Source organism: Chiloscyllium punctatum, chromosome 20 (genome assembly GCF_047496795.1).
Source record: "Chiloscyllium punctatum isolate Juve2018m chromosome 20, sChiPun1.3, whole genome shotgun sequence".
NCBI lineage: Eukaryota > Metazoa > Chordata > Chondrichthyes > Orectolobiformes > Hemiscylliidae > Chiloscyllium > Chiloscyllium punctatum.
This window is the reverse complement of record NC_092758.1, coordinates 8870839-9015017: the sequence shown is the minus strand read 5'-3', so window position 1 is coordinate 9015017 and position 144179 is coordinate 8870839. Positions and strand designations below refer to the sequence as shown.

Sequence of the window (144179 nt, the reverse complement as noted above, 5' to 3'; positions counted from 1 at the left end):
TGCGAGGAAAAGTGAGAAGAATGGGGACTCTGGTGTTTTGAGTGGGTGTTGCATTGTGTGTGAGTCTGTGTTCCCCACTCCAATGGGAGAGTGTGTTGTTTGCAGTGTGGCAGTTAGACACACCAGAGTTGTGGCAGTTCCAGATTGCGATGAATTCTTGTGAAGTATGAAGAGCCCTTCTCCCCCCAGAGTCCTCGCTGGTCGAGCCCACTATTGCATAAATGCTGGCTTGTCCACAGCAGTGAGCTGTGGTGAAGAGTGATGAAGACTGGAGAGTTTAGCTTGGTGTTTGTGGATGGATGGATGGCGCGCGAGCGGCGGTGATGTGCAGCATTTGTCGTTTTGACTTGGAGGTAAGGACTTAGGAAGGAAGGCAGAAGGGAGAGAGTGAGTTTGAATGTGAAACTCCTCAAAGTGTGAAAAAAAAACAGAGCGCATATCCAGAAAGAAATGACTCTTGGTGTCAGCAGTGAAATAGCTGTTGCTGGGCGCCACTTACCGGCGCCGGCTTTAGCTCAGTAGCTACTTCGATTTCACTCAAATCCGTCTGGCTGCGAGTTCGCGTCCAGTTAACTACGGGCGCTGCCCGGCGTTTTATTCCTTCGGTAACTTGGCTTGTTACCCCACCGGCAAATCTACACACTTTTCGGATTAATTTTATCCTGTCATTTCTCTCTGCGTGCAATCTATAAACATAGATTGCGTATAAGAAGCGCTGCTTTTCAAGTGGAACTGCGCAACAACAGCAAAGAGAGACTGTTCACAACTTGGACGGGTCTTTTGGATGAAAGTTTCAGAAATTTAATACGCTCCAAAAGTAACACTATTTTCATACATGAAACCACCTTGCTACAGTTCACGCCAGAGTTGCCGAGAAGGGGAGCTGCCTCCTCTCTCCCGTCTCAAAGCTGTCACTCTGTCTCACTGGGGTCACTCACCCTTACATTTCACAGACACAGTCGCGATGGGATTATCGGCAGCGCAAAGACGCGCTGGAAATGCCAATTGGCAAAGAATGGGATTAAAAAAAAACGGCATTTTCGCAGAAGCAGGCTTTTCGGCCGACCGTTTTAGTGGCTGCTCTGTGAGCGTTTTGAGTCAGGATCAAACTCCCGCCTTTTCCCCATCATCCTGCGCGCTGCTGCTATTTAAACCTGATGTGGAGGTGCCATAGCGACCTGAAGAAGGAGCAGCACTCCGAAAGCAAGGAGTTCCTAATAAACCTGTTGACTATAACCTGGCGCTGTGGTTTTTTAAAGCTCCATTGAGAGAATCACATCGCGCCCTGCTGAACCTGCCTCCATCACATTTCAGGACAATGTTTTCCAAACCAGTGCACTCGCCATGTCAAGATCAAATGAAGGTCGAGTTCGCGACACTGGCCTGAGTGGATCACTTAGCGGGAATCACAATAAGTAAACAGAGGCAGACATTTGAGAAGGTAATTCGTGATTATCAGCAAAAATCCATTCCAGGAAGTAGGAAAGATTCTGAAAGAGGGATGAACCGATTGAGATTAATCGAGTGTTATTACGAGTCACAGAGATACACAGCACACATAGAGATCCTTCGGTACAACTCATAACCATGCCACCCAGATATCCAACATTAATCTGGTTCCATTTGCCAGTGTTTGGCACATGAATCCTTCCAATTCATCTACCTATCTAGAAGCATTTTAAATATTGTACTAGTCTCCACCACTTCCTTGGCAGCTCATTCCATACCTACGCCAGCTTCTGCCAGAAAATATTGCCCCTTCGGTACCCTATAAATATTTTTTCCTCTCACGTTAAACTTACGTCCTCTAGTTTTAGAATCTCACGCTCTGGGAAAACTATTTAGGCTGTCCACCTGATCCATATCCGTCAAGATTTTATAAACCTGTATAACCTCAGCCTCCTTCACTCCAGGGAAAATTGCCTCAGCCTATTCAGCCTCTCTGTACAGCTCAAACCCTCCAAGCTGGCAACATCCTTGAAAATCTTTTCGGAACCCTTTCAAGTTTCACAACGTATTAGCTTGAAAGAAAAAGCGTCTAAAGTGGCCAAAGTCAGTGATGCATCTGAAGATTGGGCTAAAGTCAGCTGATAGCAAAGGAGGATTAAAAGCGAATAAAGATAGAAAAAAAACTTTGTGAAGGCAAACTAATGAGGAAAATCTAAAATGACAGTTAGAGCTTCCTTAAGTATCTAAAACGCAAGACCGAGGTCAAAGTGAACATAAGCCCTTTAGAAAGGTCAGCTTTTGTTTGTCATTTCTATAAATGATTGAGGTAAGAATATAGAAGGCATGGCTAGTAAGTTTGAGGATGACACCAAGACTGATGGTACAGTGGAGAGTGAAGAGGTTATGTAAGTTGCGAAAGAGACCTTGAACAATTGGGTCAATGGGCTGAGGAGTGGCTGATGGAGTTTAACTTGGATGTATGCAGGGAATTGCATTTTGGTCAAACAAACAAAGGCAAGACTTATACAAAGAAAAGTAGGGCGTTGGGCCCTCTTGTAGGCCAGAGAGACCTACGGGTTCAGGTGCATACTTTTTCTTGTAATTTGCATCACATCTAGACAAGGAGGTTAAGAAGTTGTTTAGCACGCTTGCTGTCTTTTGGTCAGACTTTGAGTTTAGGAGTTGTAATGTTCTGTTGAGGTTGTGCGGGATTTGAAGGTATTGAACTCATTATAGATCCGAGCAGGTTGTAAAGTGCCGAGTTTGAAGACGAGGTATTGCTCTCCAGTTTGCACTGCCATTCACTGGGACTTGCCCAGGACAGACGAATGGGCATGTGAGCAGGACACTGTGTTAAAATGACCGGCTTCGGGTAGGTCAGGGTCAAGCTTGCAGACAGAATGGAGGCGTTCTGCAGAGCGGTCACCCAGTCTGCGTTTGGTTACTCCAGTGTCGATGAGGCCACATTGCGTGCAGCCCAGCTGATACACAAGAGTGGAGGAGGTAGTGGCGAAACAGTGCTTCAGCTGGAAAGAGTGTTTAGGCCCTTGGAAGGTGAGCAGGCAGGAGGTAAAGGGGCCGGTGTTGCATCTTCTGCAGTTATGTGGGAAATTGAGGTGGGAAGGGGAGTGTTGTTGGTGTCAAGAAGTGTAGTAGGCTGTCCTGGAGTGAAGGATCCCTGTGAAATGCGGACGGGGGGGTGGGGGGGGGGTGGAAGGGGGAGATGTGATTGGTGGTGGCATTGTGCTGGAGTTGAATGTGGAGGTTGGTGCGAGGAAAAGTGAGAAGAATGGGGACTGTGGTGTTTTGAGTGGGTGTTGCATTGTGTGTGAGTCTGTGTTCCCCACTCCAATGGGAGAGTGTGTTGTTTGCAGTGTGGCAGTTAGACACACCAGAGTTGTGGCAATTCCAGATTGCGATGAATTCTTGTGAAGTATGAAGAGCCCTTCTCCCCCCCGAGTCCTCGCTGGTCGAGCCCACTATTGCATAAATGCTGGCTTGTCCACAGCAGTGAGCTGTGGTGAAGAGTGATGAAGACTGGAGAGTTTAGCTTGGTGTTTGTGGATGGATGGATGGCGCGCGAGCGGCGGTGATGTGCAGCATTTGTCGTTTTGACTTGGAGGTAAGGACTTAGGAAGGAAGGCAGAAGGGAGAGAGTGAGTTTGAATGTGAAACTCCTCAAAGTGTGAAAAAAAAACAGAGCGCATATCCAGAAAGAAATGACTCTTGGTGTCAGCAGTGAAATAGCTTTTGCTGGGCGCCACTTACCGGCGCCGGCTTTAGCTCAGTAGCTACTTCGATTTCACTCAAATCCGTCTGGCTGCGAGTTCGCGTCCAGTTAACTACGGGCGCTGCCCGGCGTTTTATTCCTTCGGTAACTTGGCTTGTTACCCCACCGGCAAATCTACACACTTTTCGGATCAATTTTATCCTGTCATTTCTCTCTTCGTGCAATCTATAAACATAGATTGCGTATAAGAAGCGCTGCTTTTCAAGTGGAACTGCGCAACAACAGCAAAGAGAGACTGTTCACAACTTGGACGGGTCTTTTGGATGAAAGTTTCAGAAATTTAATACGCTCCAAAAGTAACACTATTTTCATACATGAAACCACCTTGCTACAGTTCACGCCAGAGTTGCCGAGAAGGGGAGCTGCCTCCTCTCTCCCGTCTCAAAGCTGTCACTCTGTCTCACTGGGGTCACTCACCCTTACATTTCACAGACACAGTCGCGATGGGATTATCGGCAGCGCAAAGACGCGCTGGAAATGCCAATTGGCAAAGAATGGGATTAAAAAAAAAACGGCATTTTCGCAGAAGCAGGCTTTTCGGCCGACCGTTTTAGTGGCTGCTCTGTGAGCGTTTTGAGTCAGGATCAAACTCCCGCCTTTTCCCCATCATCCTGCGCGCTGCTGCTATTTAAACCTGATGTGGAGGTGCCATAGCGACCTGAAGAAGGAGCAGCACTCCGAAAGCAAGGAGTTCCTAATAAACCTGTTGACTATAACCTGGCGCTGTGGTTTTTTAAAGCTCCATTGAGAGAATCACATCGCGCCCTGCTGAACCTGCCTCCATCACATTTCAGGACAATGTTTTCCAAACCAGTGCACTCGCCATGTCAAGATCAAATGAAGATCAAGTTGGCGAAACTGGCCTGAGTGGATCACTTAGCAGGAATCACAATAAGTAAACAGAGGCAGACATTTGAGAAGGTAATTCGTGATTATCAGCAAAAATCCATCCCAGGAAGTTGGAAAGATTTTAAAGGAGGGATGAACCGATTGAGATTAATCAAGTGTTATTACGAGTCATAACCATGCCGACCAGATCTCCAACATTAATCTGGTTGCATTTGCGTTTGGCGCATGTGCATTTAAATCGTTCCAATTCATCTACCTAAGTCGAAGCACCCTATAAATATTTTTCCTCTCACTATAAACTTACGTCCAATCGTTTTAGATCTCACGCTCTGGGAAATCTATTTAGGCTGTCCACCTGATCCACGTCCGTCAAGATTTTATAAACGTGTATAACCTCAGCCTCCTTCACTCCAGTGAAAATTGCCTCAGCCTATTCAGCCTCTCTGCACAGCTCAAACCCTCCAAGCTGGCAACATCCTTGAAAATATTTTCGGAATGTTTCAAGTTTCACAACGTATTACGTTAATAGAAAAAGCATCTAAAGAGGCCAAATTCAGTGATACCTCTGAAGCCTCGGCTAATGTCAGATGATAGCAAAGGGGGATTAAAAGAGAATAAAGGTAGAAATAAAAACGGTGATCGCAAACTAATGAAGAATATGTAAACTGACAGTTTGAGCTTCCTACTATATCTAAAAGGGAAGACCGAGGTCAAAGTGAACATAAGTCCTTTAGAGAAGTCAGCTTTTGTTTGTCATTTCAATCCAGAAAAATGTGAGGTGATGCATTTCGAGCAGGTTATAAAGCGCCGAGTTTGAAGATGAGGTATTGCTCTACAGTTTGCACTTCCATTCACTGGAACTTGCCAATGACAGACAAATGGGCATGTGAGCAGGACACTGTGAGCTTTTCGACAAGTCTAATTCTAGGGCAAATTCTACAATGAATGGAAGATCCTTGGCAAAGGTTGATTGGCAGAGAGATCTGCGAGTGCAGGTCCATTGTACCCTGATGGTTCGTGCATCGATGGATAGAGTGGTCAAGAAGGCATATCGTATGCTTGCCTTCATCGGAGGGGTTTATTGAGTATAAGAGCTGGCAAGTCATGTTAAAACTGTTCAAGACATTGGTTCGGCCTCATTTAGAATACTGTGTACAGTTCTGTGTGCCACATTACTAAAAGGATGTGGATGCTTTGGAGAGGGTGCAGAGAAGGTTGACGAGGATGTTGCCTGGTCTGGAAGGTGCTAGCTATGAAGAGAGGTTGAGTAGGTTTGGTTTATTTTCACTAGAAAAAACGGAGATTGAGGGGGTGGGGGTGGGGGACCTGATTGAAGTTTACAAAGTCATGAAGGGTATAGACAGGATGGATCGAGACGAGCTTTTTCCCAGGGTGAAGGATTCAATAACGTGAGGTCATGCTTTCAAAGTGAGAGGTGGAAAGTTTAAGGGGGATATACGCAGTAAGTACTTCACACAATAAGTCCTTCACGCAGTAAGTACTTCAATGCATTTGGAATGCATTACCAGCAGAGGTGGTAGAGGCAGACACGGTAGATTCATCTAAGATGGATCTGGAAAGATGCATGAGTAGGTCGGGAGCAGAGGCATACAGATGCTTAGGAATTGACCGACAGTTTTAGACAGTACATTTTGATCGACTCAGGCTTGGAGGGCTGAAGGGCCTGTTCCTGGGCTGTAAACTTTCTTTGTTTTTTGTTCTAAATGACTGAGATAAGAATATAGAAGGCATGGCTAGTAAATTTGAGGATGATGCCAGGATTGATGGTACAGTGGACAGTGAAGAGGTTATCTAAGTTGAAAAAGAGATCTTGCTCAATCGTGTCAATGGACTGAAGAGTGGCAGATGGAGTCTAATTTGGATGCATGCAAGGTATTGCATTTTGGTGTAAGAAACAAAGACAAGACTTATACAATTAAAAGTAGGGCCTTGGGCCCTGTTGTAGACCAGAGAGACCTACGGGTTCAGGTGCATAGATTTTTTGTAATTTGCATCACATCTAGACAAGGGGATTAAGAAGTGGTTTAGCACGCTTGCCGTCATTTACTCAAATCTTTGAGTATAGGAATTGTAATATTCTGATGAGATTGTGCAGGATGTTGGTGAGGCCGGTTCTGGAGTAATGTGTCCAGTTCTGGTCACCCTGTTGCAGGAAGAATATTTATAATTGGTGAGGGCTCAGAAGAGATTTACCAGGATGCTGCCAGGAATGCAGGGATTGAGTTATTAGGAGACGCTGGACAGACCAAGACAGTTTTGAAGGGAGTCATGAGATTGAGAGGTGACCTTACAGGGTTTTATAAAACAATGAGGTGTATAGATAAGGTGAACGGCAGGTGTCTTTTCCCTAGGGTGGAGAATTGTTTTCCTCACTCTGTTCTATTACCTTAATACACTTTGTATGGTGTGACCTGTGTGTACCGCATGCAAAAGTAACCGTTTCACTGCAGCTGGGAATGTTGAGGTGTTGAACTGAATATTTAGTACAGAGGGCTGTAAAGTGCCTAGTCTGAAGATGAGATGTTGTTCCTCCAGTTTGCGCTGTGAGTCTCTAGAGTGCAGTAGCATGCCAAGGACAGACAAGTTGGCATGCGTTTAGGACGTTGTGTTAAAATGACCAGCCGTGGGAAGCTCAGGGTCATGCTTGTGTACAGACCGGAGATGTTCTGTAAAGTGGTCACCCAGTCTGCGTTTGATTTTTCAAACGTAGAGTAAGCCACATTGGGTGCAGCGAACATAATACACATCAATATTAAGTCGAGAAGTTTGTGTGAAGTCACGTTTTTGTTGTTTTCAAAACTATTCACTGGACCAAATACATGCTACAATAATAAATCAAATCAAATCAAATCTCGATTGTAAGTAGCTAAGGCTGAAACGGACTCCCAAAATAGTTATTAGCTGAGTTCATTGGCGGGCATGTAGGAGTTTTAAGATAATGAAGTTACATTAGTGGAGATAGCGACAAAATCTTCAGGTGACCATTACATGCCAGTTTTTAGCTGGGCTGCGAGATGTGAGACACGAATGAAACTTTTCTGGGGAAGATTATGGAAAATATGTAAAGAGCTGCATGTGCAGTCAGAGAGTGAGTGATAGAGAGAGAGAGAGAGGGAGAGAGATAGAGAGAGAGAGAAAGAGAGAGAGAGATGATGTGCAATAAATAAGAATGGGTTGTTAGAGGTAAGGTCAAATTATTGCAGATGTTGGAATCTGTTCTGAAAACAACAAATGTTGAAGATGACAGCGGGTCAGGTAGCAACCATGGAGAGAGAACAAGACAATGTTTGAAGTTTCGATAAAACTTTGGGCGAAAAAAAGTCAAAACAACAGCAGTTTAAAAGGGAGAAGAGCAGACAAAGGAAGCACATAGTGAGGACAGTGCAGGAAAGAGAGAGAGAGAGAGAGAGAACCAGCACAGTTACTGCCCTTGCTGTACATCGGAGTGCCTCTGGGAAAATTAACAAACAGTGAAATTCACAACTAATCTTGGAGGAACTGTTTGGCGAAGTTTACAGCACAGATTCAGAAAAGTTAATTGGTGTTTTAAGTCTGTCCAATGGGAAAGGCTTCAGTAGTGAGTATAGTGGATTCTTTCTTGATTATATGTTGTTGGAGATAAGTCTCTTGAATAAACTTAAAATATAAGCCATAGCTATTAATTTAACCTGGGGCAGTGTTTGTACAGGAATAAGACGGTGTTATTTTCTGGGTCTGTAGATTGTGAAGGAGCAAAAATGGCCTTTGCCGTGATATGTACTTCTTGTCAGATATGGGAGTTTAAAGAGAGTTTAAGGGTTACTGCGGATTATATCTGCCATAAGTTCTGTTGGATGCGAATCTTATCAGATCGAGTGGATCGGTTGGAGAGACAGATAGAAGCGATGATGAATTTGCAACAGCAACAGTATGTGATGGATGACAGTTATAGGAAGGGGGGAAGTCTCAGATACAGTCACATAGATGGGTTAACTCCAGGACGGGTAAGAGAGGTAGGCAGCTAGTGCTAGCTTTTGTCTTTTGTGGATATACCCATTTCAAACGGGTGTGCTGTTTGGGAAAATGTACGGGGGTGATGGATTTTCAGGGGAATGTAGCACGAACATCCAAGTTTCTGGTATTGAGACTGGCTCTAATGCAACAAGGAGTATGTCAGCTCCCAAGAGATCAATTGTGTTAGGGGATTCTGTAGTCAGAGGTACAGACAGATGTTTCTGTGACCAGCAGAGAAAAAGCAGAATGGTGTGTTGTTTCCCTGGTGCCAGGATCAAAGATGTCTCAGAGAGGGTGCAGAATGTTCTCACAGGGGAGAGGGGCCAGCAGGAGGTCATTGTCCACATTGGAACCAACGACATTGGAAGGGAAAGGGTTGAGATTCTGAAGGGAGATTACAGAGAGTTAGGCAGAAATTTAAAAAAGAGGTCCTCAAGGTTAATAATATCTGGATTACTCTCAGTGCTACGAGATGGGGAGGGCAGGAATAGGAGGATAGAGCAGATGAATGCATGGCTGAGGAGCTGGTGTTTGGGAGAAGGATTCACATTTTTGGATCATTGTAATCTCTTTTGGGGTAGATGTGACCTACAAGAAGGGCGGATTGCACCGAAGTTGGAAGGGGACTAATATACTGGCAGGGAAATTTGCAGGAACTGCTTGGGAGGATTTAAACTAGTAAGGTGTGTGGAGGGGGGGTGGGGGGTTGGTGGGTGGGATCCAGGGAGATAGCAAGGAAAGAGATCGATCTGAGACGGGTACAGCTGAGGACAGAAGTGAGTCAAACAGTCAGGGAAGGCAGGGACAAGGTCGGACTAATCAATTAAACTGCATTTATTTCAATGCAAGGGTCCTAACAGGGAAGGCAGATGAACTCAGGGCATGGATAGGCACATGGGACTGGGATATCATAGCAATTGCGAAAACATGGCTCAGGGATAGGCAGGACTGGCAGCTTAATGTTCCAGGATACAAATGCTACAGGAAGGATAGAAAGGGAGGCAAGAGAGGAGGGGAAGTAGCATTTTTGATAAGGGATAACATTACAGCTGTGCTGAGGACGGATATTCCCGGAAATACATCCAGGGAAGTTATTTGGGTGGAACTCGGAAATAAGAAAGGGATTATCACATTATGGGGATTGTATTATAGACCCTCCCCCCCCCTCCCCCAATAGCCAGAGGGAAATTGAGAAACAAACTTATAAGGAGATCTCAGCTATTTGTAAGAATAATATGGTAGTTCTGGTAGGGGATTTTAACTTTCCAAACTTTGACTGGGACTGCCATATTGTTAAGGGTTTAGATGGAGAGGAATTTCTTAAGTGTGTACAAGACAATTTTCTGATTCAGTAAATGGATATATCAACTAGAGAAGGTGCAAAAGATGACCTACTCTTGGGAAATAAAATAAGGCAGGGCAGGTGACTGAGGTGTCAGTGGGAGAGCACTTTGGGGCCAGCGACCATAATTCCATTCGTTTTAAAGTAGTGATGGAAAAGGATAGACCAGATCCAAAAGTTGAAGTTGTAAATTGGAGAAAGGCCAATTTTGACAGAATTAGGCAGGAATGTTTGAAAGCTGATTGGAGGCAGACATTCGCAGATAAAGGGACGATTGGAAAATGGGAAGCCTTCAGAAATAAGAAAACAAGAATCCAGAGAAAGTAAATTCCTGTCAGGATGAAAGGTATAGGGAATGCTGGATGACGAAAGAAATTGAGGTTTTGGTTAAGGAAAAGAAGGACGCATATGTCAGGTATAGATAGGATAAATTGAGTGAATCCTTAGAAGAGTATAAAGGAAGTTGGAGTATACTTAAGAGGGAAATCAGGAGGGCAAAACGAGGACATGTGATTGCTTTGGCAAATAGAATTAAGGAGAATCAGGTCCTGGGGATTTATCTACCTTTAACCGATTCAAGACATCCACCACTTCCTCCTCTGTAATCTGGACATTTTGCAAGATGTCACCATCTATTTCCCTGCAGTCAATACCTTCCATCTCCTTTTCCACAGTAAATACAGATGCAAAATATTCATTTAGTATCTCCCCCATTTTCTGTGACTCCACACAAAGGCCACCTTGCCGATTGTTGAGGGGCCCTATTCTCTCCCTAGTTACCCTTTTGCCCTTAATATATTTGTAAATCCCCAGGACCTGATCAGGTGTACCCGAGAACTCTGTGGGAATCTAGAGAAGTGATGCTGGGCCTCTTGCTGAGATATTTGCATTATTGATAGTCACAGGTGAGGTGCTGGAAGACTGGATGTCGGCAAACGTGGTGCCACTGTTTAAAAAGGGTGGTAAAGACAAGCCAGGGAAATATAGACCGGTGAGCCTGAGCTTGGTGGTGGGCAAATTGTTGGAGGGACAGCATGTACATGTATTTGGAAAGGCAAAGACTGATTCGGGATAGTCAACATGGCTTTGTGTGTGGGAAATCATGTCTCACAAAGTTGATTGAGTTTTTTGAAGAAGTAGCAAAGATGATTGATGAGGGCAGAGCAATAGATGTGATCTATATGGACTCTAGTAAGGCATTCGACAATCTTTCCCATGAGAGACTGATTAGCAAAGTTAGATCTCATCGACTACAGGGAGAACTAGCCATTTGGATGCAGAACTGGCTCAAAGGTAGAAGACAGAGGGTGGTGGTGGAGGGTTGTTTTTCAGACTGGAGGCCTGTGACCAGTGGAGTGCCACAAGGATCGATGCTGGACCCTCTACGTTTTGTCATTTACATAAATGATTTGGATGCGAGCATAAGAGGTACAGTTAGTAAGTTTGCAGATGACACCAAAATTGGAGGTGTAGAGGACAGCGAAGAGGGTTACCTCAGATTACAACAGGATCTTGACCAGATGGGCCAATGGGCTGAGAAGTGGCAGATGAAGTTTAATTCAGATAAATGCGAGGTTCTGTATTTTGGGAAAGCAAATCTTAGCAGGAGTTAACACTGAGTGGTAAAGTCCTAGGGAGTGTTGGTGAACAAAGAGACCTTGAAGTGCAGGTTCATAGCTCCTTGAAAGTGGAGTCACAGGTAGATAGGATAGTGAAGGCGGCTTTCCATTATTGGTCAGAGTATTGAGTACAGGAGTTGGGAGGTCATGCTGCGGCTGTAAAGGACATTGGTTAGGCCACTGTTGGAATATTGCTTGCAATTCTAGTCTCCTTCCTATTGGAAAGATGCAAAACTTGAAAGGGTTCAGAAAAAAATTACAAGAATGTTGCCAGGGTTGGAAGATTTGAGCTACAGGGAGAGGCTGAAAAGGCTGGGGCTGTTTTCCCTGGAGCGTTGGAGGCTGAGGGGTGACCTTATAGAGGATTACAAAATTATGAGGATAAATAGGCAAAGTCTTTTCCCTGGGGTCGGGGAGTCCAGAACTAGAGGATTTAGGGTGAGAGGGGAAAGATATAAAAGAGACCTAAGGGGCAACTTTTTCACACAGAGGGTGGTACATGTATGGAATGAACTGCCAGAGGAAGTGATGGAGGCTGGTACAATAGCAATATTTAAGAGGCGTTTGGATGGGTATATGAATAGGAACGGTTTGGAGGGATATGGGCCGCGTGCTGGCAGGTGTGACTAGATTGGGTTGGGATATCTGGTCGGTGTGGACGGATTGGACCGAAGGGCCTGTTTCCATGCTGTACATCTGTATGACTCTATGACTCTATAACTCTTCACGTGAGCTGAAGTGAAGTGTGGAGCAGTCAGCTCTTCTGCATTAGTATTGTGAGGGGGCATTGGAGTGCTTTGAGTATTAGGATGCTGCAAATTCAGATGAAGTGATCGGAATGGAAGAATGTTGGAACAATGGTGTGTCTAACTGCCTGCCTGGACCCAGACAGACAGTTGCACTGGGATGTGGGTCGGATATCACAGATTAACAACAATGTAACAAGCAAAGCCAAAAGAAATGGAAAGGGCAGGTTCACAATTTGAAGGTATTTAACTCAATCTTGAGCCCAGCAGGTTGTAAAGAGCCAAGTTTGAAGATGAGGTGTAGCTCTACAGTTTACACTGCGATTCACTGGAACATTGCTAAATGCCAAAGGCAGATGAATGGGCATGTGAGCAGAACTTTGTGTTAAAATGACTGGCTTCGGGTATGTCAGGGTCAAGCTTGCAGACAGACTGGAGTTCTTCTGCAAAGCGGTCACTCAGTCTGCATTTGGTTTCTCCAATGTAGTGTCGGCCACGTTGGGTGCAGCAAAGACAATACACGAGAGTGGAGGAGGTAGCGGTGAAACAGTGCTTCAGCTGGAAAGAGTGTTTAGGCCCTTGGAAGGTGGGCAGGTAGGAGGTAAAGGGGCAGGTGTTGCAACTTCTGCAGTTATATGGGAAGGTGAGGTGGGAAGGGGAGTGGTGTTGGTGTCAAGTAATGGAGTAGGCTGTCCTCGATGGAGGGATCCCTGTGAAATGCAGACGGGGGAGTGAGGGGAACATGTGTTTGGTGGTGGCATTCTTCTGGAGTTGTATGCGGAGGCTGGTGGGTGGTAAACTGAGAAGAATGGTGACCCTGATGTTTTGAGTGGGTGTTGCATTGTGTGTGACCGTCTCTCCCCACACCAATTGGACTGTGTGTTCTTTCCAGTCTGGCAGTTAGACACACCATAGTTGTGGCGGTCCCACATTGCGATGATTTCTTCTGAAGTGTCAACAGCCTTTCTCCCCCAAGAGTTCAAACTCCTCAAGCTTACAATTACACAAATGCTGGCGGCTACACAGCAGTGAGCTGTGATGAAGAGTCATGCAGATTAGAAAGGTAAGCTTGCTGCTTGTGGATAGATGGTGCGTGAGCGGCTGTGATGTGCAGCATTTATTGTTTTGAGTTGAATGTAAGGAGTTAGGAAGGAAGGCAGGAGGGAGAGAATGAGTTTGAATGTGAAACGCTTTGAAGTTTGAAAAACAGCAGAGTCGGAATCCAGAAATACATCACGCCCAGTATCAGTAGTGAAATCGCTTTGACTGGGAGGTGCTTGCCCATGCCGGCTTTAGAACAGGTATTACTTCGATTTCACTGTAGTCGCGTGGTCGTGTCCTGGTATCTATGGGTACAACCCGCCGTTTTATTCCTTCAGTAACTTTGTTGTTCTGCGTATTGACAGCTCAAAGACACGCTGAAAATGCCAATTAGCAAAGAATAAAAGAAAGAAAACAGGTTATAATGGCATTTTCGCCGTTGTTCCAGTACAGAAGTAGATGCTTTGGCTCATCCTTTGTGCATCTGCTTGTGTACTTTATGAGAGTTTATTGAGAAAGATTCAACCAGAGTGGATTGAAGGGATACCTGCCATTTTTTCTTCCAGAAGATGTTCAACAGGAAAGTGCAGAAGAGGTGAAGTTGTAAGAGAAGAACCCATGATGTTCCAAGGTGGTATATTGGCATGGATAGAGAACTGTGTCGAGAGTGGAGTGCTGGGAAAGCACAGCAGATCAGGCAGCATCTGAGGAACAGGGGAATTGACGTTTCAGGCAAGAGCCCTTCATCAGGAATGGATGGACTGAGCAGGAAACTGCAAATGGGGATAAAGGGTTCTTCAGGTTGGTGCCTTGTGACCAGTGATACTCGATGAGGTTTTACGATGTATTTTACTGATATGGAGGAAGGAAGTGAATATGCTGTCACCAAACTTGCAGGCAACAGAAAAACAGGTGTAAACACAGGCTGTGAGAGGCATGCAAACCGTTTTTCAAAGAGATATTGATGAGAAAAGTGGGCAAATGTTGGTAAATGAAGCACATTGTAGGAAATTGTGAAGGCATTCAGTTTGGAAGTGAGAACAAAAGAGTAGTGTTATTTAATATGAAGAAAACTGCAGAAAGTTGCAACACAAATGGAATTGGGGGCGACTTGTGCACAGAACACAGAAAGCGGGCACACAGGTGCAGCAGATTATTAGGAAGGCTCATGGAATGTTGGCGCTTACTCCAGTGGAGTTTGGAGTATAGGAGTATGGAAGTCTTACTGCAACTGTACAAGAGGCCACATCTGGAGTACTATGAGCATTTTTGTTCCTTTTTTTCAGGAAAGACATCATTTAATTGAAGGTAGTTCGAAAAAGATTGACTGGATTGATCCTATATATAGAGGGATTGTCTAATGAGCAAAGGTGAAACACTGTATTCACTGGAGTTTAGAAGAATGTGAGGTGATATAAGTGAAACAAGTAAGATTTTTCAGGGCTTGAGAAAATGTTGAGAAAATGTTCCCTCACACGTGAGAGTCTAGGACCAGCGAGCATAGCTTCAAAATAAAGCAATACCAATTAAAGACTAAAATGAGGAGAATTTTCTTCTCTCAAAGCATTGTTTTGAAGTCCTTGTCACAGAGAAGTATATGAGCAGAGTCCTTGTATATATTTGAGGCTGACACAAATAGATTTTTGACCAGTCAGGGAAACATGGGGTATGGGAAAAGAGCAGGAAAGTGGATGCGAGGACTGTCAGATCAGCCAGGATCCTATTGAATGGTGAGGCATGCTCCATGAGCTGAACAGTCTGCATCTGTCTCTATTTCTTACAGTCTTATGGTCAGGCTATTTGGTTTACTCTGTCAGTACACTATAACTTGTTTTGTTATTTGTAAGGTCATAGCCAGAAATAACAGAAAGAACTGCAGGTAATGGTGATCTGAAACAAAGACAGAAATTGCTGGAGAAACTCAGCAGGTCTGGCCTCGTCTATGGGGAGAAAACAGAACCATGGAGTCACAACACCATCAGTAAGTCATTAACATCAATCCTAAATTGCTGAGGCTGTAAGGTGGGGTCTCCCAGAAATAGAGAAGATTACTAGCTGAGACCTTTGGGTGGAGGGTGTTGGGATGTTCAAGATAATGTGGGATTTTGTTCCCAGAGATGGCAAAAAAGTCTTCAGCTGACCATTAGCTGCACATTACTTGGCAAAGAGATGTGGGTCAAGAGTGTGGTGCTGGAAAAGCACAGCAGATCAGGCAGCACCAGGGCTTGTTTCCTGGCGCCGGCTTTTGCTCAGAAGTTGCTTCGATTTTTACTCAAATCCTTCTTTTTGAGTCAAGTTAACTGTGGGCACTGCCTGGCATTTTATTTTTTCAGTAACGTCATTTGTTACCCCATCGGGAAATGTACACAATTTCCAAACAACGTTTATCTTGTTATTTCTCTCTTGTTGCAATCTGTATTTGTGTGCAAGATGTGTTGCTTTTAAAGTAGAAGTGCCCTTATGTTTACATTTCAGAGACACACTAATGATCTGTTTTTGACAGCTCAAAGACACGCAAGAAATGTGTACTGGCAAAGAATGGAAGAAAGAAAACTAGTAATTATTTTAATGACAGAAGCTTTTCGGCTCTCTGAGCATTTTGACTGAAAGCCCAACTCCTGTCTTTGACCCATCACCCTGCACGCTACTGCTATTTAAATAATCTCCCAATGCCTCTCTTAAATGCCTCAACTGAACCTGCCTCTACCACACACAGACCACGTGTTCCCAACTTGGGCAACTGGCTGTGCAAAAAAGGTTTTATTCCCACTTGGCATTTGCTTCTTTTGCAGGACATTTTCATAGAGTCGTAGACTTGCACAGCATGGAAGCAGACCTTTTGGACTCGTTTATACCGACCAGATATCCTAACCTAATCTAATCCCACTTAGAGTCTTAGAGTCATAGAGATGTACCGCATAGAAACAGACCCTTTGGTTCGACCAGATATCCCAACCCAATCTAGTCCCACCTACCAGCGCCCAGCCCATATCCCTCCAAACCCTTCCTATTCATATGCACATCCAAATGCCTCTTAAATGTTGCAATTGTACCATCCTCCACCACTTCCTCTGGCAGCTCATTCCATACCCGTACCACCCTCTGTGTGAAAACACTGCCCCGTAGGTCTCTTTTATATCTTTCCCCTCTCACCCTAAACCTATGCCCTCTAGTTCTGGACTCCCGACCCCCGGGAAAAGACTTTGTCTATTTACCCTATTCATGCCCCTCATAATTTTGTAAACATCTATAAGGTCACCCCTCAGCCTCCGACACTCCAGGGAAAACAGCCCCAGCCTGGTCAGCCTCTCCCTATAGCTCAAATCCTCCAACCCTGGCAACATCCTTGTAAATCTTTTCTGAACCCTTACAAGTTTCACAACATCATTCCAATAGGAAGGAGACTAGAATTGCAAGCAATATTCCAACAGTGGCCTAACCAATGTCCTGTACAGCCACAACATGACCTCCCAACTCCTGTACTCTGACCAATAAAAGAAAGCATACCAAATGCCTTCTTCACTATCCTATCTACCTGTGACTCCACTTTCAAGGAGCTATGAATCTGCACTCCAAGGTCTCTTTGTTCAGCAACACTCCCTAGGACCTTACCATTAAGTGTATAAGTCCTACTAAGATTTGCATTCCCAAAATGCAACACCTCGCCTTTATCTGAATTAAATCCCATCTGCCACTTCACAGCCCATTGGCCCATTTGGTCAAGATCCTGTTGTAATCTGAGGTAACCCCCTTCACTGTCCGCTATACCTCCAATTTTGGTGCCATCTGCAAACTTACTAACTCTACCTCATATGCTCACATCCAAATCATTTATGTTACTGACAAAAAGTAGAGAGGGCCCAGCACCAATCCTTGTGGCACTCCACTGGTCACAGGCCTCCAGACTGAAAAACAACCCTCCACCACCACCCTCTGTCTTCTAGCTTTGAGCTAGTTCTGCATCCAAACGGCTAGTTCTCCCTCTATTCCATGAGATCTAACCTTGCTAATCAGTCTCCCATGGGGAACCTTGTTGAACGCCTTACTGAAGTCCACATAGATCACATATGCCCTCATCAATCCTTTTTGTTACTTCTTCAAAAAACTCAATTAAGTTTGTGAGACATGATTTCCCACACACAAAGCCATATTGACTATCCCTAATCAGTCCTTGCCTTTCCAAATATATGTACATCCTATCCCTCAGGATTCCCTCCAACAACTTGCCCACCACCAAGGTTAGGCTCTCTGGTGTATAGTTCCCTGGCTTGTCCATACCACCCTTCTTAAACAGTGGCACCACGTTTGCCAACCTCCAGTCTTCCAGCACCTCACATGTGACGATTGATGATACAAATATCTCAGCAAGAGGCCCAGCAATCACTTCTGTAGCTTCCCACGGAGTTCTCGGGTACACCTGATCAGGTCCTGGGGATTTATCCACCTTTACCCGTTTCAAGACATCTACCACTTCCTCCTGTATAATCTGGACATTTTGCAAGATGTCACCATCTATTTCCCTACATTCTATATCTTCCATATCCTTTTCCAAAGTAAATACTGATGCAAAATATTCATTTAGTATCTCCCCAGTTTCAGCGTCTCCACACAAAGGCTAGCTTGCTGATCTTTGAGGGGCCTTATTCTCTCCTTAGTTACCCTTTTGTCCTTAATGTATTTCTAAAAACCCCTTTGGATTCTCCTTAATTCTATTTGCCAAAGCTGTCTCATGTCCCCCTTTTGCCCTCCTGATTTCCCTCTTAACCAAACCCTCAATTTCTTTCAGCATCCAGCATTCCCTGTACCTGTCAGCCTTTCCTTTCACCCTGACAGGAATATACTTTTTCTGGAATCTCATTATCTCATTTCTGAAGGATTCCCATTTTCCAGCCGTCCCTCTACCTGCGAACATTTGCCCCCAATCAGCTTTCAAAAGTTGTTGCATAATACCATCAAAATTGGCCTTTCTCCAATTTTGAAGTTGAAGTTTTAGATCTGGTCTATCCTTTTCCATCACTATTTTAAAACGAATAGAATTATGGTCGCTGGTTCCAAAGTACTCCCCCACTGACACCTCAGTCACCTGCCCTGCCTTATTTCCCAAGAGTAGGTCATGCTTTGCACCTTCTCTGGTAGGTACATCCACATACTGAATCAGAAAATTATCTTGTATGCACTTAACAAATTCCTCTCCATCTAAATCTTTAACACTATGGCAGTCCCAGTCTATATTTGGAAAGTTAAAATCCCCTGCCATAACCACCCTATTATTCTTAGAGATAGCTGAGATTCCTTACAAGTTTGTTTCTCAATTTCCCTCTGACTATTGGGGGGTCGATAATACAGTCCCAATAAGGTGATCATCGCTTTCTTATTTCTCAGTTCCACCCAAATAACTTCCCTGCTTGTATTTCCGGGAATATCTTCCCTCAGCACAGCTGTAATGGTATCCTTTATCAAAAATGCCACTCTCCCTCCTCTTTTGCCTCCCTTTCTATCCTTCCTGTAGCATTTGTATCCTGGAACATTAAGCTGCCAGCCCTGCCCATCCCTGAGCCATGTTTCTGTAATTGCTATGATATCCCAGTCCCATGTTCCTAACCATGCCCTGAGTTCACCTGCCTTCCCTGTTAGGCTCCTGCCACCACACACACCCCCATCCCCCACCTTACTAGTTTAAATTCTCCCGAGCAGCTCTCGCAAATTTCCCTGCCAGTATATTCGACCCCTTCCAATTTAGATGTAGTCCGTTCTTCTTGTACAGGTCACTTTTACTCCAAAAGTGAATCCAGTGATCCAAAAATATGAATCCTTCGCCCATACACCAGCTCCTCAGCCATGCATTCATCTGCTCTATCCTCCTATTCCTGCCCTCACTAGCTCATAGCACTGGGAGTAATCCAGATATTACTACTCTTGAGGACCTCCTTTTTAAATTTCTGCCAAATTCTCTGTCATCACATGCCAACATTTGTCCCATTTATTTCTAAATCCTTCATATTCATATACCCATCCGGACGCCTTTAAAATTTTGTAATTGTACCAGCTGCCATCACTTCTTCTGACAGCTCATTCCATCCATGTGCCACACCCTACAAGAAATGTTGCCTCTTAGGTCTCTTTTATATTTTTGCCCTCTCACCCTAAACCTATGTCCTGGGGTTCTGTACTCCCTGGGGAAAGACTTTGCCTATTTACCGTATCCATGTCCCTCATAATTTTGTAAACCTCTATAAGGTCACCCCTCAGCCTCCGACGATCCAGGGAAAAAAGCCACGACTATTCAGCCTTTCCCTATAGTTCAACCCCTCCATCGCTGGAAATATCCTTTTAAGTCTTTTCTGTACCCTTTCAAGATTTACAGAATGATTTCTATAGCAGGGAGACAATAATTGAACACGGTAGTGTTTTCCAAAAGTTCCCTCACTAATATCCTAGGAGAAAGTGAGGACTTCAAATGCTGGAGATCAGAGTTGACAGTGAGGCAATGGAAAAGTGCAGCAGGTCAGTCAGCATCTGAGAGCAGGAGAATCAATTTTTCGGGCATAAGCCCTTCATCAGGAATGAGGCTTGTGGACTGGGGGGCTGAGAGATAAATGGAAGGGGGGTGGGGTTGGGGGGAAGGTAGCTGAGAATGTGATAGGTAAATGAGGGTGGCAGAGAAGGTGAAAGGTTGGAGAGGAAGGTCGAGCAGATTGATGGGAAAGGAGATGAACAGGTCAGAAGGACGCTGTCAATTTGAAGGCTTAGGACTGGGATAATGTAGGGGGAGGAGAAATGAGGAAATTGGTGAAATCCACATTTATCCCATGTGGTTGCAGGGTCCCAAGGCAGAATATGAGGTGTTCTTCCACCACGCATTGGGTGGTAAGTGTTTGGTGATGGAGAGGCCCAGGACCTGCATGTCCTTTGCAGAGTGGGAGGGGGAGTTGAAGTGTTCAGCAATGGAGCGATGGTGTTGGTTGGTGTGATGTCCCAGAGATGTTCTCTGAAATGATCAACAAGTTAGTGTCCTGTCTCCCCGATGTAGAGAAGAACACATTGGGTGCAAAGGATACAGTAGATGACATTGGTGGAGGCACAGGTAAATTTCTGTTGGATGTAGAAGGATCCTTTGGGGCCATGGATGGAGGTGATGGGAGAGGCGTGGGTGCAGGTTTTGCATTTCCTGTGGTGGCAGGGGAAGATGCTGGGAGTGGGGTGTGGACAGGTAGTGTGTGGTGTGGATCTGATGAGGGTGTTGTGGAGGGAATGCTCTCTCCAGAACGCTGATAGAGGTGAGGAGGGAAATATATCTTGGTGGTGGGGTCCATTTGTAGGTAGTGGAAGTGGCAGAGGATGATGCAATGTATACAAAAGTTGGTGTGTTGGAAGGTGAGGACCAAGGGGGTTCTGTTCCTGTTGTGTTGGGAGGGGTGAGGTTCAAGCAGGGTGGTGCTGGAAGTGGAGGAGATCTGCTGGAATGCATTATTGGCCGCGTGGGAAGGGAAATTATGATCTTGGAAGAAGGGGCCATCTGTGATGATCTATGATGGAACTGGTCATCCTGGGAACAGATGCGGTGGAGGCAGAGGAATTGGGAATAAGGGATGGCGTTTTTATAGGAGGTAGGGTGGGAAGAAATGTCGTCTAGGTAGCTATGGGAGTCACTGCGCTTGTAGTAGATGTCTGTGGTTAGTTGGCCACCAGAGATGGAGATGGAGATGGAGATAGAGAGATCCAGGAATGGGAGGGAGGTGTCTGAGGTGGTGCAGTTGAATTTGAAGTAGGGTTGAAAGGTGTTACTGAAGTTGATGAACAGCTCAACTTCCTCATGGGAGCATGAGGTGGCGCCAATATAGTTATTGATATAGTGGAGGAACAATTGTGCACAGTGCCAGTGTAGCTGCAGAAGATGCACTGTTCCATGTACCCAACAATGAGGCAGGCATTTCTGAGCCCCATGTGGGTGCCTGTGGCTACTCCTTTGGTTTGAAGAAAGTGGGAGGATTGGAAGGACAAGTTGTTGAGGGTGAGGGCCAGTTCAGCCAGGCAGATGAGGGTGTCAGTGGAAGGGTACTGGTTGGGACAGCTTGAGTGGAAGAAATGGAGGGCTTGGAAGGCTTTGTCATGGTGGTTGGCTGTATAACGAGAGGATATCCATGGTGAAGATGTGGCATTGGGGGCCAGGGAAATGAAAGTCTTGGTAGAGATGAAGGGCATTGGTGGTGTCCCGAATGTAGGTATGAAGCTTCTGGACTATGGGGGACAGGACAGTGTCAAGGTATGCAGAAATGAGGTCAGTGGGACAGGAGCAGGCTGAGACAATGGGTCGATTGTGGAAGACAGGTTTGTGAATTTTCAGTAGGAGGTAGAATCAGGCAGTGTGGGATTCTTGGATAGCGAGCTTGGAGGCTGTGGAGGGGAGATCCCCAGATGTGATGAGTTTGTGTATGGTCTGGGAGATAATGGCTTGGTGAAGTTTTTGTTGAGGGGGCAGTAGGAGGAAGTGTCTGCGAGTTGGCATCTGGCTAATGTCCTGTACTGCTGTAACATGACAATTCAACTCCGAAATTCAATGCACTGACTAATAAAGCCGAGAGTACCAAACACCTTGTTAACTGCTCTGTCTACCTGTGACTCCATCTTCAAAGAACTATGAACCTGCACACCAAGATCGTTTTGTTTGGCAAAACTCCCTAGGACCCTACCATTAAGTCTTTAAGATCTGCCCTGATTTGCTCTATCAAAATGTGACACCTCACATTTATCTAAGGTAAACTGCACCTCCACTCTTCAGCTCAGTGGTTCATCTGATCAGGTCCCATTGTACTCTGAGATAACCTTCCTCACTATCAACTACACTGTCAATTTTGATACCATCTGCAAACTTACTAACCATTCCTCCTAAACTCACATTCAAATCATTTATATAAATAACACAAAGCAGAGCACCATACACAGATCCTTGTGGCACACCATTGATCATACACTTCCATTCGGAAGAACAACGCTATAATACCATGTTCTGTCTCCTACCTTCAAACCAATTATGTATCCAAATGGATAGCACTCCATGGATTCCATGTAATCTAAACTCACTAACCAGTCTCCCATGCAGTACCTTGTAGAATGTCTTGCTGAAGTCCGTCTCAACAACATAAACGACTCTGCTGTCATTAATCTTCTTTGTCACTTCTTCATAAATACAATCAAATTAGTGAGACATGATTCTCCATGCACAAAACCATGTTGACTATCCTTAACCAGTCCTTGCCTTTCCAAATGCACATAAATCTTGTCCCTCTGTCACAAAGCCAGTACCTTTTTTAAAAACTGCCACTTAAAAAGGAAAGTCAGCTTAAAAGGGTGGAGGTAAAAGCTTAGGGTAGGCTCAGTAAGGAAGTAATGCAAACTCATGTGGAAGAGCAGAGAGTTATAACAGCAAGGTTAGTAGCTGAAGTAGCTAATGATTATGGGCTGGTCCATAAAACACGGCTTGGCTTCTAGAATCAATTTCAGTCAATGAGGGATAGAAATTGGGGCAAAGAGAAATCCTCACATGGAAAGGTAGAGGTAGATCTCAGGGAAGATCATAAGGATAACTTACCACAGGGTAAAAAAGAAACCCTTGAGGGGGGCAAAAAATTTAAAAAGCTCCGGTGTTTTCATTGTAATAACATGGGCCACACAAAATCACAGTGTTGGTGGGCTAGGAGAAAGCCAGATGTAGGAAAACCAGACAAGCCTGGAAGTTTTGTTGGACTAGTAACAAAACGCATGAGGGAAGTTAGATAACTGCCTCAGAGTGTACAAGATGTTCAGTGGTTGATTAAAGAAGAAGTACCAGATCTGCTTAAAAATATACAAGCAAGGGTTAAAGTTTATTCACACAGGCCAGGAATAGTAGGTAAGGAAGTTACAATATTAAGGTACACAGGATCCTCTCAGTCTGTAATGCTGAAGGATGAGGAGATATGGACGCCTGAGGGACTATTGCCAGAAAAGGTACTTGGAACAGGAATTCATGGTGAGACAAAAGAGTGCTTAATTATTTAAAATGATGCTAGACAGTACAGAGAAGAGTGGAGAATTTGTGATAGGAATATTGGACAAACTCTCAGCTTCAGTAATACAATTTCTCCTTGCAAATGTTACAACTGATTCACTGGTAAGTACGCTGCATAGTCTAGTTTAAAAGCCAGTGGAAACACAGGCAATTAAAGAAATGAAGGACCTTTATCCAGGAATTTTCCCTGATTGTGTGGTCACAAGATCACAGAGGCACAAGCTGAAGCAGGAGGGATCAAAAAGCACAAATAAGGAAGCTGGCATAGTTTTATCAGATACTCTCTTCAATCAGATAATTGGAACAGCGAAAGAGCAAATTGGTAAACATAGAAGTATCTTTAGCTCTGCTAAGATGATTGAATTACAGCAGAAAGATGAGAACTTAAAACAGTTATATCAAAAGGCATTGACAGAGAAAGAAAGTGAATGCATCCCTGTGTGTTATTGCTTCGTAAGTGATGTCTCAGTGACGAAATGGATACCGTTACACATTCAAGCAGATGAGAAATAGGCAGAGGTTCATCAAATTAGGGTGTAGAAAAGGAGGTACTGTGAATGGCACATGAGCTACCACTTGGAGGCCGCTTATGGGTGAGGAAAACACAGGGTAAACTACAAGGACATTTTTACTGGCCTGGACTACACAAGGATGTCATTGAATTTTGCCAGATTTGTCATACATAGATTAGATTACTTACAGTGTGGAAACAGGCCCTTCAGCCCAACAAGTCCATACCGACCCGCCGAAGCGCAACCCACCCAGACCCATTCCCCTACATTTACCCCTTCACCTAACACAATGGGCAATTTACCATGGCCAATTCACTTAACCTGCACATTTTTGGACTGTGGAAGGAAACCAGAGCACCTGGAGGAAACCCACGCAGACACGGGGAGAATGTGCAAACTCCACACAGTCAGCCACCTGAGGCAGGAATTCAACTGAGGTCTCTGGCGCTGTGAGGCAGCAGTGCTAACTGCTGTGCCACTGTGCCGTCCACTATCATTGTGCCACCCACATGTCAGCTAATCAGAAAACTACAGGCATTAATAAAACCTGCACCTTTAATACTTCTTACAGAATTTGAGGAACCTTTCACAAGAGTTTTGATTGATTGTCTACCTCAAACAAAATGTGGGAACAAGTATTTATTAACAATAAAAGATGTGTCAACCAGATTTCCAGAGGCAATCCCATTACACAACATCACAGCTAAAAGGGTTGGAGAAGAACTACCTAAAATCTTTACTCAACACAGACTGCCAATAGAGGTCCAGTCAGATCAAGGATCAACTTCACGTCCAAACTGTTCAAGGAGGTTATGGATAATGTGGGAATAAAGCAATTAAGATCTGCTGTGTACCATCCAGAATCGCCAGGAGCACTAGAGAGATGGCATCAAACACTAAAGACCATGTTGAGGGCTTATGGTCAGGATTATCCAGATGATTGGGATAAGGAAATTCCATTGTACATTTTGCAATCAGAGATGCCCTGAATGAATTGACCAAATTCAGTCCATTTGAATTAAATTTTGGGCATGAAGTAGGAGGACCATTAAATTTGATTAGGGATAAGTCAGAGTTCAGCGATCACCCGTTTGGACTATGGGTCAAATTTTAGAGAACAATTAAATAGAGCTGGAGAGTTGGCTAGACAGCATTTAAAAGTATCACAGCATACAGTGAAATGAAACGGAAACAAAATCACAAATTCGCAATTTTGCAATGGGGATAAGGTATTGGTGTTACTTCCAGCAACAGGTGAGCCTTTAAAAGCAAGGTTTAGTGGACCTTATCAAATTGAGAAGAAATTGAATGAGGTAACCTACTTGATAAGGACTCTGGAGAGAAAGAAATCTCACAGAGTGTTTCATGTGAATATGTTTAAAAGTTGTTTGGATAGGGAAGGAAAGCAAGAGGAGAAGGTATTAATGACTACAGCATAGAAGGGAGAACCAAGTTCAGAGGATTCTGAATTGGACACTCCTCAAATCAAATTGGACAATGAGGAAATTGTCAAAATTGAGATAAATTATTGAGTTACCTTCCACAAGAAATAAACTGGGTTGTATTACCATAATCGTGCATGATGTTGATATAGCAGGTGCTGTTCCAATTGAGCAACATCCTTATAGGCATAACCCTCTACAGTTGGCATAGGTTCCGAAGGAGATAGAGCACATGCTCCAAGATGGCATAATCAAAGTGAATTCCAGTGACCAGAGCTCACCTATAGTCATGATGCCAAAGCCATATGGTACCCAATGGTTATGTGTGGAGAATTGCAAAGTCAATGCCGTTACAAAGTCTGATGCATATCCAATTCCATGGTTGGAAGACTGTGTTGAAAAAGTGGGATGAGCAAGTTACATTTCTAAGTTGGACTTGCTCAGAGGTTGCTGGCAAGTACTTCTGTCAGAGAGAGCAAAGGCAATTTTGGCTTTCATATTGATGACCTGGTGATTTTTAGTTACTCATGGAAGTAGCATTTACAGCTTTTAGCGGACTTGTTTGATCGACTTTGGAATGCAGGCTTGGTGGTAAACCAAGCTAAAAGTGAATTTGTGGAAGTCCAAGTCATCTTTCTGGGCCATGTTATTGGACATGGACAAATGGCCCCACGAGATACGAAAATGAAATAAATTGGGGAATTTCCCACACTGTCAACAAAAAAAGCAGTACTATGGTTCCAGGGGTTGGGTGGATTTTACTTAAAGTTTGTGCCAAACTTAAGCAGTGCAGCAAATCCAACTCACCAAATTGTTTAAAAATGGCAAGATGTTTCAGTGGACAGTGGACTGCCAAAAGGCATTTAACAGCCTAAGAACTGTGTTAAACACTGTCCCAGTATTAGCCCCGCCAGATTACATGAAGCCTTTAAAGGTGGATATCGATGCCAGTGATGTGGGTGTCAGTGCAGTGCTCCTGCACGAGGATCATGAGGGATTAGAAATACCCATCAGGTATTTTTCCAGGAAGTTGAACATTCATCAACAGAAATATTCAACAGTGGAGAAAGAGACTTTAAGCTTGGTGTTGGTCTTACAACATTTCATGTTTATATTATCAGCAATGCATCTGAGACAATCGTATACACTGATCATAATCCATTGACATTTGTGGAAAAATTTAAGGACAAAAATTTCAGACTGTTCAGATGGAGTTTGTTGTTGCAGCCATTCAATTTAACAATTGTGCATGTGGCAGGTCACAAAAATGTGATTGCTGATACATTATCGAGAGTCAAATGAGGCATTCAGTCTTGGGTGTACTGTGGCCTGAATTTGCATGTGTTTGTGCATTTTTGCATGTTTATAGCTAGTAGAGTGTATATATGTGTTTAGTCTACTAACTGGGTTTTGTAGGGTTAAAAATGAAACCATCGTTTGGTATTGATGGTTCATTCTGTTGGGGGAAAGGTGTCACAAAGCTAGTCCCTTTTTCTTCAAAAAACTGTTCCTTGGCTCAAGGATACTTCATTCTTTTTTTTTTGAGAGGGGTAGGAAACCAGGCCGGGCTCCGATCAGTCTGGTTTGGTACAGACATGAAAAAAATGTTCAGTGTCTTTTTGTATATTTGTAAACAGATGAGACTTCAGGCCAAAGTGGTCATATTTTAGAATGATCTGTATAATGAAAGGGGAGTGGTCAGCTCTCTAGCTGAGCAGTTTAGTTCAGTCTTGAACTGGTGAGGAATTCAACAGTGAGCTGTGTGGAAACTCTATCTATCTTTCTCCCTTTCAATTTCAACCTGTGAACATGTGTTCCATTTATCCTGTCTTTAAAGGGAATTTGCTTATTGGGACTGTTGTGTATATTCAGAACAGCATAAGTAGGTCTAGTTTAGATAGACTGAGTTATGTCATGTTTCATTGTGCAATTTTGTGAATAAGTTTTTGTCTGTTTTAAAATCTAGTAGTCCAGGTAATTTTCATTGTACACTTACCAAAAAAGATTGAAAAGTTATAGTCTGGGGTGCCTGCTTAAGAATGTTTTGAGTGGTCTGGCCTAGTCCATAACACCTCAGAATCCTCTCCAACAACTTACCTACCATTGATGTCAGACTCACTGGTTTATAGTACCCTGGCCTTTCCTTACCACCTTTCTTCAATAATGGCATCACATTAACCAACCTCCAGTCTTCCAGCACCTCACCTGTGGGCATCCATGATACAAATATCTCAGCAAGGGGCCCCAGTTATCTCTTCCATAGCTTCCCACAAAGTTCTGGGATGCACCTGATCAGGTCCTGGGAATTTATCCATTTGCAGATATTCAATCCCTCCTCCTCTGTAATATGGACACTTTTCAAAACACCACTGTTTATTTCTCCAAGGTCTCCACCTTGCATATCCTTCCTCACTATAAATACTGACATGAAATATACCTTTTGTATCTCATCTGTTGTTCCACACGTGGACAGCCTTGTTGATCTTTAAGGTGCCCTGTTCTCTCCCTCGTTACTCTTTTGCCCTTAATATATCTGCAGAATCTCTTTGGATTCTCTTTAACCATCTTTGCCAGAGCTATTTCATGTCCCTTTTTTTGCGATCCTGATTTCCCTCCTGAATATTCTCTTTCTGTTCCTTTACTCTTTCAGTGATTCATTCGATCCCTGCTCTATATACCTGCCAAAGGTCTCCTGTTTCTTGACCACATTTCTCTTGTCATCCAACATTCCCTGCACATCACACTAACAGGAGTGTACTGTCACTGAACTCTTGTTATCTCACTTTTGAAGACCTCTTGCTTTCCAATCTCCACTTTACTGTGAGTAGCCTCTCCCAATCAACTTTTGAAAGTTTTGACTAATACTGTCAAAATTGGCCTTATTCCAATTTAGAATCTTAACTTTTAGATCAGGTTTACCCTTTCCCATAACTATTTTAAAACTAATATAATTATGGTCATGGGACCCGAAGTGCTACCTGAGTCACTTGCCCTGCCTTACTTCCCAAGACAGGTCAAGTTTTTCTCCTTTTCCAGTAGATTCATCCAAATACTGAACAAACAAACTTTCATTGACACATTTAACAAATCCATCTCCATTCAAACCCTTAACTCAAAAGCAATCCAAGGCTATGTTTGGAAAGTTAAAATCCTTTACCATTACAACCCTCTTATTCTCCAGATATCAGAGACCTCCTTACAAATTTACTTCTCAGTTTCCTGCTGACTTTTGGGGGCTTATAGTACAATCCAAATAACATGATGATCCCTTTCTTATTTCTCATTTCCACCCAAATAACTTCACAAGATGTAGTCCCAGGAACATTCTTCCTGAGTACAGCGGCCAGTTATCATTAACCAAAAACTCCCCACTCCCCCTCCTCTCTTGCCCCCTTCTTATGGCATCTATACCCTGGACCACGAAGTTGCCAGTACTACCCATCCTTGAGCCGTGCCTCTATAATTGCTATGATCTCCCAGTCCCATGTTCCCATCTATTCCCTGAGTTAATCTGACTTACCTGGCAGTCCTCTTGCATTGAAATAAATGCAGTTTAATTTCTCAGTCTTGCCTCGTTCTCTGCCTTGTTCTTGCCTGGTTTGACTTTTTGACTTGCTCCTCTTCTCAACTGTTCGTGATCTCTTTGGGTCCCACCCCACAAAACCCCTCACCAATTTAAAGCTTCACGAATAGAACATGCGCGTCCTCTCATTGTTCGCTAAATGAAAAAAACTCCAAGACCTGCGGATGCTAGAAATCAGGCACAAAATCAAAAATTGCTGGAAAAGTTCAGCAGGTTTGCTAGCATCTGCGAAGAGAAAGCAGAGTCAACATTTAGGCTCCAGTTCTTAAAAAGGGTAATTGGACCCAAAACATTAACTTTGCTTTCTCTCCACAGATGCTGCCAGACCTGCTGGATTTTTACAGCAATGTACAATTTTGTTTCCTCTGGTTGCGATCATTTTATAAATGGAAACAAATTGTTGTGATCTAATCTGTCTAGACTCGTGTGATTTTGAAAGGGTCTGCCAAAGCTCCCTCGGTCTTCAGCTTTCTCCAATGAGGAAAAGCTCACTGAGTTTCGAAGGTTGAGAGTGGATCACATTGAAATCGGGAGAATAAAGGTTCACATTCTTAGAATATGGGTGAGCTTCTTCAGGATTGAGATGAGGAGAACTTTCTTCACTCAGAGGATGGGAAGCCTGAGGAATTTTCTACCATGGATGTCTCTTGGAGGCCAAATTACTGAATATGTTAAAGAAGAAACAGATTTATAAGCCATAAAGATGGCAAGAGGTATAGGGAGAGTGCAGGAGTATGATGTTGAGAAAGAGGATCAATAATGATCATACTGAATAGAGGAGCAATGTTGAAGGGGTGAATGGCCTGCTCCTATTTTTCATTTTTCTTTTACATTTCTTATCCCCAGGAAGAGCTCTACTGGACAGGATGTGTCAACCTGGCATTAGACTCACAAAGAAAGCTTTTCTTGGGACTCAGCCATCACACAAGGCTCCCAGAAGACAGCAGAAACATTTAGGTATGTCCTTGGAGCTTTCCTGAGGTGCTCAAATATCTGCATCAGCTCATGGCAGAGCGTGGCTTGCAACTGGCCAAATATTCCTTCATTCCTTTGTGTTCTAAATCCATGCAACTCATCCTTCACTGGAATCATCACTTGAGCATCCACAGCTCTCTTGCACAGTGAACTCCAAAGATTCACCACCTTCTGAGTTCATACTTTTCTCATGATCTTACTCCTAAATCAGACCGCTTACCCAGACAGCACAAATGGTTGATCTGTGGTGTGGCAAGATGCCAAAATTTCAGGGTCTTTCCCGTTCTCTCTGTGGTAGATGATAGAGGTCTACCTACTTGCCTTGCACTCTGCAGAGTGGTCTTCCTCAAACTAAACAACCATTTGTCTCTTAAACAGCAAGAGATGGCTCAGGTCATGTTTGAACTATGGCTAGTGAATTTTCCTAATTCTGAGATTCTGATCCCCAGCTGTTGACAATCTAATCCGAGGAAACAGCCTCTTATCATCTACACTGTCAACCATTTAAATGTATCGTTAAATTTAACTCATTTCTCATTCTTCTCAAATCCAGGGGCTGGGGCCCTTTCTAGAGATGCGTCCCATTGGATTACAATTCGATCTCATGAACTGTTCAAGCAAATCCTCATCGACACAAAGACAGTCAGAAGCTGCTGTGAAAGCTCAGCGGGTCTGGCAGCATCTGTGGAGAGAAATCAGAGTTAACGAAGCAAATTTTCATCCTACTTTTTTTTGGTAGAAGGGACAGAACTACACACAGCATTCCCTTTGTAATCTCACGAAAGTCTTGTACAGCTGCAACCTCGTTATTTCTTACAACACCACCCATTGCAATTTAACAGAAATATTTAGAAACATGTGGGGACTGGGCAGAGTTGATAGGGAAAGCCTAGGGGAAGGTCTGTACACAAGTTTAAGGTAACTGGCGACAAAGGCAATGGCGACAAGCAGAATTTTTTTTGTCATGCGCAAGTGGGAATCATCCTAAATTCGTTGTCTGAGAGTCTGGTGGAGGTAGGTCAATTGAGACATTCAAGAAGGAATTAGACTATTATTTGAAAAGGAAGAATGTGAAGGATTACAGAGAGGAAGTGGAGCAGTGGCACAAGGTGATACATCTTCTATGCTGTTTCAATTATTTTTTAAAAATGTACTTCTGAGATGCATATGAGTGTCACAGGCAATGCCAACATTTGCTGTTCTCACTGAAAATAATGGTTTTGTCTGGGGAAGGTGGTGAAAAATGTGAATGTGTGCTGAATGTGCAGGCAGAGAGAGAAAAAGAATGAGAAGCGGTGGTTAGAGGTAAGGGGATAGGCAGGAAGGCAGGAGACTGAATTTCCATTTGAGGTTTGAAAAACACTATACAGCATCCTTTCCAGAAACAGTATGCTTCTGATGTCAGTCATGAAATAGATTTTGCAGGAGCCGGTTTTCCAACGCCGGCTATAGTTCAGTAGTTACTTCGGCTTGTATTTAAGTTCCCCTGGTCGCGCATTCGTCTCCAGGTGCTGCCTGGCGTTTTATTCCTTCAGTAACTTCGTTTGTTGCCCCACCGGAAATGTGCACACTTTCCAAACAAACGTTTACCCTGTTATTTCTCCATTGTTCCAAGCGATAATTATACATAAAAAGTGTTGCTTTTGAAGTGGATCAGCCAACATCGGCAAGAAGAGACTATTGACATTTGAACGGGGATTTTTGGTCCAGCTTTAAGGAAATTAAAAACCCTCCAAATGTATTTTAACCTGAAATCACCTCGTTCCATTTCACACGAGAGTTGCCAGGAGGGGACGCTGCCTCCTCTCTCCCGTCTCAAGGCTGTCACTCTATCACTGGGGCCACGCATCTTCAAATTTCAGCGACACAGGAATGATCTGATTACTGACTGCTCAAGGACACACTGGAAATGCGAATTGGCAAAGAATGGGAGAAAGAAAATAGATAACACTGCTGTTAAGGCCAGAAGCCTTTTGCTGTCTGAGCATTTTGACTGAGAGCCCAATTGCTGTCTTCAGGGTTCAAGCCCGAAACGTCGGTTCTCCTGCTCCTCGGATGCTGCCTGACGCGCCGTGCTTTTCGAGCACCATACTCTCGACTCTAATCTCCAGCATCTGCGGTCCTCACTTTCTTCCTGTCTTTCTCCCCTCACCTTGCACGCTGCTGCTATTAAAATAATCTCCCAAAGCCCCTCTTAAATGCCCTAATTGAACGCGCCTCCTCACTTGAAGGCTGTGTGTTGCAAAATCGGTCAACTCTCTGTAACAAAGGTTTTATTCTCACGTGGTAGCAAAACACTTTCAAACTATGTCTTTTTACAAAGATTCTCCCTACTCATCTGTCCAGACTCCTGTGATTTTGAAAATTTCTGTCAAATCTTACCCCAAGTTTTCTCCTTTCTCCCAGAAAAAGAACTCCAGCTTCTTCTTAAAATAAAATGTAGCTGGCCTCTTTCTGTGTTGCATTACTGTATAACATCATCATCCCCTCCAATCATGCAAACTCAGTCTTTGTCCAACTGATGAAAAGATTACTTCACAGAATCATTGTAGTGCAGACAGAGGCCACTGAGCCCATCATACCTGCACAGGCTGTTGCAATGAATGTCATTTCCTTGTGCAATCTACTTCCTGTTTCCCATAACTTGTCAAACTATTGGTCGCTAAGTACATGCTCCATGAAAATATATTTTCTCACATCACCCATGCTTTTATTGCCCATCATTTTAAATCTACACTGTTTCATATTTGTTCTTTTAATGATTGTCCCTATCTACATTACCCAGACCGCTCAGGTTTTGGAAAACCTCTAATCTCCTCTCAGCTTTCCTCTCCACAATGAGAATAGTCGCAACTTCTTTAATTTTTACTCATAAGTGAAGTTTCTGTTTCTGGAACCATTACTGTAAATTTGCAGACTTGGATTCCAAACCTACAACTTACATCATGATTTACCATCATCCTTTTTTTCCTGTCCGCTTTGGAGAATTTGATCACCTCTTTTGGATGTAGGTTTGCTCGCTGAGCAGAAAGGTTCATTTCCAGACGTTTTGTTACCTTACTAGGCAACATCTTCAGTGGACCTCATGCGAAGCAATGCTGAGAAATTTCAAAGATTTTTGATGCAAAATTTCCTGGTTGTATTTATGGAGTCTGTTGTTCTCGGCAACAAACCCAAACAAGCAGACAAAACATGTCCAGAAACCCTTGCCACTCTCCCCTACATCAAAGACATCTCGGAAATGACTGCCAGACTATTCAGACCCCTTGGCATTATGGTGGCCCACAAACTCACCAACACACTAAAACAGCAGCTGATGAACTTCAAAGACCTATACAGACAATGAGCAAAACTAACATCATTTACAAAATACCATGCAAGGACTGTAACAAACACTACATTGGACAAACAGGCAGAAAACTAGCCACCAGGATACATGAACACCAATTAGCCACAAAAAGACATGACCCACTCTCACTAGTATCCTTACATACAGATGAGGAAGAACACCACTTCGACTGGGACAATACATCCATCCCAGGACAAGCCAAAGAAAGACACACATGAGAATTTCTAGAAGCATGGCATTCCAACCAGAACTCTATCAACAAACACATTGAGTTAGACCCCATCTACCATCCCCTGAGAAAAGGAACCAGAAGTGACTTCACCACAGGAAATAACATCACACTGGAAATGGCATCACCAACCCAAAGAAACCCAAACATATAAATAGAAAGCAGGAATTTTCAGCATTGCTTTGCATGAGGTCCATTGAAGATGTTACCTAGTAAGGTAACGAAATGTCTGGAAATGAACCTTTCAGCTTAGTGAACAAACCTACATTCAAAACCTCAACCTGATCTACAAATCTTCTCAAAGCTCACTTGATCACCTCTAGCAGGCACCAAAAGCAGTGTCATCTTCCAAAGTAACTTGTCAAGTGTTGTGGTGGCAACGGAGATTCTAAACTAGAAAGCAAGGAGGAATGGGAACTTGAGCATGGAGACACAAGACAGGGAAACAGATAGAAATTAAAGATAGAAAGTAGAAAGCAAAGCTGCAAGGCCAAGGAAACAAAAGCTTGCTGCAAATAGCACCATTGTACAAAAACATAAAAATGTCAAAAAAAATCTAAAGGTACTATATCTGAATTCATGTATTATTCATGATGAAATAAACAAACAAGCTAACAGTGAAATAGTTGAAAATGAGTTCAATATGATTGTGTTTATAGAGACTTAGCTACATTGTGACCAAGACTAGGAACTGAATATCCAACAGTACACAACATCGAGGAAGGGCAGGGAAAAAGGAAAAGGAGATGTGTTGTATTGCTAGTAAAGGATGAATTCAATGCAATTCTGACAATGGTTATTGGCAGAAGAAATCTAGATTTGGAATCAGCCTGAACAGAAATAAGAAGTAACAGGCGTGGAAACCATGAGGGGGAATTGTCTACCAGCCTGCAAATGGTAGTAGTGAGATAGGGTATAACATGAGAACATGAGAAATATGTAGGTCATCTGACCCATCCAGCCTGCCCCACCATTCAATACGCTCATGGCTGATGTTTTCATAATCTCAGCTCCACTTATCTGCCTGTTCACCATCATCCTTAATTTTGTTACTGTTCAAAAATCTGCCTATCCTTGTCTTAAAAACATTCAACAATGTCATTAAACAGGAAATTAGTGAAGTAAGTAACAAGGATGCTATAGTAAACATGGGTGACTTAAATCTGACCAATCCACATTAGTAATACTATGGCAAATTCCTTGGATGCATACAACATCTTTCTTTCAGATAAGTACATTAAGGAACCACTTAGGGAGCAGACTACTGTAGATGTGATAACGTGCAACGGGAAGAGGATCACTAATAATTTTGTTGTGCTGGATCCTTTCGTAAAAATGACATTAACATGATAGAATTCTTCATTGTGATGGAAAATGAAGTGGCCTGTTCCAAAACTGGGATCCTCAATCTAAAGAATGGAAACAATGGAGACATGATGAATGGATTGGCTATGATAGATAAGATAACTTCATGAAAAGGTATGATGGCAGTGAGGCAATGGTTAATATTTAAGGAACAAATATAATTGCAGTTGTAAATTCCTTTCTGACACAAAAACACAACAGGAAAAGTGATGCAATTATGACTAGACAAAGAAATTAAGGATGGTGCTAGATCCAGATCCAAAGAATCACAAACATTGCCTGACAAAGTAAGAAGTTTGAGGATCGTGAGCAGTTTAGAATTCAGGAAAGAAAAACCAAGAAATTGATTAAAAGGGGAAAAATATAGTAGATTTGCAAGAAATAGAAAAGCAGACGATGACATATCCCTCCCAGATCATCTCAATGCCTTCTATGCTCGCTTTGAGCAGAATTTTGGCAGAGAGATAACATCTATTCTGACAAGGCCTGAAGAACCGATCCCAACAGTCACTGCATCAGAGGTCAGATCAGTTTTCCTTCCTGTGAATCAAAGGAAAGCGATGAGACCAGATGGAGTATCAGGCTGTGCACTCAGAGTGTGTGCAGATCAACTGGCAGAGATCTTCTTGGACATCTTCAACCTCACCCTGCAGCAGGCCACTGTCCCTGCCTGTTTCCTGTGTCTCAGAAGGCTCATGCAGCATGTCTCAATGACTCCACCCAGTGGCCCTAACTTTGGTGGTCATGAAGTGCTTTGAAAGGCTGGTCATGGTATTAATCAACTCCAGCCTCCCCAATACTTTTGACCCACACCAATTTGCCTATCGGATCAACAGATCTACGTCAGATGCAATATCTCTTGCCTTTCACTCCTCCCTAGAACATCTTGACACCAAGAACAGCTATGTAAGAATCCTACTCATTGACTACTGTTCAGCCTTCAATGCTGTTATCCCCTCAAGTCTGATTACTAAACTCAGTGATTTCAGACTAAGCCTCACTCTCTGCAACTGGATCCTCAGTTTCCTGACCCACAGGCCACAATCAGTGAAGATTGGGGACTATATTTCATTGTCACTAACATTCAACACTGGAGCCCTCCAGGGGTGCATACTCAGCCCCCTACTAAACTCACTGTATACCCATGACTGCATTGCCAAATATCAGACTAATGCCATTCACAAGTTCACTGATGATACCACCATAGACAGTCGATTCTCAGATGGCAACGAAACAGACTACAGACGGGAGGTGGAAGACCTGGAAAAATGGTGCACTGAGAACAACTATCTCTCAATGTCAGCAAAAACCAAGGAACCCATTATTGGTTTTCGAAGGGATGTTTCTCATGCCTCCCATACATTAACAGCACAGAGGTGGAATGAGTGGAGAGTGTCAAGCTCCTGGTAGTGGTTATCCACAACAAGCTTTCTTGGACTCTTCATGTGGATGCACTGGTCACAAAGGCCCAACAACGTCTCTTCTTCCTCAGGGAACTGAGGAAATTTGGCATGATACCAAATACCCTTGCCAATATTTTTAGGAGCGCCATTGAATGCATTTTTAATGTATGCATCACTACCTGGTATGGAAACTGTACCATTCAAGATCGGGGACAGTTACAGAGAATGGTGAACTCAGCCCAGGCAATCACAAAGGCCAATCTCTCATCTATTGAATCCATCGACCAGGCCCGCTGTCAAAGAAAGGCTGCCAGCATTTTTAAAGATCCATCCCACCCAAATAATGTTTTTCTCCAACTTCTACCATTGGGAAGAAGGTAGAGAAGCCTGAACACATGCACCAGCCAGTTTTGTAACAGTTTCTACCCTACTGTTGTTAGAATACTGAATGAACTTACAAACTCTTAACATTTGCCTGTACCTGTGTTTTTGTTTTTGTCACTGTTTACCTATTATTTACTATCTATGCTACTTAACTATGTGATCTGCCTGTATTGCTCACAAGACAAAGCTTTTCACTGTGCTTCAGTACACATGGCAATAAATTCAATTTAATTCCAAACATATTGTAATAACTTTCATAAATGTGCAAATTCCTGGGGAGAAGGTGCCCTAGTTGTATCCAGAGATCCTAATAACAGTCTGTGGAGTGGGGTTTCAACTCCTGTCATGGCCAATCCAAAAATTAGGAGTTTGTTGACTTTTCGCAAAACCCATCTGGTAAATTAATGCCCATTAGGGAAGGAAACTTACCTAACCACTGGAATGTAGTTAACACTTAAATGCACGTTGGGTAAATTAGGGATGGGCAATAAATGCTGGCCTAGCAAGTGATGCCTCCACCATGGCTGAAAACAGGGGAAAAAAGTAAAAAAGAAATGTGATTAGTAGACCCCTTACAGTCTGAAATGAGGGAATTAATAATGGAGAACAGAAAATGACAATGATTTGGAGATGCTGGTGTTGGACTGGGGTGTGCAAAGTTAAACATCATACAACACCAGGTTATAGTCGAGCAGGGTTATTTGGAAGCACTAACTTTCAGAGCACTGCCCCTTCATCAGGTGGTTGTGGAGTATAAGATGAAGGAGCAGTGCTCCAAAAGCTAGTGCTCCCAAATAACCCTGTTCGACTATCACCTGGTGTTGTGTGATTTTTAAGAAAATAGCAAGACAATGATACAATAACTTTGAGTTAAATAAATAAATAATTAGAGAATTTAATATGACTGAAAACTGGTAAATCCACTGGACAATCTAGATCCCAGATAACTAAAGGGGATAACTGCGTACATCATGTAATCATCCAAAGTTTTTCAGACTCTGGTATAGTCCTGGCAGCTTGGACATTGGCAAATGTAGTTCCACTGTTTAAAAAAGGCTTTAAAAACCAGTGGTGATGTGTAACTGGATTTTCTGAGTTAAAAATCACACAACACCAGGTTATAGTCCAACAGGTTTAATTGGAAGCACACTAGCTTTCGGAGCAACGCTCTTTCATCAGGTGATTGTGGAGGGCTCAATCCTAACACAGAATTTATAGCAAAAATTTGCAGTGTGATGTAACTGAAAGTATACATTGAAAAATTGATTGTCTGTTAAGCCTTTCATCTGTTAGAATACAGTGATTGTTTCACTTCTTTCATATGTAAATCACAAAACCCTTTTTTAAAAGTTGCATTCTCGGGTTAGCTGTTAACAATGGTGATAGCTAGACAATATGTTGAAGGTGTTAGCCCCCTGTGTTCTCTGTCTATGACCTGATGTTTAGATTAATTCTTATCTAAAAAGTGAGATAACCGAGTTTTACATAAATTCATGCAGTTTTTGAGCTCAGAGTTCTACATGAATGTATGCAGTTTTTGAGCAAAGTGCAATGTAACTCTACAAGTACAAATTCACCACACAAAATATATGTGTGCATGTGGGTCTTTGTCTGTGCGTGTGTGTGTCTGTCTGGGGTGGGGGTTGTGAGTGTGAGAAAGTGTGTGTGTGTGTGTGCGCATGTGTGTGTGCGTGTGTGTGTGTGTGTGTGTGTGTGTGTAGTGAGTGCAGAGTGATTTAAGTCTGTGAGGGGGTGCATGTGTGGGAATGTGTGTGTCTATAAGTGTGTGTGGGTGTCTGTGTGAGCGTCTGTGTGTACCTGTGTCCGTATGTATGTGAGAGTGTGTGTGTGTAGGAATATCCGTGTGTGTGTGTGTGTGCGCGCGTGTGTGTGTGTGTGTGTGTGTGTGTGTAGTGCAATGGTGATCACCTGTAATGTGACATGAACCCAAGGTCTCGGTTGAGGCCCTACCTATTGGTACCGAACTTAGCTATCAGCCTCTGCTCGGCCACTTTCCTCTGCTGCCTGTCCCAAAGTCCACCTTGGAGGATGGTCACCTGAAGGTCCGAGGCTGAATGTCCTGGACCACTGGAGTGTTCCCCAACTGGATCCCCAACAGGGGATCTCCAGCTTCTGTTGCGACACTACGGATTTCTTACAGAAACTCAGCACCCACGGACCAGTCGAACCGGGAACATTCCTCATCACAATGGATGTTTCCGCACTCTACACCAGCATCCTCCACAAGGATGGCATCGCGGCAACAGCCTCAGTACTCAACACCAACAACTGCCAGTCTCCAAACACCATCCTACAACTCATCTGCTTTATAATGATCATAATGTCTTCACCTTTGACAACCAATTCTTCATCCAGACACACGGAACAGCCATGGGGACCAAATATTCACCCCAATATGCCAACATTTTTATGTACAGGTTCGAACAAGATTTCTTCTCTATGCAGGATCTCCAACCAACATTGTACACCAGGTACATTGATGACATTTTCTTCCTCTGGACCCATGGCGAGGAGTCACTGATAAAACTACACAGTGACATCAACAAGTTTCATCCCACCATCAAACTCACCATGGACTACTCTTGACTGTCTGTCTCATTCTTGGACACGTGCGTCTCCATCAAGGATGGACACCTCAGCAGCACACTCTACCGCAAACCCACAGACAACCTCACAATGCTACACTTCTCCAGCTTCCACCCAAAACATATTAAAACAGCCATTCCCTATGGACAATCCCTATGCATACACCGGATCTGCTCAGATGAGGAGGAACATGACGGACACCTGGAAGTACTCAAGGATGCCCTCACAAGAACGGGATACAAATGCTCAACTCATTGACTGCCAGTTCCAGCGTGCCACAGCAAGGAACTGTAATGACCTTCTCAGGAGACAGACATGTGCTACAACTGACAGGGTACCCTTCGTTGTTCAGTACTTCCCAGGGGCTGAAAAACTACACCATGTTCTTTGTGACCTGCAACACATTATCAATGAGGATGAGCACCTCACCAAGACCTTCTCCACACCTCCACTACTTGCCTTTAAACAACCGCCAAACCTCAAACAGATCATTGTTTGTAGCAAACTGCCCGGCTCTCAGGACAACTCCATACAACCCTGTCACGGTGGACGCTGCAAGACGTGTCAGATTGTGGACATAGATACCACTATTACGCGTGGGAGTACATGGCAGGTACTCATGTGACTCAGCCAACGTTGTCTATCTTATACGTTGCAGGCAAGGATGCCTGGAGGCATGGTACATTGGGGAGACTGAGCAAAGACTATGACAACGAATGAATGGGCACCGCACAACAATCAACAGACAGGAGGGTTCCCTCCCAGTTGGGGAACAATTCAGGGGTCCAGGACATTCAGCCTCAGACCTTCGGGTGACCATCCTCCAAAGTGGACTTCGGGACAGGCAGCAGAGGAAAGTGGCCGAGCAGAGGCTGATAGCTAAATTCGGTACCCATAGGGATGTCACATTACAGGTGATCCATCTCCATTAGTGACGACCGACTTGACACTGACATTTTTTACAAACCCACCGACTCCCATAGCTACCTGGGTTACACCTCTTCCCACCCTATCTCTTGCAAAAATGCCATCCCGTATTCCCAATTTCTCCGCCTCCGCTGTATCTGCTCCCAGGAGGACCAGTTCCACCATAGGACACACCAGATGGCCTCCTTCTTTAGAGACCGCAATTTCCCTTCCCACGTGGTTAAAGATGCCCTCCAACGCATCTCGTCCAAATCCCGCACCTCCGCCCTCAGACCCCACCCCTCCAACCGTAACAAGGACAGAACGCTCCTGGTGCTCACCTTCCACCCTACAAACCTTCGCATCAACCAAATCATCCACCAACATTTCCGCCACCTCCAAAAAGACCCCACCACCAGGGATATATTTCCCTCCCCACCCCTTTCTGCCTTCCGCAAAGACCGTTCCCTCCGTGACTACCTGGTCAGGTCCACAACCCCCTACGACCCACCCTCCCATTCTGGCACTTTCCCCTGCCACCGCAGGAACTGTAAAACCTGTGCCCACACCTCCTCCCTCACCTCTATCCAAGGCCCTAAAGGAGCCTTCCACATCCATCAAAGTTTCACCAGCACATCCACCAATATCATTTATTGTATCTGTTGCTCCCGATGTGGTCTCCTCTACATTGGGGAGACTGGGCGCCTCCTAGCAGAGCGCTTTAGGGAACATCTCCGAGACACTCGCACCAATCAACCAAACCGCCCCGTGGCCCAACATTTCAACTCCCCCTCCCACTCTGCCGAGGACATGGAGGTCCTGGGCCTCCTTCACCGCCGCTCCCTCACCACCAGACGCCTGGAGGAAGAACGCCTCATCTTCCGCCTCGGAACACTTCAACCCCAGGGCATCAATGTGGACTTCAACAGCTTCCTCATTTCCCCTTCCCCCACCTCATCCTAGTTTCAAACTTCCAGCTCAGTTACTGTCTCCTTGACTTGTCCGACCTGCCTATCTTCTTTTCCACCTATCCACTCCACCCTCTCCTCCTTGACCTATCACCTTCATCTCCTCCCCCACTCACCCTTTGTACTCTATGCTACTCTCTCCCCACCCCCACCCTCCTCTAGCTTATCTCTCCATGCTTCAGGCTCACTGCCTTTATTCCTGATGAAGGGCTTTTGCCCGAAACGTTGATTTCGCTGCTCGTTGGATGCTGCATGAACTGCTGTGCTCTTCCAGCACCACTAATCCAGTATTTGATTTTCTGCATCTGCAGTCATTGTTTTTACCTTGTTTGTTCTGTGGTGCTGTTGAGTCCATGGACCATGTATATATTGAGTGTGGGCGTTTGCACTCCCTCTTTGATTTTCTTAAAAACCTTCCCTGTTTCTGGTTGCACCTCAGTCCTTTGCTCCTGGTCTTTGGGCACCCTGTGCGAAGGGTGAAGGATAGGTCCTCGTGAGTCTGCTCATGGGCCTGGCCAAACTGGCCATAAAAAGAGGGTAAAAACCAGTTTAGGGCAATGACTCTGCTGGAAGAAAAAAAATCATATTATTAGAACCTCCTCAGTTCAAGGGACTGACTCTGAGCTAGCTGGCTACAGCCAGTATACTGTACACAAGTAAATAAAGTTAAAAATCACACCACACCAGGTTATAATTCAACAGGTTTATTTGAAAGTACAACCTTTCAGAGCACTGCTCCTTCGTCAGGTAGCTAGTGGAGGAGGATACATAAACTTATTGTTCTCCAACTCAGTGTTGCGTGATTTTTAACTTTGTCCACTTCAGTCCAACACTGGCTCCTCCACATTGAGTAAATAAAAGGTAACTTGGGGAGGGGATACCTGCCTCTGTGCAGTGATTTCAAAATCTTGTGTTACACAGTGAGTTGTTTCAAGTTGGAAGTGTGGTGGAAACAGGTTCAACTAAGGCATTCAAGAGGGGCATTGGGAGATAAATCGCAGCAGCGTGAGGGGAGAAAGAGTTGGGCTCTCAGTCAAAATACTCAGAGGGTCAATAGGCTTCTGTCATTAATTATTATTACCTGTTTTCTTTTTCTTCCATTCTTTGCCAATTGGCATTTCCAGCGTGTCTTTGAGCTGCCGATAATCAGATAATTACTGTGTCTGTGAAATGTAAATATGAGTGACCCCAGTGAGACAGAGTGATAACCTTGAGACAGGAGGGAGGAGGCAGCGCCCCCTCCTGGCAACCCTCGTGTGAAATGTAACAAGGTAATTTCAGGTTAAAAATAATGTTAAATTTGGAGCGTTTCTTCTATCCTTAAACATAAACCAAAAAGTGTCTTCTTGACGTTGTTGGGCTGCTCAGCTTCAAAAGCAACACCTTTCACGTATAATTATCGTTTGCAACAAGAGAGAAATAATAGCATGAATGTTGTTTGGAAAGTCTGTACATTTCCCGGTGGGATGACAGAAGAAGTTACTGAAGGAATAAAACGCTGGGCAGCGCACGTAGCTAGCGAGCTACGAGAATTTGAATGAAATCGAAGTAACTACTGAGCTAAAGCCGACGCCGGGATCATAGGCACCAAAACCTAATTAACTGGTGACATCAGCGGCTTTGCGTTCCTGAATAGGGTGTAATATAATATTTTCCAAATCTCAAAGTGACTCAAATGCAAACTTGATTCGGAGATACCGGTGTTGGGATAGGGACAAAAAAAACTGTAGATGCTGGAGTCGAAAGTAAACAGGCAGGAGGCTTTTCATCATGCACCATCCCACCTTGAATATTATATTTGATTCTCTCATCCAAATTGTTGAGTGAATAGCTGCCATACTCCACCTGTCGCTGCCTTCCACTACAAAAATGATCCATTTATTTCTACTCTGTTTTCTGTCTTCCAAGCAATTTCAATCTTTGCCAGTTTATTGCCTCAAAACCCATGTGTTTTAATTTGATACAATAATCTCTTTTTCTGGCTCTTATCAAAAGCTTTCAGAAAATCCATGATTTGGAGATGCCGGTGTTGGACTGGGGTGTACAAAGTTAAAAATCACACAACACCAGGTTATAGTCCAACAGGTTTAATTGGAAGCACACTAGCTTTCGGAGCAACGCTCTTTCATCAGGTGATTGTGGAGGGCTCGATCGTAACACAGAATTTATAGCAAAAATTTGCAGTGTGAAGTAACTCAAATTATACATTGAAAAATTGATTGTTAAACCTTTCATCTGTTAGAATACAGTGATAGTTTCACTTCTTTCATGTGTAAATCACAAAACCCTTTTTTTAAAGTTGCATTCTCCGGTTAGCTGTTAACAATGGTGATAGCTAGACAATATGTTGAAGGTGTTAGCCCCCTGTGTTCTCTGTCTATGACCTGATGTTTAGATTAATTCTTATCTAAAAAGTGAGATAACCGAGTTTTACATAAATTCATGCAGTTTTTAAGCTCAGAGTTCTACATGAATGTATGCAGTTTTTGAGCAAAGTGCAATGTAACTCTACAAGTACAAATTCACCACACAAAATATATGTATGCATGTGGGTCTTTGTCTGTCTCTGTGTGTCTGTCTGTCTAGTGTGGGGGTTGTGAATGTAGAAAGTGTGTGTGTGTGTGTGTGTGCGTGTGTGTGTGTGTGTAGTGAGTGCAGAGTGTCTTAAGTCTGTGAGGGGGTGCATGTGTGGGAATGTGTGTGTCTATAAGTGTGTGTGGGTGTCTGTGTGAGCGTCTGTGTGTGTGTCCGTGTGCATGTGAGAGTGTGTGTGTGTAGCAGACTGGGCGCCTCCTAGCAGAGCGCTTTAGGGAACATCTCCGAGACACCCGCACCAATCAACCAAACCGCCCCGTGGCCCAACATTTCAACTCCCCCTCCCACTCTGCCGAGGACATGGAGGTCCTGGGCCTCCTTCACCGCCGCTCCCTCACCACCAGACGCCTGGAGGAAGAACGCCTCATCTTCCGCCTCGGAACACTTCAACCCCAGGGCATCAATGTGGACTTCAACAGCTTCCTCATTTCCCCTTCCCCCACCTCATCCTAGTTTCAAACTTCCAGCTCAGTTACTGTCTCCTTGACTTGTCCGACCTGCCTATCTTCTTTTCCACCTATCCACTCCACCCTCTCCTCCTTGACCTATCACCTTCATCTCCTCCCCCACTCACCCATTGTACTCTATGCTACTCTCTCCCCACCCCCACCCTCCTCGAGCTTATCTCTCCATGCTTCAGGCTCACTGCCTTTATTCCTGATGAAGGGCTTTTGCCCGAAACGTTGATTTTGCTGCTCGTTGGATGCTGCCTGAACTGCTGTGCTCTTCCAGCACCACTAATCCAGTATTTGGTTTTCAGCATCTGCAGTCATTGTTTTTACCCTCTTTTTATGGCCAGTTTGGCCAGGTCCATGAGCAGACTCATGAGGACCTATCCTTCACCCTCCGCACAGGGTGCCCAAAGACCAGGAGCAAAGGACTGAGGTGCAACCAGAAACAGGGAAGGTTTTTAAGAAAATCAAAGAGGGAGTGCAAACGCCCACACTCAATATATACATGGTCCATGGACTCAACAGCACCACAGAACAAACAGTTGGGCTTGGAGTCCGTGAAACACTGCAATCAGTGGTTGCAGGGGACTGCTGCATGCAACACCCTCCACCCCAGATTCCTGAGAGAAAGGGGGAGGACTCCCCCGTAAGCAGCTCTCCACTGGGTATGCCCACCGCCCAGTGGCAAATGGGCACATCAAAGTGAATCAGGGCAGTGGATGAGGGAACAGAGGTGGATGGTGTGCAGCAGCAGTTGCTACATGGCTTGCTGTTTTATGTCCCTAAAAGGGGCAAATCTAAAACTCCAGAGGCAGTTCAGGTTGTGGGGCACAGGCTCCCACAGGAAGCATGGGACCTTGGGGCCAATGTGCAATTCCATCCAGGCAGGAGTAAGTACAGACGGGATTCCGCCGCACACCTGTGCATCCTCTAACTGGTGCACTACGTTGAGTCCGAGCACCACCGTTTTAAGGTGTCGAATGGCAGGAGCCACGAACCTGACATCTACCGCTGCCCTGCTCACTATATCCTGTGGCAGCATCCAGCCAGGCCCCTGCCACCCAGCAAGTCCCTGACCCTGGTCACTCTCACAGCCATGGCCCTCCCCCCCCGACATCCACTCGAACCCGCAATATTATGATAATATTGGCCAGCCAGGGCTTCTTGATTGGGGTTGGTAGCCTGGGCCAATCAAGGATTTTGTAATCAGCAAGATCCAGCTGGTTCCAATCACTACAGTTTTATTCTTACTCGGCATTTGCTTCTTTTGCAGAACTTTCAAACTGTATCCTCTGGCTGTTCACTGAACAAAATACTGCTGATGCTGAAAGTCAGAAACAAAATCAGAAATTGCACGCAAAACTCAGCAGGTCTGGCAGCATCTGCGGAAAGAAAGCAGAGTGAACACTTGGGCTCCAGTTCTGAAGAAGGGTCATTGGGCATGACTCTGCTTTTTCTGCACAGACCATGCCAGACGTGTTCAATTTTCCCAGCAATTTCTGATCTTGTTTCCTCTGGTTGTTGATCATTTTCCAAATGGGAATAGATTCTCACTATCTAACCTGTCCAGACTCCTGTGATGTTGAAAACCTTGATCAATTCTCCCATTCGTCTTATTTCTCTTAGAAAAAAAAGCCCCAGCTTCTTTGATCCATGTTAAAAGGAATTGTAGCTGGCCTCTTTCTGTGCTACATTATTCTGTTATTTCATCATCAATTCACTCTATGCCCAGCTGATTAAAAGATTATTTCACAGAATCATTGCAGTACAGAAAGAGGCCATTCAGCCTATCATCCTTGCACAGGCTTTTACAATGAATATCATTTCCTTGCACAATCTACCACCAGTTTCCCATAACCTGGCAGACTATCCTAAGTACATGCTCCGTGAATAGGTATTTTTGCATGTTACCCTTGCTTTTATTGCACATCATTTTAAATCTACACTGTGTTGTACTTGTTCCTTTAATGGGTGGGAACAGATTCTCCCTATCTACACTACCCAGCTCACTCCAGTTTTTGAAAACCTCTCAGCTCATCTCAGCTTTTCTCTCACCAGTGAGAATAGCCCTAACTTCTTTAATTTATCCTCAGAATTGAAGTTTCTATTTCACAACCATTCTTGTAAATTTGCAGACCTGGATTCCAAACTCATAACTTACATCATATATTGCCATCATTCTTATTTTCTTGCTGGCTTTGGAGAATTTGATCATCTCCAGCAGGCACCAACCGCAGTGTCATCTTCCAAAATAACTTGCCAAGTGTTGTGGTGACAAGGCAGATTCTAAACTAGACAGTAAGGGGGTGGGGTGTGAACTTGAGTGTGGAGACACAAGAGGGAAACAAAAAATAGAAATGAAAGATAGAGAGTAGAAAGCACCAGTAAAAGTCTGAGGAAATGAACTTGCTACAAATGGTGTCATAGTACAAAAACATATAAAAATGTTAAAAAGACAATCTAAAGATACTATATTTGAATTCATGTATCACACACAAAGAAATGAATAAACAAACTAACAGCCAAATAGCTGAAAAGGGGTACAATATGATTATGAGTCTGAAGACATAGCTACAGAGTGACCAAGGCTGGGAACTGAATATCCAACAGTACTCAACATTTGGGAAGGACAGGGGAAAAGGAAAAGGAGATGTGTTGTATTGTTGGTAAAGGATGAATTCAATGCAATTGTGACAATGGTTATTGGCATAGGAAATCTAGATATGGCATTAGCCTGAATAGAACTAAAAAGTAACAAGAGGTGGAAACCATTGGTGTGAATTGTCTACCAGCCTGCAAATAGGAGTAGTGAGATAGGCTATAACAATAGAACAAATGAAATAGGATCAGGAATAGGCCATTTGACCCATCCAACCTGCCCCACCAAGGACTCAGCTCCACTTATCCACCCACTCACCATAACCCTTAATTTCTTTACTGTTCAAAAATCTATCTATCTTTGCCTTAATAGCAATCAATGATGACATTCAACAGGAAATTAGAGAAGTAAATAACAAGGATACTATAGCAAACATGGGTGACTTAAATCTGACCAAACCACATTAATAATACTATGGCAAATAAATTCCTTGGATGTATACAAGATTTTTCTTTTTAGATAAGTACATTGAGGAACCACCTAGAGAACAGGCTGCCCTAGATGTGGTACTGTGCAATGGAAAGAGGTTAATTAATAATTTTGTTGTTCTGGATCCTTTAATAAGAATTGACCATAACATGATAGAATTCTTCATTGTGATGGAAAGTCAAGTGGTCTATTTCAAAACTAGGATTCTAAATCTAACTAATGGAAACAATGTGGGCATGAGGGATGAGTTGGCTATGATAGACTGGATAACTTCATTAAAAAGCATTATGATAGAGAGGCAATGATTAACTAAGAAACAAATAGTATTGCAGTTGTAAATTCCTTCCTGGTGCAAAAACACAACAGGAAAAGTGGCAAAACTATGGTGAACAAAAGAAATTAAGGATGATACCAGATACAGATCCAAAGAAGAGTCATAAATATTGCCAGAACAAGTAGAAAGTTTGAGCATGCAAGCAGTTTAGAATTCACGAAAGGAAGACAAAGTTGACTTCAAATGAAAAAAAAGGGGACAACAGTAAATTTGCAAGAAATAGAAAAGCAGACTGTTATAGCTTTTATTAATGCATAAACACAGAGGAGGAGGAGGCCTAGTGGTATTTTTACTGAACCGTTAACTCAGAGACTCAGATAATGTTCTGGGTGCAATTTTTAAAAAAATCTTACATTTGTTTATTATTGGCAAAACGTATCTAGTTCAGTAATGCCCATTTTGGAAAGAAACCTAACTGGTTTGGGCTACGTGTGACTCCAGACCCACTGCAACGTAGTTAACTCTCAACTGTGCACTGGGTGAATTAGGGATGAGCAATAAATGCAGGCCTAGCTAACGATGCCCTCATCATGACTGAATAAAGGAAAAGTAATGTAAAAAGAAATAAATGGTTAGTAGGGCCCTTACAGTCTGAAATAAGAGAATTGATAATGGAAGGTAGCAAGGCAACGATACAACTTTGAGTTAAAAAATAGCTAATTAGAAAAATTAATGTGACTGAAAACTGGTACATTCACTGGGCCTGACAATCTACATCCTAGGGTACTAAAAGAGGTGGCTATATACATAATGGAGGCATTATTTGTAATTGTACAAAATCTTTTAGATGTTGGTACAGTCCTGGCAGATTGGAGGGTGGCAAATATAGTTCCAGTGTTTTAAAAGGCTTAAAGAACCAGTGATGTTGTGTAACTGGATTTTCTGAAAGCTCTTTTGATGCGAGCCAGAAAAAGAGATTATTGTATCAAATTAAAACACATGGGTTTGCAGGCAATAAATTGGCAAGGATTGAAATTGCTTTGAAGACAGGAAACAGAGTCAAAATAAATGGATCATTTTTGCAGTGGAAGGCAGGTGGAGTATGGCAGGGATCAATACTTAGACCTTAGCTATTCACAAGATGTATCAACAATTTGGTTGAGAGAATCAAATAAAGTATTCAAAGTGGGATGGTGCATGGTGAAAAGGATGTAAAGTGACTTCCGACAATTTAGACAAGTTGAAAGAATGGGCAAATACATGACAGATGTAATACAGCATTGATCAGTGTGAATTTAGTAGGAATGCACTGAACGGCAGAGTGTTACTTAAGTGGTGATGGACTGGGAAATGTTGATACACAAAAGATCAAATTGGTCTTGTATACCAGTCACTGAAGGCAAATGCAGGTGTAGCAAGCAGTTAGGAAGGGAAGTGGTCTATTGGCCTTTCTGTAGGGGATTTGAGTGTCGGGATGAGGATGTCTTGCTGCAGCTGTACAGGACCTTGGTGAGAAACACCTGCAGCACTGTGTGTAATCTTGGACTTCTTACCTCAAAAAGGGTATACTTGCCATCAACGTTCCCTTTCATATATTTTCCTGCTGTGCTGATCTCTGAGGTCTGTGCACAGCAGCAGCTTCTGCAAACAGAAAACAGGGGCGGCACAGTGGTACAGTGATTAGCACTGCTGCCTCACAGCGCCAGAGACCTGGGTTTAATTCCCACCTCAGGCAACTCTCTGTGTGGAGTTTGCACATTCTCCCTGTGTCTGCATGGGTTTTCTCCGGGTGCTCTGGTTTCCTCCCTCAATTCAAAGTTGTGCAGGTTAGGTGAATTGGCCATGCTAAATTGCCCATAGTGTTAGGTGTAGGGGAATGGGAGGGTCAGTGTGGACTTTTTGGGCCGAAGGACCTGTTTCCACACTGTAAGTAATCTAATCAAAACAATGCATTGGCACCACTGCAGACAGCTCTGGAGACCAGATCACTGAATATATTAAAGAAAAACCAGATTTATAAACCATAAAGATGTCAAGAGGTTCAGGGAGAATGCTGGAGTATGGTGTTGAGAAAGTGGTTGACCATGATCATACCGAACTGTGGAGCAGTCTTCAAGGGCCCAGTAGAATGGCTGTCCATTGACATAAAGGGCAACATCGTAAGGGTTTGTAGGGGTTTTTAGAAACATGAGGTATCTGTGCATTGTTGATAGGGAAACCCTGAAGGAAGATGTGTACACAAATTTAAGGTAAATGGCTAAAGAAGTGATAGCAATGTGCAGAGAAACTTTTTTCATGGAGAAAGTGGCAATCGTCTGAAATTCTCTGGGTGAGAGTGTGGTGGAGGCAGGTCAACTGATGCATTCAAGAGGAATTTGATTGGAGCACAAGATGAGGCTATTTTCACCTAAGCTGTAATAATAATTAAAACATTTTTTTATGGATGTGTCACTGGCAAAGCCAACATTTGCATTCAAGTCTAATTACCCTCATTCAGTTATTTTTGGATCTCAGGTAAGAGTAAATCACTTTGTCTTGGAGTTACATGCAGGCCAAACCAGGTGGACAAGACAGACATTTTTCCAAAATGTGTATGAGTAGGAAAGATGGAATTTTGCACGAGTACTGTTACTAATAACTAAGTATCAAATCTGTAAATGCTAATTAAATAGGTGCCAGATGGAGCTTGAAGTGATGTCCCTGGCCTAAGTCACTGGAGTATTAGGCTAATGATATCATCACCTCTATGTAAATTCCATGTAAAGGTTAAATGTGTACTCACAGTATTCCAGATGTGGTCTTACTACAGCCCTGTCCTACTGTAGAAAGATTTCCTTACACTTTTACACAACGGCATTATAATTAAGTGCAGTAGAACAAAATGCATGTGGCAATAAATAAATCAAATCAAATTTGGTTGTTCTTTCAGCACGCTAACATTCTTGTTCCTTGTAGGATAAAATTCCAGATTGCTCTGAGCATTGTTATTCTACATGTTTCACCTCTTTTGGGAATATTTTACTGTTCTATTCTTACCGACACTGTGAATAATTCAGACTTCTCCGTATTATACTCCAAGTGCTGCTGCGATGTCTATTTACTTGCCTTTGTCTCTTACTTTCTCACCTAGATTTATATCCTCAGCAAAGTTGGATAGAATACATCTGATACTCTGAGATGTCATTATTATGAATTGTAAATAGTTGAGGCCCCAAAAGGTCTCCCAAAAACAGAGACAGTTACAGGCTGACTCCATGGAAGGTTTTCATGAAGATGGAAGTGTTTGTTAGTGGGAGATAGAGATAATTGATAATCATAATTATATTCAGGTTAGTTAGCTCACTTGGTCTGCAAAGAAGAGGAGCATGAGCAAGTTGCTCCAATGGCTACCCTACCTGAGGTTACAATGAAGGACACTCTTTAGCCACATAAGAGGTCCCAGAGGAGAATAACCAATGTTATTTCTTTGTTTAACAAGGGATAATACAGGATCTTACAGGTCAGTGAGCCTTATAGCAGTAATAGGGAAATTATTGGAGAAGATTCTTACAGACAGGGTTTACTCACTTTTGAAAAAACATGGACTTATTGGCAATAGGCAGCTTGACTTTGTGTGGGCGAAGGTCATGTTTCACAAAGTTGATTGAGTCTTTGAGGAAGTGACAAAGATGATTGATGAGGGCAGGGTGGTGCGTATTGACTACATGGACTTTAGCAAGGCCTTTGACAATATCCCTCGTGACAGGCTGATACAGAGGTGAAGTTACATGGGATGTGTGGTGAGTTGGTAAGACAGATACAGAGATGGTCACAAAAGACAGGGAGTATTGATGTATGTTTTTCTGAGATTTATGACTAGTGGTGTTCCACAGGGACCAGAGGGCGCTGAGAGTGTGGAACATGCTGCCTGAGGCAAAACAGCTTTGCCTGAGGAGGTAGTAGACCATAATCAATAACAATGTTTATAAAGCATATTGACAGATACACAAATAGGCAGGCAAAGAGGCTTTTAGTTTAGAACAAGTGTCATATGACAGCTCAGGCTTAGTGGGCTGAAGAACCTGTTCCTTTGCTGTACTATGCTTTGTTCTTTCTCAACATCTCCCCTTTCCTGAAATGTGGTGACCGTCAGTTTAAAAAAAACTCCAATTGTTTCTCTCTAATGAGAGAGCAGCCCTCTCATCTGGTAAGACTATAATGATTTTACTTTTATCCTTTAGATACCAGAGAGTAAACATGATTTTATTTTCACTCAGAGTTGTTGATGTGTCATGTTTTAGGTGAACGGGTGATGGAAGCCAGTTTTATAGGAGTTAGGCCTGAACCTGTAGGATGAGGAAGTAAAATACAATGAATTTGGGACTGAGGGAAAAAAGTGTGTGAAAGAAGCCAGGCTGAATGGCCTCCTTGTGTACAGTTGCAAATGTGCATGAAAAAGAGAAATGAGTGAGTGAAAGAGGGAAAAAATTTAAAAGAGACCTTAGAGGCAACTTTTTCACTCAGAGGGTGCTGCGTGTATGGAATGAGCTGCCAGAAGAAGCGGTAGATGTCAGTGCGGTTATATTATTTAAAAGGCATCTGGACGGGTATATGAATGGGAAGGATATCTGGTTAGGATATCTGGTCAGCATGGACAAGTTGGACTGAAGGGTGTGTTTTCATGCTGTACGTCTCTATGACTCTGAATCTATGAATGAGGCAGTCATCATGGTGTGGGGTGTATTGGAGGGACGGTTTAGTGAAGAGGGCAGATTACTGGACACAGTATCTGCTGAAAGATATGGGAACCGAGTGAAAATAGTTAGTTTTGAACATAGAGCATAGAACATAGAATTGTTCAGCACAGGAACAGGCCCTTTGACCCACAGTGTTGTGCCGAACATAATGCCAAATTAAACTAATTCATTCTGCCTGCTCTTGGTCTTTTTCCCTCCATTCCTTGCATATTCACTTGCTTATCTAAAAGTCTCTTAAATGGTCCTATTGTATTTGCCTCCACCACCACATCTGACAGCATGTTCCACACTCCTATCACACTCTGTGTAAAGAACTTGCCCGTCACATCACCTTTGACCTTTCCCCATCTCACTTTAAATGCATGCCCCTTTGTATTAAACATTTCAACTCTGGAAAAAAGATTCTGACTGACAACCCTATCCCTGCATCTCATAATTTTATAAACCTCTATCAAGTCTCCCTTCAGTATCTGCTGCTTCAGAGAAAACAATCTGAGTTTTTCTAGCCTCCTGTGGTTTTGTCTGGAGGAGATGGTGAACAGTGTGAATGTGAGCTGAATGTGCAGGCAGCGAGAACGATAAATATGAACTGGTGGTTAGAGGTAAGGCCAGGAAGGCAGAGGAGACAATATTCCAAAACAGAAATTGCCAGACAAACTCAGCAGGTCTGGCTGTATCTGTGGAAAGAAAGCAGAAGTAACTTCCCTCCAAGATGGCCGTGTGGTAGCTCAGTGGTTAGCATTCCTGTCTTATAGAATTAGGGACCTGGGTTTGATTCCAAACTTGAGTGACTGCATGTGTGGAGTTTCTAAGTTTTCACCATTAGGGTTTGCTTCAGTTTCTCCCACAGTTTAAAGAGGTGTAGAATAGATTCCCTAAAGTGGGGAAAGAGGCCATTTGGCCCATCTACGTCCACGCCAACCCTCTGAAGAGCATCCTACCCAGACACAGGCCCCAACCTATCCCTGTAAGTCTACATTTACTACGGCTAATCCACCTAGCCTCCACATCCCTGGGCAATTTGTGATGGCCAGTGCTATGCCAAATTGCTGATCGTGTGGAAGTTGGCTCAGTTGTTTAGGTGGGGTGCTTTTCTGAGAGTGGATGTGGACTCGATGGACTGAATGGCCTGTTTCCACTCCGTAAGGATTTTGTGATATGAATTCTGCTTTCTCTCTTCACAGATACTGCCACACCTGCTGGGTTGTTTCCAACAATTTCTACTTTTGGTTTTGATTTCCAATGTCCGCACTTTTTTTATTTGGAAACGACACTATCCTGCAATTATACATACCAGATTTCTGATGTCACCAGTGAAATAGCTTTTACAGGAGACTACTGCCTGGCACTGGCTTTAGCTCAGTAGTTACTTCGCCTTTGTTGTTAAAGACACTCTAGTCGCGGTTTCGCGTCTAGCTTACTACGGGCGCTGCCTGGTGTTTTGTTCCTTTTTACTTTAGTAACCCGTTTTGTTCCCCCACTGGGAAATACACGCACTTTCCAAACAAAATTTATTATGTTACTTTTGTTGCAATAGATAAATATGCATGAAAGATGTTGCTTTGGGAAGTTGAACTGTCCAACAACGACATAAAGAGACAGTTCACAACTGAGCGGGCTTTTTCTTGGTTTATTTTTAGGGAAAAAATTGCTCCAAACTTTACATTTAAACAAATCACGATACAAGACGAGGAAATATATTGAAAAACTCGACCAGCGCAGACCGACGATTGAACGGGGACTCTGTGCCCCTTAGGGCGGCACTGGTACACTTCAGGTAGAAGATCAGTGTCTTTGTGCTCCGTCCAAATTGCATCTGACTGCATTTCCAGCTACAGTTTTCTTTTGTTTCGAATTCCTGTCTGAGTAAATTACACCGTGCAAAATCGTGAGAAATTCCCTTGTGCGCCTTTTGAACCTGAAATCACATTTCATGTGAGAGTTGCCAGGAGGGGTCGCTGCTTCCCCTGAAAGTTGTAACTCACTGTCGAACTGGGCCAAAATGTGGAGGCGCTGGTGTTGGACTGGGATTGGACAAGGTCAAAAACCACGCCAGTTTATAGTCCAACAGATTTATTTGAAAATTCTAGCTTTCGGAGTACTGCTCCTTTTTCAGGTAATAGTGAGAGAGCAAGAGATGAAACACTATAAGAAAAAAAGACAAAGTTTAGTATAGGTGTTGGGGGGTCATGTTGTGCTGTGCAGGACATTGGTTAGGCCACTTTGGAATATTTCATGCAGTTCTGGGCTCCCTCCTCTTGGAAGGATGTTGTGAAACTTGAAAGGGTTCAGAAAAGATGTACAAGGATATTACCAGGGTTGGAGGATTTCAGCTACAGGGAGAGGCTGAACAGGCCGGGGCTGTTTTCCCTGGAGCATTGGAAGCTGAGGGGTAATCTTATAGAGGTTTATAAAATCATGAGGGGCATGGATAGGGTAAATAGACAAGATCCTTTCCCCAGAGTTATGGAGTCCAGAACTAGAGGGTATAGTTTTAATGTGAGAGGAATAAAAGGCACCTACGTGGCAACTTTTTCACGCAGAGGGTGATGTGTATACGGAATGAGCTGCCAGAAGAAGTGGTGGAAGCTGGTACAATTACAACATTTAAAAGACATCTGGGTGGGTATATGAATAGGAAGGGCTATGTGCCAAGTGCTGGAAAATGGGATTAGATTAGATGAGGATATCTGGTCAGCACGGACAAGTTGGACCAAATGGTCTGTTTGCTGTACATCTCTATGACTCTACAACTCATGCAAATGAATTGAACACAGCTAAGATGGCTCTTAAATCTTTAATCACTTAGAATGGAGGTGCAGGTTTCAATCGATTAATATACAAATCACAGAATTTCTTTCATGTCACTGCCCCGAGATAACTTAGGGCATTGTCAATATTAAAGAGGTAAAAATAATGACTGCAGATGCTGAAAACCAAATACTGGATTAGTGGTGCTGGAAGAGCACAACAGTTCAGGCAGCATCCAACGAGCAGCGAAATCGACGTTTCGGGCAAAAGCCCTTCATCAGGAATGGCTTGATGAAGGGCTTTTGCCCGAAACGTCGATTTCGCTGCTCGTTGGATGCTGCCTGAACTGCTGTGCTCTTCCAGCACCACTAATCCAATATTAAAGAGGTGTCACCTCCAGTCAGACAATGTATTTTGGGCATGTAGTCTTGTTTGGAGTCTTTCTGTGTCTTAACCTGAAGTCAGACAGGGTTTGTTTCCAAAGTAGGAGTTTATAAAATGCCATTTTAACTGATTGTCTAGAAATTGTGTGCTTTTTGAACAAGATGTATCTGCAAGTGCAAATTCACCCCATAGACTTAGCCGTGCTTGCATGTGAGAGAGGGATAGTATATGTGTGAGAGTGTCTGTGTATATCGTTAAGAGGGAGTCTATGCATCTGAGTGTGTGTGTGTTTGAGAGAGAGTCTGTGTGAGACAGTGTGTGTGTGAAGGTATATAGTGTGATGGGGTTACCTGTAGTGCGACATGAACCTAAGGTCCCGGTTGAGGCTGTCTTCACGGGCAAGCAGCCTCTGTTCAGTGACCCTGCATCGTTGTGTATCCCGAAGTCCGCTTTGGAGGATGTTTACCCAAAGACCTGAGGCCTAATATCCTTGACTGCTGAAGCGCCCCCCACTGTGAGTGAACATCCCTGTCTGGTGATTGTCCCATTCATTCATTGTCATAGCATCAGGATTCTCTTCCCCAGGTGGAAGGTGCAGGCAGGCTTTATACAGGTACAACACAAAGGTGATAATTGTAAAGCAGATACAGTTCAATGGGGAAAATTGTGAAGCAATTAAAACAAGAATAAACTGAATGGAAATACTCAAGCATCCAGCAGCAGCAATTCATTTGTAATTGACACAGGAGATTCCAGCCATCTCCGCAAGTGGGTGAGAATGTCTTCTAAAGGATTCTTCATTATATTTCCAGTCTGTGCGAATATGTGCGAATACTTTGCATCCAGGTCTGTCCATTGTATTCCTCCTGTGAGCGAAATCTTAAGGGGCCTCTCGGTCTGCCTCTTTGTTTATGTGGTATTGGTTTCAATGGGAAGTGAGCCTGCCCTTAGGGTATTGGGACCACAGTGCTAGGGGGCTGGGAGCTTTACTGTGCAGGCTGTTTGGGAAGTGTATTCTCTGGTCTGGGAGTAGCTTGGCCATTCCTGGTTTCTTTGTTAGCCTGCTTGGCCAAGACTGGTGCATTGTGGGTGTGTTCTGTGTGTGTTGGCGGGTTTGATATCTGTATTTCATAGACCTGACTCTGTGTTTCTTATGTGGTCATGCTGTGGGTGGGCAGGGTAGCAGATCTTCCTCCCACAATGTCCAACTGAGATCAAAAGTAAATTACAGAATCACATAATTATCTGTCCCAGAACAAAGGGACATCAATTTAAGACTGAGATGATGAGGAATCTGTTCTCTGGGGGTTGTGAGTCTTCATAACTCCTTGCCATAGAGGACGCCATTTAGTCCATCTTCCCTGAACTGGCTCTTGTAATGAGCATCTCATGCCACTCGCCTGTTTTTTCACCATACTACTTCTATACAAAATAAACATCCAATGCCCTCTTTAATACCTCAATCGAAACCTGTCTCCACCACACTTTCAAAACTGCATTCCAGAGTCTAATGACTCCCTGTGTAAAAAAGTATTTTCTAATATCACCTTTGCTTCTTTTCACATCATTTTAAATCTATGCCCTCTCATTCTTGTTCCTTTAATGCACAGGAATAGCTTCTCCCTATCTAGTCTATCCAGCCTGTTCAAGATTCGGAAAACCTCTATTAAGTCATCTCTCACCTTTCTTTTTCCAAGGAGAATAGTCTATCTTCATAATTGAGGTTTCTCTTTCCTGAAACCATTCTTATAAATCTGAGGACTGGGATTCTAAACCCATGACTAATATCATGTTTTACCGTTATCATTACACCACAGTAAAATGTAAATCTAAATCATTTTCTCCTGAAGGTTTTAGAGACTTGGATAACCTACAGCAGGTGCTTTGACTGGAAAAATACCACGAGTCATCTCCTCAGAAGATCCTGGGCAGAAACACAGTCCAGCAGCAGTATAACTTAAAGTGGTAGAGACATTTTAAAGTCGATAGCCGTGGGCTGGGAATCTGATTGGGAAAACACAAGAGGGGGAAATAAAGATAAAAATGAAAGATAGAAAAGTAGAAAGCAAAAGTGAAAGGCAGAGGAAACAAGGGATAGCAGCAAATAGGGCGATAGTATTAAAAAAGTGTAGAAATGTAAAAAAGAAAATCTAAAGGTGCTGAATTTAGCTCATGGAGCATTCACAGTAGTATATTTAATTATTGATTGTACAATAGTTGAGGTCAAACTACTGAATATATTTAAGGAAGAAATAATTTCTTAACTATCAAAGGTATCTGGGGTATTGGGAGAGAGTGGAAGCACATTGTTGAGACAGAGGATGAACTGTGATCATACTGAATGGTGGAGCAGCTTTGAAGGGCTGAATGGCCTACTCCTGCTTCTAGTTTCTGTTTCTATTCGGTCAAAACAGATCCACTGGATGGGTGTGCCATTTTTTAAAAAATCATTCGCAGGATTTGGCCATTACTGGCTAGGCCAGCATTTATTGCCCATTCCTAATTGCCCAGAGGGCAATTAAAAATCAACTGCATTACTGTGTGTCTCGAGTCACAAGTAGGCCAGACCACGTAAGGATGGCAGTTTCCTTCCCTAAAGGATATTAATGAATCAGATGGGTTTTTCTGACAATTAGCATGGTTATCGTTAGACTCTGAATTAATATGACATATTTATTGAATAGAACATTACCTGGGTCTCTGGATTAACAGTCCAGTGATAATGCCGCTCGGCTATGCCTCCCTGACATCAGGCTCACAACAGTACTCTCCTCTTGGGAGTCAGTCCTTTCATAAAGCTCCCAGGACAATGGTGGAAATGCATTAGGGATGTCCTCAGAGTATCTCTGAGGAGATCAAGCATTTCTGTCAATTCGTGGGAGTCCTTCGGCTTGTGACTGTCCAAATAAAGCAGGCCAGTTTGGGAATGCACTGAGTGCAGTGAAAGACTTCATGAGGAATTTGCAGGGGTGACATCAAGGCTTTGGAGGCAGTGCACGCACCAGTCTTCCCAACCATCCAGCAACAGCTACATGTGGTAGAGTCTCTAGCTCGTGCATTATATTTCACTGACATCTCAGCATTTATTGAATTGGAGAAGAAACAAACCGTCCTTGATTCCAAGAGACTGCCTAAGGAAGGAGTAGAAGATATCCTTCTGTGATTTTGTAATGGTAAGATTGATGAGCAAAAGCCCTTAGCACAATGTAGGCATTGAGTACATTATTTCCCTCTGCTGTTTTGGGCCATCATGGTCTCCATCATTTCCTGAATAGTTAGTCTGAAGCCACTGTTTTTGTGGTTGCTGTTTCTTTGAGGTCATTTGTAATCACCCACATTCCTTTCAAAAGATGCTTTACCATTCTTCACCCTGGTTTATCTGTTTATCTGTTTATCAGGCTGCAGACCAATTTTCCCATGGACATTGCAGTTGTTAACATTGCATTCTCAATCACTCCACAACTTTTTTTAAAAAAAAACACCCCCATTCAGTTAATTGAATTTAAAACACTTAGAAGTTCTCTTACTCTGGATCATTTATTAAACCTGCTTCATTGCATTTTACCAAATCTAAAATAGCCTGATCTCTGAAGAATCCGTAACTTATTATCCAAGAAAACTCTCTTGAACATACTCTGTTAATTCTTCCTCATGGTTACCTATGTCCATGTGATTTTCCTTACCTGCTTCAAGATGAATGAACTTTCTCACTCTCAAACTGAATGCTTCAAGTTGCTGAATGTTTCAGGCTGGTGAACTTTCAACACAACTGCAGTTTGTTTAAGAGAATGGAAAGCTCTCAGAGGGTCTTTTTTGGTGAAATATAGTATTTGATAGCAATTGAAGACCAAAACCTGAATGAAAACATACATCATTTTAAAATTTGTTATTTGAGCCAATAAATAATTAAATGCTGCAGATGGAAACAGTATCTCTTCTGAAAGTATGAGGTAAAGGAATGATTGATGGATTAATGCGAAAGCTAACCCAGCATGGAAAGTTGCTTTCACTTCTCATTCATACTTACTTTGCTGCAGTTTCAGTTTTGTCTACTTCCAGTTCCATCTTGTTTCACAAGGTGGCAGTATTGTGACACCAATCTGTAGGATTTCAAGTTAACTTCTGGATTAGTGGTGCTGGAAGAGCACATCAGTTCAGGCAGCATCCAAGTCGCTCCGAAATTGACGTATCGGGCAAAAGCCCTTCATCAGGAATAAAGGCAGTGAGCCTGAAGCGTGGAGAGATAAGCTAGAGGAGGGTGGGGGTGGGGAGAAAGTAGTAAAGAGTACAATGGGTGAGTGGGGAAGGGGATGAAGGTGATAGGTCAAGGAGGAGAGGGTGGAGTGGATAGGTGGAAAAGGAGATAGGCAGGTAGGACAAGTCCGGACAAGTCATGGGGACAGTAACTGAGCTGGAAATTTAGAATTAGGGTGAGGTGGGGGAAGGGGAAATGAGGAAGCTGTTGAAGTCCACATTGATGCCCTGGGGTTGAAGTGTTCCAGGATGGAAGATGAGGCGTTCTTCCTCCAGGCGTCTGGTGGTGAGGGAGTGTAGGTGAAGGAGGCCCAGGACCTCCATGTCCTCAGCAGAGTGGGAGGGGGAGTTGAAATGGTGGGCAACGGGGCGGTGTGGTTGATTGGTGCGGGTGTCCCGGAGATGTTCCCTAAAGCACTCTGCTAGGAGGCGTCCAGTCTCCCCAATGTAGAGGAGACCGCATCGGGAGCAACGGATGCAATAAATGATATTAGTGGATGTGCAAGTAAAACTTTGATGGATGTGGAAGGCTCCTTTAGGGCCTTGGATAGAGGTGAGGGAGGAGGTGTGGGTGCAGGTTTTACAGTTCCTGCAGTGGCAGGGGAAAGTGCCAGGATGGGAGGGTGGGTTGTTTGGGGGTGTGGACCTGACCAGGTAGTCGCGGAGGGAACGGTCTTTGCGGAAGGCGGAAAGGGGTGTGGAGGGAAATATATCCCTGGTAGTGGGGTCTGTTTGGATGTGGCGGATATGTCGGCGGATGATTTGGTTTATGCAAAGGTTGGTAGGGTGGAAGGTGAGCACCAGGGGCGTTCTGTCCTTGTTACGGTTGGAGGGGTGGGGTCTGAGGGCAGAGGTGCGGGATGTAGACGAAATGCGTTGGAGGGCATCTTTCACCACGTGGGAAGGGAAATTGTGGTCTCTAAAGAAGGAGGCCATCTGGTGTGTTCTGTGGTGGAAATAGTCCTCCTGGGAGCAGATCCGGCAGAGGCGGAGGAATTGGGAATACGGGGTGGCATTTTTGCAAGAGGTAGGGTGGGAAGAGGTGTAATCCAGGTAGCTGTGGGAGTCGGTGGGTTTGTAAAAAATGTCAGTGTCAAGTTGGTCGTCATTAATGGAGATGGAGAGGTCCAGGAAGGGGAGGGCGGTGTCAGAGATGGTCCAGGTAAATTTAAGGTCAGGGTGGAATGTGTTGGTGAAGTTGATGAATTGCTCAACCACCTCGCGGCAGCACGAGGTGGCGCCAATGCAGTCATCAATGTAGCAGAGGAAGAGGTGGGGAGTGGTGCCGGTGTAATTACGGAAGATCAACTGCTCTATGTAGCCAACAAAGAGACAGGCATAGCTGGGGCCCATACGTGTGCCCGTGGCTACCCCTTTGGTCTGGAGGAAGTGGGAGGATTCAAAGGAGAAATTGTTAAGGGTGAGGACCAGTTCAGCCAGAGGAATGAGAGTGTTGGTGGAAGGGTACTGTTGGGGACGTCAGGAGAGGAAAAAACGGAGGGCTTGGAGGCCCTGGTCATGGCGGATGGAGGTGTAGAGGGATTGGATATCCATGGTGAAGATGAGGCATTAGGGGCCGGGGAAACGGAAGTCTTGGAGGAGGTGGAGGGCATGGGTGGTGTCTCGAACGTATGTGGGGAGTTCCTGGACTCCCATGTGGGGGGATAGGAGAGTGTTGAGGTAGGTAGAGATGAGTTCAGTGGGGCAGGAGCATGCTGAGACAATGGGTCGGCTAGGGTGGTCAGGCTTGTGGATCTTGGGAAGGAGTTGGACCGGGCAGTGCGGGGTTCCTGGACTATGAGGTTGGAAGCTGTGCCCATCCCTACAGTAACTGCCAAATTTATTAATTTTGTATAATCAGTAAAACAATATTGCTACCAATGTACAGTTGTCTGCAGAGTTTGAAACAATAAACAAATATAATCATTACTGTATGGATGAAATCGTTGAATGTCAGCAGACAGAGGCTATTTGGCCCATCTGTATGTGCTGGCTCCACAAAAGAATTACCCAGTTAATTCCATGATTGCACTGTTTCCTGATAGATCTAGATTATCTTTACATATTTTTATCCAATTCTCTTTTGAAAGTTATTGTTGAATCTGCTTCTCACACTCTTTCAAGCAGAATGCTCTCGACCCTAAACAAAAACAGAAATTGCTTGAGAAACCCAGCAGGTCTGGCAGAGGGGAGAAAGAACAGAGTTAATGTTTTGATTCCAGTGACCCATCATCAGAACTCTGTCTTCTTTCTACAGATACTACCAGACCTGCTGAGTTTCTCCAGCAATTTCTGTTTTTACATTGGATATCTAGCATCCACAGTTCTTTGTTTTGTTTTGCTCCTGATCTAACTGCTTAAGTTTTTTTGCCCTCTGTTTACTTTGCAAATTACTTTAAACCAGAGATACAATGTTTTTGAAGACCTTTATGAAATCTCTCCTTTACCGTCTCTCAAATCCTGAACTTCTCTAATTTTTCCACATTACCCTTCTTAGTCGATCTCTTTGACATGCTTCCTGCAGTCTTGCCATCCTGGACTCAATGCTCAGGAACTTGATTTTCCAAAACAAAATATTTCTGGTCACTTAAATTAGCTTATCAAATGGTAAACACTACGGATTTAGGAAACCTGGGGCCTAACAGGGAAGGCAGATGAACTCAGGGCATGGTTAGGAACATGGGACTGGGATATCATAGCAATTACGGAAACATGGCTCAGGGATGGGCAGGACTAGCTGCTCAATGTTCCAGGATACAAATGCTGCAGGAAGGATAGAAAGGGAGGCAAGATAGGAGGGGGAGTGGCATTTTTGGTAAGCGATAGTATTACAGCTGTGCTGAGGGAGGATATTCCCGGAACTACATCCAGGGATGCTATTTGGGTGGAACTGAGAAACAAGAAAGGGATATCAGCTTATTGGGATTGTATTATAGACCCCCTAATAGTCAGAGGGAAATTGAGAAACAAACTTGTAAGGAGATCTCAGCTATCTCTAAGAATAATAGGGTGGTTATGGGAGGCGATTTTAACTTTCCAAACATCAACTGGGACTGCCATAATGTTAAAGGTTTAGATGGAGAGGAATTTATTAAGTGCGTACAAGTCAATTTTCTGATTCAGTATGTGGATGTACCTACTAGAGAAGGTGCAAAACTTGACCTACTCTTGGGAAATAAGACAGGGCAGGTGACTGAGGTGTCAGTGGGGGAGCACTTTGGGCCCAGCGACCAAAATTCTATTATATTTAAAGTAGTGATGGAAAAGGATAGACCAGGTCTAAAAGTTGAAGCTGTAAACTGGAGAAAGGCCAATTTTGACGGAATTAGGCAAGAACTTTCAAAAGCTGATTGGAGGCAGATATTCGCAGGTAAAGGGATGATTGGAAAAGGGGAAGCCTTCAGAAATGAGATAACGAAAATCCAGAAAAAGTTTTATTCCCATTAGGGTGAAAGGAAAGGCTGGTAGGTATAGGGAATGCTGGATGCCGAAAGGAATTGAGGGTTTGGTTACGAAAAAGAAGGAGGCATATGTAAAGTATAGACAGGATAGATCGAGTGAATCCTTAGAAGAGTATAAAGGAAGTAGGAGTATACTTAAGAGGGAAATCAGAAGGACAAAAAGGGGACATGAGATAGCTTTGGCAAATAGAATTAAGGAGAATTCAAAGGGTTTTTACGAATACATTAAGGACAAAAGGGTAACTAGGGAGAGAATAAGGCCCCTCAAAGATCAGCAAGGCGGCCTTTGTGTGGAGCTGCAGAAAATGAGGGAGATACTAAATAAGTATTTTGCATCAATATTTACTGTGGAAAAGGATATGGAAGATATAGAATTTAGGGAGATAGATGGTGACATCTTGCAAACTGTTCAGATTACAGAGGAGGAAGTGCTGGATGCCTTGAAATGGGTAAAGTTGGATAAATCCCCAGCATCTGATCTGGTGTCCCTGAGAGCTCTGTGGGAAGCTAGAGAAATGATTGCTGGGCCTCTTGCTGAGATATTTGTATCATCGGTGTCACAAGTGAGGTGCCGGAAGACTGGAGGTTGGCAAACATGGTGCCACTGTTTAAGAAAGGTGGTAAGGAAAAGCCAGGGAACTATAGACCAGTGAGCCTGACCTCGCTGGTGGGCAAGTTGTTGGAGGGAATCATGAGGGACAGGATGTACATGTATTTGGAAAGGCAAGTACTGATTTGTGATAGTCAACATGGCTTTGTGCGTGGGAAATCGTGTCTCACAAACTTGATTGAGTTTTTTGAAGAAATAACAAAGAGGATTGATGAGGGCAGAAAGATAGATGATTCCTATATGGACTTCAGTAAGGCAATCGACAAGGTTCCCCATGGGAGACTGATTAGTAAGGTTAGATCTCATGGAATAGAGGGAGAACTAGCCATTTGGACACAGAACTGGCTCAAAGGCAGAAGACAGAGAGGATGGTGGTGGAGGGTTGTTTTTCAGACTAGAGGCCTGTGACCAGTGTAGTGCCACAAGGATCGGTGCTGGGTTCTGTACTTTTTGTCATTTACATAAATGATTCAGATGTGAGCATAAGAAGTACAGTTAGTAAGTTTGCAGACGACACCAAAATTCAGGTGTAGTGGACAGCGAAGAGGGTTACCTCAGATTACAACAGGATCTCGACCAGATGGGCCAATGGGCCGAGAAGTGGCAGATGGAGTTTAATTCAGATAAGTGTGAGGCGTTGCATTTTGGGAAAGCAAATCTTAGCAGGACTTATACACTTAATGGTAAGGCCTTAGGGAGTGTTACTGAACAAAGAGACCTTGGAGTGCAGGTTCACAGCTCCTTGAAAGTGGAGTCGCAGGTAGATAGGATAGTGAAGAAGACGTCTGGTATGCTTTCTTTTATTGGTCAGAGTATTGAGTACAGGAGTTGGGAGGTCATGTTACGGCTGTACAGGTCATTGGTTAGGCCACTGTTGGAATATTGCGTGCAATTCTGGTCTCCTTCCTATCAGAAAGATGTTGTGAAACTTGAAAGGGTTCAGAAGAGATTTACAAGGATGTTGCCAGGGTTGGAGGATTTGAGCTATAGGGAGAGGCTGAACAGGCTGGGATTGTTTTCGCTGGAGCGTTGGAGGCTGAGGGGTGACCTTATCGAGGTTTACAAAATTATGAGGGGCATGGATAGAGTAAATAGGCAAAGTCTTTTCCCTGGGGTGGGGGAGTCCAGAACTAGAGGGCATAGGTTTAGGGTGAGAGGGGAAAGATATAAAAGAGACCTACAGGGCAACTGTTTCACACAGAGGGTGGTATGTGTATGGAATGAGCTGCCAGAGGAAGTGGTGGAGCCTGGTACAATTACAACATTTAAGAGGCATTTGGATGGGTAAATGAATAGGAAAGGTTTGGAGGGATATGGGCCGGGTGCTGGCAGGTGTGACTAGATTGGGTTGGGATATCTGGTCGGCACCGACGGGTTGGATGAAAGGGTCTGTTTCCATGCTGTACATCTCTATGACTATGAATATGACTAAATTGTGAAGGGAATAGAGAAGTTCAGAATTCCACCTCTCCCTTCATGTTCTTCACTGATTTCTGTGGTTTGGTCCCAAGGCATGAATTCACAATTTCCCTTGGTATCTTCATAGCTCCTGAATGCACCGCAACTCTTCAAAAAACAGTCAGCTTATTCCCTGAGAAAGGATCTTAACAAATTACCAACCTTTCAGGATTGTCCTGGAATCTCCAGGAATAAATGTTAATGAGAATGATGAAAAACAAAAAAAGATTGGGAATATTCAGCATGTATAGAGAGACAAATAGAATCCCTACAGTGTGGAAGCAGGTCATTAAGCTCATCGTTCACACTGACCCTCTGAAGAGCATCCTTCCCAGATCCACCCTATCCTTGCATATCTCATTGATAACTCACCAAGCCTGTACAATCCCCAAACACACTAGGGGCACATTTCTCTCCAATCCCTAGGCTCCCTGCCTCATTCCTGATGATGGGCTTTTGCCCGAAACGTCGATTCTCCTGCTCCTCAGATGCTGCCTGACCTGCTGTGCTTTTCCAGCACCACACCCTTGACTCTATCGCCAGTCCTCACTTTCAAAATTTAGCTTGGGCAGTCCATTTAAGCTATGCCTCTTTAGACTGTAGGAGAAAACCAGAACACCCAGAGGAAGCAGTCAGCCAAGGTTGGGATTGCTATAATGCAGCAGTGTTAACCAATGAGCTACTGTGCCACCACAATAACAGACTGCTGGAAGTTCAGAGCCAAGGAATGATTGTGTTCCATCATGCAGTCACTGAATTTGCACCTATTTTTCAGAGGATAGAAGAAACCTGTAATCAAACATTTTGTCATGGCTAATCCATCCAGCCTGTACATTCCTAGTCATGATGGACAATTTGACATGACCAGCCCAAGTAACCTGAATGTATTTGGGAGGAAACCAGAGCACCCAAAGGAAACTCATACAGACACTAGGGAATGTGCAACCTCCATTAACATGACATTAAGATGAGTGGCAGAACAAAGTGCGCAGAGGACTGGGAAACTTTGCAGAGGAACGAAGATAGTTTGAGTGAGTGGTCAAAAGTCTGGCAGATGGAATACAATGTTAATAAATGTGAAGTCATCCACTTTGGTCAGAGTACAGGGTAAAAAGGATTATTACTTGAATGGTGAAAAGTTGCAGCATGCTGCTATGCAGAGGGACCTGGGTGTTCTTGTGCATGAATCACAGAAGATTGGTCTGCAGGTACAACAAGTAATTTGGAAGGCAAATGAAATTTTGTCCTTCATTGCGAAAGGGATTGTGTTTAAAAACAGGGAGGTTGTGTTGCAGCTGTACAGGGTACTGGTGAAGTCACACCTGGAGTACTGTGTACAGTTTTTGTCTCCTTACTTGAGAAAGGATGGGGATGCAGAAGAGGTTCACTAGGTTGATTCTGGAGTTGAGGGAGTTGGCTTATGAGGAGAGACTGAGTAGACTGGGATTATACTAATTGGAATTCAGAAGAATGAGAGAGTTCTTATAGAAATATATAGAATTATGAAGGGAATAGATAAGATAGATATAGAGAGGATGTTTCCACTGGCAGGTGGAATTATGACAAGAGGGTATAGCCTTCAGATTAGACGGAGCAAATTTAGGAGAAAGTTGAGAAGAAACACTTCACCCAGAGGTTTGCAAGTCCATGAAATGTCTTGCCCAGAGAAGTAGTTGGTGTTACTTCAGTAAACATTTTTAAAGCTATGATAGATTGTTTTTGAATATAAAGAAATTAAGGGATACGGTGAGAGTGTGGGTAAGTGGATCTGACTCCATGAGAAGATCACCCATGATCTTATTGAGTGGAGGAGCAGGCCTGAAGGGCGAGACAGCCTACTCCTGCTCCTAGTTCTTATGTTTCACACAGGCAATCATCCAAGACTAGAATTGAGCATGGGACCCTGGCACTGTGAGGCAGCAGTGCTAACCATGGAGCCATCATGCTGGTCAGAGTAATTTCTGGTTGGTGACCATCCACTCAAAGCCTGATCACTTTCCAATTAGTTGTATGGCTGGATGCGTCAGATCATCATGGTGATGAAAGGTCAAATAACAACTCGGATGCCTGTCTGTTCTCCTGTCCCCATTCCCCAGGGTGGGACCATGAACTTTCATTCAATCAGCCCACACTTATGGTTAAGATTCTGTAGTGATTTGTCATTGCCCTCTGCAGGATGTGTGATCAGAAAAAGTTTCATCAGGCATTTTGGGGGGATTTACGAGGTGATAAATCAACTTGTTTGGCTTTGTTACAAATGCAGCTTCCCAAGTCCAATAAGTCTGGGCATGGATCTTGAATCCAGAGATAAAGATGCTACCCACTACGCCACAATACCTCCTATATATATTTATATAATAACCCAATTGTAATGAAACATCTCATTTGCTTCTCAGTGTGATTAAACTTCAGGTACGGCCCCAAACAGAGTTGGCAGTTCTTCTAAGCTGCTTAAATTCTCAGTCAGTATTTACATGTGCACCATGTGGGATTCAGTGGATATCAATCAGGGCTGTGTGAGCCAATTTATACCATTTATTTCATTGTGTCAATGAGACAGTGATGGAGTTTGAATCTTTCTTGATGTGAATTAAATTTTAGGAAGACAGGAAACATTGTCTTTGGTTCCCATTCTAAATTTTATTCCTTTTCTTTTCAACAGTCTGAGACTGAAGCAATGTGTTTGCAAATTAGGTGTCACATTTAACTGCAAGAGAAGCCTGACACAGATTCACAAGATCACTAAACTTCCATCTCTGTAACATTTTCCAACTTCAGCTCTGTCTCAGCCTATCTGCTGCTGAATGTATTTTGTTACCTTTAGTCTTGACTGTTGCAATGCACTGGTCTCTTGCATTCTAGCCTGCAGATAATTGAAAATTCAGCTGCTCTGACTCTTTCAAAAACCCAATTTCCTTTCATCAATCCCATTTGCTGACTTATACTAGCTCTCATTAAAGTGCAGTGTTGATTTCAAAACCCTCATCCTTGTTTTCAAGGCTTGCATGTCTATCTTTGTAATGTTCTCCAGCCTCAAAACCCTCTGAGATGCCACCACTCGTCTAATTCTAGCTTTTGAGCATTTTCAATTTTAATCGCTTAATGTTTTCAGTTGTCCAGACCTCAATCTCTGGAATTCCATCTCTGTAGCTCTCTGCCTCTCAACGGTGCTTACCTCTTGTAAGGTATTCTTAGAACTTCCTTGGCCAGGTGTTTTGTTATCTAACCTAGTGCCTTCATTTGTGGATCAATTCACATTTTGCTTTTAAATGCTGGTGTGATTGTGTTAGGCGCTATAAAACTTTATGTGAAGATGAGCTGCATATTGGGGCTTATATATTTATACATGAAATAAATGGCACTATTTACTAATTAACCCATTAATTATTCAACATTGGCCTTTCAAAGATTTCAGTGTTGGAAAAAGCAACTTTTAGGACTTTGTATTCATAGAATCATAGAATTTTATAGCACAGAGAGGCCATTAATCCCATCATGTTTGTACCTGCTCCCTGAAGAGCTACCCAGCCAGTTCTATTGTAGATCCCTATCTCTGCAGCCCTCTAAACTCATCACTTTGAGATTTATCATCAGCTGTCATTGGGTTGTTCCAGTCACTTCCATGCTACATGATGCTGTGCTGACCTTGGTACTTAGTTTCATGGGCAAGTCTGTCTTGACACAAGTTGTACCCTGTTTACAATGCCATAGTCAGTTTCTCTATTCTCTTAAGAAATTCAGAAGTCTTCCAACACCTCACCCCTTCAAGATTGTCAATTCGCCTCAAATTTTGTGAACCACTTGACAATCCAATTTCATTTAGAAATGAAATCACTACAATTTAATTTTAAAAAGTTATTGTGGGGTTGACTCTGGGTTTTGGAATAAAAGGGATTGATTTGCAATTATATAGTGAATGTCATGACTTCAGGATCCCAAAATGTTTTCGAGCTACTGTTGTAGTGTAGGGAATCATGGCAGTCTAACTTGCACATAGATAATAAACATTGTTGTGGAGTCCTGATGAAGGGCTCATGCCCGACACATCGATTCTCCTGCTCATCGGATGCTGCCTGACCTGCTATGCTTTTCCAGCACCATACTCTCAACATTGTTCTGGACACCATGTACTGTATAAGTAAAAGTCACGTGCCAAAGAAGAGCCCTGTTGAGCTTGAAACTGTTCACACTGTTTTTCTCTCTCCACAGATGCTGCCACGCGTACTGAGATTCTCCAGCACATTCTGTTTTTCTACCAGGTATAACTAACTTTCGGTCAATGAACTCGAAAGTGCACCCTAAAGTGCAAACAGGGACTTTGATTAACACATCCGCTGAAAGATGACACACCTCTCACAATAAGCGCTCCTTCAGTTCAACAGCGGAATGTCAGACTCAATTACATTCTTAAGTCTCTGCGGTGGGACTCAAACCGACTGAGCCGTGGCTAATTCTTAGGGTGGCGCTGGTGTCGAGAGAGGTGGTGAGAAAAATTGGTAAGAGTTGGTTGAAGAAAGAACTGAACTGAAAAAATATATGATTAATTTAGTGAACGAGAGATCAAATGAATTTTTCTAATTAAAATGATCAGACAAGCAACAGAGAAATTTAAAATGTGTAGAATGAAAGACAAAGACAGTCAATCAACTACGATAATCACACAGCAGGGGGCTTGCAGAGTAGAGATAAGTGGAGCATCTCTGGATGCGCAGCACTTTGAAGAAAATGGAAAAAATTTAATCCCAGGGTAGTCTGCAGATCCGATGTAATGGATTAATAAAAACTGTGGGAGTGTGGCACAATGGATGATTCTACTCAGAAAGTAGCCCCTTGCAATATTTAAGAAGGACTTCAAGTCTGAAATGTGTAAAGTTCTCAAAGGAATTGTTTTCAAGATAAATGCTTCAAAAATGTTAATTTGCCCCCTTGAGAAAAATTTGAGGGGGACAGTTGGTAGAATGCAGTTTTTTTTTATGGCGATGCTTTATGTTTTAAAAATCTGTTCGTACTCCTGTGTTTGAACACAAGGGGGTAGAACTTGTCTTTTTGTATTAGATATTGAATGGGTAATAGGCATTAAAGCAGCCTGCTTTACATCCCTTCTGATTTTTAATTCCATTCAAATCAAGAATTATAGAATCACAAATTGTTGCAGCACTGAAGGAGGTCATTTGGTCCATCATACTTGTACTAACTCTGGTGGAACTATTCAGTTAGTCTTACTACTGAAAATTGTTCATCTTCAAGTACTTATACAATTCCTTTTTCTGAAAGTAATCCATGAATCAATTTTCTCTATTTTTTTCATAAAGTAAAAATAAGGAAGAAGATGTACAATGGGTTACTGAGTCCCCATTATTCAAAGCCACAAAAGATCTCTGGGAGGTCAAATTGACAAATTAATTCTAGACAGGAACTGTGAAAGCAGGAGGTCTTTTAAAACTAAAGTTGTGATCAGTATGCAGAACAGATTCTCATTAGGGGTGGCAGGACAAACAACCTTACTGGGTTCCAAGGTAGAATGATACTGATTCTATCAATCAGTTATTGATGTTCTGAGCTAGCAGTAAGGTACTCAAGGGGTGTAGGTTTGCTCACTGAGCTGTAGGTTTGATATCCAGATGTTTCATTACCTGGCTGGGTAACATCATCAGTGGTGACCTCCAAGTGAAGTGAAGCTGTTGTCTCCTGCTTTCTATTTATATCTTTCTCCTGGATGGGGTTCCTGGGGTTTGTGGTATTGTCATTTCCTGTTTGTTTTCTGAGGGGTTGATAGATGGCATCTAGATCTATGTACACATGGATGAAAAAAAAACACCATTTCGACTGGGACAACACATCTATCCTAAGCAAAAACATGCCAGAGAATTCCTAGAGGCCTGGCACTCCAACCACAATGCCATAAACAAGCACATAGATCTAGATGCCATTTATCAACCCCTCAGAAAACGAACAGGAAATGACATCACCACAAACCCCAGGAACCCCATCCAGGAGAAATATATAAATAGAAAGCAGGAGACAACAGCTTCACTTCACTTGGAGGTCACCACTGATGATGTCACCTAGCCAGGTAATGAAATGTCTGGATATCAAACCTATAGCTTAGTGAGCAAACCTACACCCTAAACCTCAACCTGAGCTACAAACCTTCACAAGCCTTGTGAAAAGGTACTCAAGGATATCGCGTAGTCAGTTGGTCGACATGGACCAAAGGTCCTCTCTTTCCTGAAACTATTATGATGCCTGATGAGTGAAGTAGTTGAGGCAGAAGGTGGACGAATGTGTTGGCCAAATTTCCAAGCCAGTGCTGGCCGATCAAGGCAGGTATGGCAGTTATGTCCTTCATTTGGTCAGGATAGTGGCAGCACCGTGGCTCAGTGGTCAGCACTGCAGCCTCACAGCGCCAGGGACCCGGGTTTGATTCCAGTCTTGGGTGACTGTCTGTGTGGACTTTGCGCATTCTCCCCATGTCTGCATGGGTTTCGTCCGGGTGCTCCAGTTTTCTCCCACAATCCAAAGATGTGCAAGTTAGGTGAATTGGCCATGCTAAATTGCCCATAGTGTTCAGGGGTGTGTAGGTTAGGATTGAATGTAGAGGAATGGGTTTGGGTGGGATACTCTGCAGAGGAGAAAGTGAGGACTGCAGAGGGTCAGTATAGGCAGCATCCAAGGAGCTTCAAAATCAATTTCGAAGCTCCTTGGATGCTGCCTGAACTGCTGTGCTCTTCCAGCACCACTAATCCAGAATCTGGTTTCTAGCATCTGCAGTCATTGTTTTTACCTAGAGGGTCAGTATAGACTTGTTAGGCCAAAGGGCCTGATTTCATGCTAAACAGATTCTATGAAAAGGACCAATGTTCAGGAGCTGGGAGCAGGGCATCATGCAGGAGTTCGGCTCTAAAACCACAATCCAGATGGAAGTGTGTCTTAGATGAGGACAGAATCAATGGTGAACTCCAGAATTTGGTTGAGGTCAGAGAGGTCACCCAGATCTATGGAAATGGAAGTTGTGAATGGAAAATAAATAATTCTATACCTGCCAAAGATATATAGAATGAAATCTAACCTTTCCCTGGCTGGATTGCACCTATATTGCTGGGTGGAATAGTGGTTAGTACTGCTACCTCACAGCATCATGGGCCCACGTTCAATTCCAACACTGGGTGACTGACTGTTTGGAGTTTGCACATTCACCCTGTGTCCATAAGACTTTCTTCTGGGTGCTCTGATTTCCCCTAACAGTCCAGAGATGTGTAGCTTAGGAGGCTTGGCCATGCTAAATTGACCTGTGTGTGTGGAGGTTAAGTGGGTTAAGTATGATGAATATAGGATTACATTAATAGGGTGGGATACCCTTCAGAGGTTTGGTGTAGGCTGAATGACCTGTACTGAAGGAATTGATAGGCCCTTTCCGCTTGATGAATTACATTAACTTTATTGTCAGATGTACTCAAATGAGTACAGTGAAAGGTTGACAGTCGCCACATTACAACACCATCTTAGGTACCAAGGTACCAAGGTACAGATCAAACTCTTAGGAAACGAAGGAAACAATTAGAAAAGTAAATAAATAGCCCGACATTATAGGTCATAGGAATGAATTAGAAAAATAAAGAAGAATAAAGTTCACAATATCAGTTTTTCTCATCCATTCCATGCCAGCATCAAGCCTCAAGGGATACCTTCATTGCCTAGCTGCATGCGCTGGGCCCATCAATGTAGGAGTTGCCCTACTTTTGGCGCCATCTCTTCACTGCTGGGCCCACCTTTCTGACGCCACTGAAACTACACTCGCCCCTGAACCATGCGGCCCTGGTTGTGCTGCCAGATGCTGCAGATGTTACCTTGTTGGCGCTGCCATTACTGCTCAGGAGCTGAATGTAAACTCGAAGCAGGAGTAAGCTGGATATTAAGCAATTCTCTTTTTCTCAAAGTTTAATGAGCCCACTTAATGCATTTTTAGCTGGTATGGTTGTTGCTGACTCTCTGCTGGACAATATCTTCGCTCCAGTAAAGATCACATCATCTGAAGGTTAAGTCACCATAGTCTTGTGAGACCATAGGACTGTTCTCTGACTGGTTTTGGTTTAATCTGGCTGTCACCACACCTCAAGCAAGGGATGATGCTGAGAAAGTGAATCCTTTATGGTAATCTCAGCTGCTGCAAGAATTGAACCCATACTGTTGGCATCACTCTGCATCACCTGTTCAGCCAGTTGGGCAACTGTCACCTGGCAAATGGATATTGGGTCAATGGGATCTGCTGGGTTGATTTTAGAAAGGGTTCTAGGGTAGTTAGAGTGAGCAGTTACTGCATTTAATCACTGTGTGAGGGGGATAGAAAGTGCCTGGTAATTGTGCTCTTGGCCTTGTGGTATGGGGTAAGATTAGTGGACAGATTTGTCTCTTATTGCCTTAAATAGTCTTATGTTTGTGTTCAAATTACACTGAGGATGCATGAGGGATTTTACATTGAAAATGTCTGAAGGATTTATGCAGCCTAGTGAGAGTGCGTGAGAGGTAGGTCTTAGATTATCGGGAGAAATATGTGAGATGTCTGTACATTACCTTGATAATTTGCAAAATCTCATTACTGTGCTAATGTGCAGATGTTGTGATATGAATGAGTTCCCTCCTCAATTTTGCAATTTAGAATATGCAAAGATTCATCAGTAAAATCTGATTTGTTTTCAATTGTTCTTGATTAATTTCTCACATTAATTGCGCAGTCTATGGTTGGCTTAACGCATCTTCTGACATTTAAGTGGCTCATTAGCTGTTTAGAAAACATCAAAGGATCCTTACTGCAGGTGTACAGTGATTGCCTGTATTTATTCTTTACACGTAACAGAATAGCATTCTCAGGAATTGCATGCTTCAAGTGTGATTACATTGGCAGTGCACTATGTTTGAATGAAAGCATGTATTTTGATCAATTTTTGATTAAGTAGGATAGTCATGTAGTTGTTAGCTAATTAACTAAATTCAGTCCAAATGATATATGAGATATTACAGGAAGCTTGACACTCTGCTTTAAAGAACTCCAAAATGGCTCAATAAATAGAACAATGCCTATTGAACGGAGGCTACAGAAGAAGCAGATAATCCATTGTGTGGAAGTTTCTTTGGGATAACCAGGGAGAAGTGGAACAGAGAAAATATCAAAACTCTTGCATTTTTATAATATTTCTCACAACCTCATAATGTGCCAAAGCATTTTGTGGCCTTACAGTTGTAATAAAATCAGATTTACCATCGCACCTTTCCACTTTATAAATGGTAAGAAGCTAGGAAGGTTCGCAGCCATATTTTATATTTTGGGACTTCACTATCACCTAAAAAGACAACTCAGTCAAAAGATCTAGGCGATGTGACGTCCAATTTTTGGGCAACAAACCTATTTTTAGTCCATTTAGTGTGTAGCTCAGAAGGAAACATGTGTGTGTTCCAATGTATCTTTTGCCCTTCTAGATGGAAAGTGCCTCAAAGAGGTTTGGTGAATTGTTGCAGTGTACCTGTAGATGGTATACACTAAAACTCCCACAAGTAGAAATATGTTAATGACCAAATAATCTGCTTTAATGATATTGGTTGAGGGATAAATATTGGCTGGGAGAGCTTGCGCGCACTTCTTTTATTAAAACCATTTCATCTGTTCTATCTAGCAGAAAATGCAGTTCAAGGTTAACTCATCTACTTCTGACAGGACAGTTGTCTCTCAGCACAGCATTGATAACTCCAGCCTAAGGGATGTGCTCCAAATTTCTGGACTTGAATCCATGATATGCATGACTTAAAGGCAAGAATGTAATTATTTGAGTCACAGCTCAACTCCTGTCTAGATTTGTTCTTATTTCTCCTGCTCATGATCTATGTTTACAGAAGTTGCCAAATGCACAAGGTGTTGTACACTGTTCACTGTTGACAAGGTGAAGGAAGGTTTTCATCCTGAGAAGGTTTCTCATCTGTAAATAACAGTCTGGACATTTTGTGTATTGGGTCACTTATATTCCAGATGCCTTCTATATTAGTCCATCAGAGTGTGTTTCTGATAACCATTAATTCACAGGGTTTAAGATAATCTTTACATCCAAACATAATTAATCTGATGTAGATTTTTGTTTACCCCGATCAGAGTAATACACATGTTCTAAATGGCAGGAATAAATACTTGAGGATAAACTTGTAATTCTGAAATCATTCTGAAAAACATAATATTTCTATCAGACCGTAAGTGTATTGTACTGCCTCGCACAGCAACATAAATGTTCCTTAATCAGCCAGCAGGCACATGCCCAGGCTAAGACTGGTAATAACTGACTTCAACACAAATCAAAGATTTAAAATGAAACACTGATCCCATGATGCATTTTAATCAAAAGTTACAATTACTGAGGACCATCTGCTAACATTGGAAAGCAGTTATAAGTGCAGATGAAAACAATATCTTTATCCCAGGTCAAATTGCAATATTATTGTGTGGAACATGTTCTGATTAAAGTGATAGTTGAGGCTCTCCCTGTGTATTGGATTACATTATTTGACTGGTGCTGTCATTCAGCAACACTGTATTGTTCCAAATGTTCACATTTCTTCTTTGGTAACAAAAAGCTATCAATAAAGAACATAGATGCCAATGAGTTGTGTTTAAAGATAGCAGAAGATTATTTTGTAAAGACTGATGCTCCTGTCTCTCCAAAGTGACTATTAGCTCACTAGGTCTGGACTGTTGAAACAGTACTTTCAAGTACAGTTTCCAATTGGAGTTTGAGGCACATATATAAATTTCAGCTGAAAGGTGAAACCTAAAATGCTGATGTTGTTCTCTTTTCTCAGATACGCTTTCAGTATTTTCTGTTTTAATTTCAGAACACTAGCATCTACAGTAGTCTGCTTCACAATATGAAGTTTTAACAATTGTTGGATTGCTCCAGCAGTTCACAATAGTAATTAGTGCATTGTGTAGAGTTCATATTTACAGATATTTCTTCTTTGATTACTTATTTCAGTGTTTTACTGAAATTGCTAATTAATTTGAAAGCAAAATACTGCAGATGCTAGAAGTCTGAAACAAAAATAGAAAATGCTGGAAATCCTCTGCAGGCCAAGTCTCATCTTTGGAGTCTATGATGTTGTATCATCTGTTGTCATGTAGAGTCATTAACTTGAAGCATTAATTCTGTTTCTCTTCACAGATGGTGCCTGACCTGCTGAGTATTTCCAGAATTTTCTGTTTTGTTTTATTACTGCAGTGTAGCATATATGTGATTTCTAAACACTAACTTCAATTAGGGAGTTAACTGACTGGCTCATTTTCAAATGATGGTCTGTGTCTGAAATTGGTGAACAAATCCATTTGGGAAATGGACAAGTATTGCTTTGTGAACAGCTGGGCTGGTTTCATAAACTGTTTGGTTGCAGCTGTAGGAAATTAAAAAAATGAAAAGTTTTTTCTGCAGGTAACTATTGAAGCTGCAGTGGTGGTTTGTTTATTTTAAACAAGCATGTTCTGTAATCATTCTATAAGTCTATGACGGATGTTGATTGTTTGCGTTGTAAAGTGCAATTGTTCTCATAATGAATGAAACAGATTACCCAGCAAGTAATTGAAGCATTCAGAGCATATCCCATATGCAATTTTCTGAGAGTGCACACTTAGTTGAGCTCTGTTGAGATAACATTTGGGGAATGAGGACATGGGTGCAATTCAATTTCCCTGGTGTCAGTATGGGGGATAATGATTAAATTTCCTGCTCCTTGTATCTAATTAGTAAGTCATGGAGGAATGTTTGAATACTTTGGACATCAGCTCAAAGATAGGAATGTACTCACATGTGAAAGAAGAAAGCAGTGTATTTATATAGAACGATACATGATCTTGGAATGGCCTAATGCACCATACAATCAATGAAGTAATTTTAAAATTCTAGTCATCATTTCACTTTCCAAGGCAGCTTTGACAGCACTATATAAACCTTTGGCCACTACCACGCAGGTGAAGAAGGCAGGAGTCATTTAACAACACCATCACCTGCAGGTTCTCTTCCATCTCACTCAGCAGACTGACTTGGAACTATATAATTATTTTTGCATTCATTTACTATTGTTGGATTAAAACCCTGTGAATCCCTTTCTAACAGCAAGTTGGGTGTGCCTTTTCTATCGGAGCAACAGATTTCAGAAGGTGGCTCACCACCAGCATCTCAAGGACAATCAGGGATAAACATTGAATACAAATTTTGACAATGATGCACATATCCCAGGAATTAATTAAGAAGTGCAGAAAGCTCTGTTGGTAATTTGTGTATAGCAATCGCCCATAAACAGCAATAAGATTATGACAGGATAATATTATTTTAGTGATGTTGTTTGAAGGAAAAATATTGGTGCCAGAACACTTGGGAAAAACATCCCTTCTCTTCTTTGAAAATGGTGTCACAGGATTGTTTGAGGATCTGAGAGTACAATATATTTTGTAGTTTTAACAGTGCAGAATTCCCTGGAGTCCCAGCCTAAATTGTGTGGTGAAATCTCTGGAGTGAGCTTGAACCCACAACTTTTAAGATAATTGGCAAAAGGACAAGAGAGATGCAGATTTTTGTCTTTAATGTGGTGAGTTGTTATGATCAGGAATGCAGTGCCTGAAAGGGTGATGAAAGCAGGTTCATTAGTAACTTTTGAAAGGGAATTAGATATAAACTTGAAAGTGAAATTGTACGTAGCTGTGGGAAAGGAGAATGGACTAATTGACTGGCTCTTTCAAAGAGCTGACACAGGTCTGATGGCTGCGTTGGACCCCTTCTGAGTTGTACAATTTTACCATTTTCTGAAGGCAGAGAAATATATTGCAAAGAGCAATTACACTACTTGGCAACGATATGTGCAAAATGCTGTTCTTTGTTAACGTTCTTTCTGCAAGGCTGTGTGCTCCCTCGGATTTCTCCTGCTTTTTTAAATTCATTCATGGGACACCACTGGCTATGGTAACATTTATTACCCATCCCTAATTACCAGGGAGAAGGTGGTGGCAAGCTGACTTCTTGAACTGTTGCAATCCTTGGGACATCCATGCTACTAATAGCAAAGGAGTTCCTGGATTTTGACACAACAACAGAGAAGGAATGGTAATAACATTACAAATTCGAGTGATGAGTGGTTCAGAGAAGAGCTTGCAGATAGTGGGGTTTTCTCTGTATCTGCTGTTCTTGTCTCTCAAGATGTTCGAGTTTGCAGGTTTGGAAGGTAATGTCGAAGGAGCCTTAGATGTCTGTTCACATGCATCATATAAACGCCTCACACTGCTGCTCCTGGGTGATGGTGGTGGATGGAATAAAGTGTGTATGTGTTGGATGGGGTATATCATTGAAATCATTTTAAAAATTCATACTTATAGCATGATTAATTAATTAATAAAGATGCAGTCGATTTCCTGTGATATTGTAATAATTTTTAAAATGTTAGGTTTTTACATAATATCAATGGAGGGTCATAAAGCATGCTCAAGAGTCTGACAGATTTTTAATGTGTAAGGGAATGAAGGGTTCTGGGGAAAAGACAGGAAAGTGGAGTTAAAAGGGCCACAGCACAGAATAGCACCAAGGCTGAAATTAATGCTTGCATTTTATACGGCCCTTAATAACTCAATGATACTACCAAATATTTTTCAACTGATGCGTCGTTTTCTGGGATAGTCATTTTGTCACTACACAGATTATATACAAGGTGCCACAAGTTTAAATGGACAATGCCTGTCTGTTTGTAGATGTTGGCTTAGAGACAAACAACAAGCAGCATTGGTTACAGTTGTATGTACGTATTGCGTGCAGTTCTGGAATCCATGTTATAGGAGGGATGTGATCGCAATGGCAGAGATGCACAGGAAATTTACCAGGATGTTGCCTGGGCTGGAGAATTTTGGTTATGAAGAGAGATTAGACAGACTGGGGTTATTTTCCTTGAAGCAGAGTGGACTGAGGAGTGGGGGGGTGGGGTCATGACTGAGATGTATAAAATTATGGGGGACGAAGATAGGGTAAATGGGATAGAAGTGTTCCCCTTGATGGAGGGATGAATGACCAAAGGCCACAGAATTAATAAAGGGAAGGAGTTTTAGAGGGGAGGTGAAGACTTTTTTTGACCAAGAAGATGATGGGATTCTGGAGGTCACTGCCTGTAGGGGTGGTAGAGGTTGAAACCCTCATAACATTTAAGAAGTATTTAGATGTGCACTTGTGAGGCCAAGGCATGCAAGGCTATGGGCCAAGTGTAGGGAAGTGGGATTAGAATAGTTGGTGCTTTTCTTTTCAATGGTGCAGACTCTACAGGCAGAAGAACCTTTTTCTGTGCCTCTATGATTAATACTCTATTGCTTCTGACACAGAGCTGTTGGGGGACAAACAAGGCCTTGATTACATATTTTTCTGGAAAGAGGGCAGCTCTGATAATATACCAACTTTTTGAAAGGAATTAGAATATTAGTGTGAACTCGAACTCACATCTTGTGGAGGGCCCCTTGATTTGTAACTAGTTTCAAGGTGCTGCCTCTTCATCAGGTGGCTGTGGAAAAGGATCGTAAGACACAGAACTTATAGCAAAAGTGTGACAGTGTCATGGAGCTGAAATGATACATTAAACAAATCTAGATTTGTGAATCTTATCAGTTGTGAATCTTATCAGATTGGTTGGAGAGACAGTTGGAAGCAATGAGGAATTTGCAACAGCTACATTATGTGATGAATAGTAGTTATAGGAAGGGGGGAAAGTCTCAGATACAGTGACATAGATGGGTTAACTCCTGGAAAGGTAAGCGAGGTAGGCCCCTAGTGCAGGAGAAAGTGAGGACTGCAGATGCTGGAGATCAGAGCTGAAAATGTGTTGCTGGAAAAGCGCAGCAGGTCAGGCAGCATCCAAGGAACAGGAGAATCGACGTTTCGGGCATCAGCCCTTCTTCAGGAATGAGGAAAGTGTGTCCAGCAGGCTAAGATAGAAGTTTGGGAGGAGGGACTCGGGGGAGGGGCGTTGGGAATGCGATAGGCGGAAGGAGGTCAAGGTGAGGGTGATAGGCTGGAGTGGGGTGGGGGCGGAGAGGTCAGGAAGAAGATTGCAGGTTAGGAAGGCGGTGCTGAGTTCAAGGTATTTGACTGAGACAAGGTGGGGGGAGGGGAAATTAGGAAACTGGAGAAATCTGAGTTCATCCCTTGTGGTTGAAGGGTTCCCAGGCGGAAGATGAGGCGCTCTTCCTCCACCTGTCGTGTTGCCATGGTCTGGCGATGGAGGAGTCCAAGGACCTGCATGTCCTTGGTGGAGTGGGAGGGGGAGTTGAAGTGTTGGGCTACGGGCTGGTTGGGTTGGTTGGTCCGGGTGTCCCAGAGGTGTTCTCTGAAGCGTTCCGCAAGTAGGCGGCCTGTCTCCCCAATATAGAGGAGGCCACGTCGGGTGCAGTGGATGCAATAGATGATGTGTGTGGAGGTGCAGGTGAATTTGTGGTGGATATGGAAGTGTCCCTTGGGGCCTTGGAGGGAGGTATGGGGGGAGGTGTGGGCGCATGTTTTGCATTTCTTGCGGTTGCAGGGGAAGGTGCCGAGAGTGGAGGTTGGGTTGGTGGGGGGCGTGGGCCTAACGAGGGGGTCACAGAAGGAGTGGTCTTTTCGGAACACTGATAGGGGAGGGGAGGGAAATATGTCCCTGGTGGTGGGGTCCGTTTGGAGGTGGCGGAAATGACGGCGGATGATACGTTGAACATGGAGGTCGGTGGGGTGGTAGGTGAGGACCAGTGGGGTTCTGTCCTGGTGGTGGTTGGAGGGGCGGGGCTCAAGGGCAGAGGAGCGGGAAATGGAAGAGATGCAGTGGAGGGCATCGTCGACTACGTCTGGGGGGATATTGTGGTCCTTGAAGAAGGAGGCCATTTGGGTGGTACGGTTTTGGAACTGGTCCTCCTGGGAGTAGATGCGGCGGAGACGAAGGAATTGGGAATATGGGATGGCGTTTTTACAGGGGGCAGGGTGGGAGGAGGTGTAGTCTAGGTAGCTGTGGGAGTCGGTTGGTTTATAATAAATGTTCGTGTCGATTCGGTCACCCGAGATGGAAATGGAAAGGTCTAGGAAGGGAGGGAGGAGTCTGAGACGGTCCAGGTGAATTTGAGGTCGGGGTGGAAAGTGTTGGTAAAGTGGATGAACTGTTCAATCTCCTCGTGGGAGTGCAGGAGTCTTTTGTGGATATACCCAATTCAAACAGGTATGCTGTTTTGGAAAATGTAGGGGGTGATGGATTCTCAGGGGAATGCAGCACAAACAGCCAGGTTTCTGGTATTGAGACTGGCTGTAATGCAACAAGGGGTATGTCGGCTTCCAAGTGATCAATTGTGTCAGGGGATTCTGTAGTCTGAGGTACAGACAGACGTGTCTGTGTCCAGCAGAGAAAAAGCAGAATGGTGTGTTGTTTCCCTGGTGCCAGGATCAAGGATGTCTCAGAGAGGGTGCAGAATGTTCTCACAGGGGAGAGGGGCCAGCAAGAGGTCATTGTCCACATTGGAACCAACGACATTGGAAGGGAAAAGAATAAAATTCTGAAGGGAGATTACAGGGAGCTAGGCAGAAATTTAAAAAGGAGGTCCTTAAAAGTAGTAATGTCTGGACTACTCCCAGTGCTACGAGCTAGTGAGGGCAGGAATAGGAGGATAGAGCAGATGAATGCATGGCTGAGGAACTGGTGTATGGGAGAAGGATTCACATTTTTTGGCTCATTGGAATCTCTTTTGGGGTAGACGTGACCTGTACAAGAAGGACGGATTGCATCCAAATTGGAAGGCGACTAATATACTGGCAGGAAAATTTGCGAGAGCTGCTCAGGAGGATTTAAACTAGTAGGGTGGAGGGGTGGGATGGGGGGAGGTGGGAGGAGGTGGGGTGATACTCAGGGAGATAGTGAGGAAAGAGATCAATCTGAGACGAGAGCAGTTGAGAACAGAAGCGAGTCAAACTGTCAGGGTAGGCAGGGTCAAGGCAGGACTAATAAATTAAACTGCATTTATTTCAATACATGGACTGGGATATCATAGCAATTACAGAAACATGGCTCAGGGATGGACAGGGATGGGCAGGGCTGGCAGCTCAATGTTCCAGGATATAAATGCTACAGGAAGGATAGAAAGGGAGGCAAGATAGGAGGGGGAGTGGCATTTTTGATAAGCGATAGTATTACAGCTGTGCTGAGGGAGGATATTCCTGGAAATACATCCAGGGACGCTATTTGGGTGAAACTGAGAAACAAGAAAGGGATATCAGCTTATTGGGATTGTATTATAGACCCCCTAATAGTCAGAGGGAAATTGAGAAACAAACTTGTAAGGAGATCTCAGCTATCCTTAAAAATAATAGGGTGGTTATGGTCGGGGATTTTAACTTTCGAAACATAGACTGGGTCTGCCATAGTGTTAGAGATTTAGATGGAGAGGAATTTCTTAAGTGCATACAAGACAATTTTCTGGTTCAGTATGTGGATGTAACTACTATAGAAGGTGCAAAACTTGACCTACTCTTGGGAAATAAGGTGACTGAGATGTCATGGGGGAGCACTTTGGGGCCAGCGACCATAATTTTATTAGATTTAAAATAATGACGGAAAAGGAAGACCAGACCTAAAAGTTGAAGTTGTAAATTGGAGAAAGGCCAATTTTGATGCTATTAGGCAAGAACTTTCAGAAGCTGATTGGGGGCAGATATTCGCAGGTAAAGGGATGGCTAGAAAATGGAAAACCTTCATAAATGAGATAACAAGAATCCAGAGAAAGTATATTCCTATTAGGGTGAAAGGAAAGGCTGGTAGGTATAGGGAATGCAGGGTGCCGAAAGAAATTGTGGGTTTGGTTAAGAAAAAGAAGGAAGCATATGTAAGGTATAGACAGGATAGATCGAATGAATCCTTAGAAGAGTATAAAGGAAGTTGGAGTATACTTCAGAGGGAAATCAGGAGGACAAAAAGGGGACATGAGATAGCTTTGGCAAAAAAAATTAAGGAAAATCCAAAGGGTTTTTACAAATACATTAAGGGCATTAGGGTAACTAGGGAGAGAATAGGGCCCCTCAAAGATCATCAAGACGGCCTTTGTGTGGAGCCACAGAAAATGTGGGAGATACTAAATGAATATTTTGTATCAGTATTTTCTTTGGAAAAGGATATGGAAGATATAGACTGTAGGGAAATAAATGGTGAAATCTTGCAAAATGTTCAGATTACAGTGGAGGAAGTGCTGGATGTCTTGAAACAGCTAAAGGTGGATAAATCCCCAGGACCTGATCAGGTGTACCCAAGAACTCTGTGGGAAGCTAGAGAAGTGTTTGCTGGGCCTCTTGCTGAGATATTTATATCATTGATAGTCACAGGTGAGGTGCTGGAAGACTGGAGGTTGGCAAACATGGTGCCACTGTTTAAAAAGGGTGACAAGAACAAGTCAGGGAACTATAGACTGGTGAGCCTGACCTCGGTGGTGGGCAAGTTATTGAAGGGAATCATGAGGGACAGGATGTACATGTATTTGGAAAGGCAAGGACTGATTAGGGATAGTCAACATGGTTTTGTGCTTGGGAAATCATGTCTCACAAACTTGATTGAGTTTTTTGAAGACGTAAAAATGAGGATTGATGAGGGCAGAGCGGTAGGTGTGATCTGTATGGACTTCAGTAAGGCATTCAACAAAGTCCCCCATGGGAGACTGATTAGCAAGGTTAGATCTCATGGAAATGAGAGAGAACTAGCCATTTGGATACAGAACTGGCTCAAAGGTAGAAGACAGATAGGGTGGTGGTGGAAGGTTGTTTTTCAGACTGGAGGCCTGTGACCAGTGTAGTGCCACAAGAATCGGTGCTGGGTTCTGTACTTTTTGTCATTTACATAAATAATTTGGATGCAAGCATAAGAGGTACGGTTAGTAATTTGCAGATGACACCAAAATTGGAGGTGTAGTGGACAGCGAAGAGGGTTACCTCAGATTACAGCAGGATCTTGACCAGATGGGCCAATGGGCCGAGAGGGGCAGATGGAGTTTAATTTAGATAAATGCTAGCTGCTGCAGTTTGGGAAAGCAAATCTTAGCAGGACTTATACACTTAATGGTAAGGTCCTAGGCAGTGTTGCTGAACAAAGAGACCTTGGAGTGCAGGTTCATAGCTCCTAAAAAGTGGAGTCACAGGTAGATCGGATAGTGAAGAAGGCATTTGGTATACTTTCCTTTATTTTTCAGAGTATTGAGCACAGGAGTTGGGAGATCATGTTGCGGCTGTACAGGACATTGGTTAGGCCACTGTTTGAATATTGCATGCAATTCTCGTCTCCTTCCTATCGGAAAGATGTTGTGAAACTTGAAAGGGTTCAGAAAAGATTTACAAGGATGTTGCCAGGGTTGGAGGATTTGAGCTCTTGGGAGAGCTGTACAGGCTGGGGCTGTTTTTGCTGGAGTGTCAGAGGCTGAGGGGTGACCTTATAGAGGTTTACAAAATTATGAGGGGCATGGATAAGGTAAATAGACAAAGTCTTTTCCCTGGGATGGGGGAGTCCAGAACTAGAGGGCATAGGTTTAGGGTGAGAGGGGAAAGAAAGAAAAGAGACCTAAGGGGCAACTTTTTCGCTCAGAGGGTGGTACGAGTATGGAATGAGCTGCCAGAGGATGTGGTGGAGGCTGGTAGAATTGCAACATTTAAGAGGCATTTGGATGGGTATATGAATAGGAAGGGTTTGGAGGGACATGGGCCGGGTGCTGGCAGGTGTGACTAGATTAGGTTGGGATATCTGATCGGCATGGATGGGTTGGACCAAACTGTCTGTTTCCATGCTGTACATCTCTATAACTCTAAGTCTTCCATCTTTTAGAATGTAATATGCTAGTTTCAGTTCTTCAATATGTAAATCCCAGAACTCCTTTTAAGTTACATTCTCAAGATAGCTTCAGCTTTTCTAGGAGTAGGTGCCGTCTGAACTCAGACAATGCATTAAAGGTGTGAGGCTAAAGTCTGTCTGTGTACCAATGTTGAGTCAGACTTATTCTATTAAGTGGGACTTACAGAATCTAACATGGATTTATGCATATTGAGCCAATCCCTATGTGTACTGAATGGGGCTATCGGCTTCTGCTTGGCCAGTTTGCATTGTTGCTTGTCCTGAAGCCAGCCTTGGAGAATGGTCACCTGAAGGTCTGAAGCTGAATGTCCCAGACCGCTGAAACGTTCCCTGACTGGGAGGGAACATTCCTACCTGGATCATTGCATGGTGTCCATTCATCAGGTGTCATAGCATCTGCTTGGTCTCACCTATATACCATGCCTCAGGGCATTTGTCTGCAGTGTATGAGATAGACACTGCAGACAAGATGTTGGCTGAGTCTCATGAGTACCTGCCACATACATGGTGGGAGGTGGGAGGCACCTCCAAATCAAAGCTGAACCATGGCAGTCATGTAAAGTGTTGGCAAGGAAGCTGAGCAGGATCAGAATTCATTAATACAGGGCACCTCCCTATGTTTTTAATCACTCATGGGACATGGTCAGAAGTTACGTAACACCAGGTTATAGTCCAACAGGTTTATTTGAAATCAGCTTTTGGAGTGCAGTGCCTTCTTCAGGTGCAATGAGAGAGCACAGCACAGACTCAGAGTTTATATGCAGAGAGATCAAGGGCAGAGAGATCAAAAGATCATATAACAGGTGTGAGTGGAGTGTTAGATAATCTATCTCTGCAGGTGACCAAGAGTGTTAGACAGAGTGTAAAGTGTTTATAAAGTCGATGTCAATTGTATTTTGTTCAAAAAAACACACAATTTGTAGTCACAGTCAGTCAATTTGGCACCTTATTGATTCCAGCTTTCAGAATAAAACCAGCCTGATTCCAAGCTAAAACGCTGACAGATTCTGAACAAAGCCTCACACCTACAGTTCAGTGTCTGATCTGAGATGTCTTCTTTTGTATATTCCTATTGCTCTACCTGATTGTCATGACAGCACAGCACTGACAATGACTTTATAAATACTTTACACAGCAAGACTGTCTTGGTCACCTGCAGAGACATATTATCTGACACTCCCACGATACCAGTTGCTTGACCTTTTGACCTCTCTGCCCTTGACCTATCTGTCTATGATCTCTGTGGCTGTGTGCCTTGATCTCTCACCACATATGCCAACGAGGTTGCACTCCAAAAACTTGCGTGATTTCAAATAAACCTGTTGGATGATAACCTGGTGTCATGTGAATTCTGACTTTGTCCAACCCAGTTCAGCACTGGCACCTCCACCTTATTGGATCATAACCTGGTGTTGTGTAATTTTTAACTTTGTACACCCCAGTCCAACACTGGCATCTCCAAATCATGCTTATTGGATCTGGGCATTGCTGACTGGCCAGCATTTATAGCCCATCCATTGTTACCCTTAAGAAGGTGGTGGTGAACTGCCTTTTTGGACAAGTGCAGACCATGTGCTGTAGGTTGATCTACAATGACCTTAGGGAAAGAGTCCCAGGATTTTGACCAAATGACACAGAAAGAACAGCAATATATTTCAAAGTGAAGATGGTGAGTGGCTTGGAGGGGAACTTGCAAGTGGTGGTGTTCCCATGAATCTGTGACTTTCTAGATGGAAGTGATTGTGGGTTTGGAAGGTGCAGTTTGTAAATTGGTGAGTTTCTACAGTGCATTTTGTAGATGGTACACACTGCTGCCAGTGACCACCAATGGTGAAGTGAGTGGATGCTTGTGGATGTGGTGTCAAACAAGGGGGCTGCTTTGTCTCGGATAGCATCAAGTTTCTTGAATGTTGTTGTCACTGTACTCATCCAGGCACGTGGTGAATAATCCATCACACTTTGATTTATGACTTATAGATGGTGGACAGGTTTTGTGAATCAGGAGATGAGGTACTCATCACTGCATTCTGAGTCTCTGACATGCTGCTGTTCCAGTGTATTTATATAGTGGGTCCAGTTGAGTTTCTTGTCAATGATAATCTCCAAGGTGTTGATAGCAGGGGATTCATGACTGTAACACCTTTGAATGTCAGGAGTATTTTGATTAGATTAGATTCCCTACAATGTAGAAGCAGGCCCTTCCACCCAACAAGCCCATACCAACCCTCCGAAGAGCAACCCACCCAGACCCATTACCTTACATTTACCCCTGACTAATGCACCTAACACTACAGGCAATTTAGCATGGTCAGTTCACCTAACCTGCACATCTTTGGACTATGGGAGGTAACCGGAGCACCCAAAAGAAATCCATGCAGACATGAGAGAATGTGCAAACTTCACACAGACAGTTTTCCAAGACAGGGATTGAACCCGAGTCCCTGGTTCTGTGAGGCAGCAGTGCTAACCACTGAGCCACCATGCCACCCCAGTGGTGGCTCAGTGGTTAGTACTGCTGCCTCACAGCACCAGGGTCCCCATTTCAATTCCAACCTTGGTTGTCTGTCTGTATGGAGTTTGCACATTGTATGGGTTTCCTCTTGGTGCTCTGGTTTCCCGCCACAGTCCAAAGATGTGCAGGTTAGGTGAATTGGCCATTCTAAATTGCCCATAGTGTTAGGTGCATTAGTCAGAGGGAAATGGGTCTGGGTGGGTTACTCTTTGGAACTGGGCATCACTGAGGGGGACACCTCCCATCACTTTACTGGTGACTGAAATTAAACTGATGGGTTGCTAATTGGCTGGTTTGGATTTGTCCTGCTTTTTATGTAAAGGACATATCTGGGCAATTTTCCACGTTGTTGGCTAGATACCAGAGTTGTAACTGTACAGGAAGAGCTTGGGGTGTCAAATTCTGGAGCACAACTCATCAATACTATTGCCAGAATGCCCATAGCCTTTGCAGTGTCTAGTATCTCCAACCATCTCTTGATATCACATGGAGTGAATAGAATTGGATGGAAACTGGCATCTGAAGGGAACCATTGGAGGAGGCTGAGGTGGATCATCCACTGGCCACTTCCATCTGAAGATCACTGCAAATGCTACAGTCTTACCTTTGCATTCAACAAGTTAGCATGAGGACCGTTGTGGTGAAGTGGTAGTGTCCTTATCTCTGAGCCAGGTTAATGTCATACCTGCTCCAGTGATTTATAATAACGCCACTGACCAGCCCAATTAGGATTTGTTTTTTTGAAAAAAAGATGATGTATGCTTTGTGGTAATGGATTCCTTCTACATAACTTGGAGGGTTTGAACAATAGAGAGAGACTGAACAGGCTGGGGCTACTTTCCTGGAGCCTAGGGGTGACCTTATAGAAGTTTATAAATTCATGAGGGGCATGGATAGAGTGAAGAAGCAAGGTCTTTTTCCCAGAGTAGAGGAGTCCAAAATTAGAGGGCATAGTTTCAAGATGAGAAGGGAAAGATTTGAAAAGGACCCGAGGGGTAACTTTTTCACACAGAGGACGGTATGTGTATGGAATGAACTGCCAGAGGAAGTGGTGGAGGCTGGTATGATTACAACATTTAAAAGGTATCTGGATGAAAATATGAATAGGATTTAGAGGGATATGGGCCAAATCTGGCAAATGGGATGAGATTAATTTAGGATTCCTATTAAGGGGGCCAGAGGCAGAAACTCTCATCACATCGAAGATTTTGATGTGCACTGCAATGCCAAGACATGCAGGGCTACAGGCCAAGTGCTGGGAAATGGGCTTAGAATAGTGAGGGGGTTGTTTTTGACTGGCATAGATGGGCCGAAGGGACTTTTTCTATGTTGTAGATTTCTTACTCTATGCTAAGGGGAAACATCCTTTCAGCACCTACTCTGTCCGGTCCCCTCAGCCTCACACATGTTAACCTGTGTGTATCTCCTAGGTTGAGTGTATTCAATACAACATCCTCCTTCAATTACAACATCTCGGGAGGAAATATTCCTAGGTTCGACCAGAACTTGTTGAAAATAGTTTGTAAACAGATTCCCTGGCTGTTCGCAGTTCTGGTTGGGGGATTTCACTGGGCTAGCCTGGATGCTGGAGATTATAGGAAAAGCAAGATGCAAGAACAATAGACAAAGATCTCCAAAATGTCAATCCTGTAGATCGGAAAGAGGCAGAAAATGCTAGAAGTACTCAACAGATTAGGCAGCGGCTGTGGAGAGGGAGTCAGAGGGACATGGGCCAAGTGCTGGCAAATGGGACTTGATTAGGTTAGGATATCTGGTCGGCATGGACAAGTTGGACCGAAGGGTCTGCTTCTGTGCTGTACATCTCTATAACTCTATGATTCTATGTCTGATCATCATGGGCGAGTTGAACCGAAGGGTCTGTTTCCATCTCTATGATTCTGTGATTCTAACTTTCCTGGGTGTGCTTCAACGGGTACCTGGGGCGACCTGGTAAGCGCTTCTCGAGACTCCGTTGTTGAATGAATGGGCGGGGAGTACAGAAATAACACCGGGGGATGATCTGCCTCTGAAGGCGACCCACGAATCGCCATGTATTTCAGAAGGCGCAGTGGAGCCAGTGTCTGCATAGCGCTGTTCCTCTGTTGCGGTGCTGAAATGCAAGCAGGGGAGGGTGGGGGCGCTCCCAGTCCTCCCTCCCTCTCCTCCTACCCTCCCTTCCTTCTCACCATTAAACACAGCACAGCAGCAAGACAGGAGCAGTGTTCCGACCATCCCCGGGGCTGTGAAACACAGTCAGCTGGCAGCGAGATCGTGCTGGGCGGAGAGACGAGAGACAATGAGCCGGAATCATGGTTTACAATGGGGGCCAGAGCTTCCTGAAAGCTCGGGCTCATCCCTGAGCTTCAACTTGGAGCTCTGAAACCAAAAAAAGTTTTCATTTCACCCCCCCCAACCCCTTAAATAGGGTGCAGCGGACAGGGGCTAGACTCGGTCCAGACGGGCCGATCAGCAGTGATATGGCTGGGACGGGAGGAAAGCAGGTTCTCTTGTGTGTTCTCCTGAGTTGTTTGGAGGGAGCGAGCGGGCAGATTCGTTACTCTATTCCCGAGGAGTTGAAACACGGGGCTTTTGTTGGGAATATCGCGGACGACCTGGGATTGAATGTGGGCGAGCTGTCCGCGCGGAGGTTCCGGATCGTGTCCGGGGCCTCGAAACGGTACCTGGAAGTGAATTTGGAGAACGGGGTGCTGTTCGTTAACGAGAAAGTGGACAGGGAGCAACTGTGCGGATTGAGGGCTGCGTGTTTCCTGAACCTGGAGATTGTGATTGAGAATCCCCTGGAGCTGTACCAGGCGGAGATTGAGATCCTGGATGTGAACGATAACGCTCCGAGTTTCCCCAACGCGCAGCTCCGGTTGGAAATCACCGAATCGGCGGCTCCGGGAGCTCGCTTCCCGCTGGAGAGCGCCCACGACCCGGACGTGGGAACCAACTCCCTCCGCGGTTACCGGCTGAGCCCGAACGAGCACTTTGTCCTCGAGGTGCAAAGCCGGAGCGAGCGCCGCCAATCCGCCGAGTTAGTCCTGGACCGTCCCCTGGACCGGGAAACCGAGTCCGTTCACCGGCTGGTGCTGACCGCGGTGGACGGAGGCTCGCCAAAGAAATCCGGGAGCGTCCTCATCACGGTCCGGGTGCTGGACGCGAACGACAACCCGCCGGTGTTTCCGCAGCCGGTGTACACCGTGAGATTGGCGGAGAATGCTCCTGCCGGGACCCTGCTCCTCCGGCTGAACGCTACCGACCCTGATGAGGGCTCCAATGGCCGAATAGTCTACTCTTTCGGGCAGCACGCGGCGCAGGCGGTCCGGGAGCTGTTCTCGCTGGATCCGCAGACCGGTCAGCTCCGGGTGCGCGCTCCGTTAGACTATGAGGACTGCCCGGTCCACGAGATCTTTGTCCAAGCCAAAGACCTGGGAGCGAATTCGGTAGCCGCCCATTGCCACGTGCTGCTGGAACTGCTGGACGTTAACGATAACCCACCGGAGATCGCCCTCACCTCCGTGTCCAGCCCGGTGTCCGAGGACGCCTCCCCGGGAACGGTCATCGCCCTGATCAGCGTTACCGACCGGGACAGCGGAGCGAACGGCCGGGTCAGCTGCCGTCTGAGCGACACTGGGGCCGGTACCGGAAAGCTCCCGTTCAAGCTGCTGCCTTCTTTCCGCCGCTATTACACTTTGGTCACCGAGCACCGACTCGACCGGGAGACCGTACCGGAATATAACGTGACGGTGGAGGCGAGAGACGGCGGAACCCCGCCGTTGTCCAGTAACCGGACCATCACCGTCCGGGTCTCCGATGTTAATGACAATCCGCCCCGGTTCAGCCGGTCTTCATACACGGTGCGAGTCCCGGAGAATAATGCCCCGGGTGCCTCGATCTGTTCGGTCAGCGCCGAGGACCCCGATCTGAACCAGAACTCGTACGTGTCCTACTCGATCGTGAACGAGCCGCTCCGCGGGATGCCCATCTCCACGTACGTGTCGGTAAACTCGGATACCGGGAGGCTGTACGCTCTCCGCTCCTTTGACTACGAGCAGCTCCGGGGTTTCCGAGTGCAAATTCAGGCGCAGGACGCCGGCTTTACGCCGCTCAGCAGCAACACCACGGTGCACGTTCTCATCGTTGACCGGAACGATAATGGCCCGGTAATTGTGTCGCCGCTGGCCCGGGACGGCTCGGTGGCGGCGGAGACGGTGCCTCGCTCGGCCGGGCCGGGCTGGCTGGCGGTCAAGGTGACGGCGGTAGACGCGGACGAGGGGCCGAACGGCCACCTCTCGTACCGCCTGCTGCAGGCTACCGACCGGGAGCTATTCCACCTGGAGAGGCAGACCGGAGAGATTCGTCTGGCCCGCCGCTTCGGTGCTGAGGACGCATCCCAGCAAACTCTCATCGTCCAGGCCAAAGACAACGGGCTACCCCCTCTCTCCGCCACCGTCACCATTCTGTTAACGGCAGTGGACGCTCCGTTACCAGATCCCCGGTCAGACTCTACCGGAGAGCCCGAGCTCAGCACCGACCTCACCCTCTACCTGATCGTTTCCCTGGGCTCGGTCTCCTTCTTGTTCCTGGTCGCTATCCTGATACTGGCTCTGCTCCGGTGTCACCGGGACGCCGTGTCCAGTCGCGGGCTTTCCCCCGCCGCCGCTTGCTGCTTCCCCCGGAGGAGCCGCTCCGCCAAGCCCGAGGCGCGTCGCCAGCTGCCGGTGGCCGGTGCCGAGGTGACCGCTGGCCGCCTCCCTTCGCAGGTTTACCGTTACACCGAGCGCCGGAGCCCGGGATCGGCCAGCAGCGACTTCATGTTCCTGAGAGCCGGCGGCGGGCAGGCAGGCGGCGGGCCGAATGGTCTGCTCTTTGGCGTGGGAGCTAAAGCGCCGAGTGAGGTAAGACCGAGTCCCGTCAACCAAATGCTCGCGAGTCAAGGAAATTGAGCCCAAGTGTTATGTCACCCCTTTAAACAAGCCCGGAATGTGCTGGAGAAACTCAGCAGGACTGGCAGCATCTGTGCAGAGAGAAACAGCTTCGGGTCCGGTGTGAGGTTTTCAGACTATATCTCCTCAGCACTTTTTTCAGATCCGCAGAATTCAGCTTTTGTTTGCGCGCCTGGTTTGCTGTCATCTCTGTCATTATCTTTCCCCATTTACCGAGCACCCCACCCCCGCCTCTGAAATTAGGGTGCTCATGATAGAGAACCCGGCAGCCTATTCGGTCAATTTTCACCATACTGGACCTTTGAAAGACTGATGAAATAAGACCCCGTTTCCATCTCTCTACAAAGTTCCAACTTCCAAATTTTGTCCCGCTAAAGTTCTGACTGAATTTGCTTTTTTCGTTCGTGCGGACTTTCCCGAAGTTAATTCCGATCGGAACGAGGAATTCTTGCTATCCGTCTCACACACACACACACACACGCTCATTGAGATATACACATCTGTAAAACAGCATTTCTGGTTTTCTTCGGGAAAATAGATGTTTTCCAATATTTGGTTCCATGACCATTATCCTTTCGGATATGTCAAATACTCGCAGCCCCGCGGGGGGGGGGGGGCAGGGGACTTGCAGGGGGCTCGAACCCGGATATTTAAGAGGCTTCCAGTCTACTACAGTCATTCCTTGCAACCGCTTTGATAACTTCACAACAGCCCATCTCCTCGGACAGTTCATACATTAACAGGTGTCTCATGGGGAGACTGAGTTGAACAAAAGGTGTGCAGCAGATCTCTGGTTATACAGTTAAAAAAAAGGCTTTTGGGCAGATTATGGGGAGCGAGCCCGCTGCAGAGTCTATGTCCCAAATGATCTCGTCATCGAGTGGGATCAACCCAGAGCGTGAACTCCCTCCGCAACCCGCCGCCCCACTTCACCTTCAGATGCAGACCAGCTCAGTACTGTTTTGTGAGAATTCTCAGTTTAATCACGACCCCTTTTCTGTTTTAATCTGAATATATTCCATGGAAGTCTAGCGGGGATCCGCTGCCTCCATTCCAGTTTTTTAATTTCAATACGAACTTTTTCCGGACCACCACAATTACCTGCTGATTTAAAATATACAGCCTCACTGGGAAATCTCCAGAATTAGTTACCACTCCAGCTCTGGCCTAGATTGGGTCTCTGCGCTACACGAAGCGAAACCGTAGCCGCCTCAACTCAAAACAAAGGAAGGTTTTACGATTTCGCCCTATCTCCCCCCAAAACAATAAGAATTATTAGCGCGTTTTGGAAATGTTCCACTGTGGCAAGAAATGTATTTGGAGCAGGAGTGGAATTATCCCCCCATCCCCATAATTGCCGCGCTGGGCAGATAGATGTTAGAGGTGCCGTGGAGAATTGTCATTGAGACTCCTAGCAGAAATGGTGAGCGGTGAGTCGGGACATTGGACACAGCACATGCACTCCTTCCTCTGGATTAGGTCCGACCCCGAAGCCCAAGGTTCCGAACGACACGTTTCATCACTCCCGAGTGATCAGGCATAATATTTTATGTCGCCTATTGTTGTTGGAGTGTTTCTGTTTATTGATTGAGAAAGATAGTTGATCTTGAACGATCTGAATTACCGGGAGATCATTACCAGCGAGAGACACGGTGGGGAGGGATTTGAAAAATTGAGAACTATATTCCTTGAGAGTGATTTAAGTCTGTGGCCGGCAACAGAGTGAATTGTTGAGGTTGTGCCTTGATGGAGCTATTATAATGCAGAATCATAAAAATCCCAGGAGGAGGCCATTCAGGCCATCGCAACTCTGCTAGCTCTTCATAAGAGCGACTCAATGAGTGCTAACAGCACCTCTCTTCCTCACAACATTTGCATTGTCTCTCCCTTTCAAACAGCTATCCTCTTGGCCTTTTGAAAGTCACTAATCTGCTCCTAGCAGCTTTTCAGGCTACATATTCCAGGCGGATGCACCATAGTCAACTATTTTCAAACTTGCTTTGCTTCCCTACGTTTTGCAAAGCTGAAAGATTCAGGACTGAGTAACTGAAAGCAATCATAGCACAGAATCCCACTGTAATTAAAGTCTAATTAGTTCAGTCTCATTAACTAAGTTGCGGGGTGGGCATGTTATAGATAATGACATACAAGGTGATGGGAGGTGGCTGTTGCTAATAGCATTGGGAGAATTGATTTAAGGAGATCTGTCCTTTCACCGATATCACGGTCATATGTTAATTAGTGGGGTGGTGGCATCTATCAAAATACTCCACGGCATCAGAATGAATATTCAGATGAATGTGTAACACTCATGAGCCCTAATACAAACCTCTGCTTGGAACATTTATGTCCCCATATTGTCAAGCTGATAACCTCAATTAATATTGATGTGCGGGGAATGGTGTCCCTCGAGCAAAGATATGTGTGTGTGTGTGTGTGTGTGTGAAAATATCTCGCTGATTGCTCAGGGTTGTCCCGTGTCAGCTGTATAAGCAAATACATTATGTAAATTTGTATTTCGAGTGGAAATCATCTGGAACCATGTGTAAAGAGGCTTTTTTGTGAGAAGAAAGGATTCCGACAGCTAATACAGCGCCGGAGAAGGCTGAACAAACCCCGCAAACACGCATTTAATTAATGTCAAATGCGGTTCCATCAGAATTATTGGCTTTAAAACTGCAGCCTGCAAAACACAACTACAAATGATCTCGCTTATAGATTCTGTTTGCGTTCTGACCTTGAATTGTTCTTACCGCCAGCTCTCAGAAACATTAGTTCGTGCTGCATTTATTGGCTTCTGTTTAATTAACGTTTAACCCTTTAATGGCTCTGCTTAAAATCAATGGACCAAGACAAACAGCTCAACCTCTGTGACGCTCAGGATCCGTGTGTATCGGTGTGTATCTGACTCTGACTCTGTTTGCTTTAAGCATGTTAGATAGCTGTGTTGTTAACTTTTAACGCGATGGGGGGAATACGGAGAATGACAGTAGGGAGTGTCAGCAACCCCAGTCGACTTTATTCCAGAAATGATTTGGAGATGCCGGTATTTCTTCCAGAAATACACACATTCAACCAGTCTCAAAGCTTCGTGTTTTGTCTGCATTGACGAGCAAGTTCAAAATAAACAAGCCCTCTTATGTTTTCCAGGTTAAACAACAAAACACTGAGTACCATAACTCGCCATTGCAGAGACATACAGGCAGCAGGTAGTAAAACTTTCCTCAACTCATTTCATACATTTTAGCTCCCCTCTCCATCCCCTCTGTCTCAGTTTAGTTTTTACTTCATGTTATTACCCTTATCATCTTTCCTTTGGTTTGAAGTTAATTTACGCATTAGATCTCTCTCATTCCCACTCTCATGGTGCGGTTTTCTTTTTACTTGTGTCCATTGACAGCTCATGGGACCTGGAGGAGACGGGAGGCCGATACGATGGGGAGATGGAATCAGGCAAAGTGCGGTCAGCGGGCACAGCACCAACCGGTGAATACTCTGGGGAGGGTGGGGTGACTGAAGGACTGAGCCTGGATAAAAACCCCAGCCGGGGTTTCTGCTGTTATCCCCATTATTTACTTCTATAAACATCTTGACACCCCCTGACGTGACTATTGGTTACAGCAATTGCCTTATTTGGGATCATGGCGGGGGGGGGGGGGGGAGTGTGGGGGCGATATCCAACACACGTCGTCCCAAATACAGCTGCATTTATCTTGCCACCATCATTTTTCGTATCATTTTATAACTTGTTTCAAATATCCCGCTCAGATCAGTGTGGGTGGGGCGAGTCAGTTAAATTACTGGCATTTCTGTAATAATTTTGACTTGTTTTCACAGTATCCTGGTCTTCACACGTTTGCTTATGGTTGCTTCCATATTTTGGAGCAGGATTTGTTCTAACGCCTTGATGTTAATGTCGATCAATGTCTTAGACTCCGAGATCTGATGATCATTGATCATTTCAGGCTCAGATTACTATGTCTCGACAAAGCCCAGTAACAGGCAGATGCTAACCAGAAAGCAGACCCGTGAGGTTTTAGAAATCATTTAATGTCCATGAGCTATATTGTATTGGTCCGATCATTAAGTGTATCCACCCGAGAGATGTCACAGGTTTGCTTTTGCAGCTCAGTGTTTCTTGTCCTCATATAAAAGTCTCCACAATGGACGAGGCGAAATCTCTCCATTTCCCGCCACGCATTGTTGTGATTGAAAACTGTAGGCTGAGATTTAAAAATAATTGCGGTAATGCCCTCAGCTTTAATTCAGCAGACCAGAACAGCAAATCTACCCACCTCAACGGCCTCGTCTGTCTCCCTCAGATCCCGGGTCATTTTTGTGTCAGTCTCTCTCTGTTCCCGTTTGTGTGTGGCGCGCTCTCTCTCTTAGTTCCTCTTTGTGTCTCTGTCTCACAGATCCCGTGTATGCATGCCTCCGTCTCACCCTCTCTCTGTTCCCGTGTGTGTAGTGCTCTCTCTATCTCTGTCTCACTTTGCGACTCTTAGTCCATTTTCTGCCTCCCAATAACAGTTCCTCTCTCCTTATGCCTCTATCTCTCCCTCTCTGTCTTGGTCTCTATACTTCGGTCAATGCACCTTCGCTTTTTGCATCTATATCCGGCTGTGTCCCCTCTGTTTCTCTGCCTTCTTCTCGGTGCCTCTACTTTGCCACTTTCCCTCTGTATAACTCAGTCACTCACGCTAACACAATCCAACAGGAATTAGCAACTAATGCATTAGTCGCTTCTAAACCAGTTAAATCCGCATGACCACCCTGATTATGCTAATGTCAGCACTGTTCATTAAAATAACGAAATCATAAGTGGAACGAAATTAATGTGATGAGAATTTGAAATCCGCACATGTATTTTCTGCAGGAGGAAGCCTGAAAGGGATAGGTTATCATTGGAGTGGAAGTTCTTTAAGGATAGTGACAATATGTTAATAGGGCCCACAAGAACATGGGACATCAAATAACGTCCAGACAGGAATGACTAGTTGCCACGAATGATTCCAATAATCTGCCCAGCAACTAAACTAAAACCAGAAATCTTCGCATTCCCGACGAGGTGCTAGATAGGCATTTGGAGACACCTTTACCTGTGAAATTTCTCAAGGGATTCCTTTATCTATTTAACATTTTTGTCACCTAGGTGCATCCAACAACACAATTTCAAGTGTAGTTATTTTAATTAACCGGTTCTGATATGTTATCACAAACCCAACGTGAGACTTGAATACAGACCTTCTTCAGAGGTAGGGATACTACCATTGCACCACAAGAACCTCAGTTTCAAATGCACATTGGTAATAATTGGCTTTGCCTCACCACAACCTCTCTTGACTGCTTCATCAGATTTTGACTGTCTGAGCATCTCAGGAGGAGCTGTGATTTCCTTCAGTCCAACTTTGGCAACATTGACTGCATGGATATGGGCCCTCCATAAACTGTGTCTCCTCAGCTCTGATTGAACTACCATCATTCCTATTTGTCTGAGGCTGAACCAAACCCCTCTGTAACAATGATATCTTACTTGATCCCATGTTTAGCTCTTATCCCATTGTTAAGATCTGATTTACTACTGCTTCCTACCCATCCTAGCTGCTGCTAACATTATCCATTTCTATTTTGTTAAATGTAGACTTGTCCAAGACTCTCATTGCTGGTCTCCAACTTTGTTATTTTCATAATCCTAAACTCATCCTCAACTCCATAGGTTATTCCATATCAAGTCCTACTCACTCTTAACCCCATGTTTGCTGGCCCTTCACCCCTTGTTTGTGTGCTGGTCTACCAATTCACAAGTGCATGTTTGAATATCCCACAACCCCACGTCCTAAATTCTTAAACTGCCACCCCCACAATCATCATTATGTTCATTCATTTCAACCTCAAACATCACTCAACTCCACCAGCTCAGTTGCTGCTGAAACCCTGAGTTAAGATTTTGTTCCTTCTTGTCTTGACTATTCTCGTGCAATCCTGGCTGACCTTTCATGTCCAGCCCTCCATAACCTTGTGGCCCTCCTAGGATATGTTGCTCATATCATTATTTATAGGGAATCAATTTATCCATCACCTCTGCACTTGCTGAATGTCATTTACTCCAGCGAAGCTGCATCTCGATTACAAATTCCACTTCTTGTTTCAAATCCCTCCATTGTCTCACACATTTCCATCTCTATAAGGTGCAAATCACACATTTAAGACAACATTCTAGACACTAGAATCAACACCCCTGGCTATACCCCCATTCCATGGACACACTGGAGGTGGCAGCACTGTGGTATGCAGTTGGGTAGAAGTCTCCCTCACCATTGCCTCTGAACCCCATGAGATCTCATCATACCAGCTCAAAGATAAGGAAAGCCCCCCTACCCCAGCTGATTATCACCTACAACCCCCACTAACCCTTGGCCATTAGATTGGTATTCGTCCCTTTTGAACATCACTTGGAGGAAGCTCTGAGGGTGGCAAGGGCACTGATTATACTCTAATGGGGGACTATCTGCAGGAGTGTCTTGATAGCACCACTAATGATTGAATTGGCCATGTCCTAAAGGACAAATTGACTACACTGGAACAGCATTGTGGGAACTATCTAAAGGGAAGAATCTACTTGACTTCATGCTCACCAATCTACCTGTCACATATGCATCCACCCATTACACTGTTGGTAGGGGTGGACACCACATAATCATTTTCTTCACATTGAGGGTATTGCCATCATGCTGTGTTGCACTGTACTAGATGGGATTGACTTGAAGCATGTCTGGTAATCAAAACTGGGCATCCATGAACTACTATTTGCCATCATCAAAAGCAGAATATCTTTCAACTGCAATCTATCACCTCATGGTCTGACATATCTTCCACTTTACTGTTGCCATCAGAGTGGGAGATCAACCCTGATTCAATGATGAGTGCAGGAGGACATGCCAGGAGCAGCACCAGAAGTATCTAAAAATCAGGCCTCAATCTGGTGAAGCTACAACACAGTGTGCAATAGACAAGCCAAAGCATAACACACTAGATGCAGCAGGTCTGCAGAGCTTACATTTGATAAGCAACAAAAACAGAAATTGCTGGAAACACTCAGCAGGTCTGGCAGCATCTGTGGAGAGAAATCAGAGTTTTGGGTCAAGTGACCCTTCCTCAGAATAGTACATTTGGTAAATTTTGCAGACCTGCCACATTGAGTTGTGAATGTTGTTGGACAATGAAACAACTAAAAGGAGCTGGATGCTACACAAATATCCCAACCTTCAGCAATGGAGGACCCCAGCCAGCACATGAGATGAGGCTGTAGCTTTTTTAACAATGCACAATCATAAGTGCTCACTGGATAATTCAGCTCAGTTTCCATGGAAGTCCCCAACATCACCAATCTTCAATCAATTCTATTCACTCATGCAATATCAAGAAATAGATGAAGACACTGGATACTGCAAAGACTATGAGTCCTGACAACATTCTGGCAAATAGCACTGAAGACCTGTGCTCCAGAACTAGCCATGCACCTAGTCGAACCTTTCCAGTAAAGCTACAGCACCACGTTTACCTGACAGTATGCAAAATAGCCCAAGTATGGTCTGAGCAGGACAAATCCAATCCAGCTAAATATCACCATCTGTCCACTCTCAATCATCAGCAAAGTGGATAGAAGGGATCATTGCCAATGTTTTCCAGCAATATTTGCAAAGCAGCACCTAATTCATTGACAGCTTGTATTCCAGCAGGGCCATTCAGCTCCTGACCTCAATGCAACCTTGGCTCAAACATAGACAAAAGAGCTGAGCTCCAGAGGTGAATGAGAGTGACTACACTGATATGAAATACACATTTGCCTGAGTGTGGCAGTGAGGAGACTGAGCAAAACTGGTGTCAATGCGTATCAGATAAAACCGTCCTTTGGTTGGAGTCATACTTTCTTTGTATTCACTCATCAGATATGGGTGTTGCTGGCTGGCCAGCATTTATTGCCTATCCCTCGTGCTGTTGAGAATGTGGTGTTCACCTGCCTTTCTGAGCTGCTGTAGTCTACAGAGGTAGTGCCTCCCACCCGCCGTCCTCCTCTAACCTAATAATAAGACCCGTTGTGGTAAGTAGGTAAGTGCTGCATTTTGCTTGTTCTGTTCTTTAGACCTAGTTTGTTTTTTTTTGAAAGGTTATTTTTAGAGGGATGGCAGTGAAGGCAGTGCAATGTTCCTCTTGCAACATGTTTGAGGTGATGGATGCCATGGCCGTCCCTGCTGATTACACTTGCATGAAGTGCACCCATCTCCAGCTCCTACAAGACCGTGTTAGGGAACTGGAGTTGGAGTTGGATGAACTTAGGATCATTCGGGAGGCACGGGGGGTCATAGATTGGAGCTTTAGGGAAGTAGTAACTCCAAAGATTGCAGACAGATGGGTGGCAGTGAGGGGGACTGGGAGGAAGCAGCCAGTGCAGGGACCCCCTGTGGCTGTTCCCCTCAAGAACAAGTTTACCGTTTTGGATACTTGTGGGGGGGACGACTTACCAGGGGTAAGCAATGGGGTTCAGGCCTCTGGCACGGAGCCTGTCCCCATTCCTCAGAAGGGAAGGGTGGAGAAGAGCAGAGCAATAGTTATTGGGGACTCAACAGTCGGGGCACAGATAGGCGGTTTGGTGGGGGTGAGAGAGACTCACGTTTGGTATGTTGCCTCCCAGGTGCAAGGGTACGTGACGTCTCTGCTCGTGTTTTCCGGGTCCTTAAGGGGGAGGGGGAGCAGCCCGAAGTCGTGGTCCACATTGGCACCAACGACATAGGTAGGAGGAGGGCTGAGGATGTTAGGCAGGCTTTCAGGGAGCTAAGTTGGAAGCTCAGAGTTAGAACAAACAGAGTTGTTGTCTCTGGTTTGTTACCCATGCCACGGGATAGAGAGTCGAGGAATAGGGAAAGAGAAGAGTTAAATGCGTGGCTACAGGGATGGTGCAGGAGGGAGGGATTCCGATTTCTGGATAACTGGGGTTCTTTCTGGGGAAGGTGGGACCTCTATAAACAGGATGGTCTACACCTGAACCTGAAGGGCACCAGTATCCTTGGGGGGAGGTTTAAACTAACTCTCCAGGGGCATGGGAACCTAGACTGTAGCTTTAGGGTGCAGGACCTGGAGTGTAGGGAGGTTAGGAACATGGTATCAATCTCAAAGGAGGGTGCCTGTAAACAGGAAAGTGGCTTGAAGTGTGTATACTTCAATGCAAGAAGTATACGAAATAAGGTAGGTGAACTTGCAGCATGGGTTGATACCTGGGATTTCGATGTTGTGGCTATTACGGAGACATGGGTAGAACAGGGACAGGATTGGCTGTTGCAGGTTCCAGGGTTTAAATGTTTTAGTAGGGTCAGAGGTGGGGGTAAAGAGGGGGAGGTGTGGCATTGCTTGTCAAAGATAGTATTACAGCGGTGGAAAGGACGATGGATGAAGACTCACCATCTGAGGTAGTTTGGGCTGAGGTTAGGAATAGGAAAGGTGAGGTCACCCTGTTAAGAGCTTTCTACAGGCCTCTTAATAGTCCTAGAGATGTAGAAGAAAGGATTGCGAGGATGATTCAGGAGAAGAGTGAAAGTAATAGGGTGGTTGTTATGGGGGCTTTAACTTTCCTGATATTGACTGGGAAAGCTATAGCTTGAGTTCGTTAGATGGGTAGGTGTTTGTCCAATGTGTGCAGGAGGGTTTCCTGACATAATATGTAGACAGGCCAACAAGAGGTGAGGCCATACTGGATTTGGTTCTGGGTAACGAACTAGGCCAGGTGTTAGAATTGGAGGTAGGTGAGCACTTTGGGGACAGTGACCACAATTCGGTGACTTTTACTCTCATGATGGAGAGGGGTAAGTGTGCACTGCAGGGCAAGAGTTATAGCTGGGGGCAGGGAAATTATGATGCGGTGAGGCACGACTTAGGATGAGTGGCTTGGAAAAGTAGGCTTCAAGGCATGGGCGCAATTGATATGTGGAGCTTGTTCAAGGAGCAACTATTGAGTGTCCTTGATAAATATGTACCTGTCAGGCAGGGAGGAAAGGGTCATGTGAGGGAGCCGTGGTTGAATAAGGAATTGGAATCCCTTGTTAAAGGGAAGAGGGCAGCCTACGTAAAGATGAGGCGTGAAGGCTCAGTTGGGGTGATTGAGAGTTATAAGGTAGCCAGGAAGGATCTGAAGAGAGAGCTAAGAGCAGCAAGGAGGGGACATGAAAAGTCCTTAGTTGGTAGGATTAGAGAAAACCCAAAGGCTTTCTATAGGCATGTCAGGAATAAAAGAATGACTAGGGTAGGAATAGGTCCAGTCAAGGATAATAGTGGGAAGTTGCGTGTGGAGGCTGGAGAGATTGGGGAGACACTGAATGAATACTTTTCGTCAGTATTCACTCAGGAACAGGACATTGTTGCCGATGTGAATACTGAGTTACAATTAATTAGAATGGACGGCTTTGAGGTATGTAGGGAAGAAGTGTTGGAAATTCTGGAAAGGGTGAAAATAGATAAGTCCCCTGGGCCTGATGGCATTTATCCTAGGATTCTCTGGGAAGCAAGGGAGGAGATTGCAGAGCCATGGCCTTGATTTTTATGTCCTTGTTGTCTACAGGAATAGTGCCAGAAGCCTGTAGGATAGCAAATATGGTTCCCTTGTTCAAGAAAGGGAGTAGGGATAACCCTAGTAACTATAGGTTGGTGAGTCTCACTTCTGTTGTGGGCAAAGTCTTAGAGAGAATTGTAAGGGGCAGGATTTATGAACATCTGGATAGGAATAATGTGATCAAGGATAGTCAGCATGGTTTTGTGAAGGGCAGGTCATGCCTCACAAACCTTATTGAATTCTTTGAGAAGGTGACTAAGGAGGTGGACGAGGGAAAAGCGGTAGATGTGGTGTATATGGATTTCAGTAAGACATTTGATAAGGTTCCCCATGGTAGGCTACTGCAAAAAATACGGAGGTATGGCATTGAGGGTGAGTTGGAGGTTTGGGTTAGGAATTGGCTGGCTGGAAGAAGACAGAGGGTAGTAGTTGATGGTAAAGGTTAATCTTGGAGTGCAATTACTAGCGGTGTTCCGCAAGCATCTGTTTTGGGACCATTGCTGTTTGTCATTCTTATAAATGACCTGGAGGAGGGGCTAGAAGGTTGGGTGAGCAAGTTTGCGGATGATACGAAAGTCGGTGGAGTTGTTGACAGTGAGGAAGTATGTGTCAGGTTACAGCAGGATATAGATAAGTTGCAGAGCTGGGCAGAAAGGTGGCAAATGGAGTTCAATGTGGATAAGTGTGAAGTGATTCACTTTGGTATGTGTAACAAAAAGATGGGGTACTGGGCTAATGGTGGGATACTTGGTAGTGTGGATGAGCAGAGGGATCTTGGTGTCCATGTACACAGATCTCTGAAAGTTGCCACCCAGGTAAATAGTGCGGTGAAGAAGGCATATGGCGTACTGGCTTTTATTGGTAGAGGAATTGAGTTCCGGAGTCCTGAGGTCATGTTGCAGTTGTATAAGACTCTGGTGCGGCTACATCTGGAGTACTGTGTGCAGTTTTGATCGCCATACTATAGGAAGGATGTGGAGGCACTGGAACGGGTGCAGAAGAGGTTTACCAGGATGTTGCCTGGTATGGTAGGAAGATCGTATGAGGAAAGGCTGAGGCACTTGGGGCTGTTTTCATTGGAGAAAAGAAGGTTTAGGGGTGACTTGATAGAGGTGTACAAGATGATTAGGGGTTTAGAGAGGGTTGACCATGAGAATCTTTTTCCACATATGGAGTCAGCTATTATGAGGGGGCATAGCTTTAAGTTAAGGGGTGGTAGGTATAGGACAGATATTAGGGGTAGATTCTTTCATGAGTTCATGAGTCGTGAGTTCATGGAATACCCTGCCAGTAGCAGTGGTGGACTCTCCCTCTTTATGGGCATTTAAGTGGGCATTGGATAGGCATATGGAGGATAGTGGGCTCGTGTAGGTTAGGTGGGCTTGGATCGGCGCAACATCGAGGGCCAAAGGGTCTGTACTGCGCTGTATTTTTTTCTATGTTTCTATGATACATGCTGTAGGTTGCTGTTAGTTTTAGCTTCAGGTTTCATTGTCACATGTACTCATGTACAGGAGTACGGGGCACAGCAAGCAAAATGCAATGTTGCCATTCCCAGCATCATCTAAGGTACAAAGGTACCTAGGTACAAAATCTTAGGTACAAAAATAGAAAAATAAAGAAATAGATTAAAAGTTCAATGATGCAGTTCTTCATAGTATAAAGTCGCAAAATAAAGAGCCAGAAGTTAAACATAATTTTGTATTAAGCCATGAGCCTGCAGACAGTCCACATGGGGCTTTCCCTCCTAGGGCTCGCACCCCTCCACACGAAGCACACTTTCACCCACTTTGCTGCTGACTACCATCTGGGCTCATGTTGGCTCTCCAATTTTGTCATGTTCTGTCGTCTCCGCTGCTCCACAACTGAGCTCTCTCAAGAAGGTAAGTAAATAAATGTACTAAAAGACTAAAAAAGAGAAGAAATAAATGAGAAAACAAGAAAGAAAAACTGGAAGTAATGGATGAGACCCATGCTCAAGAGATCGGGTGCTGCCTACTCTGCCGCTCTCTTGTTTTCTTATGCTTACATTGAGGGGGAGTTCCACGATTTTGATCCAGCCACAGTGAATGAACTATGAAATATTTCCATCTCAAGATGGTGAGTGGCTTGGAAGGGAACTTGCAAGGAAGTGGTGTATCTGCTGCCATTGTCTTTATGATGGAAGTGGTCATTGGCTTGGAGAAGCTAAGGATTTTTGGTGAATTGCTGCAGTGCATCTGTAACTGGCACACACTGTTGCTGATGAGCTTCAACGATGGAGGGAGTGGATGCTTATGGATGTGATACCAATCAACCAGGCTGCTTTGTCCTGCATGATGTCAAGATCCTTGAGTGTTGTTAGAGCTGCACTCTTCCAGGCTGGTGGGGAGTGTTCCAAGCCTCTGACTTGCTATTGTAGGCACATAATCTATATGTAGGGACCAGCTGAATCCAGTTATGCATGTTCATAGACCCTTGAAGGCAGTGGGACAGATAAATAATGTTGTTCTGAAGGCATATGGGATACTTGCCTTTATTACTTGAGACACTGAATGCATGGCAGGGAGGTTATGATGTAGCTGTGTAAAACTTTAATTAGGCCACAACTGGAATAGTATGTGAAGGATGTGATTGCATTATAGAAGAATAGAATCCCTACGGTGAAGAAAGAGGCCTAGTGGCCCAACAAGTCCACAGTGACCATCTGAAGAATAACCCACCCAGGTCCATTCCCCTACCCTATTATCATATACTTACCCCTGACTAATGCACCGAACCTACATGTCTCAGAACACTCTGGGCAATTTAGCATGGCCAATTCACCTAACCTGCAGAGTTTTGGATTGTGGGAGGAAACTGAAGCACCCGGAGGAAACCAACACAGACAGGCGGAGAATGTGCAAATGCCACACTGACAGTTGCGCATGGCTGGAATTGAATCCAGGTCCCTGATGCTGTGAGGCAGCAGTGCTAACCACTGAGCCACTGTGCTGCCCTGTTTCAACTACAGAGACAAAATAGGCTGGGGTTGTTTTCTTTAGTGCACTGAAGGTGGAGGGGAGACCTGACAGAGGTGTATAATATTACAGCGGCATAGATAATAATATAAGATAGATAAGAAGTAACATTTAGTAGATGGGCTAGTGACCAGATTTAAGGAAATGGGCAGGAAGTTCAGAGGGGATTTCAGAAAAAAAATTCCTCACCTAGAAGATAGTGGCATTCTGAAACTCACTGTCTGAAAAGGTATAGAGGCAGGAACACTCACAATATTTGAGAAATATTTAGATAAACACATGAAGTGTCACAGCATGCAAATATACAGCCAGGTGCTGCAAAATGAGATTACAGAACATAGGTGCTTCATGACCAGCATGGAAATGAAGGGAGGAAGGGCCTCTTTTGCTGATATAAAATTCTATGGAACTTCATGGCCATTTCTTCCCCATTGCTGGGTCAAAATCTCCAAACTCCCTTTCTAATAGCATTGCGTGTTTCCCTACACCTGATGAACTGTGTGGGCTCAGGAAGGTCACTCACCAATGAAATCTCAAAGGCAACTAGGGATGGGTAATAAATGCTGGTCTGGCCAGTGATACCCACAACCCATGAAGGAATAAGAAAATCCCCCAGGTCTGCAATATATATCCTCCTTTAATTCAGATTTAAGCAGCCAGATTTAAAAGCTGCACTGATAAAGCCATTCTTTCAGCTTTCTGGGCCCCAGACTCTTGAATATTTTCCCTAAAACGCTTCTCTTTTAATAAGTGCCTTAAAATCCACAGTTTTTGACCAAAAGTATGACCAATGCGCTTAGTGCCCATATGTAGCTCCCTGTTAAATTTTGCTTTATACTCTTCCTGTGCTGCGATTCTTCACAATCCCCAAATGGCTGCATGCGCACATAGCTCAGAGGGAACATTGCTCCTTTGATTTACCTTGGGCCATTCAATAAAGCACGATATGCACATATGCAATTGTTGTTGAGGAGTTGATTGTCCCTCCAATTTTGATCTTGTGCATGAACACACAGATTTCCCTCACCCTGGGTAAGGAAACTAACAAGAGGGAAAAATCGTCATAGAGTTATAGAGTTGTACAGCACCAAAACACCTTTCGGTCCAAACAGTCCATGCTGAACATAATCCCAAACTGAACTCATCCCACCTGCCTGTTTCTGGCCCTGAATAGGCTCTGAACTCTGATATCCTCTCTTTAAACCCCTGCTTACTTACACTTCTTACTGCCTCTTTAAGATACCCCTCAAAACTCTTTGAATAAATTCTTAAATTCCTGACCAACTAACCTCTCCTTTTGGAAGGAGTGAATGTTTGCCTAATAATCTTGCGGAGAAGCACCTAGGAACTTTTAGTGCATGAAAGATAGTGAATAAAGATTTCGATAATATCTCTTCGCTAGAATAAATAATACCAGGTTCTTCAATTTTTTAATATAGCTGAGATATATCTTTTTGTGCATTGCCTTCAGGGTGAGCATATTCTCGCTGCAGTACAGTGATCAGCCTCACATATTGTATTCCAAATGGAACAGTATTAGTGCTTTTTACTGACTGCTTATTAACCCATGGACTTTTCATTTTTTGTCTATGGCCATACACATCCCAAGATCTTAGCCCTTACTAATTCTGCACATTGTGTTTTTGTTTCCAGGAGCACAATCCACCAGTATTGTGATTTCTCCTGCATTGAATACTGTACCCTAGAGGCATTTAGTTGATGCAGCCACTGTTCATCTTTCTATGTTATTGCCGTTTCTTCGTGCTTGTCCATGACACATCCCATTTTCCACTCATCACCTATCTTCGCAACACATCCAGACCCCTTTTGTGTTTGGTTTGTCTCGACTGTGTAATCTCTCTCTGCTGTTTATCTATTAACTGCAATATGATTTTTGTACCATCTCCAAATAATAGTAACCTCATCCCTGATTCTTGCAATACCACTGACCCACTGGTGTCAGGTCAAATCAGCTTCCTTTATAAATCCTCACTATTTCCTTTGCTTTAATCAGTTTTAAGTCCATTTCAGAAGTAAATTCATGAAAACATTAACCTATTCATTTAAAATGGGTCAGTAGTGTTGTCATATTAATGTAAGGAGTGTTTTCATTCCTGTTAATTGTTCCTTTATTATCATATTCCCACCACTTCAATTGTCCTTGATTATTATGGACAGTTGCATATAGAAACTGGAAAGGCCACAACCCTTACCTACTTACATTAATGGTGGTCTCACAGCGACAGGCTGTGATGTCTTAGACATGCTGCTAGTTTCAGACATAAATTGCTGTGCTTCTCACTAGTACAAAAGCAAGATTTTGCGGATGCTGGGTGTCTGAAAGAAAACCAGAAAATTCTGGATATTCTCAGCAGGTCACACCACATCTGTGGAGAGCATTGACCTGAAATGTTAACTCTGTAACCCTTTCCACCAATGTTGCAAGGTCTGCTAACAATTTCCAGTTGAGTCTGTTTGCTGACCAGCCCACATCTCATTAAGGTGCACTGGATATAATGGCAAGCACAATACAGCAGCATTAATAAGAACAGCAAGCTTCAGATGATTTCCAGCTTTTTTATATAAGTAAATAACAACTTGTTAAGGTGCACTGCATGTGATAAAATAGCATTTTATTGAGACAGACTTCACTTCCCTTAGGCTATGGCAGCTTTGATGAGTGAGAAACATTATAGAGTTTGCAACCAGCTGTGCTTAAACAACAGTCAATGCATTTCATTTACTTTACATTAAAAAAATAAGACAGCTCATTATTTTACAGTGCATTGTGGGGAGATTATGGCAGTAATCCAACAATTGCAATTGTATTTACACCAGCAACAAAATCTATTTCATACATTTCCTTTAGCAAGTAGCACAAGAGAAAGTTTTGTTAAGACTGGAATAGTATACCGGCAGTCCGAAAACTGGACAAAGAGTTAAGGCAGGAGCAAACCTCATAGTGAATGACACAGAAGTACAGTTACATTGATATATTAGCCCATCAGATAAGAAGTCATGGTGGTGTGTATATGTAATGAAATTAAAGTGCCTGATATGAAGGGTCCTGTTTGGAGAAATGCAATTGCATCTTTAGGGTACTGATTGGCTTGTCTTGCTCTGCTGTAAGTGCCTTTGTGTTCAGTCTGTGGGAGAGATTATCCTGACACGAAAACAAGCTTCCACATTAATATCATCTAATGTCGGTAGTAGGTAAATTGTATTTGCATGCACTAACCTAGACAAAACTGTGAAAACTGTAGTTCTGTCTATTGCAATTTCAACATAGAAGGAGGAATAGACCATTTGGCCCTTCAAGTCTGCTCTACCATTAAGTAAGTCATGGCTGATCGAATTGTGGTCTCAATTCCACTTTCTTGGCTGCTTCCCATAACCCTCGATAACCCTTGTTTGTCAAAGATTCAGCTAACATTATTTATATCTTGCTCCCCCATCTTTACTCATTTGGTTGTACGGAACTTAATTATTGCTGGGGAGAGAGACAAATTTCAAAGTTTGTGAGAAGATTTGTAGCTCGGGTGCTCGTTGTTGTGGTTCTGTTCGCTGAGCTGGGAATTTGTGTTGCGGACGTTTCGTCCCCTGTCCAGGTGACATCCTCAGTACTTTGGAGCCTCCTGTGAAGCACTTCTGTGTTGTTTCCTCCGGCATTTATAGTGGTTTGTCTCTGCCGTTTCTGGTTGTCAGTTCCAGCTGTCTGCTGCAGTGGCTGGTATATTGGGTCCATGTCGATGTGGACACTGCAGCGGACAGCTGAAACTGACAACCAGAAGCAGCAGAGACAAACCACTATAAATGCCGGAGGAAACAACACAGAAGCGCTTCACAGGAGGCTCCCAAGCACTGAGGATGTCACCTAGACAGGGGATGAAATGTCTCTGCAACACAAATTCCCAGCTCGGCGAACAGGACTACATCAGAGAGACAAATTGTCAAATTTAAAATTAACAACCTATCCTACATTCACTGCTGCATCCACAACATCCATAGCCACATCTTTCATAGATCAGGATAAATGCAAGAATGCTAAATTTCAAGCTATCACAACAATTTATACAATAGGGGAAAAGGGTGCTGATTGTTTGGCAAGTCACCTCGGCCAATCAGACAGCACTCTTTCCCCTCTATTATAAATTGTTGTGACAGTTTGATATTTGGCATTCTTGCATTTGTCCTAGTGAGTGCAGATGTAAAGCTTTAGTAAAATGATTGTTTTTTTCAGCAATTTCAATTTTGGGTCTTTGTTCATTATAACCATAGGGCCAGACAAGAATTATGAAAGTGAAAGAGGCTATTCAGCCCATCCAGCTGAACAAACTGGCCGATCATTCTCATCTCACTTCCCAGAACTGGATCTGTAGCCTCGTAGGTTATTGTGCTTCTGGTTCTGATCCCGATTGAATCAGTTAAAGGTTTACACTTCAAATACCAAACTGGGCACTATTTTCCAGACACCCACTACCTTCAGGGTGGAAGGGCTTTCCTCATGTTCCTTCTAATCCTTCTACCAATCACCTTAAATCCACTCTCCCTGGTAATTGGTTTCTGCCAGGGGTCTTCCTTGTTCACTCTATTCAAGCCCCTTATTATTGAGTTAAGACACCCCTCAGCTCCCTTAGTTCTAAGGAAAACAGCCCTAACCTATCCAATCTTTCTAAAGCTACAATTTTCAAGATTTGGCAACATTCTTGAAAAACTAACCTGTACTCTATCAAGAACAACAATGTCCTTCTTTGTAATGTGGTGATCAGAACAGTATGTAAAACTCCATCAGTGGCCGAACCAGTGCCTTTAGTGTCTATAGTTCCATCATTCCGTAGAAACAAGACAAGGCCCTTCAGCTCCTTAAACCTGTTCCACCATTCAATGAGATCATGGCTGATCAGTAGCCGAGTTCAATATACCTGCCTTTGGCCCATAACCTTAATACCTTTGAGAAAGTGAGGACTGCAGATGCTGGAGATCGGAGTCGAGAATGTGGTGCTGGAAAAGCACAGCAGCTCAGGCAGCATCTGACGAGCTGATGAAGGGCTAATGCCCAAAACATCAATTCTCCTGCTCCTCTGATGCTGCCTGACCTGCTGTGCTTTTCCAGCATCACACTCTTGGCTCCTTACTACCTTTGCTTAATGAAAATGTATCTATCTCAAATTGAAAATTAACAACCTATTCTACATCCACTGCTGTTAGTGGAAGGGGACCCTTTGCCTGTATGTAATATCTTGCCCAATGAAGGAAAGCATCACACATGTCCTGTTTATCACTTTACCTACCTGTCCTGATATGTCGAGGGATCTGTCGAGATGCACTCATGGTCTCTCACTTCATTTTACTTTCTCAATACCTTACCGTTTACTGTGTATTCTCTTGCTTTGTTCTTTCCCTAAATGCATAGTCTCACGCTTCTCCAGTTTGAATTCCATTTGTCACTTTTCTGCCCACTCAACCAAACCAGTGATATCTTCCTACAGTCAACAACCAACCTCTTCACTATCATCTGTATCATCTGCAAATTTCTCAATCATGCCTCCCACATTTAAATCTAAATCATTAACACATACCACAAACAGCAAGGGACCTGACACTGAACCCTGTGGAACATCACTGGAAGCAGCTTTCATTTGTGATGTTTTTTCTTGGATCAATTTAACATAACTTGTCTCGCAAACTCATATCAGAAATATTACAGATTACAGTCAAGCATAATAATTTATTCTGATTTGTCAACGATGCACAGCAATGTTCAAATTCACCTATTTAGACCATCTGAATATTTGAATTCAATAAACCAACAGTATGAAGCTTCTACGAATAAATTATACCTTTAAACTTACTCATTAGTGTCAAGGTTTTGCTTTAGTTTCCTCAGCTTCACACATCTCCCTCTATCCAGAGACAACTCTGTTGTCAACAGTGTAGTCCCAAAGGAAAAGGATGGTTAAATAACTGCCACAATAGCGGCTCACTATAATATATGTGTCTTTAATACTTCCAGGGAGCATTACTGAAGAGTAAGAAAAACATGATACAGATGGAGAAGGAATTATTAAGTGCACTGATCAAAGGCTAGGCTGAAAAGAGGGTACTTAAGAAAGCTTAAAGAATGTGAAAGGGTGAAAGGAAAGGGGATGGAAGGAAGAAATTCCAAACAATGAGTGTTAGATTGTTGAAAACGAATCTCTCTAGGTGAAGTGGATGGAGTCAGATCAGGAGGTTGGTATGACGGTAGGGGTGTGAGTGGTGTGTCAAAAGAGATTACAGAAGACAAGGAAGAGCTAATTTAGAATTCAGTTTTAATTAATTTCAGTTCACAGGATGTGGGTGTCGCTGGCTAGGCCAGCATTTATTGCCCGTCTCTAGTTACCCTTGAGAAGGTAGTGGTGAGCTGCCTTCTTGAACTGCTACAATCCATGTACTGTAGGAACACCCACAATGTTGCTAAGGGAAGGAGTTCCAGGGTTTTGAACAGCTAAAGTGAAGGAATGCCGATTATATGTCCAAAACAGGATAGTGAGTGTGTTGAAAGGGAACCTGAAGGAGGTGGTATTCCCATGTATGTGCTACCCTTGTCCTTCCAGATGATAATGATCATGCGTTTGGGAAGTGCTGTCTAAGGAGCCTTGGTGAATTTCTGCAGTGCATCTGTAGTTAGTATACAGTGCAGCAGGATTCCTAGCCTCTGGTTTGCACTTCATATCCACATTATTATGTAGCAAGTCCAGTTCAATTTCTGGTCAATGGCAACACTCAGGAGGTTGATAGTGGAGGATTCAGAAATGGTAATGTCATTAAATGTCAAGGGATGAGTCCATAAAAGGGCAGAAAAACCAAAGTTCTCCCAGAACATGGAGTATAATTACATTTTCATTGTGAGTTTTATGTCATCTAACACTTATTGATACAGTGATCAGAGTATTGAGTACTGGAGTTGGGAGGTCATGTTGTGGCTGTACAGGACATTGGTTAGGCCACTGTTAGAATATTGCATGCAATTCTGGTCTCCTTCCTATCGGAAAAATGTTGTGAAACTTGAAAGGGTTCAGAAAGGATTTACAATTATGTCGCCAAGGTTGGAGGATTTGAACTATAGGGAGAGTTGAATATGCTAGGGCTATTTTCCCTGGACCGTCGAAGGCTGAGGGGTGACCTTATAGAGGTTTATAAAACCATGAGGGGCATGGATAGGAAAAATAGACAAAGTCTTTTCCCTGGGGTGGGGGAGTCCAGAACTAGAGGGCATAGGTTTAGGGTGAGAGGGGAAAGAAAGAAAAGAGACCTAAGGGGCAACATTTTCACTCAGAGGGTGGTACATGTATGGAATGAGCTGCCAGAGGAAGTGGTGGAGGTTGGTACAATTACAGCATTTGAAAGGCATCTGGATGGGTATATGAATAGGAAGGGCTTGAAGGGATATGGGGCAGGTGCTGGCAGGTAGGACTAGATTGGGTTGGGATATCTGGTTGGCATGGACAAATTGGATGAATGGTCTGATTCTGTGCTGCACATCTCTATAACTCTATTCTGAGTGTAATCTTAGTAATGTAACATTGCTGCTTTTCACTCCAATGTTTGAAATTGACTGCTTCGAGAGGAAGAATGAAAGAAAAATACATTACTTTAGAACACAAATTTCATGAATTTAGGATGTTCCAGTGTACTTTACAGTTGTTGATGTACTTTAAATAACTTGGGTTGAAATATAAGAAACACAGCCAGCAACCTGCACACAACAGGATTTCACAGACAGCAACATCCTAGTGAGAAGATCAGTTCCTTGAAAGTGGAGTCGCAGGAAGATAGGATAGTGAAGAATGCATGTCTTTTATTGGTCAGAGCATTGAGTATAGGATTTGAGAGGTCACTTTGCACCTGTACAGATATTGCTGAGTTCACTTTTGGAATACTGCATGCAATTCTGTTCTCCTGCTTTCGCAAGGATGTTGTGAAACTTGAAAGGGTTCAGAAAAGATTTAGAAGGATATTGCCAGGGTTGGAGGGTTTGAGCCAAAGGGAGAGGCTGAATAGATTGGGGCTATTTTCCATGGAACTTTGGAGGTTGGGAGGTGACCTTATAGAGGTGTATAAAATCATGGGAGGCATGGATAGGATAAATAGATTTTTTTCCCCAGGGTGGGAGAGTCCAAAACTAGAGGGCATATATTTAGGGTGAGAGGGGAAAGGCATAAAGGGGACATAAGGGGCAACTTTTTCATGCAGAGACGGGTGCTTGTATGGAATGAGCTGCCAGAGGAAGTGGTGGAGGCTGGTACAATTACAAATTTAAAATGCATCTGGATGGGTATATGAATAGGAAGGGATATGGATATAGCGGGATATGGGCCAAATGCTGGCAAATGGGACTACATTACGTTAGGATATCTAGGTGCCTTGGACAAGTTGGACTGAAGGATCTGTTGCTGTGCTGCTGTATAATATCTATGAATCTACTGGACAGGCATATGGACGTACATGGAATAGTGTAGGTGGGATGGGCTTCAGATTAGTTTGACAGGGCGGCGCAACATTGAGGGCCGAAGGGCCTGTACTGTGCTGTAATATTATATGTTCTATGATTGTTATTTACCTATTATGAAAATAAAATTAAGATGCATTTAATCCTCAAAATTCAGTTTGTCAGTGTTCAAGGATTGGTAAGTGAGGTTGTGTGACTGTATAAAATGGTTCTCTTAAAGATATTGTATGAATACAGAAAATAATGTGCTCTTCCCTCGTCTCTCAAACTACCAATTATCCAAATCTTAAGTGAAAGCTAAAACCCAGAATTACGTACAGAAGATGTAATTGGTAAGCAAGTATTTAAATGTGTCGATGTTGCTCGGTGAGTGCTACTTCTCAGTGAATATGTAGGTGTGGAATTGGACAGGATGGGTGGGTGGAAGAAGTGGGTGAGTTGGTAGTGCAAGAAGTAGGTGAGGTGATGGGGGTGGTTGCTGTTTGGTGCAGTTGTCAAATTGAGACTAAGGTTAGGTTGAAGAAGGATGGAACTGAGGATACAGGAGGGGAGAGTTTGAATAGGCTTCAGGGGTTAGTCATGTGGCCAGGCAGTGGGAATGGGGAAAATTGAGGAATTAACATGGTCAGTCAATTGCATAGTTGTCCATGAGCTAGAATATTACTTCTCCGGGTAACTATCACGTTAAGTAAAGTGGAGTTTTCCGAAATCTCAAACTGAGAATCAAATCTTTTAGACAGGTCTCAGGGAGCAGAGGAGTTGTGTGTTGTAAGTTCAAACTTCCTGGACAATTTCCATGGAGTCAGTCCTTCTACAGGATCCTCACACAGTCATATGTACAGTATCTGATAATTAAAGACTGGGCAAACTAGGCCATTATTTTTTGAATAAAATCTATTTAATTTACACTTTCATGAAATGGAGATGTGTATATGTCAGTTCAATTTAGGTGCCTGCAGGGCAGGGTACTCTTGACTTGGAGTCTTCAGCTAAATCTGTTGACTGATACTGCAGCTCAGCATTGAGTAGGGTTTGGGGTATAGTATCACAAATGAAAATTTGAATCAAAAACTTAAAATCAATGTAAAAGATCCCATGGTAGAGTCTGAAGGAAATCAGAGCATTATCCTGTCCAACATTCACCTCTGAATTAACATCACTAAATTGAGATGGCTATTGAGATACCAAATTGATGTCGATGAGAGCTTGCTGTGTGGAAATTGGTTGTTGCAGCTTCTACATGATTACAGAGACTTTTAAAATGTAGTCTCAGTTAAGTGCTCTTGAACATTCTGAGGTGAAGAATGAAGCAAGATAAATGCAAGTTCCTCCTTCACAGCTTTGTGACAGATTGCATTCCACTGTCCATCTATATGCGTGATGGTTTGTATTGATGTTGACGATTCAATAGTCTGCTTGAAGATGATCATGGAATTTTCCTATTATCTGCTTCAATATTCTTCACTTAGTCAAATTGTCCTAAAATAGCAGCTCCATTTGACATCCAGAAGTAGCTGATGACATTGGATGCTACAAAGGTTACAGGCCCTGACAACATTCCAGCAATAGTACTGAAGATTTGTGCTCCAAAACTTACTTAGGCGAGCTGTATGCCTACAACACGGGCATTTACCTGACAATATGGGAACACCACCACCTTCAGGTTCCCCTCCAAGCTACTCACCACCTTGACCTGGAAATATATTGCCCTTCCTTCACTGTTGCTGGATGAAAATCCTGGAATTCCCTCCCTAATGGAATTATGGATCAACCCACAGTAAGTGGATTGCAGCGGTTGAAGAAGGCAGCTCACCACCACCTTCTCAAGGGCAACTTGGGATGGGCAATAAATGCTGGCCGAGCCAGTGACACCCACATCCCACAGATAAATAAAAATTTAATTGCTTAGGTATGTACAATTTACAAAACTCAGGATAAATCCAATCTAATTACTGCTCCATCAATCTTATCCTCAATAAAGTGATGGAAGGTGTCATTGACAGTGTGGGCAAACAGCATTTACTTAACTATGACCTGGTCACCATTGCTCTGTTTGGGATTTAGCATTCAAAACTAGCTTTTGACCTTACTAAAATGGATAAAAAAGCTGAATTCCAGAGGTGAGGTGAGAGTGATTTCCCTTGACATGAAGGCTGCATTTGACTGGCTGTGACAATAAGGAGCCCTAGCAAAACCAGACTCATTGAAAATCAGGGGAGAAATCTTCACTGGTTGGAGTCATACCTGGCACATAGGAAGATGGTTGTGGTTGTTGAAGATCAATCACCTCAACCACAGAACATCTCAGTGGGGGTTCCTCAGGGTAATGTCCTTGGCCCAAACATCCTCAGCTGTTTCATTAATGACCTTCCCTCTATCACAATGTCAGACATGAGGATGTTTGTTTGCCAATGATTTCACAATGATCAGTACCCTTCACTACTTCTCAGATTCAGGAGTACGTGGACATCAACATCATACCTGGACAACATTCAGGTTTGGGCAGATGGGTGGCCAGAAATGTTTGCAGACGAAAATATCAGGCATATGACCATCTCCAACAAGAGACACTTTAACCATCACCCCTTGACATTCAATGGCATTACCATCACTGAATCCCTGATACCCAACATACTGGATGTTACTGTTGACCAGAACCTGGACTGGACTAGCCATATAAACAGGCATCCTTGCAAGAGGATTCGCAGTAGGGTTAAAATCAACGAGGTAAAAACAATGACTGCAGATGCTGGAAACCAGATTCTGGATTAGTGGTGCTGGAAGAGCACAGCAGTTCAGGCAGCATCCAAGGAGCAGTGAAATCGACGTTTCGGGCAAAAGCCCTTCATCAGGAATAGATGAAGGGCTTTTGCCCGAAACGTCGATTTCGCTGCTCCTTGGATGCTGCCTGAACTGCTGTGCTCTTCCAGCAATACTAATCCAGAACCTAGCCATATAAACACAGGAGTCAGGACTTCAACAGCATGTAACTCCCCTCCTGACTCCCCAAAGCCTTTCCACTATCTATAAGGCACAAGCCAGGGGTGTGATGGAATACTCCCCAGTTGCCTGGATGAATGCATCGCCGACAACACTCAAGAAGCTTAACGTTATCCATGTTAAAGTGCTTGATTGACACCACATCCAGCACCTAAAAAATCTCATCCTTCCATCACCGCAGCAGTGCCCATCTACAAGATGCACTGCCAAAAATCACCAAGGCTCTTTCAATAGCACCTTCCAAACCCCTGACCCTTAAACTGCAGACAAGGATAACAGATGCATGGGAATACCAGCATCGGCAATCACAGAATCCCTACAGTGCGGAAACAGACCCTTCAGCTCAACAGGTCCACACCGACCCTCCAAAGAGTAACTCACCCAGACCCATTCCCCTACATTTAACCCCTGACCAATGCACGTAACCTACACATCCCCGAACACTATGGGCAATTTAGCATGGCCAATTCACCTAACCTGCACATCTCTGGACTGTGGGAGGAAACCAGAACACTCGGAGGAAACCCACACAGACACAGGGGGAATGTGCAAACTCCACATAGACAGTCGCCCGAGGGTGGAATCAAACCCCAGTCCCTGGTGCTGTGAAGCAGCAGTGCGATCCACTGAGCCACTGTAATATTATCTCCAATCCTTCAGTGTCACTGGGTTAAAATTTTTTAACTTGCTTTCTGTAACAGTATAGGCGGACTGCAGTAATTCAACACAGCAGCTTAATACCACCCTCTCCAGGACATTTAGGATGGGAAATAAACACAGACTCATGACTCAAAGATAGGTGGAGGGACAGATAGTTTTGAGGAAGTGGGGAGGCTTCAGGTGACTTTGGACAGGCTAGGAGAGTGGGCAATGGAGTGTCAGATGGTATACAATGTAGGAAAGTGTGAGGTTACACACTTTGGCAGGAAAATAGAGGTGTAGACTAAGGTGTGAAAATGCTTTGGAAATCTGAAGCACAAAATGATTTAGGAGTCCTAGTTCAGGATTCTCTTAAGGTTAGCTTGCAGGTTCAGGTGACAGTTAAGAAGGTCAAATACAATGTTGGCATTCACTTCAAGAGGGCTAGAATACAAGAGCAGAGATGTACTGCTGAGGCTGTATGAGGCTCTGGTTAGACTGCATTTGGAATACTGTGAGCAGTTTGGGATCCTGTATCTAAGGAAGGATGTGTTGGCATTGGAGGGGGTCAGGAGAATGTTTACAAGAATGGTTCCGGGGATGAAGGACTTATCTTTATTCACCAACATAAGAGTGCAGGGATAGAGAGGAGGGGTTGTTGTTGAATCTTCCTGAAACTTTATAAGACGTTTGTTAGGCCACAGTTAGATTACTGCAAACAGTGCCACTCCTTGCATTATAGGAAGGATTATGATCATGCTGGAGAGGGTACAGTAAAGGTTTCTGAGGGTATTGCCATGGATGGATGGATGAGGATGGTTTGCTCTGGGACACAGAGGCTACCAGGGAGGTCTCATTAAGTTCTGCAAAACTGCAAGAGAGTGCATAGAAGGTAGCAATTTCACTATCCAGTGATATCCAGTGGTGTCCAATGGGTGGGCATTGGTTAGGGGAGTTGGCAGGAAGGTCACAGGGGATTTCTGGAGGAGTTGTTTTTCACTCGGAGGGAATTGCGAGTTTGAAATTGACAATCTGGAGGGTGAAATAGGGACCCCTATCACATTTAAAGGTGTTAGCATTTATTGACAATGCAACTGCTATTCTCCCGTGCACAGAAGTGGATAGAGTCGTACAGTACAGAAAAGGCCCTTTGGCCCACTCAGACTGCACAAACAAAAAAATGACTAAATCGACCTGAGTCCCACTTTCCAGCACTTGGCCCAAAGCTTTGAATGTTATGATATTTCAAGTGGCTCATACAAGTGCTTTTTAAAGGCTGTGATGTTTACTGCCTCACTACTCTCCCAGTGCAGTCCAGTCATAGAGTCATAGAGATGTACAGCATGGAAACAGACCCTTCAGTCCAATCCATCATGCCGACCAGATATCCCAACCCAATCTCGTCCCACCTGTTAGCACCCGGCCCATATCCCTCCAAACCCTTCCTATTCATGTACCCAACCAAATGCCTCTTAATTGTACCAGCCTCCACCACATCCTCTGGCAGCTCATTCCATACACATACTACCCTCTGCATGAAAAAGTTGCCCCTTAGGTCTCTTTTATATCTTTCCCCTCTCACCCTAAACCTATGCCCTCTAGTTCTAGACTCCCCCACCCCAGGGAAAAGACTTTGTCTATTTGTCCTATCCATGCCCCTCATAATTTTGTAAATCTCTATAAGGTCACCCCTCAGCCTCCGACGCCCCAGGGAAAACAGCCCAGCCTGTTCAGCCTCTCCCTGTAGCTCAAATCCTCCAACCCTGGCAACATTCTTGTAAATCTTTTCTGAACCCTTTCAAGTTTCACAACATCTTTCTGATAGGAAGGAGACCAGAATTGCATGCAATATTCCAACAGTGGCCTTACCAATGTCCTGCACAGCCACAACATGACCTCCCAACTCCTGTACTCAATACTCTGACCAACCAAGGAAAGCATACCAAACACCTTCTTCACTATCCTATCTACCTGCGACTCCACTTTCAAGGAGCCGTGAACTTGCACTCCAAGGTCTCTTTGTTCAGCAACACTCCCTAGGACCTTACCATTAAGTGTATAAGTCCTGCTAAGATTTGCTTTCCCAAAATGCAGCACCTCGAATTTATCTGAATTAAACTCCATCCGCCACTTCTCAGCCCATTGGTCCATCTGGTCAAGATCCTGCTGTAATCTGAGGTAACCCTCTTTGCTGTCGACTACACCTCCAATTTTGGGGTCATCTGCAAACTTACTAACTGTGCCTCTTATGCTCACATCCAAATCATTTATGTAAATGACAAAAAGTAGAGGACCCAGCACCGATCCTTGTGGCACTCCACTGGTCACAGGCCTCCAGTCTGAAATACAACCCTCCACCACCACTCTCTCTGTCTTCTACCTTTGAGCCAGTTCTGTATCCAAATGGCTAGTTCTCCCTCACTTCCATGAGATTTAACGTTGCTAATCAGTCTCCCATGGGAACCTTGTCGAACGCCTTACTGAAGTTCATATAGATCACATCTACTGCTCTGCCCTCATCAATCCTCTTTGTTACTTCTTTAAAAAAACTCAACCAAGTTTATTAGACATGATTTCCCACACACAAAGCCATGTTGACTATCCCGAATCATTCCTTGCACTTCCAAATATATGTACATCCTGTCCCTCAGGATTCCCTCCAACAACTTGGCCACCACCGAGATCAGGCTCACTGGTCTATTGTTCCCTGGCTTGTCTTTACCGCCCTTCTTAAACAGTGGCAATACTTTGCCAACCTCCAGTCTTCTGGCACCTCCTCTGTGACTATCGATGATACAAATATCTCAGTAAGAGGCCCAGCAGTCACTTCTCTAGCTTCCCACAGAGTTCTCGGATACACCCGATCAGGTCCTGGGGATTTATCCACCTTTAACCATTTCAAGACATCCAGCACTTCCTCGTCTGTAATCTGAACATTTTGCAAGATGTCACCATCTATTTCTCTACAGCCTATATCTTCCATATCCTTTTCCACAATAAATACTGATGCAAAATATTCATTTAGCATCTCCCCCATTTTTTGTGGCTCCACACAAAGGCCGCCTTGCTGATCTTTGAGGGTCCCAATTCTCTCCCTAGTTACCCATTCGTCCTTAACATATTTGTAAAAACCCTTTGAATTCTCCTTAATTCGATTTGCCAAAGCTATCTCATGTCCCTGTTTTGCCTTCCTGATTTCCCACTTAAGTATACTTCTACATCCTTTATACTCTTCTAAGGATTCACTCGATCTCTCCTGTCTATACCTGACATATGCTTCCTTCTTTATCTTAACCAAACCCTCAATTTATTTCGTCATCCAGTGTTCCCTATACCTACCAGCCTTCCCTTTCACCCTGACAGGAATATACTTTCTCTTGATTCTTGTTATCTCATTTCTGAAGGCTTCCCATTTTCCAGCTGTCCCTTTACCTGCGAACACCTGCCTCCAATCAGCGTTTGAAAGTTCTTGCCTAATACTGTCAAAATTGGCCTTTCTCCAGTTTAGGACTTCAACTTTTATCCTTTTCCTTTACTATTTTAAAACGAATAGAATTATAGTCGCTGGCCCCAAAGTGCTCCCCCACCGACACCTCAGTCACCTGCCCTGCCTTATTTCCCAAGAGTAGGTCAAGTGTTGCACCTTCTCTAGTAGGTACATCCACATACTGAATCAGAAAATTGTCTTGTACACACTTACGAAATTCCTCTCCATCTAAACCTTTAACACTATGGCAGTCCCAGTCAATGTTTGGAAAGTTAAAATCCCCTACTATAACTACCCTATTATTGATTCGGAGATGCCGGTGTTGGACTGGGGTGTACAAAGTTAAAAATCACACAACACCAGGTTAAAGTCCAACAGTTTTAATTGGAAGCACACCTGATCACCTGATGAAGGAGCGTCGCTCCGAAAGCTAGTGTACTTCCAATTAAACCTGTTGGACTATAACCTGGTGTTGTGTGATTTTTAACTTTTTATACCCTATTATTCTTACAGATAGCTGAGATCTCCCTACAAGTTTGTTTCTCAATTTCCCTCTGACTATTGGGGGGTCTATAATACAATCCCAATAAGGTGATCATCCCTTTCTTATTTCTCAGTTCCACCCAAATAACTTCCCTGGATGTATTTCCGGGAGTATCCTCCCTCAGCACAGCTGTAATGCTATCCCTTATCAAAAATGCCACTCCCTCTCCTCTCTTGCCTCCCTTTCTATCCTTCCTGCAGCATTTGTATCCTGGAACATTAAGCTGCCAGTCCTGCCTATCCCTGAGCCATGTTTCCGTAATTGCTATGATATCCCAGTCCCATGTTCCTAACCATGCCCTGAGTTCATCTGCCTTCCCTGTTAGGCCCCTTGCATTGAAATAAATGCAGTTTAATTTATTAGTCCTACCTTTCCCTGCCTGCCCTGACTGTTTGACTCACTTCTGTTCTCAGCTGTACCCGTCTTAGATCGATCTCTTTCCTCACTATCTCCCTGGGTCCCACCCCTCCCCCCCACCCCCCACCACCTGACTAGTTTAAATCCTCCCAAGCAGTTCTAGCAAATTTCCCTGCCAGTATATTAGTCCACTTCCAATTTAGGTGCAATCCATTCTTCTTGTACAGGTCACAGTCCCCAAAACCTTCTGGCTAGAAAAAGGTTTTTCCTGAAATCTCCTCTGAACCACCTGCCTTTCACTTTAAAATTGTTAACTGACCCTTCAACGAAGAGGAACAATTGCTTTCTATCTACTCAGTCCATGCCCCTCAAATTTTTACACACCTCTATCAGGTCACTCCCTCAGTCTTCTCTGTTCCAAAGAAAACATCCCGAGCTTATTCAGTCTCTCCATCCCAGACAGCATCCTGGAAAATCTCCCAGTATCTCTCCAGTGCAATCACAACCTTCCTACAGTACAGAGACTGGAAATGAACACAGTATTCCAGCTGGCACCTAACCATAGTCCTGTACAGCTGCAATACTATCTCCTTGCTCTTATAATCCACACCACAACTGGTAAAGGCAAATAGAGTCACAAAGCTATACAGCACGGAAACAGACCCTTCGGTCCAACCAGCCCAAGCTGAACATAATCCCAAACTAAACTAGCCCCACCTGTCTTCTCCTGGACCATATCCCTCCAAATCTTTCCTGTTCATGTATCCATCCAAATGTCTTTTAAATGTGTAATCGATTCCTCTCATTATCTTAGAAACTTCTACCAGATCACTTCTTAACCTCCTACGCCACAGTGACTAAGTCCCAGTCTTTCCAGCCTTTCTTTATAACTCAAAACCTCCATATCTGGCAAATCTCTTCTGAACCCTCTCCAGCTTCTTAACTAGCTTACTAACCTACCTTACTGCCTTCAGCAATCTGTGGACAAGCAAACCAAGATCCCTATAATCCTCTGAACATCCTACTCTTCCGCCATTTATTGAAATAGATGCTTTTGTTCTTTGCAGGTCCAGAGACTGTGAGCTGGAATGTAGTAAGTTAAATTCAATGTGGGTCTTTGGTTGGCACCAACATGATGGGCTGAATGAATTTCACTTGTAGTGTAGTAAGCCTATGTTTGTATGTTAGAATGATATGAACACTGAGGAATTATTCCTTTTATTTGTTCATGGGATGTCTGTATCACTGGCTAGGCCAGCAGAGGGCAGTTAAGAGTTAACAACATTGCTGTGGGTCTGGAGTCACATGTAGGCCAGATCAGAGATGGCTGGCAGATTTCCTTCCCTAAATGGCATTACTGAACCAGAAGGCATTTTACTAAAATAACAGTATTTACATAGTCCACATATTAGATTAACATTGTTATTTCATACTTTTATTGGATTCAAAGTTCCTCGACCCGCCACAGTGGAATTTGAACCAATGGGCTTCTAGATTACTAACCCAGTGACATTATACCCCTTGAGAATAAGGTTCAGGCCTCAGAGATGAGGAGGAACGTCTTCACCAAGAGAATGCAGACATAGCTATTAGGGATAAAGGGATCAATGGGTATGGGACAGAAACAGGAGTAATTTCCTGAGGTGGATGATCATATTGAATGGCATGGGAGGCTCAAAGGGCTGAATGGCCTACACTTGCTCCTACTTTCTGTGTTTCTATGTGAATGCAGCATGGAGTTGGATGTTTCTATAATCTTTCCTCAATGAAAAAAGTGCAATGTTTTCTCAAATCCCTTTTGCCTCAGTAGAGCAGGGTTGTGTGTGTGAATATAAGTAGCTAAAAGAATATACAAATACAATGCACTTGAGTCTGATTGTTCATCTTTTATGGATTCCGACTGTAATTCTTAGCACAGTCAAGATTTTTGAGTAAAGGATATCCAGTGGCAGAACCACATCTAGTGCTGGACTGTATGTTCTGAATTTTGGAAGCACGGGCTGGTTAAATACAGTCAGTAAACCACCTGCTGTGGTGGTTAGATCTGAATTAGTCACTGATAAATCCAGTAACAATATTGTCTAGCAAATGTCTTAATCTGGAGAGTTGTAAGAATGTGAAACTGATATCAAGGGGATGTTTGGGAGGAATTTAAAGGGAGGCCAACTAAACAAATAAGGGAACAAGCATTGGAGTTTATTAGATTGGGTTTTATTGATGTGTACCCGAGTACAGGAGTACAATGAAAAGTGTACAGAGTTACAATACAACATTTGGAACTAAAACAAAATCTGAAGTTAAAGCAACAGAAACAAAATGAAAAGTAAATGTCTGGTTTACCCTCACTGTCATCACGAGTCTCAAGCCAGGTTCACCAATGGTGTCTGTGCGGGCCCCATGATGGGGTGCAATGAAGATGTTTAAGCTTGCTTGGCTTTCCTACTAATAACAATAGAACAAGTAAAATAAATTGAAGCATTAGAGATCCTTCATTGATTGCTTCTCACCATGTGGCGGGGGAGCCCAGCAATCCCAAGTGTGTGCTTACACACTAGGCAGTGCTGCAAGCGCTCTCCTGTGTGATTACACAAACCAAAGCATTTTATACCTTTTTTTTAAAAGAGTGTTTCCTGCAGTTTCATGTGCAACTGCCCCAATTCAGTTACTGCTGGGACATGTTGGGACAAGCCTTTGGTCACATGCACTCGTTATCTTGCTGTTCACAGTAGTTTCTTTGTTTACGCTTGGTCCTGTCCAAGCTAACCACACTCTGCCCTGACACCATTTTGTTTAACAAATTAGTTTCAAGCAAGCTAAAATGTATCCTAAAATGTACCATTCTTACAAAGAGGGGTGTGAGGACCTTCATGTGGAGCTTAACAATCAGCATGGAACTGTTAGGCCGAACAGCCTGTTTCCGAGCTGGAGTTATTTTGTCTCTTAAGCTAATTTTTAATTTTGTTCCAGAATTCATGCACCAGTGGAAAGTTTGTTTTTATCTGCCAAGATCATTTGGAGTCAACCATGCAATGGTTGACTCCAAATGAAGTCAGGTCAGGGTTGCAAACTTCCTTTCCTGAAGGATAATTCAGAACCTGCTATGGTTTCTTAATCCAACAGCAGCCTTCCTGGTCTTTTAGCAACTGGTAAAAACAATGACTGCAGATGCTGAAAATCAAATACTGGATTAGTGGTGCTGGAAGAGCACAGCAGTTCAGGCAGCATCCAACGAGCAGCGAAATCAACGTTTCGGGCAAAAGCCCTTCATCAGGAATAAAAAACAGGCTGTTCGGCCTAACAGTTCCATGCTGATTGTTAAGCTCCACATGAAGGTCCTCACACCCCTCTTTGTAAGAATGGTACATTTTAGCAACTGGTGCCAGCCCAGAACTTTATTGCACTCAGTTGGTAACACTTTGCCATTGTGGGATTTTAACTGATAAACCCAACTGTTATCTGTGCAATGACATAACCGTGACATACCTATCACCCACAGCATTTGTGTACCTGCAGTATATCTGAAATTTAATTCACCCCAGTGCACTCCTGAGAATAATTATCTCTGATCTGTTGACAAAGAGATGGTTCTAAGGAAATTCTCGAGGTAGATGGTAAAAGGAAATTTTAAAGCAGGTAGTGTAAAGTTTGGCGCCCAGCCAGTTGAAGTCAAGACCACCAGAAATGGGGGGAAGTGAGTGCTGGGGCACATAATTCCAGACACAGTCACAATGTGTCTTGGTACATCAGTAACCAGGGGGTTAATGCATTATATGTGAATGTCACACCATTGCATCTATAACACCAGTGGAGAACTAATAATACTCAGTCAACAGCTTGAATCTTTCTTGGAGGATGTTGGACTCAACTTCATCACTGCCTTTGTTGTTGGAATATTTGGTCTGAAAATGACTAAAATATTCCCCTGTTTTTAAATCATTCCTTTTGTTGAACTTTTGCTCAGTTTCTGCATTTCTGCTTTCCACATTCAGGTTAGACTTCTCTAACCCAGTGAAGTGTGTTGCTGGAAAAGCGCAGCAGGTCAGGCAGCATCCAAGGAGCAGGAGAATCAACATTTCGGGCATAAGCCCTTCTTCAGGAATGAGGAGGGTGTGCCAAGCAGGCTAAGATAAAAGGTAGGGAGGAGGGACTTGGGGGAGGGGCATTGGGAATGCGATAGGTGGAAGGAGGTTAAGGTGAGGGTGATAGGCCAGAGACGGGGTGGGGGCGGAGAGGTCAGGAAGAAGATTGCAGGTCAAGAAGGCGGTGCTGAGTCCGAGGGTTGGGACTGAGATAAGGTGGGGGGAGGGGAAAAGAGGAAGCTGGAGAAATCTGCATTCATCCCTTGTGGTTGGAGGGTTCCTAGGCAGAAGATGAGGTGCTCTTCCTCCAGGCGTCGTGTTGCCATGGTCTGGCGATGGATGAGGCCAAGGACCTGCATGTCCTTGGTGGAGTGGGAGGGGGAGTTAAAGTGTTCAGCCACAGGGCGGTTGGGTTGGTTGGTGCGGGTGTCCCAGAGGTGTTCTCTGAAATGTTCCGCAAGTAGGCGGCCTGTCTCCCCAGTGTAGAGGAGGCCACATCGGGTGCAGTGGATGCAGTAAATCATGTGTGTGGAGGTGCAGGTGAGTTTGTGACGGATATGGAAGGATCCCTTGGGGCCTTGGAGTGAAGTGAGGGGGGAGGAGTAGGCGCAAGTTTTGTATTTCTTGTGGTTGCAGGGGAAGGTGCCGGGAGTGGAGGTTGGGTTGGTGGGGGGTGTGGACCTGACGAGGGAGTCGCGGAGGGAGTGGTCTTTCCGGAATGCTGATAGGGGAGGGGAGGGAAATATATAAACCTTGCGCCCACATCTCCCCCTCACTTCCCTCCAAGGCCACAAGGGATCCTTCCATATCCGTCACAAATTCACCTGCACCTCTACACACATCATTTACTGCATCCTCTGCACCCAATGTGGCCTCCTCTACCTTGGGGAGACAGGCCGCCTACTTACGGAACATTTCAGAGAACACCTCTGGGACACCCGCACCAACCAACCCAACCGCCCTGTGGCTGAACACTTTAACTCCCCTCCCACTCCACCAAGGACATGCAGGTCCTTGGCCTCATCCATCGCCAGACCATGGCAACACAACACCTGGGGGAAGAGCGCCTCATCTTCCGCCTAGGAACCCTCCAACCACAAGGGATGAATGCAGATTTCTCCAGCTTCCTCATTTCCCCTCCCCACACCTTATCTCAGTCCCAACCTTTGGGCTCAGCACCGCCTTCTTGACTTGCAATCTTCTTCCTGACCTCTCCGCCCCCACCCCGTCTCTGGCCTATCACCCTCACCTTAACCTCCTTCCACCTATCGCATTCCCAACGCCCCTCCCCCAAGTCCCTCCTCCCTACCTTTTATCTTAGCCTGCTTGGCACACCCTTCTCATTCCTGAAGAAGGGCTTATGCCCGAAATGTCGATTCTCCTGCTCCTTGGATGCTGCCTGACCTGCTGCGCTTTTCCTGCAACACATTTTTCAGCTCTGATCTCCAGCATCTGCAGTCCTCACTTTCTCCTAACCCAGTAAAGTGACCGAGTAAAATAGTCCAAACCTTGTTCCAGTGACAGGTGAAAACTTTATAGACAAATAGCAGTTAGAAAAATGTCAAAGTTTTGAGTTTCCCACATGATCCAACAGCACCATCAAGAGACCAGTATTAGATATTACATGTTTTGAATTGACTCCAGTGCTCACCAGTGCCCCGCCGTGGATTCCATTGCGTACTGCATATGGAAAAGTGTCATGTTGAAAAATGAACAGATTTCCCAGCAAGACGCTTTGTGGTGCGACCAGTTGGCGTCGCTGTTTACCCATTAAGGAAGGGAGCACTTCTAATCCCTGTTGCCCTATCTTTTCAAATTTTTTTCCTTTATCCACTTCTGCAACTAATTTCAAATGTTGACAGTTTCTGCATCCAACCCAAACTTTGGAGGTGAATTCTGTGACTGCACAACTCAGTGAGAAGAAACTTTTCCTATCTTCTGTTCTTTTTTAATAATGCAAACAAGGGATATGTTATCACTGGCTGGCCTGCATTTATTGCTTATCCTAGTTTGCCCTTGAGAAGGGGATGGTGAGCTGCCTACTTGAACCACTACAGTCCATGTGCTGTAGGTCGACAAACAATGTCCTTAGAGAGGGATTTGATGCAGCAATGGATCAGGAATGGTGATATATTTCCAAGTCAGGATGATGAGTAGCTTAGTGGTAAGCTTGTTTGTGTGGATGTTCCTATGTATCTACTGCCCTTGTCCTTGTAGATGGAAGTGGTTGTGGGTTTGGAAGGTGCTGTCTAAGGATATTTGGTGAATTTCTGCAGTGCTTCTTGCAGATATTATACACCACTGCTGCTGGTGGAGGGAGTGGATACTTGTGGATGTGATGCCAATCAAGTGGGCTGCTATGTCATGGATGGTTTCAAACTTCATGAGTGTTGTTGGAGCCGCATCGATCCAGGCAAGAGGGAGGTATTCTATCACATCCCTGACTGTGCCTTGTTAATGCTGGACAGGATTTGGGGAGTCAGGAGTTAAGTTATTCTCTGCTGTAGTCCTAGCTTCTGACCTACTCTTGTAGCCACTGTGTTTTTTTGTCGAGTTGAGCTTCTGGTCAATGGTAATCCCCCTAGGATGTTAATAGCAGGGAGGGGGGTTCAGTGATGGTAATGCCATTGAATAATAATGGGAGGTCATTTGGTTATCTCTAATTGGAGGTGGTCATTACCTGATGCACTTACAATAAATTTAGTCATTTAGGCTGAATTAACAATTGAAAATATTCTGCTCTGGTTTACCCTGCAGCTCTTTCAGGGTGCTAGCATGAGTATGCTGGGCCAAATGACCTCCTCATGTTTAAATTCATCATGTTCAATGCTTTAGTCACAGGTTATGGGAGTCACAGGTTATGGGCCTTTGACCCATTGTGTCTGTGGTTTGCGTCAAGACCCATCTATTCTAATCCCATTTCCCAGCACTTGAGGCAGAGCCTTATATGCTGTGGCACATTTAGTGTAAATATAAAAATGTCTTAAATGTTGTAACTTGCATTGTAAGAGTCCATAACTTGTGTTGTTTTGACTAATGTTACACATTCTTAATTGCTTTTCCCCAAGAGTCAAAGTTCATGTGTTCAAATTTCCTGCAAAGCTATCTGCTGTCAGTCCAGTGCCTGGATTGTTGGAGACACCAGCCTTGTGTTGAGATGTTTGGCAGAGGTCTACCCCCTTGGTGGGTCAGACGAGATCTCAAGGTCCCATTTTGAAGAAGAATGGGGGTGTACCCCCTGGTGTCTTGGCCAACATGAATTCCTCAACTAATACTGCTACAACAGATTATCTGGTAGTGCCTCATTCTGAATGTACACCTGGCTGCCATGTTTCTCATATTACACCAATGACTACACTTCATAGAACAAAGAACAAAGAAAATTTACTGCCCAGGAACAGGTCCTTTGGCCCTCCAAGCCTGGGCCGATCCAAATCCACTGTCTAAACCTGTCGCTCAATTCCTAAGCTTCTCTATTCCCCTGCTCCCCACGTACTCATGCATCTGTCCTGATGCATCTTAAGTGATCTACCGTGCCTGCCTCTACTACCTCTGCTGGCAACACGTTATAGGCACCGACCACCCTCAGTGTAAAGTTAATTCCTTCAGTGGCCGTTATGCACTCAGGGGTATGGCGAGGTGAAGCGAAACATATCTTTTCCAATATTCGCACATATGTTTGTGGGATTCTTTTAATTGATTTATTTTCTTTCTTAAATGCAGAAACCAATGGGCTAGCCCCATTGCCAGAAGCTGATGTTCATGGATGGATACCAAGGTATGGACCTCAGTACCCTTACCCTGACCAGCCCCCTGGGTACAAGCTGAATGTCTACATACCTGGCAGTGCCCCACTGAAGCTGAGTAAACTGCAGTCCTTCACGGCCAGTGACATGGACAAGAACAACACTTTCTCAACCTTTGGGAAAAAAACAAAACTGATTTCATCACTTGATATCAAGCCGGATAGAACTTTGACTTAAAGGTCTCAACATAGTGTCATCTTTGTGTGATTCCAAACTTTCAGTTCTGAAAACAAAAAGTCATTTTACTCATTTTAACAACAGATAATTCATGAATAATTGACAATAGAAAAAGCAATGAAGGAGTGAAGGTATTTGTTTTTAACACAAGTTATGATCTGGATTCAGTGGTAATGTTTAAAACAAGATGGAACTCTAACTAGAAAGGGACAATCAACAAGACTATTGGGAAGGACCGTTGGAGAGGGGACAGGAAGGTGCGATGAGCTCTAAAGTGTTCCCTTCTCTGCTGTACGATTCAATGATCTGTCATTTGAAGATTGTTTTCGGAGCATGTTTCAGATTAAATCAGATTGTGATGTTTTGTCTTCCACTGTGTTTCGTCACAAGGATAATTTCTCATAGCTTCTGAATGTTGTGTGAAAATGAATGATCTTCCACACACCACTGTTGCTGGTTCATTTTTTTGAATAATGAAAGACAATTCATGCTGAGGGGCTGTATTTTAATCCAATGCTGAATGAAACACAAACAGAAGCTGCTGGAGAAACTCAGCAGATCTGGCAGCATCTGTGGAGTGAAAAAGAGAGTTAATGTCTCGAGTCCAGTGACCTTTCTTCAGAACTGATAATAGCTTGGGAAATATGAGATATACACTTGAAGACATGGGGGGTGTGAAAGGATCAGTAATTGAGTCATAGAATCGCTATAGTGTGGAAGCAGGCCATTTGTCCCATTGAGTCCACACCAGCCCTCTGAAGATCATTCCACCCACACAAATCCCATCCCTGTAACCCTGCATTTCCCATAGCCAATCTACCCAACCTGCAAATCCATGGAAACTCTGGGCAATTTAAGTAGAAACAGAGCCAAGAGAGGGGGAAAACAGCAGCGAGCAGACAGACGGATGGATAATGGTAAACCAGGAAGAAAGAAAAGCTACTAATGGGGACCAGAAATTGGAGAAAGTGGATTGGCTATGCTGAACACAGACCATGTCATAACAGGGCCTGGGGTGTGGACGAAGGTGACACAGTGGATGCGTCCCTACCTCTGGGCCAGCATTACTGGATTCAATTCCCACTTGCCCTGCACACACATTGTAGAGTGCTTGAACTGTTTGATTAAAATTGCTGAAGCCATCTGTATGGTCCATCCAGTCCCTGTTGCCCCAGGATTGGGAGCGGGTGTTGACAGGCCAGGTTTTGCTGATCCCTGGCCCTGGGTCAAGGTTTTGGATCCTCACCTCAACCCCCCCTCTCCCACTGCAGATCCCACCTTGCCCACTGCCACCACATTCCCAAATGCTTTCTGCACTATCCTATCTCTCTGTGACTCTACTTTCAAGGAGCTATGAACCTGCACTCCAAGGTCTCTATGTTCAGCAATGCTTCCCAGGACCTTACCATTAAGTGGGTAAGTCCTGCCCTGATTTGCATTTCCAAAATGCAGCACCTCACATTTATCTAAATTACACTCCATCTCCCACTTCTTGGCCACTGGCCCATCTGCTCTTCTCCCGGAAGATGAGACCACACTATGGTCTCCACCTCCATCTCTCCCTGGGCTTCAGGTATCCCAAGTTCAGCCAGAGTTACAGCCATAAGGAAGGTGAACCTTGTAAAAATATTTAAAGTACAAACATACATCCTGGGTTTCTGTATTGATCTTGTCCTGCTGCATTAGTCCTGGGGTTTGGGGATGGTTTGAGGTCGGGTATCTAACATAAAATATTGGAACATCTGACCTGATTCAACACCACTGGTACCTGAGGGTTAAAATTCCCCTCATCAGCTACTGTGTTTCATTGAATTACTGCACCACAACAGGCTGGTCAGTGCAACCCGTCCTCACCAACGTTAGTTATCCCAAAGCCACGTTAGGTGGTGACTGCCTAGCGGTTTTATCACTGAGGATTATTAACCCAGCTAATATTCTGGGGACCGGTTCAAATCCTGCCATGGCAGATGTGAAATTTGAATTCAACAAATATCTGGAATTAAAGAATCTAAAAAAAGACCATGAATTGATTGTTGGAAAAACCCATCTGGTTCACTAATGCCCTTTAGGGAAGGAAATTGTCGTCCTTACCTGGTCTGGTCTACATTGTGACTCCAGACCCACAGCAAAGTGATTGACCCTCAATTGCCCTCTAGGGCAATTAGGGCTGGGCAATAAAGGTTGGTCAAGCCAGTGATGCCCTCACCCTGTGAATGAAGAGAGAAAAAAAAAACTTGTGTCCCACCTCATCATCACTTGCTCCTCTTCCCTCCTCCCTCACACATGTTTCCAGCTTCCTCTGAAATGTACCTACTCTATTCCCCCCAACTACAGCCATGGAAGTACGTTCCATATTCTCACTGCTCATTGAGTGAAGGTGTTTCTCTTGAATTTCCTGTTGCACTTACTCATGACTATCTGATATTTATTCTGGTTCCCCCTGCCCCCACGTTAAATCCTTTAATAAAGTGGAAAATCTTTATTAATTCACTGCTCTGTATTCCCTCTCTCAGAGAGGATTTGCAGCCTTTTCAAACCTTCTTGGTACTTGTTATCTCTTAATTCAGTTTATCTTTTTAAATCGTTCACAGGATTCTGGTTTCGTTGGCCAGGCCAGCATTTATTGCCCATCCCTAATTGCCCTGAGGGCAATCAAGAGTCAACCACTTTGTTGTGGGTCTGAGGTCTCTTGCAGGCCAGTATGGGTAAGGATGGCAATTTCCTTCCTGGGACCAGATGGGTTTCCCTGACAATTGACGATGGTTTCATGGTCATTGCTGGGTTCTTAATTCCACCATCTGCCAGCGCAGGATTTGAACCTGCATTCTCAGACTATTACCTGGCTCTCTGGATAAATTGTTTAGCAATGATACTCTTATGCCATCACCCACTTTACCCACTCATTGTTTATCTGAGCCTGCATCGCAATGTTAACATCAGCTGTTTTTGAGTGTTGTAAGGGGGTTTCATGCATCTGGGCTGAAATAACTCCACAGAGGCTGATTTCCCTTTATTGATATGTGGAGAGTCTTTGACACTGGTCCAGCTACCTAACAGCCAGCTGTCAGAGTGGACAGAACCTCTGACACTCCTGTTTATTTATTTTTATTTTTGGTTTATTTTTCATTTCTTTTTCCCCCCCCACACTACTGCCTAACTGAGATAGTGCTTGTATTTTCCCCAGCACCTATGTTATGTGTGTGCAGGTGTGTGTGCAGGTGAAAGACAACAAGTGTGCAAATCTTTATTCAATTTCCACCCCCAGGAAGAAAGAAAACACCCGAGTGGCCAGTGACAAGCGATGTCCTTCACATCAAAGGGCAATGCTGTGTGATCAGAAAAGTGAAGGGAAGGGTAGGGATTAAGTTAAAAACACTCCTGTTTATATCTGTCAGCGCAAGTCAGGGAACTCATATTCTATGAGGTCCACCCACCTGACCTCGTTACAGTCACTATATGAGCTGACAGAGGGACATATTATCATCAAGCATCAAGGGCCCCTGTCAGACATCAGGGCTGAGATGTTTCTAGTTTAGATGCAAGCAATTACCATTCAGGATCATGAAGTGAAGAGAGGACACTGGGTCAAAGATGCTGACCTGTCTACAGAGTTGTTTGCAAACCAGAGTCAGCACTTTCAGGGAAGGGCTTGGGAACACTGGGGGGATATGATAAACACAGACGTCCAGGCAGGAGATTACTTCATCAACAAAGGAAGAAGAGTAAACACAAAGGTCGCCATGGGAACAGAAGCAGTGTGTTGGCATTGCTAGGAGACATCTAGTGGAGAAAAACAACCTGAAAGGTAATGAGAAAGTGGGCACTGTGTAAATAAAAAGGAAGGGAAGTGAATCAGAGTGTGACATGATGGTATTGTCACTGGATTTACTAATTCAGAGAGGCGAACGTGAGGACTGCAGATGCTGGAGATCAGAGTCTAGATTAGAGTGTTGCTGGAAAAGCACAGCAGATCAGGCAGTATCCGAGGAGCAGGGAAATCGATGTTTCGGGCAAAACCTGATGAAGAAGTGCTGCTGAAGGGCTTTCAGCCCTGGGAAAAAGTCTCTGGCTACCCACTCTACTTATCCCTCTCAACAGTTCAGGCAGCATCCAACGAGCAGCGAAATCGACGTTTCGGGAAAAGCCCTTCATCAGGAATAAAGGCAGTGAGTCTGAAGCGTGGAGAGATAAGCTAGAGGAGGGTGGGGGTGGGGAGAGAGTAGCATAGAATACAATGGGTGAGTGGGGGAGGAGATGAAGGTGATAGGTCAAGGAGGAGAGGGTGGAGTGGATAGGTGGAAAAGGAGATAGGCAGGTTCGACAAGTCCGGACCAGTCAAGGAGAGTGTGCTGAGCTGGAAGTTTGAAACTAGGATGAGGTGGGGGAAGGGGAAATGAGGAAGCTGTTGAAGTCCACATTGATGCCCTGGGGTTGAAGTGTTCTCAGGGGGAAGATGAGGCGTTCTTCCTCCAGGCGTCTGGTGGTGAGGGAGTGGCGGTGAAGGAGGCCCAGGACCTCCATGTCCTCGGCAGAGTGGGAGGGGGAGTTGAATTGTTGGGCCACGGGGCGGTTTGGTTGATTGGTGTGGGTGTCTCGGAGATGTTCCCTAAAGCGCTCTGCTAAGAGGCGCCCAGTCTCCCCAATGTAGGGGAGACCACATCGGGAGCAACGGATACAATAAATAATATTAGTGGATGTGCAGGTAAAACTTTGATGGATGTGGAAGGCTCCTTTAGGGCCTTGGATAGAGGTGAGGGAGGAGGTATGGGCACAGGTTTTACAGTTCCTGCGGTGGCAGGGGAAAGTGCCAGGATGGGAGGGTGGGTGGTAGGGGGGTGTGGACCTGACCAGGTAGTCGCGGAGGGAACGGTCTTTGCGGAAGGCGGAAAGGGGTGGGGAGGGAAATATATCCCTGGTGGTGGGGTCTTTTTGGAGGTGGCGGAAATGTCGGTGGATGATTTGGTTGATGCGAAGGTTTGTAGGGTGGAAGGTGAGCACCAGGGGCGTTCTGTCCTTGTTACGGTTGGAGGGGTGGGGTTTGAGGGCAAAGGTGCGGGATGTGGACAAGAGTGCGTTGGAGGGCATCTTTAACCACGTGGGAAGGGAAATTGCGGTCTCTAAAGAAGGAGGCCATCTGGTGTGTTCTATTGTTGAACTGGTCCTCCTGGGAGCAGATACGGCGGAGGCGGAGAAATTGGGAATATGGGATGGCATTTTTGCAAGAGATAGGGTGGGAAGAGGTGTAATCCAGGTAGCTATGGGAGTTGGTGGGTCCGCAAAGACCGTTCCCTCCGCGTTCCGCCTTTCGCCTTCCGCAAAGACCGTTCCCTCCGCGACTACCTGGTCAGGTCCACACCCCCCTACCACCCACCCTCCCATTCTGGCACTTTCCCCTGCCACCGCAGGAACTGTAAAACCTGTGCCCACACCTCCTCCCTCACCTCTATCCAAGGCCCTAAAGGAGCCTTCCACATCTATCAAAGTTTTACCTGCACATCCACTAATATAATTTATTGCATCCGTTGCTCCCGATGTGGTCTCCTCTACATTGGGGAGACTGGGCGCCTCTTAGCAGAGCGCTTTAGGGAACATCTCCGAGACACCCACACCAATCAACCAAACCGCCCCGTGGCCCAACATTTCAACTCCCCCTCCCACTCTGCCGAGGACATGGAGGTCCTGGGCCTCCTTCACCACCGCTCCCTCACCACCAGACGCCTGGAGGAAGAACGTCTCATCTTCCGCCTCGGAACACTTCAACCCCAGGGCATCAATGTGGACTTCAACAGCTTCCTCATTTCCCCTTCCCCCACCTCATCCTAGTTTCAAACTTCCAGCTCAGCACACTCTCCTTGACTGGTCCGGACTTGTCGAACCTGCCTATCTCCTTTTCCACCTATCCACTCTACCCTCTCCTCCTTGACCTATCATCTTCATCTCCTCCCCCACTCACCCATTGTACTATATGCTACTTTCTCCCCACCCCCACCCTCCTCTAGCTTATCTCTCCATGCTTCAGGCTCACTGCCTTTATTCCTGATGAAGGGCTTTTGCCCGAAACGTCGATTTCGTTGCTTGTTGGATGCTGCCTGAACTGCTGTGCTCTTCCAGCACCACTAATCCAGTATTTGCTTTCCAGCATCTGCAGTCATTGTTTTTACCTTATCCCTCTCAACATCTTGTATACCTCTATCAAGACACCTCTCATCCTTCTTTGCTCCAATGAGAAAAGCCCTAGCTCCCTCAAGCTTCCTTCAGAAGAGATGCCCTCCAGCTCAGGCAGCATTCAGGTAAATTTCCTCTGCACACTCTCCACATTCTTCCTATAATGAGGCGACCATATTTGAACGCAATATTCCAAGTGTGGTCTGACCAGTGCTTTTTGGAGCTACACGGTTCTTAAAGTTAATCCCCCTGCTAATGAAAGTTGACACACCATATGCCTCCTTAACAACCCTATCAACTTGGGTGGCAACTGAGGGATCTATGGGCATGGACCCCAAGATCCCTCTGTTCCTCCACACTGCCAAGAATACTGTCTTTAACCCTATAATCTGCATTTACATTTGACCTTGCAAAATTATTCACTTAACACTTTTGCAAGTTGAAGTCAACGTGCCAGTCCTCAGCACAGTTCTGTATCCTGTCAATGTCCCGTTGCAACCTACAACAGCCCTCCATACTATCCACAACTCCACCAACCTTTGTGTCATTTGAAAACCTAGTAGCCCACCCTTCCACTTCTTCATCCAAGTCATTTATAAAAATCACAAAAAGCAGAAGTTCCATAACAGATTCTTGCAGAACAACACTGGTCACTGAGTTCCAGCCTGAAGACTTTCCATCTGCTACCATCCTCTGTTTTCTTTGGGTCAGCCAATTCTGTATCCAGACAACCAGATTTCCCTCTATCCTATGCCTCCTTACTTTCTGAATAAGATTATCATGGGGAACATTATCAGACACCTTGCTAAAATCTATATGCAGAGGAACTTCAATTATCTGGCATTGGATTATCCAAACATTTGATTATCTGAACAAAATACTTGCCCCCCCACCGTGTCATTCGGATAATTGAGGTTCCTCTGTACACCACATCCAATGCTCTATGTTCATCAATGTCACATCAATGTTTTGTCACATCCTTAAAGAATTCAATAAGGCTTGTGACCTGCCCCTCACAAAGCCATGCTAATTATCTCTACACAAATTATGCTTTTCCAAATAATCTTAAATCCTGTCTCTCAGAATCTTCTCCAGTAATTTGCCCACCATGGACATAAGACTTTCTTGAACAAGGGAATAACATTTGCCACCTTCCAATCATCTGGTATAACTCCAGTGGACAGTGAGGACACAAAGATCATCACCAAAGGTGCAGCATTCTTTTCTCTCACTACCTATTGTAACCTAGAGTATGACCCATCTGGCCCAGGGGACTTATCTATCCTCATGATTTACAAACTTTCCAGCACATCTTCCTTCTTAACATCAACCTGCTCAAGCATATCAGCCTGTTTCATGCTGTCCTCATAAGCGACAAGGTCCGTCTCACTAGTGAATACTGAAGCAAAATGTTCCATAAGAACCTCCCTGACTCCTCTGACTCCAGGCACAAGTTCCCTCCACTATCCCTGATCGGCTCAATCCTTGCTCTGGCCATCCTGTTGTTCCTCATGTAAGTGTAGAGCACCTTGGATCCTTCCTGCCAAGGCCTTTTCATGCACCCGTCTAACTCTCCTAAGTCCATTCTTCAGTTCCTTCCAGGCTACGTTGTAAGCCTTTAGAGCCCTGTGTGATCCTTGCTTCCTCAACCTTAAGTAAAATTCCTTCTTCTTCTTGACTAGATGCTTCATATCTCTTGTCATCCAAGGTTCTTTCACCCTACCATCCCTGCCTTGTCTCAGCACTCACAACAAATGCTCCCTAAACAACCTTCACATTTTTGTTTGTGCATTTCCCTGAGAATATCTGTTCCTAATTTATGCTCCACAGTTCCTGCCAAATAACATTGTAATTCCTTCTCCTCCAGTTAAATATTTTTCCCAACCGTCTGCTCCTATCCCTCTCCATGACTATAGTAAAAGTCAGGGAGTTGTGATGGCTATCACCAAAATGGGCAGCACAGTGGCTCAGTGGTTATCACTGCTGCTTCACAGTGCCAGAGACCGGGGTTCAGATTCCCACCTCAGGCAACTGTCTGTGTGGAATTTGCACATTCTCCCTGTGTCTGTGTGGGTTTTCTTCAGGTGCTTGGGTTTCCTCCGGGTGCTCTGATTTCCTCCTACAGTCCAAAGATGTGCAGGTCAGGTGAATTGGTCATCCTAACTGTCCATAGTGTTAGGTGCATTAGTCAGGGGTAAATGTAGAGGAATGGGTCTGGGTGGGTTGCTCTTTGGAGGGTCAGTTTGAACTTGTTGGGCAGAAGAGTCTGTTTCCACACTGTAGGGAATCTAATCTAAAAATGCTCTCCCACCAAGAGATCCTACACCTGACCTGGTTCATTGCCAAGCACCAAATTCTGTATGGCTTCCCCTCTAGTTGGCCTATCTACATATTGAGTCAGAAATCCTTCCTGGACACATCTGACAAAATCAGCTCCATCCAAACTATTTGCACTAAGGAGGTTCCAATCAATATTAGGGAAGTTGAAGTCTTCCCTAATATGACAACAACTCTTACTTCTGCACCTTTCCAAAACTTGCCATCCAATCTGCTCCTCTAAGTCTCTGTCGCTATTAGGGAGAAAACTCACAATAAAGCGACTGCTCCTTTCCTGTTCCTGACTTCCACCCATACTGACTCTGTAGACAAATTCTTCTCGACGGCCTCCCTTTCTGCAGCTGTAATACTATCTCTGATTAGCAATGCTACTCCTCACCTCTTTTACCCTCCCCTCTCTATTCTTTTTGAAACATCTAAACCCTGGAACATCCAACAACCATTCCTGCCCCCTGATATCCAAGTCCCTGTAATGGCCACAACATCGTAACTCCAAGTATTGATTCATTCTCTAAGTTCATCACCCTTATTTCTGACTCTTATGTTAAGGTAGACACATGTCTACCCATCACACTGATTGCAACTTTGCCCTCTCAACTGTCTATCCTTCTTCAAAGACTCTTTGCATGCTGTATCTACTGTCCACCAGCTACCCCATCCTCTGATCCGTGGCTTCAGTAACCATCCCCCTGCCAAATAGTTTTAACCCTCCCAAAGAGCTCTAGCAAACTTCCCACTCAGGATATTGACACCCCTCCTGTTCAGGTGCTATCCATCCTCCTTGTACAGGTCCCACCTTCCCCGGAAGGCATCCCACATATCTGAAGCCCTCACTCCTATATCAGCCCTGCAGCCACATGTCCAGCTGCACTAGCTCTCTGTTACTAGCCTTACTCGCCTGTGGCACCGGTAGCAATCCTGAGATTATTATCCTGCTCATCCTGCCTTTTAGCTTCCAATCTAACTCCCTATATTCACTTTTCAGGTCCTCATCCCTTTTCCTAGCTATGACGTTGGTACCAATGCTATATGATGTCCCACATTCTCTGATTTCAATCAGAAGCAGCGAGTGTACCAAGCAACATATCCAAGCAAAATCCTATTTGAAAGCAGTGTCACTGGCAAATACAAATTCCTCAGTGCCGTCTCTCTCACATTGCTCAGTGCACATATATAGAAATTTAGCTAAACCTGTTATTGTTGTTCCTGGTACACGCTCCCAATATTCCACAGTTCTTTAGTGCACATTTTGCAATGCATAACTAAATCAATCCAATTTCCTATGAACTTTAGCTGACTGTCAATTTCCTCACCCTGCCCCACAATTTTAACTGATGGTTAATTTCACCCCACAGCCACCCCTAAATCCCCCTCCAATTTATTATTCTTTGACATAGGATCTTGTGGCATAGTGGTAGTATCCCTACTTCTGGTAGAGGTGACTTGCTGAGGTCATCTTGAAGGTTTCACCTTCCCAACCTCACCTGAGGTGTGGCAACCCTCAGTTTAAATTTACCACCAGTCATCTCCATAAGAATGGAACCATGGTGACTTCATCTTTTACCGCTTGGCCAGTAATCCCAGATGCAAGGGCTACCTGCTCACAATAGACAACAGACAATAGACAATAGGTGGAGGAGTAGGCTATTTGGCCTTTTGATCCAGAACCACCATTCATTATGATCATGGCGATCATGCACAATCAGTATCCTGTTCCTGCCTTATCCCCATGACCTTTGATTCCACCATCTTTAAGAGCTCTTTCCATCTCTTTCTTGAAAGTATCCAGAGACGTAGCCTCCACTGTCTTCTGGCGCAGAGCGTTCCATATATCTACCATTCTCTGGGTGAAGAAGTTTTTCCTCAACTCTGTTCTAAATGGCCTACCCCTTATTCTTAAACTGTGTCCTCTGGTTCTGGATTCATCCATCAGTGCAAACATGCTTCCTGCCTCCAGAGTGTCCAATCCTTTAATAATCTTATACATCTCAATCAGGTCCCCTCTCATCCTTCTAAACTCAAGTGTATACAAGCCCAGTCGCTCCAATCTATCAACATATGATCATCCTGCCATTCTGGGAATTGACCATGTGAATGTTTATCAATAGCCAGAATGTCCTTCCTCAAATTTGGAGACCAAAATTGCAAACAATACTCCAGATGCAGTCTCACCAGGGCCCTGTACAGCTGCAGAAGGACCGCTATGCTCCTATACTCAATTCCTCTTGTTATGAAGGTGAGCATGCCATTAGCTTTCTTCACTGCCTGCTGTACCTGCATGCTTGCTTTCATTGACTGATGTACAAGAACACCTAGATCCCGTTGTACTTCCCCTTTACCTAACTTGACTCTATTTAGATAGTAATCTGCCTTCCTGTTCTTGCCACCACGTGGATAACCACACATTTATCCACATTAAACTGCATCTGCCATGCATCCGTCCACTCACCTAGCCTGTGCAGGTCACCCTGTATTTTCATAACATCCTCCTCATATTTCACCCTGCCACCCAGCTTTGTGTCATCAGCAAATTTGCTTATATTACTTTTAATGCCTTCATCTATATCATTGATGTATGTTGTAAACAGCTGCGGTCCCAGCACCGAACCTTGTGGCACCCCACTAGTCACCGGCTGTCATTCCGAAAGACACCCGTTTATCACTACTTTGCTGTCAGCCAGCTAATTTTCAATCCAAGTCAGTATTTTGCCTCCAATATCATGTGCCCTAATTTTGCTCACGAATCTCCTATGTGGGACTTTATCAAAGGTTTTCTGAAAGTCCACGTACACTATATCCACTGGGTCTCCCATGTCTGACTTCATAGTTACATCCTCAACAAATTCCAGATTAGTCAAGCACAATTTCCCCTTCGTAAACCCATGCTGACTCTGACCTATCCTGTTACTTTTATCCAAATGAGTCGTAATCTCATCTTTTATAATTGACTCTTGCATCTTTCCCACTACTGATGTCAGGCTCTCTGGTCTATAATTCCCTGTTTTCTCTCTCCCTCCTTTCTTGAAAAGTGGGACGACATTAGCCACCTTCTAATCCACAGGAAATGATTCTGAATCTATAGGACATTGGAAAATGATTACCAATGCATCCACAATTTCTAGGGCCACCTCCATAAATACCGTGGGATGCAGACCATCAGGTCATGAGGACTTATCAGCCTTCAGACCTAACAGTCTATCCAATAACATTTCCTGCCTAATATAAATTCCCTTCAGCTCATCCATTACCCTAGGTCCTTCAGCCACTATTACATCTGGGAGATTGCTTGTGTCTTCCTCAGCGAAGACAGATCCAAAATACCTATTCAACTCCTCTGCCATTTCCTTGTTCCCCATAATAAATACACCTGTTTCTGTCTTCAAGAGCCCAATTTTAGTCTTAACCATTTTATTTCTTTTCACATACCTAAAAAAGCTTTTATATCCTCCTTTATATTTTTGACCAGTTTGCCTTCGTAACTCATTTTTCTCCATGTATTGCCTTTTTAGTTATCCTCTGTTGCTCTTTGAAAGTTTCCCAGTCCTCTGGCTTCCTGCTCATTTTTGCTATGTTATACTTCTTCCCTTTTATCTTTATACAGTCCTTGATTTCCCTCATCAGCCACGGCTGCCACGGCCTCCCCTGCCTCCCTTTAGGATCTTTCTTTGTCTATGGAATGAACTGATCCAGCACCTTCTGCATTATATCCAGAAATACCTGCCATTGTTGTTCCACTGCCATCCCTGCGAGGGTATTGAACTTTGGCCAGGTCCTCCCTTATAGCTCCATAGTTCCCCTTGTCCAACTGCAATACTAACACTTCTTATTCTCCCTTTTCCCTCTCAAATTGCAGATTAAAACTTATCATAGCATCAATGTGGACTTCAACAGTTTCCTCATTTCCCCTTCCCCCACCTCACCCTAGTTCCAAACTTCCAGCTCAGTAACTGTCCCCATGACTTGTCCAGACTTGTCCTACCTGCCTATCTCCTTTTCCACCTATTCACTCCACCCTCCCCCCCGACCTATCACCTTCATCCCCTCCCCCACTCTCCCATTGTACTCTATGCTACTTTCTCTCCACCCCCACCCTCCTCTAGCTTATCTCTCCACGCTTCAGGCTCACTGCCTTTATTCCTGATGAAGGGCTTTTGCTCGAAATGTCGATTTCACTGCTCCTTGGATGTTGCCTGAACTGCTGTGCTCTTCCAGTACCACTAATCCAGAATATTATGGTCACTACCTTCTAATAAGTCCTTTACTTTGAGGTTTCTGATCAAATCCGATTCGTTGCACAACACCAGATCCAGAATTGCCTTCTCCCTGGTAGGTTTCAGTACAACCTGTTCTAAGAATCCCTCTTGGAGGCATTCCACAAACTCCCTTTCTTGGGGTTCAGTACCATCCTGATTCTTCCAGTCTTCCTGCATGTTTAAATCTCCCTGTAACCTTTGTGACAGAGCAATTTCAAGTCCTTATGCAACTTGCACCCTACATCCAGACTACTGTTTGGGGTCCTGTAGATAACTCCCATTAGGGACTTTCTACCCTTAGAATTTCTCAGCTCTATCTATACTACCTCTACATCTCCTGATTCTATGTGCCCTCTTGCAAGGGAATGAATATCATTCCTTACCAACAGGGCCACCCCACCACCTCTGCCAGTCAGTCTGTCCTTTCAATAGCATGTAAAACCTTGAATATTCATTTCCCAGGCCCTGTCCACTTGAAGCCACGTCTCAGTTATCTCCACTACATTGTACCTGCCAATTTCCAACTGAGCCTCAAACCTTATTTCTTATGCTTTGTGCATTCATATATAATAGTTTTAATTTGTTACTCCCCTAACCCTTCCTATAAATCCCTATTTCACTTGACCATACTGTATGATCCCTTCTTGAGTTTACTGCTCTGTTGATTCTGTTGTCTTTCTTAACTTCTCTTATTCTCACTTTCCCTT

The 144179-nt window shown here is 44.1% G+C and overlaps 1 protein-coding gene across 3 annotated transcripts; it reads left to right on the top strand.

The window, feature by feature from the left end:
- The first annotated feature begins 89668 nt into the window (after positions 1 to 89668).
- On the top strand, positions 89669 to 131161 carry LOC140491858 (protocadherin-10-like). 3 transcript variants are annotated; one of them, XM_072590271.1, is made up of 4 exons: positions 89669 to 92490; positions 95689 to 95747; positions 95939 to 96024; positions 130458 to 131161. In XM_072590271.1, the coding sequence occupies exons 1-4, from the start codon at positions 90067 to 90069 to the stop codon at positions 130715 to 130717; spliced, it is 2829 nt and encodes a 942-aa protein (XP_072446372.1). In that variant the 5' UTR covers positions 89669 to 90066; the 3' UTR covers positions 130718 to 131161. The 3 variants fall into 3 exon arrangements, with proteins under 3 accessions (XP_072446372.1, XP_072446373.1, XP_072446374.1); XM_072590272.1 differs by lacking the exon at positions 95939 to 96024 and having other exon boundaries at positions 130458 to 130606; XM_072590273.1 differs by lacking the exons at positions 95689 to 95747; positions 95939 to 96024 and having other exon boundaries at positions 130458 to 130582.
- Positions 131162 to 144179: the final 13018 nt, after the last annotated feature.

Bases quoted from the DNA above. Each gene is read 5' to 3' on its own strand.
- LOC140491858 (XM_072590271.1), top strand. From the start codon at position 90,067: ATGGCTGGGACGGGAGGAAAGCAGGTTCTCTTGTGTGTTCTCCTGAGT. The intron at 92,491-95,688 runs GTAAGACCGAGT...TATGTTTTCCAG, and splicing joins GAGCTAAAGCGCCGAGTGAG to GTTAAACAACAAAACACTGA. The intron at 95,748-95,938 runs GTAGTAAAACTT...GTCCATTGACAG, and splicing joins CAGAGACATACAGGCAGCAG to CTCATGGGACCTGGAGGAGA.